The 109,557-nt window shown below is 57.9% G+C and overlaps 6 protein-coding genes across 11 annotated transcripts; 3 read left to right on the top strand and 3 right to left on the bottom strand.

Moving 5' to 3' along the window:
- Positions 1-6,111: 6,111 nt before the first annotated feature.
- Positions 6,112-11,342, top strand: SMAGP (small cell adhesion glycoprotein). Its single transcript, XM_066567576.1, has 3 exons — positions 6,112-6,142; positions 6,199-6,309; positions 10,785-11,342. Exons 1-3 carry the CDS (start codon positions 6,112-6,114, stop codon positions 10,946-10,948), a joined length of 306 nt encoding a protein of 101 aa, XP_066423673.1. The 3' UTR covers positions 10,949-11,342.
- A 1,949-nt stretch (positions 11,343-13,291) lies between these two features.
- Positions 13,292-20,190, bottom strand: DAZAP2 (DAZ associated protein 2). Its single transcript, XM_066567575.1, has 5 exons — positions 20,181-20,190; positions 18,169-18,414; positions 17,191-17,297; positions 15,913-16,149; positions 13,292-13,417 (listed from the first exon to the last, which is right to left on the bottom strand). The coding sequence occupies exons 1-5, from the start codon at positions 20,188-20,190 to the stop codon at positions 13,292-13,294; spliced, it is 726 nt and encodes a 241-aa protein (XP_066423672.1).
- An 8,308-nt stretch (positions 20,191-28,498) lies between these two features.
- On the top strand, positions 28,499-59,931 carry POU6F1 (POU class 6 homeobox 1). 3 transcript variants are annotated; one of them, XM_066567675.1, is made up of 11 exons: positions 28,499-29,600; positions 30,266-30,325; positions 43,306-43,474; positions 46,137-46,231; positions 46,828-47,053; positions 50,048-50,211; positions 52,552-52,677; positions 52,825-53,064; positions 53,736-53,865; positions 55,231-55,402; positions 57,604-59,931. In XM_066567675.1, the coding sequence occupies exons 2-11, from the start codon at positions 30,272-30,274 to the stop codon at positions 57,947-57,949; spliced, it is 1,722 nt and encodes a 573-aa protein (XP_066423772.1). In that variant the 5' UTR covers positions 28,499-29,600; positions 30,266-30,271; the 3' UTR covers positions 57,950-59,931. The 3 variants fall into 3 exon arrangements, with proteins under 3 accessions (XP_066423772.1, XP_066423771.1, XP_066423773.1); XM_066567674.1 differs by having other exon boundaries at positions 30,231-30,325; XM_066567676.1 differs by lacking the exon at positions 57,604-59,931 and adding an exon at positions 56,943-57,586 and having other exon boundaries at positions 30,231-30,325.
- Positions 59,932-60,560: 629 nt separating this feature from the next.
- On the top strand, positions 60,561-86,886 carry TFCP2 (transcription factor CP2). Of its 4 annotated transcripts, XM_066567678.1 has the most exons (16): positions 60,561-61,735; positions 64,978-65,129; positions 66,674-66,750; positions 66,954-67,059; positions 67,130-67,236; positions 68,141-68,320; positions 70,174-70,284; positions 71,976-72,064; positions 73,276-73,324; positions 73,936-74,029; positions 74,539-74,629; positions 75,355-75,461; positions 77,241-77,383; positions 78,373-78,424; positions 78,517-78,572; positions 85,628-86,886. In XM_066567678.1, exons 1-15 carry the CDS (start codon positions 61,614-61,616, stop codon positions 78,552-78,554), a joined length of 1,518 nt encoding a protein of 505 aa, XP_066423775.1. In that variant the 5' UTR covers positions 60,561-61,613; the 3' UTR covers positions 78,555-78,572; positions 85,628-86,886. The 4 variants fall into 4 exon arrangements, with proteins under 4 accessions (XP_066423775.1, XP_066423777.1, XP_066423776.1 ...); XM_066567680.1 differs by lacking the exon at positions 85,628-86,886 and having other exon boundaries at positions 68,168-68,320; positions 78,517-79,868; XM_066567679.1 differs by lacking the exon at positions 85,628-86,886 and having other exon boundaries at positions 73,279-73,324; positions 78,517-79,868.
- Positions 86,887-88,244: 1,358 nt separating this feature from the next.
- On the bottom strand, positions 88,245-97,340 carry DTX3 (deltex E3 ubiquitin ligase 3). Its single transcript, XM_066567681.1, has 5 exons — positions 97,280-97,340; positions 96,238-96,299; positions 92,054-92,700; positions 89,583-89,800; positions 88,245-89,009 (listed from the first exon to the last, which is right to left on the bottom strand). The coding sequence occupies exons 2-5, from the start codon at positions 96,248-96,250 to the stop codon at positions 88,934-88,936; spliced, it is 954 nt and encodes a 317-aa protein (XP_066423778.1). The 5' UTR covers positions 96,251-96,299; positions 97,280-97,340; the 3' UTR covers positions 88,245-88,933.
- A 719-nt stretch (positions 97,341-98,059) lies between these two features.
- On the bottom strand, positions 98,060-107,032 carry PIP4K2C (phosphatidylinositol-5-phosphate 4-kinase type 2 gamma). Its single transcript, XM_066567682.1, has 10 exons — positions 106,878-107,032; positions 105,734-105,831; positions 105,558-105,654; positions 103,556-103,696; positions 101,652-101,798; positions 100,680-100,718; positions 100,373-100,486; positions 99,532-99,778; positions 99,331-99,434; positions 98,060-98,196 (listed from the first exon to the last, which is right to left on the bottom strand). Exons 2-10 carry the CDS (start codon positions 105,796-105,798, stop codon positions 98,116-98,118), a joined length of 1,035 nt encoding a protein of 344 aa, XP_066423779.1. The 5' UTR covers positions 105,799-105,831; positions 106,878-107,032; the 3' UTR covers positions 98,060-98,115.
- Positions 107,033-109,557: the final 2,525 nt, after the last annotated feature.

Here is a 109,557-nt window from a genome sequence, read left to right as displayed (position 1 = left end):
GCTGTGATGCCAAAAACCCCCCAAAACACCCCAATTTTCCCCTCCCGTGATCCAGAATTCCCCCAATCTCCGGGATGATGGGTTTGTCCCGCAGCCAGCGAAGGGTTAAACGGGGGAGGGATCCTGGGGGGGTTGATCCTCATTCCAGCCGAACTGGAAAGGTGAGGTAGGAAAAGGGCAACGCCTTCACCTGGGCAACGCCTTCACCTGGAGCCGCACATGGTGCCGGCAGGTAAGAGCTGCAGGAGAGGGACCTGGATCCCGGGATGTCCCTCCCCCCGAAATCCCCGACCCCTGGGGGGCTTCAGGGGGCAAATCCCAGGCACAGGGATCCGGCCAGGGCGGCACCGCAGCCCTGCAGTGAGGGACGGGGTGTGCGGCCGGTCCGGGGTGAAGCCGCAATGTCGGGGCTCGGCCGGGCGTTTTCCAGTTGGATTTGGGGTGGGAGGGGAGGAAAAGGCCGGATCCTGCCACAGGGAGAGGCTGAAAGCAGGAAATCCGGCAGGAAAGCTGAGGGGGAAACAGGGGGAGCAAAGTGCCCGTCCCAGGGGATCATCCCAAAGTGAGGGACAAGAAACGAGGGCGAGCAGCAAATCCCGGCCTCCACCCGCTGGGGAGGGGACGGGGCGGCTGTAAAGGGGCTGAGGAGCACCCCAAAAGAAGCCGGGGGGGATGGTTTGGTGATCCCATCCTCCATCCGCCGGGAGTGGGAACGGAGGGGCTGGAAAGGCGCTGCCGAGCAGCCCTAAAAATCTGTAGGGACTGTTTGTTCCTCCTGTCCTCCAGGCACTGGGAATGGGGATGGGAATGGGGGGGCTGTAAAGGTGCTCCCAAGCACCCCTAAAAATCTATAGGGACGGTTTGTTCCTCTTGTTCTCCAGGCACTGGGAACAGGAATGGGAATGGGGATAGGGGGGCTGTAAAGGTGCTCCCAAGCACCCCTAAAAAATCGTTGTAGGGTTGGTTTGCTCCTCCTGTCCTCCAGGCACTGGGAACAGGAATGGGAATGGGGATAGGGGAGCTGTAAAGGCCCTGCCAAGAACCCCTAAAAATCTGTAGGGACTGTTTGTTCCTCTCGTCCTCCAGGCACCAAGAACAGGAATGGGGATGGGAATGGGGGGGGGCTGTAAAAGTGCTGCCAAGCACCCCTAAAAATCTGTAGGGAAAGTTTGTTCCTCCTGTCCTCCAGGCACTGGGAACGGGAATGGGAATGGGGATAGGGATGGGAATGGAGGGGCTGTAAAGGCGCTCCCAAGCACCCCTAAAAATCTGTAGGGATGGTTTGTTCCTCCTGTGCTCCAGGCACCGAGAATGGGAATGGGGATGGGGATAGGGGGGCTGTAAAAGTGCTCCCAAGCACCCCTAAAAAATCATTGTAGGGTTGGTTTGCTCCTCCTGTCCTCCAGGCACTGGGAACAGGAGTGGGAATGGGGATAGGGGGGCTGTAAAGGTGCTGCCAAGCACCCCTAAAAATCTGTAGGGACAGTTTGTTCCTCCTGTCCTCCAGGCACTGAGAACGGGAATGGGAATGGGGATAGGGATGGGAATGGAGGGGCTGTAAAGGCGCTCCCAAGCACCCCTAAAAATCTGTAGGGACAGTTTGTTCCTCCTGTCCTCCAGGCACTGGGAATGGGGATGGGAATGGGGGGGCTGTAAAGGCCCTGCTGAGCAGCCCTAAAAATCTGTAGGGACAGTTTGTTCCTCCTGTCCTCCAGGCACTGGGAATGGGAATGGAAATGGGGATAGGGATGGGAATGAGGGGGCTGTAAAGGCCCTGCCAGGCACCCCTAAAAATCTGTAGGGTTGGTTTGCTCCTCTCGTCCTCCAGGCACCGAGAATGGGAATGGGGATGGGGATGGGGATAGGGGGGCTGTAAAAGTGCTCCCAAGCACCCCTAAAAAATCATTGTAGGGTTGGTTTGCTCCTCCTGTCCTCCAGGCACTGGGAACAGGAGTGGGAATGGGAATGGAGGGGCTGTAAAGGCGCTCCCAAGCACCCCTAAAAATCTGTAGGGACAGTTTGTTCCTCCTGTCCTCCAGGCACTGGGAATGGGGATGGGAATGGGGGGGCTGTAAAGGCCCTGCTGAGCAGCCCTAAAAATCTGTAGGGATGGTTTGCTCCTCCTGTCCTCCAGGCACCGAGAATGGGAATGGGGATGGGGATAGGGGGGCTGTAAAAGTGCTCCCAAGCACCCCTAAAAAATCATTGTAGGGTTGGTTTGCTCCTCCTGTCCTCCAGGCACTGGGAACAGGAGTGGGAATGGGGATAGGGGGGCTGTAAAGGTGCTCCCAAACACCCCTAAAAATCTGTAGGGACGGTTTGTTCCTCTTGTTCTCCAGGCACTGAGAACGGGAATGGGAATGGGGATAGGGATGGGAATGGAGGGGCTGTAAAAGTGCTCCCAAGCACCCCTAAAAATCTGTAGGGACGGTTTGCTCCTCTCGTCCTCCAGGCACTGGGAATGGGGATGGGAATGGGGGGGCTGTAAAGGCCCTGCTGAGCAGCCCTAAAAATCTATAGGGACGGTTTATTCCTCTTGTTCTCCAGGCATCGAGAACGGGAATGGGGATGGGAATGGGAATGGGGGAGCTGTAAAGGCCCCGCTGAGCAGCCCTAAAAATCTGTAGGGACGGTTTGTTCCTCTCGTCCTCCAGGCACCAAGAACAGGAATGGGGATGGGAATGGGGGGGGGCTGTAAAAGTGCTGCCAAGCACCCCTAAAAATCTGTAGGGAAAGTTTGTTCCTCCTGTCCTCCAGGCACTGGGAATGGGAATGGAAATGAGGATAGGGATGGGAATGGAGGGGCTGTAAAGGCCCTGCCAAGCACCCCTAAAAATCCGTAGGGACTGTTTGTTCCTCCTGTCCTCCAGGCACTGGGAATGGGGATGGGAATGGGGGGGCTGTAAAGGCCCTGCTGAGCAGCCCTAAAGTCTGTAGGGACGGTTTGTTCCTCCTGTCCTCCAGGCATGGAGAACGGGAATGGGGATGGGAATGGGCGGCTGCATCCCCGGCGCTCCTGGAAGGAGTTTTTGGGATCGCAGCAGCCGAGCGGGGCAGGGTTTCCCTTGGGAACGGCTCTGGAGCCGCTCGGCCGGAGCGCAGGAATGAGGAAGATGAGGGTTTTTCACAAGCCGGCTTTAAGAACACATTGAAATGCATCGGGATGGGAATGATTCACTGCCGCTCCAGCCCCCCCTTTCCGGGCTGGATCCGGAACCCTCGGCACTGCCAGAAATGCCGAGGGTTTTGGGAAGCACCGGGGCCTTCCCGCAGGGTTTGGGTGATTCCTTCCCACGATCCCGAGGCGGGAGCAGGGAGGGATCCATGGGGAGCATCCCTGCCCCGGAGAGAGCAGGAGGAGCTCCCCTTCCAGCACCACGCGTGTTTGATGGAAATCAAACCCTTCCCTCAGATAAAACCCGGCTTAAACCTTTGGTGAGTCCCAGCATTCCCATCCTCAGGCGTGGGGGTCCCAGGGCTGCGTTTTTGGGGTGCTGGGGCCCAGAACTGGTTTGTGTTCCTCACTGGCAACGCCAAACTCTTCCCAATAAACCCTTCCCAAAGCTCAGCCCAGCCCCTGTTCCACCCAGCAGCGCCTGTTCCTCCTGTTCTCTTAAAGCCCAGTTTCTTTTGGGGAATTTAACCCCGGTTTTTGCCCTGAAGCCGCCCGGGAGCAGCAGCTGCTCCGTGGGAAGGTCGAGGTTGGCTTTGGGAAAGGCCCGGAGAGCTCTGCTGGGGGAGCCTCACAGCAAAGCTGGGCTTAATGAGGGGCTGGGTTAAAGCAAAACCGGACTTAAAGCAAAACTGGATTGAAAACAAAACTGTTCAAAGCAAAACTTGGTGTCATTCAAAGTTGGGTTTAAAGCAAAACCGAATTTAAAACAAAGCTGGGATTAAAGCAGCTCTGGATGTAATGCAAATCTGTGTTTAAAGCAAAATCACGTCTAAAGCAAACTCAATGTAAAGGAAAGCTGGTTTTAAGGCAAAATCAGCTTTGATTCAAAGCTGGGTTTAATGAAAAGCTGGACTTAAAGTGAAGTTGGGTTTAAAGCAAAGTGAGTTTAAAGCAAAACTAAGTTTAAAGAAAAGCTGGGTTTAACATAGGACTGGACTAAAGTAAAATCAGGCTTAAAGCAAAATTGTGCTGGAAATAAAATCGGGTCTAATGCAAAGCTGAGTTGAAGAAAAAATCGGGTTTAAAACAAAGTTTGGGTTAATGCAGAGTTAGGTTTCAAACAAAGCTGGATTTAAAGCAAAACAAGGTTTAAAGCAAAGCAAAGTTTAAAGTGAAACAGGCTTAAAACAAAGTTTAATGCAGGACTAGTTTTAAAGCAGAACTGGTCTGACAGCAAAACCAGGTTTAAAGCAAAGCTGGGTTTAAAGCACAACTGGGTTTAATGCAGAGCTGATTTAATTAAAACTGAGTTCAAGGAGCGGCGGCTGCCGCCGGCCTGAGCCGGGCTTTGCGTGCTCGGGTCCCGCCCCTCCCTGAGCCCTGCGGGAGGGGAACGGTCACGGCCCGAGCTCCGGAGCCCCCAGACCCAATTCCCGGGGTGCCCCAGACCCAATTCCCGGGGCTCCCCCAGCCCCAATTCCCAGCACCCCCAGCCCCAATTCCCGGTTCCCCTCATCCCCAACACCCGAGGCTCCCTCCCAGCCCCAACTCCCGGCGCCCCCAGCCCCAATTCCCGGGGCTCCCCCAAACCAAATTCCCGGCGCTCCCCCAGCCCCAGTTCCCGAAGCGCCCCCAGCTCCAACTCCGGGCGCCCCCAGCCCCAATTCCCGGTGCTCCCCCAGCCCCAACTCCCAGCTCCCCTAAACCAAATTCCTGCCTCCCCCCAGCCCCAGATCAGGGGGCTCACCCAAACCAAATTCCCGACTCCCCAAGCCCCAGTTCCCGGCGCCCCCAGACCCAATTCCCGGTCCCCCCTCCCCAGCCCCAAATTCCCGGCGCTCTCCCAGCCCCAAATTCCCGGAGCGCCCCCGGCCCAAATTCCCGGCGCGCCCCCGGCTCCAATTCCCGGCGCGCCCCCAGCCCCAATTCCCGGCGCGCCCCCGGCCCCAAATTCCCGGAGCGCCCCCGGCCCCAAATTCCCGGCGCGCCCCCGGCCCCAGTTCCCGGCGCGCCCCCAGCCCCAATTCCCGTCGCGCCCCCAGCCCCAAATTCCCGGCGCTCCCCCAGCCCCAATTCCCGGAGCGCCCCCAGCCCCAATTCCCGGAGCGCCCCCGGCCCCAATTCCCGGCGCGCCCCCGGCCCCAAATTCCCGGAGCGCCCCCGGCCCCAATTCCCGGCGCTCTCCCAGCCCCAATTCCCGGAGCGCCCCCGGCCCCAATTCCCGGCGCGCCCCCGGCCCCAAATTCCCGGAGCGCCCCCGGCCCCAATTCCCGGCGCCCCCAGCCCTAAATTCCCGGCCCCAATTCCCGGCGCCCCCAGCCCTAAATTCCCGCCCCCGGCCCCAATTCCCGGCCACCCCAGCCCTAAATTCCCGCTCCCGACCCGGCCGTGGCCCCGCCCCACTCCGGCCCCGCTCCCGCCGCTCGATTTCCTCTTTTTTTAAAAAACCCCAAACAAATGGGATTGGATTCGCCCCGGCCGCGCTGAGTCACGGAATCCCCGCGCCCCGGAGCCGCCCGGCCCCGAGCCCCGGAGCCACCGCCGGGACACTTGGGGGGGCCCCCGGGGGTCCCCATCGGGCACAGCCAAGGTGGGTCGGGCAATTCCCGAGCTCCGGCCCCGCATTTGGGGCATTTTCAAGGACTTTCAGGCGCTTTGAAGCTCCAAAAACCTGGGAGTGAATCCAGCCAGGGGCTGGTTCTTCCCTGCCCCGGCTGCGACACCAGCCCCAGTAATTCCAGTGCGTTACTGGTGCTGCGCCACCCCCCTCGCGCGGAGCCTTTTGGGGTGACTGGGGGGGAAATCACGACTTTTATCCCTATTTTTGGCAGCTCCGAAGGAACCCGGAGCCTCACCTGGAAGGAGGCGCTGGAAGGAGGGAGCTCAGCCCCACCTGAGCGCAGGTGATGGGGCACTGAGTGGGAATTCACCGCTTTTATCGCTATTTTTGGCAGCTCTGAAGGAGCCCAAACCTTCCCCTGGAAGGAGCCGATGCGATGGAGGGAGATCAGCCCCACCTGAGCTCAGGTGAGCGCCTGGGGCCGCTTCTCCTCGCTCTTCCCACCTTCTCCACCCGGCTCAGCCCTCCCTGACCTCCCTCTCTCCCTGTCCCGAGGAAGACCTGACCACGCCGTACCTGAGGAAGGCTCCCACCCCCCCCGGCCATGAGGACGCCGACACCGCCGTGATCGCAGGTGAGGCCGCGGCTCCCGCTCGCCCCGGGGCTCAGCCCTGTGTTATACGTTAATTAACCAATTTGACTAATAAGGAGAATTTATCCCAGAATTAAAATACAACGGTAAAAAGGCCACAAGCAAAGGTCAGGTCCTGACAGCGTTGGTGACACAGGGGGGGCACTCTGGCTCCTCTGGGTCATCACCAAGAGAAAACTCTCACTAAGCCTTTTCATACATTTCCAAGCTTCTGGGAGGGTTCCTTGCTTTCTTATCATTGATTTTATCCTTTTAGCATCTTCATGTAGTTTTTCCTTTCCTGCTGCTGCTCTTGCTGAGAATTTCCCAAAACTGGTCAATAATTCACCTTGTTAGGGGAAAATCTCCTACAAAATGCATTCTAGGAGACCCAGATTTATCTTATTGATGATGCACATCGAATGCACATTGCTGGGGTTTGGCCAGAGGAATAATCCTGTGGAATTAACATTTCATTCAGGCTGGGATTTTGGTGCATATCGCTGTAATCTCATCGGAGGGAATTTCCTGAACCCTCCTTTGGTATGCCAGGACTTTCATCAGGTGAGATTACTGTAGCCTCAGCAAGAATTTACACATATCATATATTACAGGCTATGTTATAAATGAATTAGCCAATTTGATTCATAAGAAGAATTTATTCATAATTAAAATACAATGGTAAAAAGGCCACAAGCAAAGATCAGGTCCTGACAGCGTTGGTGACACAGGGGGGGCACTCTGGCTCCTCTGGCCATCACCAAGAGAAAACTCCCACAGAGTCTTTTTATACATTTCCAAGCAAGGAGGGTCTCTTGCTTTCTTATAATTGATTTTATCCTTTTAGCATTTTCATGTAGTTTTTCCTTTCCTGCTGCTGCTCTTGCTGAGAGTTTCCCAAAACTGGTCAATAATTCACCTTGTTAGAGGAAAATCTCCTGAAATGCACATTCTAGGAGACACAGATTTATCTTATTAATGATGCACATCGAATGCACATTGCTGGGCTTTGGCCAGAGGAATAATTCTGTGGAATTAACATTTCATTCAGGCTGGGATTTTGGTGCATATCGCTGTAATCTCATCGGAGGGAATTTCCTGAACCCTCCTTTGGTATGCCAGGACTTTCATCAGGTGAGATTACTGTAGCCTCAGCAAGAATTTACACATATCATCTATTACAGGCTATGTTATAAATGAATTAGCCAATTTGATTCATAAGAAGAATTTATTCATAATTAAAATACAATGGTAAGAAGGCCACAAGCAAAGGTCAGGTCCTGACAGCGTTGGTGACACAGGGGGGGCACTCTGGCTCCTCCGGGCATCACCAAGAGAAAACTCTCACAAAGTCTTTTCATACATTTCCAAGCTTCTGGGAGGGTTTCTTGCTTTCTTATCATTGATTTTATCCTTTTAGCATCTTCATGTAGTTTTTCCTTTCCTGCTGCTTCTCTCGCTGAGAGTTTCCCAAAACTGGTCAATAATTCACCTTGTTAGAGGAAAATCTCCTGCAATGCACATTCTAGGAGACCCAGATTTATCTTATTAATGATGCACATCGAATGCACATTGCTGGGGTTTGGCCAGAGGAATAATCCTGTGGAATTAACATTTCATTCAGGCTGGGATTTTGGTGCATATCGCTGTAATCTCATCAGAGGGAATTTCCCAAAGTAATCTCACCTGGTGAAAATCCTGGCGTACCAAAGGAGGGTTCTGGGGAAATTTCCTCTGTTAGGAAAATTAATCCATAAACACCAGAAGTTTGTGTCCAGAAAGGAGCCAGAGGAGTCCTTTTGCTTTATTGCAATAAAGGCAGAGGCCATGGGGCATCCCCTGGGATCTCTCAGACTTTTGGAGGATGCAGCCTCCTTTTTATCCCAATTTCCCTCTCTTTTTCCCCATTTCTGAAGTGTTTGAGAGGTTCAGACTTCCCAGAACACCTGATACCAAAGATTCCCCTCTAATGTATAATCCTCCCTTTTAATTTTTAATTCTTATGGAATTTAGGGGTTTTTCTTCCCCATTGTTTCTTTCATCTTTCAATGTCCAATTTCATTTATCAGCAAACTGAAATTTTATTTGTAAAAGCAATTCTCTTTTTCCATTCATCAATCAGTGGAATCCTCCCCATTGTTTCTTTTATCTCCCAGTGCTGGTTTTATCTCCCAGCAGACCCAGAGCTGGTTTGGAAACACAAATCCACTATTTCCCTGATGAGATTACAGCAATATGCACCAAAATCCCAGCCTGAATGAAATGTTAATTCCACAGGATTATTCCTCTGGCCAAACCCCAGCAATGTGCATTCGATGTGCATCATCAATAAGATAAATCTGGGTCTCCTAGAATGTGCATTTTGCAGGAGATTTTCCCCTAACAAGGTGAATTATTGACCAGTTTTGGGAAACTCTCAGCAAGAGCAGCAGCAGGAAAGGAAAAACTACATGAAGATGCTAAAAGGATAAAATCAATGATAAGAAAGCAAGAAACTCTTCTTGCTTGGAAATGTGTGAAAAGACTCTGTGAGAGTTTTCTCTTGGTGATGGCCAGAGGAGCCAGAGTGTCCCCCCTGTGTCACCAACGCTGTCAGCCTGGGTCAGTGCTGATCTGAGCTTTGCTTGTGGCCTTTTTACCGTTGTATTTTAATTATAGAATTGTGAAAAACGCCAATCGCTCGTTTTTAAAATTTTAAAAGTTTAATGATAATAAAATGGTTATAAAAATAGTAATGCAATTAGAGTAATAATAATTTAGACAGTTTGAATTGGGACAATATGGGACAATAGAAACAAAGAGTTACAGATAGTCCAGGTACCTTTTCTGGGCAAAATAAGCCCAAAAAAGGACCCACATTAACAGAGGATTACCCTTAAAAGCAACAGCCTGTTGCATATTCATACACCTCATCCATGATGCATAAATTCCATTCAAACACAGGATTCTGTCTGGGCAGTGTCAGCTTCTTCCTCTGAATCCTGACAGCATCATCCTCTCTGAGTGAGGCAGGAAGAAGTTCATTTCTCCTGATAATGGAGCAATAAATTCTCTTTCTCTGAAAGATTCAGGTGTCCTGTGGCTGCTATCTCAGTGCGAGTCCTTTCTTTAGGAAAAAAGTATCCTACATAGCAGAGTTTCTATTTTAACATTTTGTTATAACCTAAAACTATATTTAACGCACTACTTAGGAGAATTAATACAGCATCACTTTCTCACACAACACATACAATATTCATTTGAATATTTGCGAAAAGCCAATCATAAAATACGCATTTTTCACAGAATAAATTCTCCTTATTAATCAAATTGGCTCATATATTGGAATAATTACCAATATTGCCAGACGGGATGTGCCTGAGCTTGTCTGGCCCTTGCTGCTGAACCGAATAGCAGCAACTGTGGTGATTTCACCCCACAGACACCTTTGGCCAGCTGGGTGTGTGGGGTTTCACCCCTGAGAGATTTTTGGCTGCCTGGGTGCTGCAGTTGGCACATGGACAAGTCCAGGAGCTCTGGTGCTGCTGGGATGGAGCTTCCCCCATAACAGGGGCTGCTCCTCAGGTTTCCCTCTGCTGGAGAAGCTTTAAGGGGATGGTGAAGGAAAGGAGTCGGCTCTGCTGGAGGGTTTGGATCCAGAGCTTTATTCTGGCCTCTGAATGCAGCACCAGCTCCAACAGAACTCCCTGAGCCCGTGGCTGCTGCTCCTTTAACCCCGGGGAGAGGGGCAGGGAAGGGGCAGGGAGGGGAGGGACAAAGGGACAAAGGACACCTGGATGGCCCAATGTCCTCCAGGGGTGGAAAGCATCTTTTGAATTTTGCCAATCACTCGAGGCCCTTCTGGAACAGCAACCACGGGCTCAGGGAGTTCTGTTGGAGCTGGTGCTGCATTCAGAGGCCAGAATAAAGCTCTGGATCCAAACCCTCCATCAGAACCGACTCCTTTCCTTCACCATCCCCTTAAAGCTTCTCCACAGAAGGAAACCTGAGGAGCAGCCCCTGTTATGGGGGGAAGCTCCATCCCAGCAGCACCAGAGCTCCTGCAGGCCTGGACTTGTCTGCAGTGCCCAGCTGCAGCACCCAGCCAGGAAAAAGTGTCTGTGGGGTGATCCAGGTAGCCAAAAACTGTCTGTGGGGTGAAATCACCACACACCCAGCCAGGCAAAAGTGTCTGTGGGGTGAAACACCACACACCCAGGCAGGCAAAGGTGTCTGGGGTGATCCAGGTAGCCAAAAGTGTCTGTGGGGTGATCCAGGTAGCCAAAAACTGTCTGTGGGGTGAAACACCACACACCCAGGCAGGCAAAGGTGTCTCTGGGGTGATCCAGGTAGCCAAAAGTATCTGTGGGGTGAAATCACCACAGTTGCTGCCTTTTGGTCAAGCAGCAGGGGCCAGACAAGCCCAGGCACGTCCTGTCCAGCAATATTGGTAATTATTCTAACACATCTCACCTGTCACACCTGTGCCTGCCCTGCAGTGGTGATCACCCTGGTGTTCCTGACCCTGCTGACCGTGCTGGTGGTGATTGGGATTTACCTGTACCGGAACCAGGGCTCCTACCACACCTACGAGCAGCCCGAGCCCGACACCGCCCCGCGGGAGGAGCCTCCGGCCAAGGACAAAGAGGAATATTTTATCTAAGGACACGCCTGGGATCCACACAGCTCCCGAAACTCCCTGGAGATGGAGGCCTATGTGAATTGTCAGGAGTTAAGGATGCTGCCTGAATTCCCTGGCGTCAGGGATCTGCCCAAATTTCCCAGAATTGAAATATCCCAGAGCTGAGGATCTGCTGAAATTCCCTGGAGGTGGGGGATCTTCCTCAGTGGGATCTGCCTAAATCCCATGGAGCTGGGGCTCTACCTGCATTTCCTGGCTTTGGGATTCTGCCTAAATTCCTTGGATTTGGGGATCCACTTAAATTGGAAATTGCCTAAATTCCTTGGATTTGGGGATCCACCTAAATTGGAAACTGCCTAAATTCCCTGGGGTTGAGGTTCAGCCTAAATATCCTGGAGCTGGGATCTGCCTGAATCCCCTGGAGCTTGTGGTCTCCCCAAATTCCCTGGAGCTGGGGGTCTACATGAATTGTCAGGAGTTAAGGATGCTGCCTGAATTCCCTGGCATCAGGGATCTGCCCAAATTTCCTGCAGTTGGGGATCCACTGAAATATCCCAGAGCTGAGGATCTCCTGAAAATTTTTGGAGGTGGGGAATCTTCCTCAGTGGGATCTGCCTAAATCCCATGGAGCTGGGGCTCTACCTGCATTTCCTGGCTTTGGGATTCTGCCTAAATTCCCTGGATTTGAGGATCCACCTAAATTAGAAACTGCCTAAATTCCTTGGATTTGAGGATCCACCTAAATTAGAAACTGCCTAAATTCCCTGGGGTTCAGCCTAAATATCCTGGAGCTGGGATCTGCCTGAATCCCCTGGAGCTTGTGATCTCCCAAAATTCCCTGGAGCTGGACTTCTGCCTAAAGCTGAGGATCTACAGGCTGATTTCGTTTGGTTTGAGTTTTTTTCTTCCTTAATTTATGAAGCCAACCATGGAAGGAATATGTGGGTGCCCAAGGGTAGGAAAAACCCCAAATACCCCCCAAAAAAGTAATATGAGGAATTTCCCAATGCAGCAGGAAAAAGGAAAGAAGTGAGGAAAGCCCTGGCTGGCAGCAGCCAAAGGGGTTCTCAGAGGCCCAACAGAAATGTGTTACTTCATTTAAATTTTCAAAATAATCTTTATTTTGATTTTTAGTATAAAAATCCACAAGTTCAGTGCAGCACAGAGAGTCCGAGAGCCAAGCTCGGGAACAGTCAGGGATGGTCACACACACAGAGAACACAGATTCAGATTAAAGTGAAATATTTAAGATAAAATAGAATCGAATCTGAGCTCTTCCTTCATCAAGTTACAACCAAAAAGAAGAAAAACACCCGACTGAGGATCCCTGAAGTGTTCCTCCCAAAAGCTTGTGGAGGTTTGGTTATCAATGCATTGATAAACCCATCGATAAACCCATTCACAAATACCCCATTCATAAAACCCACCTACAACCACCCCATTCATCAAAATCTATTTACAACCACACCATTCATAAAAAATCCATTTACAACCGTCCCATTCACAAAACTCCTCCATAAACCACCAATTTACACCTCATTGATAACCCCCAAACCATCCCGACCCTAAAGAGGGAACCCAAGGGATTTGGGTGCTCCCTGACACTTCCCACCCCCGGCACAGATGGAAACGGCCTCTCGGATTTAAGGAATTCGGGTGCAAAAAGGCCAGGTTCAAGTTAAAACCAAGCGTTTGCTAATTAAGCATTAATTAAACCTGGCTCTAGCTGGAATGGGGAGGATCCCACGGGAGCAGCAGCACGGCCCTGGCACCGCTCATGGCTTTGATTGGAGCTGAAGTGCAAAAAATCCAAAATTACTGGGAGGGGATTCAAAAAAATCCCAGGACAGAGGTTCCTGGAGGAAAAGGTGGGAGAGGGTGAGGGGGAACCTCGGGGCAGGCCAGGAAGGGCTCAGGTTTTATCTCTGGGAAGGGAATTTTGCCTCTGGGAAGGAATTTTGCTTTTGCAGAGGAGATTTTTGCCTCTGGGAAGGGAATTTTGCCTCTGGGGAGGAGATTTTTTCTGTTTCCTACCCAAAATCCACCTTTCCCAAAAAAAAGAGAACCCTGGATGGGTCCAGCAGAGGGATGAGGTGGGGAAACCCATCCCCAGGGCTTAATTAGGCCATTAATTAATTAGAGCTGCATGTAAATGAGGAAAGGGCGGGGCTGAGCTCACCCCCATTTGTGAAGGAGCCCCCCAAGTGACCAAACCCCCCCCCCCCCCCGTCACCCCCTTGTGTCACCTGGGGAAGGGGGGGGTCCCTCCCACCTTTGGGGTCCCCAGGCCTGGCGCAGGTACCTGGGGGGAGGGGCTGGGGGGGGACCCCAAAGGGGCAGGGGGGACCCCAGCACGGCCCCCCCTCACCAGAGGCCGAAGCCCCCCCCAGGCCCCCCCGGGAAGCCCCCCTTGCGCGGGGGCAGCAGAACGGCGGCTCCGGGCGGGACCGGCACCGGGGCGGCGCCCGCGGGGCACCCGGTGGGCGGCGGCTGCAAAGAAACAGGGACGGGTCACTGTCGCGATAGGGGAGGGGTCACTGTCGCGATAGGGGAGTGACCACTGTCGTGATAGGAGAGGGGTCACTGTCGCGATAGGGGATGGGTCACTGTCGTGATAGGAGAGGGGTCACTGTCGCGATAGGGGAGGGGTCACTGTCGTGATAGGAGAGGGGTCACTGTCGCGATAGGGGAGGGGTCACTGTCACGATAGGGGAGGGGTCACTGTCGCGATAGGGGAGGGGTCAGTGTCGCGATAGGGGTGGGGTCACTGTCGTGATAGGGGAGGGGTCACTGTCACGATAGGGGAGGGGTCACTGTCATGATAGGGGACGGGTCAGTGTCGTGATAGGAGAGGGGTCACTGTCGTGATAGGGGAGGGGTCACTGTCGCGATAGGGGAGGGGTCACTGTCGTGATAGGGGACGGGTCAGTGTCGTGATAGGGGTGGGGTCACTGTTGCGATAGGGGAGGGGTCACTGTCGTGACAGGGGAGGGGTCACTGTCACGACAGGGGACGAGTCAGTGTCATGACAGGGGACGGGTCATCTTCACGATAGGGGAGGGGTCACTGTCACGATAGGGGAGGGGTCACTGTCACGATAGGGGAGGGGTCACTGTCGCGATAGGGGACGGGTCACTGTCGTGATAGGGGAGGGGTCACTGTTGTGACCGGGGATGGGTCACTGTCACAATAGGGGGACGGGTCACTGTCACTACATGGGGACAGCTGAGATCACTGTCATGACAGGGGGACAGGTCACTGTCACGACACGGGGCAGCCAAGGTCACTGTCATGACAGGGGATGGGTCACGGTCATGATAGGGGATGGGTCACTGTCAGGACAGGGGGACAGCTGAGGTCACTGTTGTGACATGGGACAGGTCACTGTCATGACAGGGGACAGCCGAGGTCAGCATCGCAACAGGAGCGGGGACAAGGCTGTGACAGGAGGGACACGAGGGCCCTGCGCCAGGGACAGCCGAGGGCAGCGTCACACCCCAGCCCGCTGAGGGACAGCGACAGGGCTGGGACACAGCCCCGAGCCACCCCTGGGGCTGCAGCACCTGGGCCAGGCGAGGGACACCTGTGCTGTCACCTGGGGCACACTGTCACCTGTGCTGCCATCCGAGGGACACACTGTCACCTGTGCTGTCACCTGTGCTGTCACCTGTGCTGTGACATGAGGACACACTGTCACCTGTCCCCAGGCTCCAGGTGGGAATTCCAGGGGAGCAGGAACCTCTGAGGCTCCAGGAGAGGGGAGCCCAGGGGGGCTGGGGGAGCAGGGCCAGGTGAGCATGGACGGGTGAGCATGGACAGGTGAGCATGGAAGGGTGAGCATGGACAGGTGAGCAGGGCCAGGTGAGCATGGACAGGTGAGCAGGGCCAGGTGAGCATGGACGGGTAAGCATGGACAGGTGAGCATGGACAGGTGAGCATGGACGGGTGAGCAGGGCCAGGTGAGCATGGACAGGTGAGCAGGGCCAGGTGAGCATGGACAGGTGAGCAGGGCCAGGTGAGCATGGACGGGTAAGCATGGACAGGTGAGCATGGACGGGTGAGCAGGGCCAGGTGAGCATGGACAGGTGAGCAGGGCCAGGTGAGCATGGACAGGTGAGCATGGACAGGTGAGCATGGACGGGTGAGCAGGGCCAGGTGAGCATGGACAGGTGAGCATGGACAGGTGAGCAGGGACAGGTGAGCAGGGCCAGGTGAGCATGGACAGGTGAGCATGGACAGGTGAGCAGGGCCAGGTGAGCAGGGACAGGTGAGCAGGGCCAGGTGAGCATGGACGGGTGAGCATGGACAGGTGAGCAGGTACAGGTCAGCATGGACAGGTGAGCAGGTACAGGTGAGCATGGACAGGTGAGCAGGTACAGGTCAGCATGGACAGGTGAGCATGGATGGGTGAGCAGGAGCCTCTCCCAGCTCACAGGAAGTGCCAGGCCCAGGTGTGGGGACAGGTGAGGTCAGGTGAGGTCAGGTAGGGTCAGGTGAGGTCAGGTGAGGTCAGGGGGTCAAGGCCCCCCTTGCCCACCTCCCCCCAGGCCACGCCCAGCCCAGCTGTGACCCAGGGCCACCTGTGATCCCAAATCCCACCTGGAAGTGCCCAAAGCCACCTGGATGGGGCTGGGACTCACCTGGGCCAGGGCCGGGTGATCTTCAGGTCCCTCCCCACCCAAATCCCCAAACCCCACAGATCCACCTGCACTTCCTGGGATGCTGCCAGTGCCACCTGTCCCAACCCTCCCACTTGTGCCACCCCCCCAGCTCCACCTGCCCTCACCTGGATCCTGGCACTCCCACCTGTCCCAACCCTTCCCACCTGTCCCAGTCCCACAGATCCACCTGCCCTCACCTGGATCCTGGCCTGTCCCAAACCTTCCCACCTGTGCCACGCCCCCAGCTCCACCTGCCCTCACCTGGATCCTGGCACTCCCACCTGTCCCAACCCTTCCCACCCCCCCAGCTCCACCTGCCCTCACCTGGATGCTGGCAGTGCCACCTGTGCCCAGCCTGGCAGCGCTGTCCAAGCCCCCCTCCAGCAGCACGGGGGATCCTGCTGGGTACACCTGGCCCAGGGGCAGAAAGGCCACGGGGGAGCCCAGGCCCGGCAGGGGCAGGGGCGGGGCCAGGGGCAGGTACAGGGACGCACCTGGGCACGCTGGGGACACGGGGGGGACCCCAGCAGCGCCCAGGGGGACGAAGCTGAGACGGTAGAGCTGCAAAAACAGCGAGGAGACAGTGAGGTGACACAGGTGCCACCCCCCACAGACAGGTGTCACCTCACCCAGACAGGTGCCACCCTCACCCAGACAGGTGTCACCTCACCCAGACAGGTGCCACCCCCCCAGACAGGTGCCACCCCCCCCAGACAGGTGTCACCCTCCCCACCCAGGTGTGCACCCAGCACCCAGGGGTCTCTCTGGCTCTCGGGAGTTTCCAGGGGGTGTCCAGGGGGGGAATCTCGGGGGTCCCTGTCCCATTTTGGGGGTCTCGGAGGTCTCTATCCCAGGGGGGATCTCAGGGGTCCCTGTCCCACTGGGGGGGTCTCGGGGGTCTCTATCCCAGGGGGGGGATCTCGGGGGTCTCTGTCCCATTTTGGGGGTCTCTGGGTGATCTCTGTCCCATTGGGGGGGTCTCTGGGTAGTCTCTGTCCCATTTTGGGGGTCTCTGGGTGGTCTCTGTCCCAAGGCCCCCCAGGCTCGCCTGCCTGCCTGCAGGAGTTGGGGTCACCTGAGCTCCCCCCTGGGCTCTCATGGGGGAATTTGGGTCACCTGGGCCATGGGAGGGGGGGGCCCTGCCCAGGTGAGCTCCGGGTTCCCCTGGGCCAGGGACAGGAGGGGTCCCAGGGTGAGGCCCCTCCAGACAGGTGTGTCCCATGTGTCACAGGTGTGCTGTGTGTCCCATGTGCATGTTCCGTGTGTCCCACGTGTGCCATGTGCCCCACCTGTGTGTCCTGTGTGTCCCATGTGTGCCATGTGCCCCACCTGTGTATTCTGTGTGTCCCATGTGTGCCGTGTGTGCCATGTATCCCACACGTCCCACGTGTCCCACCTGTCCTGTGTGTCCCGTGTGTCCCACACATCCCACATGTCCCACGTGTGCCATGTGTCCCATTTGTCCTGCGTGTCCCATACATCCCATGTGTTTCACGTGTCCCACGTGTCCCGCCTGTCCCATGTATCCCACGTGTCCTCTCTGTCCCATGTGTCCCATGTGCCCTGTGTGTCCCATGTGTGTGTCCCACATGTCCCACCTACCTCGGGGTACGCAGGCTCAGGGTAGGGGGGCGGCTGCAGCAGGGGCAGAGCCTGGGGGTACCCGGGGGGTGCCGGGGCTGGGAACAGGGGCTGGGCTGGGAACGGCCCTGGGGGGGACAGAAATGGGTCAGGAGAGCCGGGACCGAGGGCTTGGGTTGGGACTGAGCTGAAAACTGCCCTGCCAGGAAAAGGCATCGCCCCCGGGCGCTGTGCCCCCCCCCGGGCATCGGCCCCGGGCGCTGTGCCCACCCTGGGCATCGCCCCCGTGCCCTGTGCCCCCCCCCGAGCATCGGCCCTGTGCCCTGTGCCCCCCCTGGGCATTGGTGCCATCACTGCCCACCCTGTGCCCACCCCGAGCATCGGCCCTGTGCCCCCCCCAGGTGCTGGCCCTGCCGTGCACCCCCCAGGCATTGCCCCCGGGCCCTGTGCCCCCCCTGGGCATCAGCCCCATTACTGCCCACCCTGTGCCCTCCCCGAGCATCACCCCTGTGCCCCCCTCAGGTGCCATCACTGCCCCTGCCGTGCACCCCCCGGGCATTGCCCCCGTCCCCTGTGCCCGCCCTGGGCATCAGCCCCATCACTGCCCACCCTGTGCCCCCCCCGGGCATCAGCCCCATCACTGCCACCCTGTGCCCCCCCAGGCAGCTCCCCCAGTGCCCCCTTGGCATCAGCCCGGCCTCAGTGTCACCCCAGCGCTGCCACGCCCCCCTCCTCCCCTCAGAACCCCCCTACCCCTCTCATGGTATCTCCCCCCAAAGCCTCACCCCCCCCCCGCGCCCCCCCCATGGTATCTCCCCCAGCCCCGCCTCCCGGCTCAAAGCGAGGCTGAGTACGCGTCTCCATGACAACCCTGGCCCCGCCCCTCGCCCCGCCCCGCCCGCCCCTCACGCGCCCTTAAAGGAGCCGCGGCCCCGGGCGGCGCTCCCGGCCAGGCCCGGCGGCTCCGCTGAGGGCACCGAGGGCCCGGCCCGGCCTTGCCTTTGCCGTTCATGGCGGCGGCGGCTCCCGCGGGCACGGCGCGGGACGAGGAGGAGGAGGAGGAGGAGGAGGCGGGGGCGGCCCGTGGGGGAGGGTGAGGGACGGGGCAGGAAGCGGGACAGGAAGGGAGCGTCGTGACGTCATCGCGCTCGGGGCGGGGCCACGCGCTCTTAAAGGGACCGCGGGAAACGTTGGGGGACGAAATGAGGGAGGGTCCCAAAGGGGGCGGGGTCACGATGGGAGGGGCTGGAGGGGAGGGATCCCAAAACAGGGTCTGGGGTCCCTAAACAGGGTCTGGGGTCTCTAAAGTGGGTCTGGGGTCCTTAAGTGGGGTCAAGGGGCCCTAAATAGGTCTGGGGGTCCCAAAAAGGGCCTGGGGGTCCCTAAACAGGGTCTGGAGTTCTATATTTGAGCACTAATAAGAATTTATTAATAAGAATAAGAATTTAATATTAAAAATATAACATGAGAATTTAATATCAATTGCAGTTAAAATAAATATTTATAAAGTATTTATAAAATATCTATAAAACCTTTAGAGGTATATAATACATACTAGAATAATATATAAATATAGTAAATAACGTTAAAATATTAATACAATAGTGTAGTGTATAATACATAGAAATAAATATTAATAAGGACTAATGAATAAGACATTATATTAATTATTGTAATAATATATTAGTACAAAGATCATAATTATGCATTATTATATAAATATTTTATTGCATAATATATAGATATATGTATATATTTAATATATTATATAAAATGTATTTTATATTTTTTATTTATTTTCTATTTATTTCTATTCATATATTTAAATATATAATATAGTAATATATTATATACACTCTATAAAATATAAATATATAATAAATTGAATAAATAAAAATATAATAAATAAAAATATATTATATATATATATATATTTAAATATATTACTATATATATGGATATATGCCAATAAATTTTTATATAAATGCACAATATATAGCATAATAATATATTTTTTAAAATTCAACAAATCTGATATAATAAGGGAATATATAGTACATAAAACAAATATAATGTGTATCACACATATAAATGTAATATTATTATATTATTACATTATATAATTATAGCTAAAATTATAATTGTATATATATATATTATTACATATGAATAATCCATATATCTCTGTATGATTAAAGAGCCCCCTTAGGTTGTGAAATGCCCCCTGAAAGTCTCAAATTCCCATTTTTGGGGGGGATTTTTTTCTCCCCGCATTCCGCCCCCACTTTCAGGACTCAAATCTCTCCTTTTCCTCCCGCTCATGAATAATGCAGCAGCTGCGGCATGAATATGCAAATGAGCCTGCTGGCCGTGGGGTGTGCTCATGAATAATTCATGAGGGGAAATGTTCCTCACCCTCAGAAGGCGCAGAAACGGAAAAAAATTCGGATTTATCTTCAAAGGGGGAGGGGGCGGGCGGGAGACACCGAGCTACGCTTAGACCCCGCCTAGAGACCCCAGACTCATTTAGGGACCCCCAGATCCCGCTTAGAGACCCCAGACCCAGCTTAGGGACCCCAGACTCATTTAGGGACCCCCAGACTCATTTAGGGACCCCCAGACCCCGCTTAGAGACCCCAGACTCGTTTAGGGACCTCCAGACCCCACCTAGGACCCCCAGATCCCGCTTAGAGACCCCAGACCCAGTTTAGGGACCCCAGACTCATTTAGGGACCCCCAGACTCATTTAGGGACCCCCAGATCCCGCTTAGAGACCCCAGACCCATTTAAAGACCTCCAAACCCGTTTAGGAACCCCAGACCCATTTAAGGATCCCCAGAGCCATTTAAAGACCCCCAGACCCGCTTAGGGACCCCAAACCCATTTAAGGACCCCCAGACCCATTTAGGGGCGCCCCTCCCTCCATCCCCCCCGCCCCCCAAGCCCCCCCACTGAGTCTTTGTTAATTAAAATCCGCCCCCCCACCCGAGCTGTTTTCCTTTCCCCCGTACGCAAAGCCATTCGCTCTATGCAAATGTATGCAAATGAGCCCGGGATTTAACTAGCTGTAGGTATTTAACGATTCGGATTAAATATTCATAATCACGGCAGCGCGTATGCAAATGAGCCCTGCAGAACTGGGCCGCGGCCGCCTATAACAGGTGCACCTGGGCTAATTAGAATATTAATGAATATTAATGATATTAATGAGGAGGGGTCGGGCTGGCTCTGGGGTCATTAATATTGGGTCCTGTCCCCCCCTTTCCCCCAGCCCCTGTCCCCTTTGTCCCCTCTCGTCTCGGGGGTCCTGGGGGGTTGGGGGGTCTGGAATTGGGGATTTGGGGTTTTGGGGGGGGTCCTGGATTGGGGATCCGGGGTTTGGGGGGTCCTGGCACTCCGAGTCTGGTGTTTTGGGGGGGGTCTGGAATTCGGGGTTCAGGGTTTGGGGCGTCCTGGATTGAGGATCCGGGGTTTGGGGGGTCCGGGATTGGGGATTTGGGGTTTTGGGGGGGTCTGGAATTGGCAGTCTGGGCTTTGGGGGAGGTCCTGGATTAGAGGGGTCCGGGATTGGGTATCTTGGTTTTGGGGGGTCCTGGCACATCGGGTCTGGGGGTTTGGGGGGTCCTGGATTGAGGATTGGGGTTTGGGGGGGGTCCTGACACTTCGGGGTCTGGGGTTTAGGGGATCCGGGATTAGGGATCCGGGGTTTGGGGGATCCTGGATTGGGGAACCGGGCTTTGGGGGGTCTTGGCACCCTGGGTCTGGGGTTTTGGGGGATTCTGGATAGGGGGTTTGGGGTGTGGAAGGTCCTGGATTGGGGATCCAGGGTTTGAGGGGGTCCTGGATTGAGGATCCGGGGTGTGGGGGATCCTGGATTGGGGAACCGGGCTTTGGGGGGTCTTGGCACCCTGGGTCTGGGGTTTTGGGGGGTTCTGGATAGGGGATTTGGGGTGTGGAAGGTCCTGGATTGGGGATCCAGGGTTTTAGGGGGTCCTGGATTGGGGATCCGGGCTGTGGGGGGTCTTGGCACTCTGGGTCTGGAGTTTTGAGGGGTCTCAGATTGGAGATCCGGGGTTTGGGGGGTCCTGGCACTTCGGCTCTAGGTTTTGTGGGGTTTCTGGGCCGGTAACCTCTGATTTGGGGGTCTTGGGGCTGGCTGGAGGTGGTTCTGATGCTGGGGAGGGTCTCTGGTTTTGGGGTTCCAGGGCTGAGGAGGCCTCTGCAGCTCGGGGGTCTCTGTTTCGGGGTTTCTGGTTCTGGGGGTGTCCCTGGTGCCTTAGACCCCGGGGGGGCTCTGGGGTGTCCCTCTGTTGTGGGGGGGGGGTCGCTGCCTCGGGGGGGTCTTTGGGCCCGGGGGCATCTTGAGAGCCTCTGGATTTTGGGGGCTCCTGGAGGGGTCTCCGGCTCTGGGGTCTCTCTGGCCCCGGGGGGCTCTGGCTCGGGGGTTTCCAGAGGGCGTCCAGGGGGATCTCGGGGGTTTTTGTCCCATTGTGAGGGGGTCTCTGGATGGTCTCTGTCCCGAGCATCTCTGGGCTCTTGGGATCTCTGTCCCAGTTGGGGTGGGGGGGTGTTTCTGGATAGTCCCAGGGTCTCTGTCCCGGGTCCCTCTCCCGGGTCCCTCTCCCGGTGATCTCTGTCCCGGGTTCGTCTCCCAGGGGTCTCTGGGGTCTCTGTCCCGAGTCCCTCTCCCGGGTGCCTCTGCCGGGTCCCTGTCCCGGGGGTTTCAGGGGATCTCTGTCACGAGGGTCTCTGGGGTCCCTGTTCGGGAGTGCCTGTCCCGGGGTCCCTGTCCCGGGTCCCTCTCCTGGGTCCCTGTCCCTGGGTCCCTGTCCCGGGGGTCACGGTCCCGGGTTCCTCTCCCGGGGGTCCCGGGGGTCTCTGGGCTCTCTGTCTCGGGGGTCCCTCTCCCGGGTCCCTTTTCCGGGGGTGTCTGGGGTCCCTGTCCCTGGGTCTCTGTCCCGTGGTCCCTGTCCCGGGTCCCTCTCCCGGGGTTTCTCTCAGGGGTCCCTGTCCCGGGTCCCTCTCCCGGGCTCTCTGTCCCTGGGTCTCTGTCCCGGTTTCCTCTCCCGTGGCTCTTAGGGGTCCCTGTCCCGTGGTCCCTGTCCCGGGTTCCTCTCCCGGGGCTCTCAGGGGTCCCTGTCCCGGGTCCCTCTCCCGGGCTCTCTGTCCCTGGGTCCCTGTCCCGGGTCCCTGTCCCGGGCTCTCTGTCCCTGGTCCCTGTCCCGTGTCCCTGTCCCGGGTTCCTCTCCCGGGGCTCTCAGGGGTCCCTGTCCCGGGTCCCTCTCCCGGGTCTCTGTCCCTGGGTCCCTGTCCCGGGTCCCTGTCCCGGGCTCTCTGTCCCTGGTCCCTGTCCCGTGTCCCTGTCCCGGGTCCCTGTCCCGGGCTCTCTGTCCCTGGTCCCTGTCCCGTGTCCCTCTCCCGGCTGTCCCGGGCTCTCTGTCCCTGGTCCCTGTTCCGTGTCCCTCTCCCGGCTGTCCCGGGCTCTCTGTCCCTGGTCCCTGTCCCGTGTCCCTCTCCCTGGTCCCTGTCCCGGGCTCTCTGTCCCTGGTCCCTGTCCCGTGTCCCTGTCCCGGGCTCTCTGTCCCTGGTCCCTGTCCCGTGTCCCTCTCCCGGCTGTCCCGGGCTCTCTGTCCCTGGTCCCTGTCCCGTGTCCCTCTCCCGCTTGTCCCGGGCCGTGCGCGTTGTCGCTCGCAGCGCCCCCAGCGGCGGCGGGCGGCACGGCGCCTGCGGCAGCGGCCTGCGCATAAATTATGTTCATGACGCAGCAGCCCCGAAACCCCGGGAAGCGCCGCGGCTCCCCCGGCGGGACCCCCGCGGCACCGAGCCCCCCGTGACCCGCCCCCCCCGGCACCGAGCCCCCCGTGACCGCCCCCGCCGGCCCGGACCCGGCCCGGGCTCCCGGGGCCGCCGCCGCCCCCCGCCCCTTTGTGCCGCCGCCTCCGTCGCCGCCGCGGCGATCGCGGGAGCGGCGAGAGCGGCGGGGACCCCCCCCGGCCCCCCCGGGGCTCCCCCGGACCCCCGACCCCCGGCTCGGTGAGTGCGGGGCCGGGGCGGGCGGGGGGCGGCGGGCCCGGCGCGGTGAATATGCAATGGCGTAATTAGCATAATTTATATATTTATGATAAAGAGCGCTGGGGGGGGCGGGGAAGGGGAGAAAACGGCCGAAAACGGGGGACAGCGGCGGGGGGCAGCGGGATTTGGGGGGGAAAGGGGGGTCAGGGGAGGTTTGGGAGGCAGGGGGGCTCGGAGCGGGGCGGGGGGGCCGGGAGGAGAACTGGGGAGAACTGGGAGGAACTGGGGACAGACGCGCAGGAACTGGGGGGCTTGGAACGGTGGGGACTGGGGGGGATCGGGGGGTGCCAGGGGGGGACCCCGGCTTAGGGGACACCCCTGGGGGAACCCCGGAACTGGGGGGGCAGGGAAGGGGGGCTGGAGAGCCCCGGGGCGGGGATGTCCGGGGGGGGCAGGGGGATTTGGGGACACAGGGCGGGGTTTGGGGCAGTTTTGGGGTCCTGCCCAGGGTGGGGGGGGGCAAAGAGACCCAGCGGGATTTTGGGGGGGGGGGGCAGAGGGGCTTGGGGGGAACTGGGCAGAGCTGGGGGACACGAAGGCTCCGAGTGGGGGCAGGTGGGAGCGGGGGGCACCTCGGGGCACCCCGGAATTGGGGGGGGGGGGGGGTCCGTGAAGGGGGGGAATGGAGAACTGGGGGGGGCAGGGAACGGGGGTGACCGCCCTGAGCGGGGCATGAGGAATTTGGGGGGGCGGGGGTGGATTTTGGGGTGTAGGAGAGGAGAACAGTGCTGAGGGGGGCAGGACATTGTGGGGGTCCTGGGGGCGTCCAAGGGGGATTTGGGGGGGAAAGACAGATTGGGGGGGGTCTGTGGGGCTTGGAGGGGGTGCTGAGTATGTGGGGGAAACTGGGGGGACATCACGAGTTGGGGGGCACAGAAATGGGGGGTGAGGGGGACCTCGGCTAAGGGGGGGGGTCCCGGGAACACCCCTCAATTTTGGGGTCCAGCAAGGGGCAGGAGGGGCTGGAGAGCCCCGGGGCAGGGAAGGGGGATCGGGGGGGGCAGGAGAGGAGACACGGGGTGAGGGGCTGGGGACAGTTTTGGGGTCCTGCCCGAGGAGGGGCCGCCGGGAATGGGGGGGCTAAGGCAGTTTGGGGGTGAGAGAGGCTTTGGGGGGGTCTGGGGGGGAATTGGGGAGAACCGGGGGGACACGAAGGCTCTGAGTGGGGGCAGAGGGGAGTGGTGAGGATTTAGGGGGACCTTTGGGTTAGTGAGGGTCCCTGGGTCACCCCGGAACTGGGCGGGGGGTGGTCAGGGAAATGAGGGGAGGGGGCTGGAGACCCCTGGGGCAGGGAAAGGGGGGTCACTGCCCAGGTGGGGGTGGCAGGAGGAGTTCAGGGGAAGTTTTGGGGTGCAGGAGAAGAGAAACAGGGCAGAGGGGGGCAGGACGGTACTGGGGTCCTGTTGGGAACCCCAGAGGGGATTTGGGGGGGAAAGGCTGGGCAGGGGAATTGCAGGGGGTACCGAGGTTTGAGGGGCTAAGGAAGGTGGGGGGGGGTCCGAGGATATTTTGGAGTGCTGCAGAACAGTGGGGGGGCACTGTGAGGGTTTGGGGGCACCGAGCACCCCATAGAGGGGGGCATTGCCCCCATAGCCACACTGAGCCCCTCCTTTGGTGGTTTTGGGGTGGGGGGACCTTCCCTGGGAGCTGCACAGGGATGGGGGCCACGGGGGGTCCTCACTCTGGGGGGGAGGAAGGGGGTGGGGCTGTGTTGTCCTGTGCCCCCCAAACCTGTCCTCAGCCCCTCCATCCGTGGCCATCCCAGGGTGACTCTTGCTCTTCAACCCCTGCACCCCACGTGAGCCCCCCAGAGGAACAGGAGGGGCACAGCACGGACCCCTCATCCCATTGATCCCATCCCATTGATCCCATCCCATTGAACCCATCGATCCTATTGATCCCATTGATGGCATCCCATTGATCCCATCCCATCCCATTGATCCTATTGATGGTATCCCATGGATCCTGTTGATCTTATTGATCCCATCCCGTTGATCACATTGATCCTGTTGAATCCTATTGATCCCATTGATAGCATCCCATTGATCCCATCCATCCCATTGATCCTGTCCCATTGATCCCATTGATGGCATCCCATTGATCCTGTTGGTCCTATTGATCCCATCCCATTGATCCCATCAATCCCATTGATCACATGCCATCCCATCTCATTGATCCCTTCCCATTGATCCCATTGATCCCATCCCATCTCATTGATCTCATTGATCACATGCCATCCCACTGATCCCATCCCATTCCACTGATCCCATGGATCCCATTGGTCCCATTGATCCCATGGATCCCATACCATCCCCTTGATCCTGTTGATCCAATTGATCCCATCAATCCCATCCCATTGATCCCATCAATCCCATTGATCCCATCCCATCTCATTGATCTCATTGATCCCATGCCATCCCATTGATCCCATCCCGTTCCATTGATCCCTTCCCATTGATCCCATTGATCCCATCCCATCTCATTGATCTCATTGATCACATGCCATCCCATTGATCCCATCCCATCCCATTGGTCCTGTCCCATTGATCCCATTGATCCCATCCCATTGATCCTATTGATCCCATTGATCCTGTTGATCCCATTGATCCCATACCATCCCTTTGATCCTATTGATCCAACTGATCCCATCCCATTGATCCCATTGATCCCATCCCATCGATCCTGTCCCATTGATCCCATCGATCCCATCCCATTGATCCCATTGATCCCATCCTATTGATGCTATCAATCCCATTGATCCCATCCCATGCCATTGATCCCATCAATCCCATTGACCCCACCCCATGGGATGCAGGTCCAGGGGTTCCCGTGTCCCCCCCCCCGTGCTGCCCCCCCAGGCTGTCCCGTGCCCTCGGGGACCCTCAGGACCTGGCGTCGCTCTCCAGGTTCTGTCCTGGGGACGCCAAACTCTGCCCTGGCCTTGGCAGGGATGGCAATCCCGGCAATAGAAACTCCGGGGGTGCCCCTGTGAGGGGGGGTTTGAGGGTCCCCAGGACCAGGTGAGAGACGAGAATCTTGGCTCCATGTTTCAGAAGGCTGATTTCTTATTTTATATATATATATTATATTAAATATATATCATAAAATATATATCATAAAATATATATAATAAAATAATAAATAATATATTATATATAAAGATATATCATAAAATAATAAATATACTAAAAGAAAGAGAAAGGAGACATCAGAAGGCTGGACAGGAATGAATAATAAAAACCCGTGACTGCTCAGAGCCTCGACACAGCTGGACCATGATTGGTCACTGAGTAAAAACAATCCACATGGAACCAATCAAAGATGCACCTGTTGCTAAACCATCTCCAGACCACATTCCAAGCAATCAGATAATTAGCATTTACATTTCTTTTCTGAGGCTTCTCAGGAGAAAATCCCAGCGAAAGGATTTTCATCAAATGTCCCAGTGACACCACTGCAGGCTGCTCCCAGTGCCAGGGGCTCCAGAAATGCTGCAGCTTCCATTTGGGGTCGGGATCCTGCCCCCTGTTTTAGTTTTATTATTTGTAATAATAATAATAATAATAATAATAATAATAATAATAATAATAATAATAATAATAATAATAATAATAATATTTCCCTGGATTTTGGGGAGTCAGGGTGCTGAAGGTGGGAAGGAAATCAGGGATTGAGGAATTCCACCTTGGCTTCGTGGCTGCTCCCTGCACCTTACTGGGGAAAATAGAGCAAAACCAGGGAATTTGTTCCTTTTAGTGCTGCAAAAAGGAGTTAAACTGGCAACAAACCTGTGGCCAACTGGTTTGGGGTTTTCCCTGATAGAGCGATATAATAATAATAATAATAATAATAATAATAATAATAATAATAATAATAATAATAATAATAATAATAATTATTATTATTATTATTATTATTATTATTATTATTATTATTATTATTATTATTATTATTATTATTGGGTTTTTATTATTATTATCATTATGTATTGGTTTTATTATTTATTATTATTATTTTATTAATATTATCTTTATTATGTTTTGTTTTACTATTATTATTATCATTATCATCATTACCATAATCATTATCATGTTTTGGGTTTATTTTTATTGCATTATTATTATTTGATGATGATGATGATGATGATGATGATGATGATGATGATGATGATGATGATTATTATTATTATTATGTTTTGGTTTTATTGTTATTTGGTTTTATTAATTTTTAATTATTATAGTTATCATTATGGAATAATAATAATAATAATAATAATAATAATAATAATAATAATAATAATAATAATAATAATAATAATAATAATAATAATAGCACCAAAACATAATAATGATGGGTCCAACTTTTGGACCCATCTCTGCCTCATCAACACTTAATTAACATGGAAATTAAATCCACATGGAGACTAGGAGCATCCTAAATATCCTTCTCTCACCTTTTTCACCCTCTTTCTTTATTTTTAATATTTTTATTAATATTTTATGCATTTTATGCCTTCCCTCCATCTGTTGCTCCATGGCTGCTCCTCCCTGCCTGCCCTCACCACCATCTGCATAAATTATTTGTCACATTAAATGCCAAAAAATGCCCCAAAAAGTGTGAAAATCGGGATGTGTGATGGGGAAAGGATCTGGAGCTGGATGCCCACCTGCATCCAGCCTGGAATCACAAATGTCTGATTAATTGGCTCATTAATTAGTCTTCTCTCCCGGGTTATTTGTGTCTCCTCCCAGCAGCAGCAGCAGAGAGAAATCCAAGGATTTCTCCTTGAAACTTTCCTGTTTCTCCTGACTGAGTCACCTTTCCCCAAACTCCTCCTTTTGGGGGGGTCTTTAGGGGGGGATCCTGGGGCTCCCAGGTTTTTGGGGAGCACGGGAGCAGCCAGAGCTCGGCATGGGAACATCTCCAATGTTTTGTGTCCCTCCAGGCCAGAGACCCAGGGACCCCAAAACTCGGAGGAGCCCCGGGAGCTGGAGCCCCAAAACCAGGAGGGGCAGAACCCCAGAGAGCCGGAACCCAGAGACCCCAAAAACCGGAGCCCAGAGACCCCAAAACCCAGAGAACCAGAGCCCAGGCACCCCATAACCTGCAGAGCCAGAGCTCAAAGACAGCAAAACCAGAGCCCAGAGACCCCAAAACCAGGAGGAGCTGAACCCCAGAGAGCCGGAACCCAGAGACCCCAAAAAACAGAGCCCAGAGACCCCAAAACCCAGAGAGCCGGAACCTAGAGACCCCAAATCCTACAGAACCGGAGCCCAGAGACCCCAGATCCTGCAGAACCGGAGCCCAGAGACCCCAAATCCTGCAGAACCAGACCCCAGAGACCTGAAAACCAGAGAGCCAGAGCCCAGAGACCCCAAAACCTGCACAGCTGGAGCCCAGAGACCCCAAATCCTACAGAGACGGAGCCCAGAGACCCCAAAACCCAGAGAGCCGGAGCCCAGAGACCCTGAAACCCAGAGTTCACATACCCCAAAACCAGAGAGCCAGAGCACAGACACCCCAAAACCTGCACAGCTGGAGCACAGACATCCCAAAACCCAGAGAGCCAGAGCCCAGAGACCCTAAATCCTGCAGAACCAGAGAGCAGAGACCATAAATTCTGCAGAACCAGAGCCCAGAGACCTGAAAACCAGAGAGCCAGAGCCCAGAGACCCCAAATCCTGCAGAGCCAGAGCCCAGAGACCCCAGAACCTGAAGCCCAGAGACCCCAAAACCTGCACAGCCAGAGCTCAGAGACCCCAAATCCTGCAGAGCCGGAGCCCAGACACCCCAAAAACTGGAGAACCAGAGACCCCAAAACTGGAGAGCTGGAGCCCAGAGACCCCAAATCCTGAAGAGCCGGAGAACAGACACCCCAAAACCTGGACAGCCAGAGCCCAGAGACCCCAAAAGCAGGAGAACCGGAGCCCAGAGATCCTGAAACCCGGAGAACCAGAGACCTGAAACCCAGAGAGTCGGAGCCTAGAGACCCCAAAACCCAGAGAGTCGGAGCACAGAGACCCCAAAACCCAGAAAGTCGGAGCACAGAGACCCCAAAACCCAGAGAGTCGGAGCCCAGAGACCCCAAAACCCAGAAAGTCGGAGCCCAGAGACCCCAAAACCCAGAGAGTCGGAGCACAGAGACCCCAAAACCCAGAGAGTCGGAGCACAGACACCCCAAAACCCAGAGAGTCGGAGCCCAGAGTTCCTGAGAGCTGCAGCCGGGACAGCAGAGCCCTGAAACCCCGGGAGCTCTGAAACCTGGGAGCCCCCAGGAGCCCCAGCCCAGGCCGGGGGGCAGGAGCCACATCCAGCCCCGTGTGCAGAGGGAGGGACCCTCACCCCAGCACGAGCGGTGGGTGAGTACCTGGGAGCCCCAGAATCCATGGGGTTCCCTTCATTTCCCCCTCCCCTTCCCCCTTTACCCTTCCCTGTCTGACAGGAGTGGGGGCAGGGGAGGGGATGGTCCCACCTGGGACAGGGAGGAGCAGAAGCTTTCCCACCTTTCTCCACCTTTTCCCACCTTTCCCCACCTTTTCCCACCTTTCTCCACCTTTTCCCACCTTTTCCCACCTTTCCCCACCTTTTCCCACCTTTCCCCACCTTTTCCCACCTTTTCCAGCCTCGGGAGGAGGAAGAAGCTGCCGCAGGACTTTGGGGTGTTCCCCCAGATCCCTGGCAGCTCTCTGGGGCAGGTGAAGCCACCTGGGGGATGAACCCAGAGCCCACCCCGTGACTCCTGTCACCTGCTGAAGAAGTGTCCCCAACAGTTTGGGTCCCCTCAGGGACCACCAGGGGCTTAGGGGGGCAGCCAGGTGTCACCTGGAGATTTGGGGACCCTCTGTGGGCTCCAGAGAGGTGATTTCACCTGGCCCATCCCAGGATTTTAGGGTTTCAAAGGGGCTGAGAGGGGGTGAGAAGAACCCCAGAACCCTAAATCCCCCCGGGGACCCCAGGTTGGTGACAGCCCCTCGTTGTCCCCCGTGCAGCATGTGGCAGGTGTGACCCTCCCCACCTGTGCCAGGTCACCATGGAGCCGTGCCCGGGGCAGCCCCAGGAGGCCCTGCTGACGGTCAACGAGCAGGTACGGCCCCCCAAAACGGGCTGGGACCCCAAAACGGGCTGGGACCCCAAAACGGGCTGGGAGCCCAAAACGGGCTGGGAGCCCAAAACCGGCCCGGGCTGGGACCCTAAAACCGGGCTGGGACCTCAAAACCGGGCCGGGGCTGGGACCCTAAAACCGGATTGGGCTGGGACCCTAAAACCGGGCTGGGAGCCCAAAACCGGACCGGGATGGGACCCCAAAACCAGGCTGGGACCCCAAAACGGGCTGGGACCCCAAAACCGGATTGGGCTGGGACCCTAAAACCGGGCTGGGACCCCAAAACCAGGCTGGGGTGGGACCCCTAAACCAGGCTGGGACCCCAAAACCAGGCTGGGGTGGGACCCCTAAATCGGGCCAGGGGTGGGACCCCAAAACCGGCCAGGGGGGTAGGACCCGCACCCCAAAACCAGGCTGGGGAGGGATCCCAAAACTGGGCTGGAGAAGGGGACCCCAAAACCGGCCGAGGTGGGACCTCAAATCCAGGCTGGGCTGGGACCCCAAAACAGGGCTGGGACCCCAAAACCTGCCATGGGGTGGGACCCCAAAACCGGGCCGGGGGTGTGACCCACCCCCGCTGTGTGCCCTGGGATGGGCTGGACACCTGCAGGAGATTTGGGGGGGCTCACCTGGCCCTGTGCTGCACCTGTGGGGCTGGGGGGACGCTGCAGTGGGATTTTGGGGTGGTGTTAGTTTGGGGTGCTGTGGGTGGGGTGATGCAGGTGGGGCAGTACTCGCTGTGTTTTGGGGTGCTGCACGTTTTGGGGTGCTGCACGTTTTGGGGTGCAGCTCGATGGGTTCATACAGGCTCAGGTGGAACAGCCAGGTTTAATAAATCATTAATTAATCCTCAGTTTTATAAAGGACGATGATAGGAGACAAGGACCACAGAGCAAAGGTGTGAAAAACACATTCACTGTCCTGTGAAAATTTAAAAAGTTTTATAAAGGATGATAGGAGACAAGCAGAACAGAGCAAAAGTTATGTGAAAAACACAGTCAGTGTTCTGTGAACATGTCAAAAATTTAATAAAAGACAATAGGAGACAAGGACCACAGAGCAAAGGTTATGTGACAAATACGTTCACTCTCATGTGAAAATTTAAAAGTTTTATAAAGGATGATAAGAGATAAGGACCACAGAGCAAAGGTTATGTGAAAAACATGTTCACACTCATGTGAAAATTTAAAAGTTTTATAAAGGACAGTAGTAGACAAGGACCACAGATCAAAAGTTGCATGAAAAACACGGTCACTCTCATGTGAAAATGTAAATTATAAAAAGTTTTATAAAGGATGATAGGAGACAAGGAGAACAGAACAAAGGTGTGAAAAACACAATCACTTTCCTGTGAAAATGTGGAATTTAATAAAGAACAATAGGAGACAAGGACCACAGAGCACAGCTCACGTGAAAAACACGTTCAGTCTCCTGTGAAAATGTAAAAAGTTTAATAAAGGACAGCAGGGGACAAGGAGCACAGGACAAGGGTTATCGTGGCATCAGCCGAGCCCACGCTGTTATCTTCAGGGATACCCCTTAAATACCTTTGCCCTTACATCATCGCTTTGCATTCATAGCCCTTATGCATATGCATGAACTAGTTTGCATATTCAACGACCTGTTTTGCATGGCCCCTCCTCAGGGCCGCCTTTTTAGAGCCGGCTGTTTGTTGTCTTGATTTTGGCTCCTTCTCTTTATCAACTCCAGTTTTTGGGCCTGGCCCTCACTGCCTTCAGAGGTGAGTGCTGTGAAAAACGCCAATCACTTGGTTTTAAAATTTTAAAAGTTTAATGATAATAAAATGGTTATAAAAATAGCAATATAATTAGAGTAATAATAATTTGGACAATTAGGATTAGGGAAATATGAGACAATAAAAACAAAGAGTTACAGACAGTCCAGGTACCTTTTCTGGGCAAAATAAGCCCAAAAAAGGACCCACATTAACAGAGGATTAACCCTTAAAAACAACAGCCTGTTGCATATTCCTACACTTCATCCATGATGCATAAATTCCATTCAAACACAGGATTCTGGCTGGGCAGTGTCAGCTTCTTCCTCCGAATCCTGATGGCTCTGCAGGGCTGAGCGAGGTGGGAATGTGAAAAACGCCAATCTCTTGGTTTTAAAATTTTAAAAGTTTAAGAGTAATGAAATGGTTATAAAAATAGCAGTGAAACTAGAGTAATAAAAATTTGGACAAAGTAAAGTTTATTGGTAGCTCACACATATTTATGTTGGTGTTAATGAAGCTTATACATATTGCAAAGCTGAGCTCATTATTGGTTAAACACACAGGAATCAACCACACCTACTTCTATGCTCTAATGATTATTTTGTTTCTACATCTACATTCCTGTGGCTATTCTACCTAGGCTATCTTCATTTTTCTGGCAGAAGATTCTCTCCCCCATCTTCACGTTGCAGCAAGGTCACCATGACCCTTGTCAGTGATTGGACACTGCCTACTTAATCCCCAGCTTGTCTCCTTGAAACTTATCCAAGGGTATCGTGTCCAAGTGACCTTTCTCAGCCAGCCAATTATCACAAAGCTCTCCACACAAAAGTTACCGTTTAACTACAAAACTACTTTTACCATCCTGTTAAAATGTTAATGCAGCACTACTAATCAATACAACATAATACATCCCGAAAACATCTGTGCAGAGCCGTGAGATATGCACACCTCACAGTGCTGAGGGTTGGCAGATCTGCACAGGTGTGCTCATTGTGTGTGCTCACGTGCACAGGTGTGCTCATCTGCACAGGTGTGCTCATTGTGTGTGCTCACGTGCACAGGTGTGCTCATTGTGTGTCCCCACGTGCACAGGTGTGCTCATTGTGTGTGCACAGGTGTGTTCATTGTGTGTGCTCATTGTGTGTGTGTCCCCCCCATGTGCACAGGTGTGTTCATTGTGTGTGCTCACATGCACAGGTGTGTTCATTGTGTGTGCTCATCTGCACAGGTGTGTTCATTGTGTGTGCTCATGTGCACAGGTGTGTTCATTGTGTGTGCTCATGTGCACAGGTGTGCTCATTGTGTGTGCTCATCTGCACAGGTGTGCTCATCTGCACAGGTGTGCTCATTGTGTGTGCTCATTGTGTGTCCTCACGTGCACAGGTGTGCTCATTGTGTGTGCTCACGTGCACAGGTGTGTGCTCATTGTGTGTGTTCATTGTGTGTCCCCACGTGCACAGGTGTGCTCATTGTGTGTGTTCATTGTGTGTCCCCACGTGCACAGGTGTGTTCATTGTGTGTGCTCACGTGCACAGGTGTGCTCATTGTGTGTGCTCACGTGCACAGGTGTGCTCATTGTGTGTGCTCATCTGCACAGGTGTGCTCATCTGCACAGGTGTGCTCATTGTGTGTGCTCACGTGCACAGGTGTGCTCATTGTGTGTGCACAGGTGTGCTCATTGTGTGTCCTCATGTGCAAGGTGTGTTCATTGTGTGTGCTCATTGTGTGTCCCCACGTGCACAGGTGTGTTCGTTGTGTGTGCTCACGTGCACAGGTGTGTTCACTGTGTGTGCACAGGTGTGTTCATTGTGTGTCCCCATGTGCACAGGTGTGTTCATTGTGTGTGCACAGGTGTGCTCATTGAGTGTGCTCACGTGCACAGGTGTGCTCATTGTGTGTGCACAGGTGTGCTCATTGTGTGTGTTCATTGTGTGTGCTCACGTGCACAGGTGTGCTCATTGTGTGTGCACAGGTGTGCTCATTGTGTGTGCTCACGTGCACAGGTGTGCTCATTGTGTGCTCACGTGCACAGGTGTGCTCATCTGCACAGGTGTGCTCATTGTGTGTGCTCACGTGCACAGGTGTGCTCATTGTGTGTCCCCACGTGCACAGGTGTGCCCATTGTGTGTGTTCATTGTGTGTCCCCACGTGCACAGGTGTGCTCATTGTGTGTCCCCATGTGCACAGGTGTGCTCATTGTGTGTGCTCACGTGCACAGGTGTGTTCATTGTGTGTCCCCATGTGCACAGGTGTGCTCATTGTGTGTGCTCACGTGCACAGGTGTGTTCATTGTGTGTGCACAGGTGTGCTCATTGTGTGTCCCCACGTGCACAGGTGTGTTCATTGTGTGTGCACAGGTGTGCTCATTGTGTGTGCTCATTGTGTGTCCCCACGTGCATAGGTGTGCTCATTGTGTGTCCCCACGTGCACAGGTGTGCTCATTGTGTGTGCATTGGGTGTTATCCTATCCCAATGTGCATTTTAACACAAGCACACTGATATTGTACAGTGCAGTATCAGTATTGCACTGCTGTGTCTAAGCTTAATTAGCAACAGAAATAAAAATGATGTCTTCATAACAAAGTTATTTTAACATCCCACATATAAAATCCATTTTAATATCTGCAAAAAGCCAATATTTAATATGTGTCTATATCAGCTCTTGCACTGAGCTTAATTAGCAACAGAGACACAAACTATATCTTACAACAAGGTTACTTTAACATATATAGAATCCATTTTAATATTTGCAAAATGCCAATAATATAATGTTTATCTATATCAGATATTGCACTGAGCTTAATTAACACCAGAAATACAAACTATATCTTTATAGCAAAGTTACTTTAACACATATACAATCAATTTTAATATCTGCAAAATGCCAATATTATAATATGTATCTATATCAGCTGTTGCACTAAGATTAATTAGCAACAGAAATACAAATTACATCTCTATAGCAAAGTTACTTTAACACCACACACATAAAATCCATTTTAATATTTGCAAAATGCCAATATTATAATGTGTATGGATATCAGCTATTGCACTGAGCTTAATTAACACCAGAAATACAAACTATATCTTTATAGCAAAGTTACTTTAACACCACACATATAAAATCCATTTAATATTTGCAAAAAGCCAATATTATAATGTGTATCTCTATCAGCTACTGCACTGAGATTAACACCAGAAATACAAACTATATAACAAAGTTACTTTAACACCACTCATATAAAATCCATTTTAATATTTGCAAAATGCCAGTATTATAATGTGTATCTCTATCAGCTATTGCACTGAGCTTAATTAACAAATACAAACTATATCTTTATAGCAAAGTTACTTTAACACATATACAATCAATTTTAATATTTGCAAAATGCCAATATTATAATATGTATCTATATCAGCTATTGCACTGAGTTTAATTAACAAATACAAACTATATCTTTATAACAAAGTTACTTTAACACCACACATATAAAATCCCTTTTAATATTTGCAAAAAGCCAATATTATAATGTGTGTCTCTATCAGCTACTGCACTGAGCTTAATTAGCAACAGAAACAAACTATATCTTACAACAAAGTTACTTTAACATATATAGAATCCATTTTAATATTTGCAAAATGCCAATATTATAATGTGTATCTGTATCAGCTATTGCACTGAGCTTAACACCAGAAATACAAACTATATAACAAAGTTACTTTAACACCACTCATATAAAATCCATTTTAATATTTGCAAAATGCCAGTATTATAATGTGTATATATATCAGCTACTGCACTGAGCTTAATTAACATTAGAAATACAAACTATATCTTTATACCAAAGTTACTTTAACAGACTCCAAAACCTGCACAGCCCCTTATAAAATCCATTTAATATTTGCAAAAAGTCAGTATTATAATGTGTATATATATCAGCTATTTCACTGAGCTTAATTAACAAATACAAACTATATCTTTATAACAAAGTTACTTTAACACCACACACATAAAATCCATTTTAATATTTGCAAAAAGCCAATATTATAATGTCTATCTATATCAGTTATTGCACTGAGCTTAATTAGCAACAGAAACACAAACTATATCTTACAACAAATTTACTTTAACATATATAGAATCCCTTTTAATATTTGCAAAAAGCCAATATTATAATGTGTATCTCTCTCAGCTATTGCACTGAGTTTAATTAACAAATACAAACTATATCTTTATAGCAAAGTTACTTTAACACATATACAATCAATTTTAGTATTTGCAAAATGCCCATATTATAATATGTATCTGTATCAGCTATGCACTGAGCTCAATTAACAAACACAAACTATATCTTTATAACAAAGTTACTTTAACACCACACATATAAAATCCATTTATTATTTGCAAAATGCCAATATTATAATGTGTATCTCTATCAGCTATTGCACTGAGATTAACACCAGAAATACAAATTATATAACAAAGTTACTTTAACACCACTCATATAAAATCCATTTTAATATTTGCAAAAAGCCCATATTATAGTGTGTATCTATACTGGGTGGAACTGATTTTCACCCGGGGGAGAGGAGGAGGGAGAGCAGCAGGGAAGAGGGTGGGAGATGCCCCAGGGCTGCAGGAGTCCCTAAAAGCACAAACCAGGGAGCAATGACAATCCCATTCCCGCTCACCCTGAGCCCCAGAGACAGGAAAACTGAGAGCCTGGGGTCCATCCTTGGAACACTGATAATTCAGGGCTTTTCCCCATTGTTTCTTTCATCTCTCAATATCCAATTTCATTTATCAGCAAACCTAAAGTTTATTTGGAAAAGCAAATCTCTTTTTCCATTCATCAATCAGTGGAATCCTTTTTAATTTTAAAATTCTTCAGCTGGCTCTGCACGTACTCACCCCACCACACACTTCCAAAACTTTTCACCATTTCTACATTTCAGCCAACAAAAAAATTCGTGCCCATTGGCTATAAATTACAGAATCATTTTAATTACCAGTTTATCCTCTATTGGTTATTGATTTCTCTTCTTGTGCTGTTTCATTTCCATTTTCAGTCTCTTTATTGCCCTTTTCCCAGCCAGGGAGAGTTCCAGTATAGTCATGGACTGCTTCTTTATCTCTGGGCTCTGCAGAATGTCCTTGTGCTCCATAAATCCTGCATTCCTCACGTCCAATTCCAGCAAAAACATCTCCCTGTCCCAGGCTTTGTTTATTGAAAACCATCGAGGTTTTTCAGCACAGCTCCGAGTCTGAGCCACTGCCCCAAACTGGGCTCCCAAAATGGCATTTGGTGACAAACCTTGCCAAGGGCTGGCTGCACTGCCGGGGATTCGTGGAAAAGTTAATTAAAGCAATCATTAGGATGGTTAATAGGAAAGTTTTATCATTTCCCATGCAAGTTTGTGAGTGGTTCAGGAAGGGTTGGGTGTGCCAGGAAAATTCATCCACAAACACCAGAGGTTTGTGTGCAGAAAGGAGCCAGAGGAGTCCTTTTGCTTTATTGCAATAAAGGCAGAGGCCATGGGGCATCCCCTGGGATCTCTCAGATTTTTGGAGGATGCAGCCTCCTTTTTATCCCAATTTCCCTCTCTTTTTCCCCATTTCTGAGGTGCTTGAGAGGTTCAGACTCCACAAAACACCTGATACCAGAGATTCCCCTCTAATGTACAACCCTGCCCTTTAATTTTGAATTCTTATGGAATTTAGGGGTTTTCCCCATTTCTGAGGTGCTTGAGAGGTTCAGACTCCACAAAACACCTGATACCAGAGATTCCCCTCAATGTATAACCCTCCCTTTTCATTTTTAATTCTTATGGAATTTAGGGGTTTTCCCCGTTGTTTCTTTCATCTTTCAATATCCAATTTCATTTACCAGGAAACCTAAAGTTTATTTGTAAAAGTTTATTTTATCTTTTTCCATTCATCCATCAGTGGAATCCTCCCCATTGTTTCTTTTATCTCCCAGTGCTGGTTTTATCCCCCAGCAGAGCCAGAGCTGGTTTGGAAACACAAATCCCTCATTGCTGTCAGGTGGGAGCAGGGAACAGATTTCCTTGTGTTTGATCCCTGTTCCCTCTGCAGTCCTGTCTGGGATGGGCCCCTGGGACATTTCCTTGTGTTTTTCCAAGGTCATTTCATTCCCTTGTCCATAACTCTGAAAACTCAGAAAAATCACCCCAAATCTAAAGCCTTCCAAGGCAAAACTGATACAAATTCCTGCAACTGGATGGTTCCAAACATTCATTAATGCTTGTACCAACTCCCGGGTTTAATTTGGTTCAATTCCCTGATTTTTAATTAGTTGAGACAAATTTATGCATAAGATAAATGTACATTTAACCTAAGAGAAAAATAAAAGCTTTTTCCACACCATTCTTTTTATTTCCAGTAAAAAAAAGATAAATCAACTTAGCAAAAAAACCCCCAAACTGACAGCAGATTAAATAGTCTGCTTTAGATAATTCTAGCAATATTTAGTTGCCCAACAAGCTGCTCACAATAAAAATTACTAAAATGATTAAATTGATAATAGAGGCAGTTCTTTTGGGGACACTTAAAAGTCTCATTGGTCCCAAACAGCTCAATCAGGTCCTAGAAAAGGGAAAATTCAGCCCAGGTTATTGAAAAGCAGGAAAAGGAAAAATCAGCTGAGGGCTGATTGAATTCCCAGCTCATTTTCTGCTCTGGCAGCTGCAGGGTGAAATTCTGGCATTGCTGGAGTGGCCACCCCAAATCCTGGGGTAACCTGGGAGCTTTCCCATCAAAGCCAGTGCACTCCCCACTCAGAACTGGTCAAACTGGTCAGTCCTGGTGGGTCTGGGAGGGTGAGACCCCCCAGTGCCCAAGGAGCTGTGGAAATCTCGTCCTTTCCCTTCAGGAATTGTGAATTTCCCTCCTTTTGTGCTGCCCTACCCCAGCACTGCCCTCCCGTGCCAGGTCTGAGGTCTGTCCTGCGGGAATTGCAGCCCCACCACCCCGGGGGGGTCAGGAATGGTCAGAGCCAGAGGGGAAAAGCGACCTTGGTGACAGGGGACAGTGAGCCCCGGGTGACCCTCGGGGTGCCACCCTCAGTGAGCCCTGGGTGACCCTCAGGGTGCCACCCTCAGTGAGGGACAGTGAGCCCTGGGTGACCCTCGGGGTGCCACCCTCAGTGAGCCCTGGGTGACCCTCAGGGTGCCACCCTCAGTGAGGGACAGTGAGCCCTGGGTGACCCTCGGGGTGCCACCCTCAGTGAGGGACAGTGAGCCCTGGGTGACCCTCAGGGTGCCACCCTCAGTGAGCCCTGGGTGACCCTCAGGGTGCCACCCTCAGTGAGGGACAGTGAGCCCTGGGTGACCCTCGGGGTGAACACTGAGTGACCCTCGGGGTGCCACCCTCAGTGAACACTGAGTGACCCTCGGGGTGCCACCCTCAGTGAGGGGACAGTGAGCCCTGGGTGACCCTCGAGGTGCCACCCTCAGTGAGGGGACAGTGAGCCCTGGGTGACCCTCGGGTGCCACCCTCAGTGAGGGGACAGTGAGCCCTGGGTGACCCTCAGGGTGAACACTGAGTGACCCTCGGGATGCCACCCTCAGTGAGCCCTGGGTGACCCTCAGGGTGCCACCCTCAGTCCCCACCCAGGGTCAGTGTCACCTTCCTGAGGGTCAGCTTGGCTTGGTGCCAGAGGGAACCCACAGAGACCTGGGTGACACCAGGGACCCCAACACCAGCACTGACCCCACTGACCACTGACCACATCCAAGGGACCCTCACTGACCCCACTGACCACTGACCCCATCTGAGACCCTCACTGACCACTGACCCCATCTGAGACCCTCACTGACCATTGCACCCCACCCCAGGGACCCTCACTGACCACTGACCACATCCAAGGGACCCTCACTGACCCCACTGACCACTGACCACTGCACCCATCTGAGACCCTCACTGACCTCACTGACCACTGACCACATCCAAGGGACCCTCACTGACCCCACTGACCACTGACCACTGCACCCATCTGAGACCCTCACTGACCTCACTGACCACTGACCACATCCAAGCGACCCTCACTGACCATTGCACCCCACCCCAGGGACCCTCACTGACCACTGACCACTGACCACATCCAAGGGACCCTCACTGACAACTGCAGCCTACCTGAGGGACCCTCACTGACCACTTGTGTTAAAATTTTAGAAGTTTAATGAATGAGTTTAGAAGTTTCATGAGTTTCGTAATGAAAATAGTAATAAAAATTAGGACAAAAAGAATTTGGACAATCAAAGTAAGGACAATAAAAGACAATAAAAAGCAAAGAATTGTGGATGTCCAGGTGCTTTGCACTGTGCCCCAAAGCACCCCTTGCTACCAAAGGATTAACCCTCAAAAGCAATAACCCAATAACCTATTGCATATTCATAGATCTCATGCATGATTCAAACATTCCTTTCACACCAGGGTGTTTCTGCTTCATTTTAGCTTCCCCCCCATCTTGTAAATCAGCCTTGGTTCCTCGCAGTCTGAGCTGTCCTGATAAGGAGCAATAATTCGTCTGTGGGGATTTTGGTGCCTGTGCTGTTATCTCTATCCAGATAGGACAATGTGAAGAATTCCTTGATTATCTTTTCCATTCCTTGAGCTAGTTGCAAAAAGTATCTTACATCACATAGTTCCTGTTTTAATATTATGCTATAGCTTAAAAGCTGTGTTTACTACACTACTTAAAAGAGATGAATACAGCATAACTTTCCAACATAACATATATAATAATCATTTTAATATTTGCAAAGAGCCAATCATATAATTTGCATTTTTCACAATAACTGTATCAGCTATTTCACTACTGTGTCTAAGTTTAGTTAACAACAGAAAAAAGTTAATATTTAATATTATATTAATATATTAATACAATTATATTAATATATAACTTTAATATACATATAGCATTAATCTTAAAATTTGTATAAAGCTGATATAATATGTATTTATAAGGGAAGGGAAGGGAAGGGAAGGGAAGGGAAGGGAAGGGAAGGGAAGGGAAGGGAAAAAGGAAGGAACACCCAGGAACTTCCTGGGGGAAGTTTTGCCCCCTCTGATGTAACACCGGGATCACCCCCAGTTCTGGGGGAGGGCCCAGAAATGAGTCTGGGGGCACTTTGGGGGCTCTGCTGCTTCTGGCCCTGCTGGGACCCCCCACTCCAAATGAGGGGCTGGGCCAGTGGGGACATCCTGGGACTGGGGATGTCCCTCAGGACTGGGGATGTCCCTGGGATTGGGAATGTACCAGAGATTGGGAATGTCCCAGAGATTGGGAGTGTCCTTTGGGACTGGGGATGTCCCTCAGGACTGGGAATGTCCCTGGGATTGGGAGTGTCCTTTGGGACTGGGGATGTCCCTGGCACTGGGGATGTCCCTTAGGACTGGGGATGTCCCTGGGATTGGGGATGTTCCTGGGGCTGGGAATGTCCTTTGGGACTGGGAATGTCCTTTGGGACCAGGAATGTCCCTGGGACTGGGGATGTTCCTGGTGCTGGGGATGTTCCTGGTGCTGGGAATGTCCTTTGGGACTGGGAATGTCCTTTGGGACTGGGGATGTCCCTCAGGACTTTAAGCTATAGCATAAATCCCTGGGACTGGGGATGTCCCTCAGGACTGGGGATGTCCCTGGGATTGGGGATGTTCCTGGGGCTGGGAATGTCCTTTGGGACTGGGAACATCCCTGGGACTGGGAATGTCCCAGGGATTGGGAACGTCCCTCAGGACTGGGGATGTCCTTTGGGACTGGGGATGTCCCAGAGATTGGGAATGTCCTTTGGGACTGGGGATGTCCCTCAGGACTGGGAATGTCCTTTGGGAATGGGGATGTCCCTGGGACTGGGAATGTCCCTGGGACTGGGAATGTCCTTTGGGACTGGGGATGTCCCTGGAACTGGGGATGTCCCAGAGATTGGGAATGTCCTTTGGGACTGGGGATGTCCCTGGAACTGGGGATGTCCTTTGGGACTGGGGATGTCCTTGGGACTGGGAGTGTCCTTTGGGACTGGGGATGTCCCTGGAACTGGGGATGTCCCAGAGATTGGGAATGTCCTTTGGGACTGGGGGTGTCCCTGGACCTGGGGATGTCCCTGGGTCTGGGGATGGTCTCTGGGGCAGGGCCCGTCCCAGGGCCCGGGGGTGGGTGGGTGTGCGGCGCTGTGGCCGCTGTGCAGGGCAGGAGCCGCTGATAGCAGCAGCTCTGGCGGGCGGGATAAGGAGCCGGCTCCCTCCCGCCCGGGCTGCTCCTCTCGGCTCAGAGCCCGGCGATGCCTCCCCCGCTCCCGGCCATGGCAGCGGGGTTCGGGTCCCTCACCGTGTGCGTTCCTGTCCCTGCCACGCTCCTGCAGGTGCGGGGGCACGGCCCGGGGGGGCTGCGGGTGTGCAGCAGGAGCTCTATAGGTTTGGGGTGATTTAGGTTTGGGGTGCCGGCTCTGTTTGGGGGTGCTGGTTCTGTTTTGGGGTGCCGGTTCTGTTCAGGGGGTGCCGGCTCTGTTCAGGGGGTGCTGGTTCTGTTTGGGGGTGCTGGTTCTGTTTTGTGGGTGCTGCAGCTGTGGAGGTTTTGCTGTAGGTATCGGGGTGCTTTAGGTTTGAGGGTGCCGGGTCTGTTTTGGGGTGCTCGTTCTGTTCAGGGCGTGCCGGTTCTGTTTGGGGGTGCTTTCGATTTGGGGGTGCCTTCAGGGGATGCTGCAGCTGTGGAGGTTTTGCTGTAGGTTTGGGGGTGCCCGTTCTGGTTTGGGGGTGCCGGTTCTGGTTTGGGGGTGCCGGTTCTGTTTTGGGGTGCCGGTTCTGTCTGGGGGTGCTGCAGCTGTGGAGGTTTTGCTGTAGGTTTGGGGGTGCCGGTTCTGTTTTGGGGTGCCGGTTCTGTCTGGGGGTGCTGCAGCTGTGGAGGTTTTCTGTAGGTTTGGGGGTGCTGCAGGTAAGGGCGTGCTTTAGGTGTGGGGGTGCTGTGAATTTGGGGGTGCCACGGGCAGCGTTTCACCTGCCCCAGGTGTCAGCCGGGGGTGCCCCTGGAGTTGGGGTGCTGCCAGCAAAGCTCTGAGGTGTTGGGGGGCTGGGACTCCCCCACCCGTTCCTCGCTCCTCTGGGGTCCAAGTGGGCTCTGCACCCCAGAACCAGGGAGGCGAGGGGGCCCCGGGGGGCACGGCCGGGGGTGACGCACCCGGAGCTAATTTTGGGGTTCGTTTGCAGGTTATTGTCATGTCCAGCCACGAGACCATCCGGGTGCTGGAGGTGGGGGTGGATGGGGACCCCAAAACGGCCGGGGAGGGAGCGGGGGGGTCCCCGGCGCAGGGGGGCCCCCCAGGTGTGGAGGACGCTCCCGCCAGCGCCCCGAGCTCGTCCGGCGGGGAGGCGGCAGGTGAGAGACCCCCCCGCACCCTTCCCTTCCCTTCCCTTCCCTTCCCTTCCCTTCCCTTCCCTTCCCTTCCCTTCCCTTCCCTTCCCAGGATCATTCCCAGCGCCCCCCGGGTCTCCCATTCCCTGGATCATTCCCGGTTCCCCCTGAGTCTCCCATTCCCGGGATCGTTCCCGGCAATTCCCCGGGTCTCCCCTGGATCGTTCCCCCCGTGTCTCTCCCATTCCCGGGATCGTTTCCGCTTCCCCTCGAGTGTCCCATTCCCAGGATCATTCCCGGCGGTTCTCCAGGTCTCCCCTGGATCGTTCCCCCCGGGTCTCTCCCTTCCGGGATCATTCCCGGTTCCCCCCGAGGCTCTCCCATTCCCAGGATCATTCCCGGTTCCCCCTGAGTTTCCCATTCCCGGGATCGTTTCCGCTTCCCCTCGAGTCTCCCATTCCCGGGATCGTTCCCGGCAGTTCCCCGGGTCTCCCCTGGATCGTTCCCCCCGAGTCTTTCCCTCCCGGGATCATTCCCAGCAGTTCCCCATGATTTATTACAAATATGGATTTTGATCTAGTTCCGATATCCAACTGTGACGGACAAAAACTCTCTGACAGTTTAGAGTTGGAAAGTGGATGTTTATTGTGGGATAGCTCCCAAATACACACTGCAATTTACAGGTGATTGCAGAGTCCTTTTGTTCATACAAGTATGGAATACCCAAAATACAAACACATATTGATAACTTTGGTACATCCCATTCCCAACATGGATATTGATCTAGCACCAATATCCAAAAAATCTCTAAGAATTTGGAGTTAGAAAGTGGATATTTATTGTGGGATAACTCCCAAATACACACTGCAATTTACAGGTGATTGCAGAGTCCTTTTATCTATACAAATATTGAACACCCAAAATAAAAATGTATATTCATAACTTTGGTACATCCCATTCCCAATATGGATATTGATCACTGGATTTTGATATCCAAAATCTATGGATTTTGATATCCATAGATATCAATTCAATACAAGTATTGAATACCCAAAATACAAACACATGTTGATAACTTTGGTACATCCCATTCCCAACATGGATATTGATTTATGGATTTTGATATCCATAGATATCAATTCAATACAAGTATTAAATACCCAAAATACAAATGCATATTCATAACTTTGGTACAGCCCATTCCCGGCTTCCTATGGTAATTAGTTCAAAAGCCATTAAGCATGATAATTAGTTCAAAAGCCATTAAGCATGTGCAGTTTGTCCCTTGAAATGGGGTCCCTTTCATGGGGAGGGGTCCCAAAATGAGGAAGTAAATGAAGTCTTCCTCATTCTGACCTTTCTACCTTTTCAATGCAAATCTGACAAATGAGCCCTTGGTAGAACTCCCATTCCCGTCTTCAATTGGTTACAGAACAGAGGAGCCCTACAATTGTCTGATGTTCCTAAAAGCCATTTATCAGTTTCTGTATTCTTCATTAGAAACCCAGCTAACCAAACATTGTGCTGACAAGCAATCAATTATTAGTTAACTACGAACTCTTAACTTCATCAAGGCCTACCCATTTATTTTAATTAGCTCCAATTAAGCTTATCTCTAACTAAAATCTTAGCTCCTCTAAAATCTCTAAATTCTTTTAAGTTTATGTCTCACCCGGGTCTCTCCCTCCCGGGATCGTTCCCGGTTCCCCCCGGGTCTCCCATTCCCGGCATCATTCCCGGTGCCTCTCGGGTCTCTCCTTCCCGGGATTGTTCCCGGTTCCCCCCAGGTCTCTCCTATTCCCGGGATCGTTCCCAGCAGTTCCTCCCGCGTCTTTCCCTCCCGGTATCATTCCCGGTGCCTCCCGGGTCTCCCATTCCTGGGATCGTTCCCGGTGCCTCCCGGGTCTCTCCCTCCCGGTATCATTCCCGGTTCCCCCCGGGTCTCTCCCATTCCCGGGATCGTTCCCGGTTCCCCCGTGTCTCTCGTTCCTGGGATCGTTCCCGGCAGTTTCCCCGCGTCTCTCCTTCCCTGGATCGTTCCCCCCGGGTCTCTCTCGGGATCGTTCCCGGTTCCCCCTGGGTCTCTCCTCCCCAGGATCGTTCCCGGTTCCCCCGGGTCTTTTCCTCCTGGGATCATTCCCGGTTCCCCCCGGGTCTCCCATTCCTGGGATCATTCCCCGTGGCCCCCGTGTCTCTCCCATCCCGGGATCGTTCCCGGCAGTTTCCCCGCGTCTCTCCTTCCCTGGATCGTTCCCCCCGGGTCTCTCCCTCCCGGGATCGTTCCGGACGGTTCTCCCGGGTCTCTCCCTCCGGGATCATTCCCGGTTCCATCCCTGGGAGCCAAGGCCGTGTCTGGCTTGTGTCACCTGGGCTGTGGGTCCTCCCCCCGGCCGCTCTCGTTTTGGGGAGATCCCGCTTTATTCCTCGCTGCTTGCTGGCCAGCGCCCCAAATCCGGCAGGACACGCGCCTGTCCCCTGTCCCCTGTCCCATCCTCTCTCCTGCCGGGGCAGGAGGAAGCCACCCCCGGGGGATGGTGGCTGTCACCGCCCTGGTCACACTGCGGCTGGCCCGGGTCCCTGCCCCTCCTGCGTCCCCTCCCCGGGCTCTGAGCGCACCTGAGGACACCTGGGGGAGGCTGTGCAGAGTTTGGGCGTCTCCCTCTCACCCGCACCTGTTCTCCCCCAGGGAAAGCCAAAGCAGCATCGCCCACGCCGGTGGCCTCGAGCCCCGCCCCGAGCCAGCCCGGCGTGACACACCTGGCCGTGCAGGCCACGCCACAGGTAACTGTCCCCCGGGGCTGCGGGGCCAGGGGGGACCCCGGGGGAGGGGGCCGCAGACAGGGGGTGGCCAGGTAAGGGGGAGCCCTTTTGTCCCCCCGCGCAGACCCGGGGGGGAAGGGAGGCCCCGGGTGCCCCTTGTGTCCCTATGGAGAAGGGGTTCTGAGCTAGGGGGTCCCCGAGGTAAAGGGGATCCCCTCTCTGCCCCCCCCATCCCCACAGAGCGGGGTCAGCAGTAATGGGGGGACCCCTTAATCCCCTCCAGAGGGGCTCCTCCACAGCCCCCCAGTGCCCCCCAGTTCACAGAGCTCCCCCCATCTCCCCACGGAGAGGGGTTCCCAGTTCAGGGGGGCTCCCCCTTTACCTTCCCCAGCCCCCAGGGGTTCACCAGGGAGCCCCCCCCGGTTCCCCCAGGGGTTCCCAGTTCAGGGGGGCTCCCCCTTTGCCCCCCCCCCAGAGGGATTCCCCGGGCAGTTCCCCCTTTGCCCCCTCCCCAGAGGGGTATCCCAGGCGGGGCGGGGGGGCCCCGCGGGGGTTTCCCTGATGCTGAGCAGGGCGTTGATTTGTGTTTCTCTTTCAAATCTCATTTATCTCCGCAGGTGTTGGCTCAGGAAAGCTTAGCCACAGGTGTGACAGGAGTAATGGTTCCGGCAGGGACAGTTACTCAACCTCTTCTTATCCCCATCAGTATTGCAGGTCAGGTGACAGGCCAGCAGGCGCTGGCCCTGGTGACAATTCCCACAGCAACGCTCGCCGCGCTCCCGGGACTGACGCCGGCGGCACCTGCGGGGGCGATTTTCAAACCGCCCGTAGCCAATCTCACAGGTAACCGCAGGTAACCCCGCCCCGCCCGCCCCGCCCGCCGGCACCGGCACCGGGGATCTGAGAGGAGAGCAGAGGGCAGAGCTGGGGCTCCAGGTGTGAAACCTGGGGTCGATTTGGGGCTCCAGGTGTGAATGCAGCTTAAGGAGCCCAGTGGGCTTGGATTTGGAGGATTTGAGTATCAAGATGTAGATTTGGGGCTCCAGGTGTGGCACCTGGTGTAGATTTGGGGCTCTAGAAGTGATACCTGGTGTAGATTTGGGGCTCTAGAAGTGATACCTGGTGTAGATTTGGGGCTCCAGGTGCAGCTGCAGGAGCCGATGGGCTTGGGCTTGCAGGATTTGAGTGTGGAAGGTGCAGCTTTGAGGCTCCACCTGGGGCACCTGATGCAGACTTGGGGCTCCACATGTGGCACCTGGTGTAGATTTGAGACTCCAGGTGTGACACCTGCTGTAGATTTGGGGCTCCAGGTGTGGCACCTGGAGTAGCTTTGAGACTCCAGGTGTGGATGAAGCTTAAGGAGCCCAATGGGCTTGGATTTGGAGGATTTGAGTATCAAGGTGTAGATTTGGGGCTCCAGGTGTGGCACCTGGTGTAGATTTGAGGTTCCAGGTGTAGCACCTGGTGTAGATTTGGGGCTCCAGGTGAGGCACCTGGTGTAGATTTGGGACTCCAGGTGTGGCACCTGGTGTAGATTTAGGGCTCCAGGTGTGGCTGCAGGAGCTGAATGGGCTTGGGCGATTTGAGTATCGAAGGTGCAGCTTTGAGGCTCCAGGTGTGGCACCTGATGTAGATTTTGGGGTCCACATATGGTACCTGGTTTAGGGCTCCAGGTGTGGCACGTGCTTGCAACAGGTGAGGTCCAGGTAGATTTGGGGCTCCAGGTGCGGCTGCAGGAGCCAATGGGCTTGGGCTTGGGGGATTTGAGTATGGAAGATGCAGCTTTGGGGCTCCACCTGTGGCATCTGGTGTAGATTTGGGGGTCCAGGTGTGGATGAAGCTTAAGGAGCCCAGTGGGCTTGGATTTGGGGGATTTGAGTATCAAGGTGTAGATTTGGGGCTCCAGGTGAGGCACCTGGTGTAGATTTGAGGTTCCAGGTGTAGCACCTGGTGTAGATTTGGGGCTCTAGAAGTGGCACCTGGTGTAGATTTGGGCCTCCAGGTGTGGCTGCAGGAGCCAATGGGCTTGGGCTTGCAGGATTTGAGTGTGGAAGGTGCAGCTTTGAGGCTCCACCTGGGGCACCTGATGCAGACTTGGGGCTCCACATGTGGCACCTGGTGTAGCTTTGGGCCTCCAGGTGTGGATGCAGATTCAGGAGCCCAATGGGCTTGGATATGGGGGATTTGAGTATCAAGGTGTAGCTTTGAAGCTCCAGGTGAGGCACCTGGTGTAGATTTGGGGCTCTAGAAGTGGCACCTGAGGTAGATTTGGGGCTCCAGGTGTAGCACCTGGTGTAGATTTGGGGCTCCAGGTGTAGCACCTGGTGTAGATTTGGGGCTCTAGAAGTGATACCTGGTGTAAATTTAGGGCTCCAGGTGTGGCTGCAGGAGCTGAATGGGCTTGGACTTGCAGGATTTGAGTGTGGAAGGTGCAGCTTTGAGGCTCCACCTGTGGCACCTGGTGTAGATTTGGGCCTCCAGGTGTGGCACGTGCTTGCAACAGGTGAGGTCCAGGTAGATTTGGGGCTCCAAGTCTCGCACCTGGTGTAGATTTGGAGTTCCAGGTGGGGCTCCAGGTGCAGATTTGGGGTTTCAGCTGCAGATTTGAGGCTCCAGGTGCAGATTGAGAGCTCCACATGCAGCTCCAGGTGCAGATTTGGGGTTCCAGGTGTAGCTCCAGGTGCAGTTTTGGGGCTCCAGGTGCAGATTTGGGGTTCCAGGTGCAGCTCCAGGTGCCGATTTGGGGTTCCAGGTGCAGATTTGGGGTTCCAGGTGTAGCTCCAGGTGCAGGTTTGGGGCTCCAGGTGCAGATTTGGGGTTCCAGGTGCAGATTTGGGGTTCCAGGTGCAGCTCCAGGTGCAGATTTGGGGCTCCAGGTGCCGATTTGGGGTTCCAGGTGTAGCTCCAGGTGCAGTTTTGGGGCTCCAGGTGCAGATTTGGGGTTCCAGGTGCAGCTCCAGGTGCCGATTTGGGGTTCCAGGTGCAGATTTGGGGTTCCAGGTGTAGCTCCAGGTGCAGGTTTGGGGCTCCAGGTGCAGGTTTGGGGCTCCAGGTGCAGCTCCAGGTGCAGATTTGGGGCTCCAGGTGCCGATTTGGGGTTCCAGGTGCAGCTCCAGGTGCAGATTTGGGGCTCCAGGTGCAGATTTGGGGTTCCAGGTGCAGCTCCAGGTGCAGATTTGGGGCTCCAGGTGCAGATTTAGGGTTCCAGGTGTAGCTCCAGGTGCAGATTTGGGGTCCCAGGTGCCGATTTGGGGTTCCAGGTGCAGCTCCAGGTGCAGGTTTGGGGCTCCAGGTGCAGATTTGGGGTTCCAGGTGCAGATTTGGGGTTCCAGGTGCAGCTCCAGGTGCAGATTTGGGGCTCCAGGTGCAGATTTGGGGTTCCAGGTGCAGATTTGGGGTTCCAGGTGCAGCTCCAGGTGCAGATTTGGGGCTCCAGGTGCAGATTTGGGGCTCCAGGTGCCGATTTGGGGTTCCAGGTGCAGATTTGGGGTTCCAGGTGCAGCTCCAGGTGCAGATTTGGGGCTCCAGGTGCCGATTTGGGGTTCCAGGTGCAGCTCCAGGTGCAGATTTGGGGCTCCAGCTGTTACCCCCCCGCAGCAGCCGAGGGTGGCGCCCTTCAGGTGGGGACGGGGAGGGATCGTCCCCAGCTCGGGGTGGCTTTAGGGACCCTGCACCTGTGCCAGGTGTGTCGGGGACATTTCGGGCTGCCCGGGCAGCAGCCCCGGCTGTAGGTGAGACCCCCGGGAGGGAGGGGACACCCGGGGATGTGGGGGGGGACACGGGCGCGTTGTGGCGGTGCCGCCGCCGGCCACTGACGGTGTCTCCGTCTCTCCGCAGCCGCCGCCGTGCTCAGCCCCGCCGTCCCGGCCGTCCCGGCGCCGCGGCCGCCCCCGGGGCAGCCCCCGCTGCTGCCCCAGCCCCCCCCGGCGCCCACCCCCCCAAAGGAGCCCCCGGTGTCCGTCCAGCCCCAGATCGCCGGACTGGCCTTTAACCCCGGCATAGTAAGGAGCGAGCCCAGCCCAGGCCGGGCTCAGGGGCCGCGGGGAGCCCCGGGAATGGCGGGGCCCGGTCCGTGCCTCAGTTTCCCCAGGCAGGATCCCAGCCCCGAGGCCCAGAACGAGATCTCAGCCTCAGTTTCCCAAGAACAGGATCCCTGCCTCAGTTTCCCTGTGCAGGATCCCGGCCTCAGTTTCCCCAAGCAGGATCCCTGCCTCAGTTTCCCTGTGCAGGATCCCAGCCCCGAGGCCCAGAACGAGATCTCAGCCTCAGTTTCCCCAGGCAGGATCCCAGCCCCGACTCTCAGAATGAGATCCCTGCCTCAGTTTCCCCAGGCAGGATCCCAGCCCCGACTCTCAGAACGAGATCCCAGCCTCAGTTTCCCAAGAACAGGATCCTTGCCTCAGTTTCCCAAGAACAGGATCCCTGCCTCAGTTTCCCTGTGCAGGGTCCCTGCCTCAGTTTCCCCAGGCAGGATCCTTGCCTCAGTTTCCCCAGGCAGGATCCCTGCCTCAGTTTCCCTGTGCAGGATCCCAGCCTCAGTTTCCCAAGAACAGGATCCCTGCCTCAGTTTCCCCAGGCAGGGTTCCAACCACCATGTCCCAGAACAGAATCTCTGCCTCAGTTTCCCCAGGAGAAGATCCCAGTCCACTTCCCAGGTGGGATCCCAGCCTCAGTTTCCCCAAGCAGGATTCTGGTCTCAGTTTCCCAGGATAAGATCCCAGCCCCAGTTTTCCCAGGGAGGATTCCAGCTCCCATTTCCAAGAACAAGATCCCAGCCTCAGTTTCCCTAAGCAGGATCCCACTCTCACTTTCCACATGGCCCTAGGGAGGATCCCTGCCTCAGTTTCCCAGTATAAGATCCCAGTCCCTTTCCCAGGTGAGATCCTTGCCTCAGTTTCCCAGTATAAGATCCCAGCCTCAGTTCCCCCAGTGGGATCCCTGCCTCAGTTTCCCCAGGCAGGATTCCAGCCCTGGGGCCCAGAACGAGATCCCTGCCTCAGTTTCCCCATGGCAGATGGTAACCTCAGTGTCCCTGGAGAGGATCCCAGCCTCAGTTTCCCCAGGCAGTGTTCAGTTTCCCTGTGCACAATCCCAGCCTGGTTTTACATGCAAGATTCCTGCCTCAGTTTCCCCAGGCAGGATCTGAGCCCCCATTTCCAAGAATGAGATCCCTGCCTCAGTTTCCCTGTGCAGGAACCCTGCCTCAGTTTCCCCAAGGAGGATTCCAGCCCCCATGTTCCAGAGCAGGATCCCTGCCTCAGTTTCCCTGAACATAAGCCCTGCCTCAGTTTCCCCGTGCAGAATCCCTGCCTCAGTTTCCCCAGGCAGGATCCCACTCTCACTTTCCACGTGGCAGATTGTGTCTCGGTGTCCCTGGAGAGGATCCCCGCCTCAGTTTTCCCAGGCAGGATCCCAGCCTGGTTTTACATGCAAGATCCCTGCCTCAGTTTCCCCAGGCAGGATCTGAGCCCCCATTTCCAAGACTGAGATCCCTGCCTCAGTTTCCCAGGATAGGATCCCTGCCTCACTTTCCCTGTGTAGGAGCCCAGCCTCAGTTTCCCCAGGCGGGATTCCAGCCCTGGGGCCCAGAACAAGATCCCTGCCTCAGTTTTCCCAGGCAGGATCCCCCTCTGTTTCCACATGGCAGTTTGTGATCTCAGTGTCCCTGTACAGGATCCCTGCCTCAGTTTCCCTGAACACAATCCATGCCTCAGTTTCCCCGTGCAGAATCCCTGCCTCAGTTTCCCCAGGCAGGATCCCAGCCTGGTTTTACATGCAAGATCCCTGCCTCAGTTTCCCCAGGCAGGATCCCAGCCTGGTTTTACATGCAAGATCCCTGCCTCAGTTTCCCCAGGCAGGATCCCAGCCTGGTTTTACATGCAAGATCCCTGCCTCAGTTTCCCCAGGCAGGATCTGAGCCCCCATTTCTAAGAATGAGATCCCTGCCTCAGTTTCCCAGGATAGGATCCCTGCCTCAGTTTCCCCTGGCAGGATCCCACTCTGTTTCCACATGGCAGATTGTGACCTCAGTGTCCCTAGAGAGGATCCCTGCCTCAGTTTCCCTGAACTCAGTCCCTGCCTCAGTTTCCCCGGGCAGGATTTCAGCCTCCATTCCTCTGAACTCAATCCCTGCCTCAGTTTCCCCATCCCAAGCTGTAACTCTGCTTTGGGCAGCTCCCAGCAGATGGATTTAGGGATTTAGGGATTTATGGATTTGAGGATTTGGGGATTTCTGGATTTAGGGACCCCCAGGGACTCCAGCGGCCACGGGGAGGGGGGACGCCCCCCGGGGGTCCCGGTGCCCCCGCTATCCCAGCTCTGACCCCGTTTCCATCCCGCAGCTCACGGCGGCTCTGGGGACGCAGCCGCAGATCCTGGGGTCCCTCAGCGCCCCCCCCGTGATCGCCACCCCCCTCCCCAGCGTCCAGGGGATCCCGGGGCAGCTCCTGAGCACCACGCAGGGCCAGGTACCGCGGGGGGGGGGGGGTCCCCTGCCCGTGCCCCCCCCCGGGGCTGCCACACCTGGGGCGGGGGTCCCAGCTGCTGCCGGGGCCGTGTCCCCCCCTCGGGGCGGGGGTTTTGGGGTCCCCCAGCGCTGTGTCCCCCCCCCCCAGGTGATCGGGACCCTGCCGTGGGTCGTGGCCCCCCCCGGGGTGGCCGCGGCCGCCCCCGCGCCGGCCCCGCCCAGCCTGCAGGTGACAGCGGTGACCCCGCAGCTGCTGCTGAACGCGCAGGGCCAGGTGATCGCCACGCTGGGGGCCACGCTGGCCACGGGGGCCGCGCTGGCCACCGCGCCCCCCGCGCCCGCCCCCGGCAAGAAAAACGGCCCAGCTGAGCCCCCCATCAAGAGCGAGGTGAGGCCGCACCCCGAGACCCCCTGAGCCCCCCCCCGAGTCACCCCGAGACCCCCTGAGTGCTCCCGACTCACCCCGAGACCCTCCGAGTCACCCTGAGCCCCCCGAGTCACCCCGAGACCCCCTGAGCCCCCCCCGAGTCACCCCGAGACCCCCGACTCACTCTGAGTCACCCCTGAGCTCCCTGAGCCCCCTGAGCCCCCCGAGTCAGGGTCCCCCCCAGGTCACCCCTGGGTCCCCCCCAGGCCCTCCGGTCACCCCCACGTCACCCCCAGGTCACCTCCGGATCCCGCCCCGGCCATCCCCCCTCTCCCCAGGTCCCCCTCAGGTCCCCCCAGGTGACCCCAAAGTCACTTTCGGGTCCTCCTCAAGTTACCCCCAGGTCACCCCCGGTCCCCCCCCCCGCCCGGTCACCCCCACGTCCCCCAACCCCCCCCCCCCATAGGTGACCCCTGGGTCCCCCGGGTCCCCCCAGTTTCCCCCAGGTCCCCCCCATGTCACCCCGGTCCCTCCAGGTGACCTCTGGTCCCCCCATGTCACCCGTGGTCCCCTCAGGTGACCCCCAGTCCCCCCCCCCCATGTCACCCCCAGGTCCCCCCCAGCCCCCCAAGGTACCCCCCCCCCGTCACCCCTGGGTCCCTCCCAGCCCCCCCCATGTCGCCCCCCCCCAGGTCCAGCCCATCCAGCCGGCCCCGGCGGGGGTGGGGCCGAGCCCCCCGGCTGTGCCCAAGGTGTCGGTGCCGCCATCGCCGGGGCCCGTCCCGGGCTCCGAGACCCCAACCGTGAGCCAGCTGGTGGCCAGTGAGTGCTGGGGGCACCGGGGGCACTGGGGGCACCGGGGGCACTGGGGGGACTGGGGGCACTGGGGGGACAGTGAGTGCTGGGGGCACTGGGGGGACTGGGGGCACTGAGGGGACTGGGAGCAATGGGGGCACTGGGGGGACAGTGAGTGCTGGGGGCACTGGGGGGACTGGGGGCACTGGGGGGACTGGGAGCACTGGGAGCACTGGGGGGACAGTGAGTGCTGGGGGCACCGGGGGCACTGGGAGCACTGGGGGCACTGGGAGCACTGGGGGGACTGAGGGGGACTGGGGGGTCTGAGGGGACTGGGAGCACTGGGGGCACTGGGGGGACAGTGAGTGCTGGGGGCACCGGGGGCACTGGGGGGACTGGGGGCACTGGGAGCACTAGGGGGACACTGAGTGCTGGGGGGACTGGGAGCACTGGGGGGACTGAGGGGACTGGGAGCACTGGGGGCACTGGGGGGACAGTGAGTGCTAGGGGAATTGGGGGCACTGGGGGGACACTGGGGGGACTGAGGGGACTGGGAGCACCGGGGGCAGTGGGGCAGACTGGGGGGACTGGGAGCACTGGGAGCACTGTAGGCACTGAGGATACAGGGAGCACTGGGGGCACTGGGAGCACTGGCGGAATTGGGAGCACTGGGGCCACTGAGTTTTTTAGGATTAACAGGGACTTTCCCCTGGAAAGTGTTGGGAAGAGAAATAACAAAGTCTGGGATCCCTGGGCAGAGAGAAGAGGGCCTATGGGAAAAAGGGATAATGGGGCCTGGGATAAAGGATCTGGGGTTCCTGGGCAGAGGAATAAGGGGAACTGGGAAGGGGGATAAGGGGAACTGGGAAGAGGGATAACAGGGACTGGGAAAGGGGATAACAGGTACTGGGAAAGGGGATAACAGGAACAGGGAAAGGGGATAATAGGGAAATAGGAAGAGGGATAACAGGGACTGGGGTTTTCTGGGATTATCAGAGTCAGGGAACCACTGGGAGGAGGGAGCGCTGGGTCTGGGGTCCAGGGGAAAAGGGATAACAGGGGCTGGGGTCCCTGGGCACTGCAGGCTTTGGGGTCCCTGGGCAGGTTCCCCTGGGCACAGTGGGCTCTGGGTCCCTGGGCACAGCAGGCTCTGGGATCCCTGGGCACAGCAGGCTCTGGGTCCCCCAGGCACAGTGGGTTCTGGGATATGGGGGCACTGCAGGCTCTGGGATATGGGGGCACTGCAGGCTCTGGGTCCCTGGGCACTGTAGGCTCTGGGATCTGGGGGCACTGCAGGCTCTGGGTCCCTGGGCACTGCAGGCTCTGGGATATGGGGGCACTGCAGGCTCTGGGGTCCCCAGCCCCAGGGCTCACCCCCCCCGTGCCCCCCAGAGCCCCCTGCCCCGCCCAGCACGGAGGAGGACGGGATCAACCTGGAGGAAATCCGGGAATTCGCCAAGAACTTCAAACTGCGGCGCCTCTCGCTGGGGCTGACCCAGACCCAGGTGGGGCAGGCCCTGACAGCCACCGAGGGCCCTGCCTACAGCCAGTCTGCCATCTGCAGGTAATGGCACCTGGGGGACAGGGCCATCTGCAGGTAATGGCACCTGGGGGACGGGGACAGGGTCATCTGCAGGTAATGGCACCTGAGGGGATGGGGACAGGGCCATCTGCAGGTAATGCCACCTGGGGGACACCTGCAGGTAATGGCACCTGAGGGACAGGGACAGGGCCATCTGCAGGTAATGGCACCTGAGGGGATGGGGACAGGGCCAGGGCCATCTGCAGGTAATGGCACCTGGGGGATGGGGACAGGGACAGGGACAGAGCCATCTGCAGGTAATGGCACCTGGGGGACAGGGACAGGGACAGGGCCATCTGCAGGTAATGGCACCTGGGGGATGGGGACAGGGACAGGGACAGAGCCATCTGCAGGTAATGGCACCTGGGGGACAGGGACAGGGACAGGGCCATCTGCAGGCAATGGCACCTGGGGGACATCTGCAGGTAATGGCACCTGGGGGACAGGGACAGGGCCAGGACCATCTGCAGGTAATGGCACCTGAGGGACAGGGACAGGGCCATCTGCAGGTAATGGCACCTGGGGGAATGGGGACAGGGACAGGGACAGGGACAGGGACAGGGCCATCTGCAGGTAATGGCACCTGGGGGGATGGGGACAGGGCCACCTGCAGGTAATGTCACCTCGGGGACAGGGACAGCTGCAGGTAATGTCACCTGAGGGACAGGGACAGGTAATGTCACCTGGGAGGACAGGACAGGGCCAGGGCCATCTGCAGGTAATGTCACCTGAGAGACAGGGACGGGGCCATCTGCAGGTAATGGCACCTGGGGGACAGGGACAGGTAATATCACCTGGGGGGACGGGGACAGGGACAGGGCCAGCTGCAGGTGAGGGGACAGGACGGTCACATGGGGCAGGCCCAGGGGCGGGGACAGGTGGAGGAAAGGGGAAAAGATGGAAAACTGGGGGAAGGGAGAGGTGGAGGATGGGAGGAAAACGGGAGGAAATTGGAGAGAAGGAGGAAAAGTCTGGGAAAGGAGGAAAAGCTGAGAATGGGGAAAGAGGGGAAAAGGAAATTGGGAAAGGGAGGAGAGGGGGAGAGAGGGGAAGTGGAGAAAAAGGAAAATGGGCAAAGGAGGAAACTGAGAGAAAGGGAAGGAAATGGGCAAAGGAGGAAACTGAGAGAAAAAGAAGGGAATGTGCCAAGGAGGAAATGAGAAAAGGAAGGAAATGGGCAAAGGGGGAAAGTGAGAAAGGGAAGGGAGTGGACAAAGGAGGAAAGTGAGAGAAAGGGAAGGGAATGGGGCCAAGGAGGAAACAAGAAAGGGAAGGGAAAGGAGGGTGCTGGGCGTTGCTCTCCCCTCACTGTCACCCCCAGTCCCAGCCTTGTCCCCCATCCCTGAGGGTCTCCCGTGGCCTCCAGATCCCCTCAGGTTTGACAAGCTGGATGTCAGCCCCAAGACATCCCTGCCCAGTGTCCCCTGAGTGTCCCCTGAGTGTCCCTGAATGTCCCCTGAGTGTCCCCTGAGTGTCCCCATGTCCCCTCTGAGTGTCCCCTGAGTGTCCCCTGTGTCCCCAGGTTCGAGAAGCTGGACATCACACTGAGTATCCCCTGTGTCCCCCCTGTCCCTGCAGGTTCGAGAAATTGGACATCCCCTCTGTGTCCCCTGAGTGTCCCCTAAGTGTCCCCTGAGTGTCCCCTCTGTGTCCCCTGTCCCCACAGGTTCGAGAAGCTGGACATCATGCCCAAGTGTCTCCTGTGTCCCCTCTGAGTGTCCCCTGTGTCTCCCCTGTATCCCCAGGTTCGAGAAGCTGAACATCACGCTGAGCGTCCCCTGAGTGTCCCCTGAATGTCCCCTGTGTCCCCTGTCCCTGCAGGTTCAAGAAGCTGGACATCAACTGAGTGTCCCCTGAGTGTCCCCTGAGTGTCCCCTGAATGTCCCCCATGTCCCCGCAGGTTCGAGAAGCTGGACATCACCCTGAGTGTCCCCTGAGTGTCCCCTGAGTGTCCCCTGAGTGTCCCCATGTCCCCACAGGTTCGAGAAGCTGGACATCACACTGAGTGTCCCCTGAGTGTCCCCTGAGTGTCCCCGTGTCCCCGCAGGTTCGAGAAGCTGGACATCACACTGAGTGTCCCCTGAGTGTCCCCTGAGTGTCCCCGTGTCCCCGCAGGTTCGAGAAGCTGGACATCACACTGAGTGTCCCCTGAGTGTCCCCTGAGTGTCCCCGTGTCCCCGCAGGTTCGAGAAGCTGGACATCACGCCCAAGAGCGCGCAGAAGCTGAAGCCGGTGCTGGAGAAGTGGCTGCGGGAGGCGGAGCAGCGGCAGCGCGAGGGGCAGCAGCACCTGCTGGAGTTCGTGGGGGGAGAGCCGGGCAAGAAGCGCAAGCGCCGCACCTCCTTCACCCCGCAGGCGCTGGAGGCGCTCAACGCGCACTTCGAGCGCAACGCGCTGCCCACGGGCGCGGAGATAACGCGCATCGCGCAGGAGCTGCGCTACGAGCGAGAGGTGGTGCGGGTGTGGTTCTGCAACCGCCGCCAGACCCTCAAGAACACCAGCAAGCTGAACGTGTTCCATGTGCCCTGAGGGCAGCGCCCGGCCCGGCTCTGCCCCGCCGCCAACACCGGCACCGGCACCGCCTCCAGCAGCGCCCGGGGCGCCGGGCTGGGAGCGCTGGGAGCGCCCCCGGCTCCGCCCCGGCTCCCGCCAGCAGCACTTTGGGCCCTGTTCTGTCCCTCTGCCACCCGGTTCTGGCACCACACCTGTCCCTCTGTCCACCATGCCTGTATGAGTGTCCATGCCCACTCTGCCCCCTCTGCAAATAGCGGTGCCCCGAGCTGGGGGCGCTGGGAGCACCCCTGGGTCCGCCCGGGCTCCTGCCAGCAGCACTTTGGGCCCTGTTCTGTCCCTCTGCCACCCGGTTCTGGCACCACACCTGTCCCTGTGTCACCTGGTTCCAGCACCACACCTGTACCTGTATCCACCTGTGTCCAGCACACCTGTGCCTGTGTCCACCAGCCCAGATCTGTGTCCACCACACCTTTACCCGTGTCCACCACACATTTACCCGTGTCCACCACTCCTGTGCCTGTGTCCACCACTCCTGTGCCCATCACACCTGTACCCATGTCCACCGTGCCCAGACCTGTGTCCATCCTCACTCTGCCCCTCAGCGACCCCACATGCCCTAAACAGGGAGCGCTGGGAGCACCCTCAGCTCCCCCCCAGCTCCTGCCAGCAGCACTTTGGGCACTGTTCTGTCCCTCTGCCACCTGGTTCTGTCACTGCACCTGTCCCTGTGTCACCTGTTCCATCACCACACCCATACCTGTGTCACCTGTTCCATCACCACACCCATACCTGTGTCACCTGGTTCCACCAGCACACCTGTCCCTCTGCAACCACCATGCCCATATCTGTGTCCAGCACACCTATCCCTGTGTCACCTGTTCCATCACCACACCTGTCCCTGTGTCACCTGTTCCATTATCACACCTGTACCTGTGTCACCTGGTTCCACCAGCACACCTGTCCCTCTGCCTCCACCATGCCCATACCTGTGTCCAACACACCTGTCCCTGTGTCACCTGTTCCATTACCACACCTGTACCTGTGTCACCTGGTTCCAGCACCACACCTGTCCCTGTGTCCACCATGCCCATACCTGTGTCCAGCACACCTGTACCTGTGTCCAGGCCCTCACCTGTGTCCACCAGCCCAGACCTGTGTCCAACATTCAACGTCTTCCACACGCTCTGAACTGGGAGTACTGGGAACATCCCAGTTCCCAGTGGCAGTTGCCCCCTGACCACCTGCCATCAGCCCTTCGGCCACTGATTTTGTCCCTTTGGCCACTGATTTTGTCCCTTTAGCCACCCCTGCTGTGCCCGTGCCCGTGCCCACCCCCTGTGCCCTCAGCACCCTGAATTTGGAGCACTGGGAATCCCTCTGTGTGTCCCACCAGTCACAGCCCCTGACCTCCAGCCGTCAGCACTTTGGCCATGGATTTGTCCCTTTGGCCATGGATTTTGTCCCTTTGGCCACGGATTTGTCCCTTTGGCCACGGATTTGTCCCTTTGGCCATGGATTTTGTCCCTCTGTCCCTGTGCCTGTACCTGTGCCCACCTGTGCCTGTGTGTGCCCCCTCCTCTCACACACGACCCCACCTGTGACACACATGGTGACAGACCCCCCCCGAGTGTCAGTCACCCACCCACCCAAAATCAGCGATTTCCATTTTCCTGGGTTTTGCCCTTTTTCCTGTGTTTCTGAGGCGATGTTACGGCTCACCGGGGGTGACCCCAAATTTATGTCACCCCCGCGTTGCGGGTCCCCCACCTCGTGAGGGGCTTCTGGAGGTGATCCCCCACCTTGGGGACGTCCCGTGGGTGGATTTTGGGGACATCTCCGCCGGGTTTGGGGGGCGTGAACCCCAAAGCAGAGGCAGCGCCCCTTCCCCAGCTCCCCCTGGCCTGAGCGACTGGGGGGGACACGGGGCGCCCGCTGGGGCCGCGGCAGACTGATGCACTTGATGTAGTGGTGTGAAATAAACAGTATTTTTCTTTTTTCTTTTCCTTTCCCCTTTTTTCGGGATTTGGGGGGGCGCGGGGGGGGTCCGTCCTTCCTCCTCCTCGCCTCCCCGTCCATGGCCGGGCAGAGGCGGCAGCGGGACTCGAACCCGCGCCCCGCGGGAGGCGCCGCGCACAGCCCGGCGCTTCACAGAGCCCAGCGCCGCACGCCGCCGCGGCCACGCCCCCAGCCAATCCCTGAGCGGCCTGCCCGGCGCGCAGCTCTCTATTGGTTGTTGTGACCGCCCGTCACGCGGCAAGACCCGGTCCCATTGGGTGAGCGGCCGGAGGGGCGGGGCCGCCCTCCCAGCGGCGGGGGTGGGGCCGCCGCCTCCATCTTGGCGGAGCGGCGCGTTCGGGGGTCCCGGCCCGGAGCGGGGGGGGCGGGCCCGGACTGGACTGGGGGGTCCCGGTCGGACTGGAGAGGGGTCCCGGCCCGGAGCGGGGGGTCCCGGCCCGGAGCGGAGGGGCGGGCCCGGTTTGGGGGGTCCCGGCCCGGACTGGGGGATCCCGGCCCGGTTTGGGGGGTCCCGGCTCGGTTTGGGGGGTCCCGACGCAGACTGGGGGGTCCTGGCCTGGACTGGGGGGTCCTGGCCTGGACTGGGGGGGTCCCCGTGGGTGCAGCCCCTGCAGGACAGTGCAGTATTTTGGGGTCCCCGTGGGTGAGCACTTAGAGGGGAGTGCAGGATTTTGGGGTCCCCACGTGTGCAGCCCTTAGAGGGCAGCGCAGGATTTTGGGGTCCCCTTGAGTGCAGCCCTTAGAGTGGAGTGCAGGATTTTGAGGGGGTCCCCGGGGGTGCAGCCCCTGCAGGGCAGTGCAGGATTTTTGGGGTCCCTTTGGGTGCAGCCCCTTGAGGGCAGTGCAAGGTTTTGGGGTCCCCTTGGGTGCAGGGCAGTGCAGGATTTTGGGGGGTTCCCTTGGGTGCAGCCCTTAGAGGGGAGTGCAGGATTTTGGGGTCCCTTTGGGTGCAGCCCTTAGAGGGGAGTGCAGGATTTTGGGGTCCCCTTGGTTGCAAGCAAGTGCAGGATTTTGGGGGGTCCCTTTGAGTGCAGCCCCTGTAGGGCAGTGCAGGATTTTGGGGTCCCAGCCCTTAGAGGGGAGTGCAGGATTTTGGGGTCCCCTTGGCTGCAGCCCTTGGGGTTGCTCTGTAGAACTCGGGGCGCCCCGGGGGTGTTGCCTCTCAGGGGTTTTGGGGTGCCCCCAAGGTGTTCCCTTTGAGGGGGGGTGTTGCTGAGTTTTGGGGTTCATTCATCTGTGATAGTGGGGTTTGGGGGTCCCCAAATTGGTCACTGCAGGAGAGGGTCCTCAAGAGGTTTGGGGAGCTTTGGTACCCCCAGAAATCAGGGGGAAGTGTTGGGGTGCCCTGAGGAGTTCCTGGCTTGGGGTGACACTGAGGAACCCCATTTTTGGGGTGATACTGAAGACCCCGTTTTGGGGTGACCCCAAGGCCCATCGGTTTGGGGGTGACCCCAAGGCCCCCTGGTTTTGGGGGTGACCCCTGATTTTGGGGGTGACCCCAAGAACCCACGCGTTTGAGAGTGCCCCAAACCTTGCTTTTGCTGTATCCCCGAGACACCCCCATTTTTGAGTACCCCTGACCCCCCCCCCATTTTTGGGGTGACCCTGAGGACCCCCCGTTTTTGGGGGTGACCCGCTGGCCGTTTTCGGGGTGCCTGGGGCCATGGCGTGGGCGCTGAAGCTGCCGCTGGCGGACGAGGTGATCGAGTCGGGGCTGGTGCAGGATTTCGACGCCAGCCTCTCGGGCATCGGGCAGGAGCTCGGCGCTGGTGCCTACAGCATGAGGTACCGGGGACCCCAAAACCCACAGGGCACCCCAGAACTCACAGGGCACCCCGAAACAGGGCACCCCAAAAGATCCCGGGGAAGGCAGGGGCCCTGCAGGGAGTGGGGAGCCTCAAAAGGAGCTGGAGGTTGGAGGTGTCACCTCAGCAGCGGTACCCAAAGAAGAAGGGGACCCTGGAATGTCCAGAGGCACCCCAAAATCTCCATGGATCCCCAAGGGAAACCCCAAAATCTCAGGGGGTCCCCAAAATCCCCAAGGGAAGCCCTGAAATGTCCAAGGGTCCCCAAAATCCCCAAGGGAAACCCTAAAATAACCAGGGGACCCCCAGAATCTCCATGGATCCCCAAGGGAAATCCCAGAATCTCCATGGATCCCCAAAATCCCCAAGGGAAACCCCAAAATCTCTGAAGGTCCCCAAAATCCCCAAGGGAAACCCCAAAATCTCCATGGATCCCCAAGGGAAGCCCCAAAATATCCAGGGGTCCCCAGAATCGCCAAGGGAAACCCTAAAATCTCCATTGGTCCCCAGAATCCCCAAGGGAAGCCCCAGAATCTCAGGGGGTCCCCACAATCCCCAAGGGAAGCCCCAAAATCTCCGGGGGTCCCCAGAATCTCCAGAGGCACCCCAAAATTTTCATGGATCCCCAGAATCCCCAACGGAAACCCCAAAATCCCTCGGGATCCCCAAAATCTCCATGGATCCCCAAAATCCCCATGGGAAACCCCAAAATCTCAGGGTGTCCCCTGAACCCCCAAGGGAAGCCCCAAAATCTCTGGGGGTCCCCAGAATCCTGGCGGTTCCCCAGGATCTCCATGAGGAATCTCAAAATCCCCAGTGGGGACTCCAAAATCTCTGGGGGTCCCCAGAATCTCTGGGGGATCCCAGAATCTCTGGGGGATCCCAAAATCCCCAGGGGTCCCTAAAATCTCCTGGGGTCCCCAGAATTTTCAGGGGAATCCCAGAATCTCTGGGGGTCCCCAGAACCCTCAAGGGAAACCCCAAAATCTCCGGGGTCCCCAGAATCTCTGAGGGGATCCCAGAATCTCTGGGGGATCCCAAAATCCCCAGGGGTCCCCAAAAATCTCCGGGGGTCCCCAGCATGGCAGGGGGTGCCAGGGGTGCAGGAACCCTGAACTGTGCCAGAGTTGGGGTTGGAGTAGGGATGGAGTTGGGAAGGAGTTGGGATGGAGTAGGGATTGAGTAGGGATAGAGTTGGGATGGAGCTGGGATGCCATTGAGATGGATTTGGGATGGAGCTGGGATGCTGTTGGGATGGATTCAGGATGGATTTGGGATGGATTTGAGGTGCAGTAGGGATAGATTTGGGATGGATTTGGGATGAAGTAAAGATGGATTCAGGATGGATTCGGGATGGATTTGTGGTGCAATAGGGATAGATTTGGGATGCCATTGGGATGGATTTGGGGTGCAGTAGTGATGGATTCAGGTTGGATTCAGGATGCCATTGGGATGGATTCAGGATGGGTTTGGGATGGATTTGGGATGCCATTGGGATGGATTTGGGATGAAGTAAAGATGGATTCAGGATGGATTCGGGATGGATTTGGGATGCAGTAGGGATGGATTCAGGTTGGATTCAGGATGCCATTGGGATGGATTCAGGTTGGATTTGGGGTGCAGTAGGGATGGATTTGGGGTGCAGTAGGGATGGATTCAGGATGGGTTCGGGATGCCATTGGGATGGATTCAGGATGGATTTGGGGTGCAGTAGGGATGGATTCAGGTTGGATTCAGGATGCCATTGGGATGGATTCAGGATGGATTTGGAGTGCAGTAGGGATGGATTCAGGTTGGATTTGGGATGGATTTGGGATGCAGTAGGGATGGATTCAGGATGGGTTTGGGGTGCAGTAGGGATGGATTCAGGTTGGATTCGGGATGGATTCAGGGTGCAGTAGGGATGGATTCAGGATGGGTTTGGGGTGCAGTAGGGATGGATTCAGGATGGGTTCGGGATGGATTTGGGATGCAGTAGTGATGGATTCAGGTTGGATTTGGGATGGATTTGGGATGCAGTAGGGATGGATTCAGGTTGGATTCAGGATGGATTTGGGGTGCAGTAGTGATGGATTCAGGTTGGATTTGGGATGGATTTGGGGTGCAGTAGTGATGGATTCAGGTTGGATTTGGGATGGATTTGGGATGCAGTAGGGATGGATTCAGGTTGGATTTGGGATGGATTTGGGGTGCAGTAGTGATGGATTCAGGATGGATTTGGGATGGATTTGGGGTGCAGTAGTGATGGATTCAGGTTGGATTCAGGATGGATTCAGGGTGCAGTAGGGATGGATTCAGGATGGGTTCGGGATGGGTTTGGGGTGCAGTAGGGATGGATTCAGGATGGGTTTGGGGTGCAGTAGTGATGGATTCAGGATGGATTTGGGATGGATTTGGGGTGCAGTAGGGATGGATTCAGGTTGGATTCAGGATGCCATTGGGATGGATTCAGGTTGGATTCGGGATGCCATTGGGATGGATTCAGGATGCCATTGGGCCGGAGCTGTGGTTGGAGTAGGGAAGGAGCAGGGCTGGAGTTACAGCTGGAATTGTGGTTGTTGTAGTGGCCAGAGTCAGGATCAGGAGTGCTCACAGGTGTACCCAGGTGTTGACAGGTGTACTCAGATGGCCACAGGTGACAGATGTGCCTCAGGTGAGCCCCTGAAGCCAGATGTTCAGGGCACACCTGCAGCCCTGGGCTCATGCAGGGTCTGGGGACAGAGCCAGGTTCCAGGTGGGGCTCATCCTCCAGGTACCAGGGTTGGATTGAAGGCACCCCTGCCCCCCAGCTCACCTGTCTCAGGTGACTCTCTCCCGTGTTGACAGGTTTATTCAGGTGCCACAGGTGACAGGTGTGCCTCAGGTGAGCCCCTGAGGCCAGGCAGGGTCCAGAGGCAGAGCCAGGTGGGGCTCATCCTCCAGGTACCAAGGTTGGATTGAAGGAATCCCTGAGCCCCCTTTCCCAGCTCACCTGTCTCAGGTGACTCTCTCCCATGCTGACAGGTGTACTCAGATGGCCACAGGTGACAGGTGTATTCAGGTGCCACAGGTGAGCCCCTGAAGCCAGATGTTCAGGGCACACCTGCAGCCCTGGGCTCATGCAGGGTCTGGGGACAGAGTCAGGTTCCAGGTGGGGCTCATCCTCCAGGTACCAAGGTTGGATTGAAGGCACCCCTGCCCCCCAGCTCACCTGTCTCAGGTGACTCTCTCCCCTGTCCACAGCGACGTCCTGGCCCTGCCCATCTTCAAGCAGGAGGAGTCCAGCCTGCCCCCCGAGAGCCAGGACAAGCTGCTGCCCTTCCAGTACGTGCTGTGCGCCGCCACCTCGCCCGCCGTCAAGCTGCACGACGAGACCCTCACCTACCTCAACCAAGGTGAGCCACACCTGTCCTGCACAGGTGCCTTGGAGCAGGATGGCTGGGGGTTCTGCCTGTGGAAGGTGTTGTTTTGTTGTTTGCCCCCGGGAATTGCTGAGTTTTGGGGTGGTCCTGTTGGGAAATGGGAGGGGGCAGTGCCTGCACCTGGATGTGCTTGGCCCAGGTGGAGCAGGAGTCACCTGGGGGGTACTGGAGGGTGGTAACAGGGGTGTGTGCAGGTGTGCAGGGGGTGTGTTAGGTGTATCTGTACAGGTGTGTGCAGGGTGTGTGTAAGGTGTAACTGTACAGGCGTGTGCAGAGGATTACAGGTGTGTGCAAGGTGGTTACAGGTGTGCAAGGTGGTTACAGGTGTGTGTAAGGTGTATCTGTACAGGTGTGTGCAGGGTGGATACAGGTGTGTGTAAGGTGTATCTGTACAGGTGTGTGCAGGGTGGATACAGGTATGTGTAAGGTTTATCTGTATAGGTGTATGGAGGGTGGATACAGGTGTGTGGAGGGTGTATCTGTACACGTGTGTGCAGACATGTGTGCAGAGGATTACAGGTGTGTGTAAGGTGTAACTGTACAGGCGTGTGCAGAAGATTACAGGTGTGTGCAAGGTGGTTACAGGTGTACAAGGTGGTTACAGGTGTGTGCAGGGTGGATACAGGTGTGTGGAGGGTGTATCTGTACACGTGTGTGCAGACGTGTGCAGAGGATTGCAGGTGTGTGTGAGGTGGATCTGTACAGGTGTGTGCAGGGTGGTTACAGGTGTGTGTAAGGTGGATCTGTACAGGTGTGTGCAGGGTGGTTACAGGTGTGTGTAAGGTGGATCTGTACAGGTGTGTGCAGGGTGGTTACAGGTGTGTGTGAGGTGTATGCAGAGGGTTACAGGTGTGTGTAAGGTGGATCTGTACAGGTGTGTGCAGGGTGGTTACAGGTGTGTGTGAGGTGTATCCATACAGGTGTGTGTAAGGTGTCTCTGTACAGGTGTGTGCAGGGTGGTTACAGGTGTGTGTAAGGTGTATCCGTAGAGGTGTGTGTAAGGTGTATGCAGAGGGTTACAGGTGTGTGTAAGGTGTCTCTGTACAGGTGTGTGCAGGGTGGTTACAGGTGTGTGTGAGGTGTATCCGTACAGGTGTGTGCAGGGTGGTTACAGGTGTGTGTAAGGTGTATGCAGAGGGTTACAGGTGTGTGTAAGGTGGATCTGTACAGGTGTGTGCAGGGTGGTTACAGGTGTGTGTAAGGTGTATGCAGAGGGTTCCAGGTGTGTGTGAGGTGTATGCAGAGGGTTCCAGGTGTGTGTAAGGTGGATCTATACAGGTGTGTGCAGGGTGGTTCCAGGTGTGTGTGAGGTGTATGCAGAGGGTTCCAGGTGTGTGTAAGGTGTCTCTGTACAGGTCAGTGCTGGGCAGCTCTGCAGGATGGCAGTTACAGGTTCAGGTGTACCTGCTGCTTTCAGGTACCACTGGAAGGTCTGGGTTGGTGGGACCCCAAATGAACGAGGAGCTCAGGTGACAGGTACAGGTGACAGAAACGCTCAGGTGCCCTCCTGCCCCCAGGTCAGTCCTACGAGATCCGGATGTTGGACAACAGGAAACTCGGGGAGCTGCCTGAGATCAACGGGAAGCTGGTCAAGGTGAGCAGAGAGCTCAGGTACCCCTGGCCAGGTGTGCCCATGCCAGCCAGGTGACCTCCAGGGCCCTGCAGCTGGGTGTGCTGGGAGATTCACCTGTTCGGGGGAGGAGGGTGGTTCCCTTTGCCCCTTTTTGGCACAGGGAGGGGCTGCACACCTGGCCAGGTGTGGCAGGGCAGCTCCAGGTGATGTTCCCCCTTCCCCAGAGCATCTTCCGGGTGGTTTTCCACGACCGGCGGCTGCAGTACACGGAGCACCAGCAGCTGGAGGGCTGGAGGTGGAACAGGCCTGGCGACAGGATCCTGGACATAGGTGAGTCTCACCTGGCTGGGGCAGCTGGGAGGTCCCAGGTGGGCCTCACCTGTCCCCCCCTCCCCTGCAGATATCCCGATGTCCGTGGGGATCATCGACCCCCGTGCGAACCCCACGCAGCTCAACACCGTGGAGTTCCTGTGGGACCCCTCCAAGAGGACCTCGGTCTTCATCCAGGTGAGGACAGGTGGGCACTGACCTGCATCCAGGTGAGGACAGGTGGGCTCTGTCCCACATCCAGGTGAGGACAGGTGGGCACTGACCTGCATCCAGGTGAGAACTGGTGGGCTCTGTCCTGCATCCAGGTGAGGGACATGTGGGCACACTGCCTCACATCCAGGTGAGGGCAGGTGGGCTCTGTCTCACATCCAGGTGAGGACAGGTGGGCTCTGTCCCGCATCCAGGTGAGGACAGGTGGGCTCTGTCCCGCATCCAGGTGAGGGTGGGCTCTGTTCCACACCCAGGTGAGAACAGGTGGGCACTGACCTGCGTCCAGGTGAGGGACATGTGGGCACACTGCCTCACATCCAGGTGACAGACAGGTGGGCTCTGTCCCTTATCCAGGTGAGGGGCAGGTGGGCAGTGCCTCACATCGAGGTGGGCACTGCATCACATCCAGGTGAGGACAGTGGGCTCTGTCCCACACCCAGGTGAGGGTCAGGTGGGCTCTGTCCCTTATCCAGGTGAGGGACAGGTGGGCAGTGCCTCACATCCAGGTGGGCTCTGTCCTGCATCCAGGTAAGGCACAGGTGGGCTCTGTCCTGTATCCAGGTGAGCTCTGTTCCATACCTAGGTAAGAGACAGGTGGGCTCTGTCCTGCATCCAGGTAAGGGACAGGTGGACTCTGTCCCACAGCCAGGTGAGGCCCAGCTGGGCCCTGTCCCACAGCCAGGTGTGCCCTGTCCCACAGCCAGGTGGGGCCCAGCTGGGCTCTGTCCTATATCCTGGTGGGCTCTGTCCTATATCCAGGTGTGCCCTGTCCCACAGCCAGGTGGGGCCCAGCTGGGCTCTGTCCTATATCCAGGTGGGCCCTGTCCCACAGCCAGGTGGGGCCCAGCTGGGCTCTGTCCCTCGCTGGCAGCCGCACAGGAGGCTCACCTGTCCGCAGGTGCACTGCATCAGCACGGAGTTCACGCTGCGCAAGCACGGCGGCGAGAAGGGCGTTCCCTTCCGCGTGCAGATCGACACCTTCCGGGAGAACGAGAGCGGCGAGTACACCGAGCACCTGCACTCCGCCAGCTGCCAGATCAAGGTCTTCAAGGTACCTGAGCTCCCACCTGGGCCCACCTGGGGCTTTGTCCCGCTTTGTCCCGGTGCCTCTGAAACCTCCCACCTTCAGGAATAACAGCCCCAGCTGGTGGTGCAGGGTACAGGTGGTGCAGGTGATGCAGGGTACAGGTGATGCAGGTGGTGTAGGTGCTGCAGGTGACGCAGGTGCTGCAGGTGATGCAGGTGGTGCAGGTGGTGTAGGTGATGTAGGTGGTGCAGGGTTCAGGTGATGCAGGTGGTGTAGGTGCTGCAGGTGATGTAGGTGCTGCAGGTGACGCAGGGTGCAGGCAATGCAAGTGATGCAGGTGGTGCAGGGTTCAGGTGATGTAGGTGGTGTAGGTGCTGCAGGTGACGCAGGTGGTGCAGGTGTTGTAGGTGCTGCAGGCGGTGCAGGCGATGCAGGTGGTGCAGGTGCTGCAGGTGAGGGAGGGGTTGTTCCCGCTCTGATCACACCTTGGGGTGCCCGTGACTCCATCCCACCTGCAACACCCCCAAAATCTCACCTTGGCTCCTCTTTTCTCACCTGTTCACCCTGGGGGGGTCAGCGGGGTTTGGGGTCCTGCTCTGCCCTCCCCTGGTCCACCTGAGCCAAATTCCTTCACCTGTGAGTGCAGGTACAGCCGAGTTCAAGGGAATTTCTGCAGGGATCTACCAAAGGGAACACCTGGATACCTGTGGAGGTTCCACACTGTACTTCCAGTGGGATTTGAGTTACAGGTGTGTTCAGGTGGTTACAGATGTACTCAGAGTTATAGGTGTGTACAATGCAGCTACAGGTGTGTTTGGGTAGTTACAGGTGTATTCAGGTGGTTACAGGTGTCTCTGGGTGATTACAGGTTTGTTCAGGGAGTTACAGGAGTCTCCAGGTTGTTACAGGTCTCTTCAGGTGGTTACAGGTGTGTTCAGGGAGTTACAGATATCTCCAGGTGGCTGCAGGTGTATTCAGGTGGTTACAGGTATTTCCAGATGGTTACAGGTGTATTCAGGTAGTTACAGATGTCTCTAGGTTTTACAGGTGTGTTCAGGGGGTTACAGGTGTCTGCAGAGAGGTTTCAGATGTACTCAGGGGGTTATAGGTGTGTACAAAGTGGCTACAGGAGTATTCAGATGGTTTCAGGTATCTCCAGGTAGTTACAGGTGTGTTCAGGTGTCTCCAGGTGGTCACACCCCGTCCCTGCAGACGCCCTCAGGACAAGCTTCTCCCCAGACTCCTTTTCCCTGTGCCAAGCACCAGGAGGGCTGAGTCACCTGAGCCACCTGTGGGTGTCCCCACACCTGTACCACCTGTGCCACCTGTGAGTGTCCCAAACACCTGTGCCACCTCTGGGTGTGCCCACACCTGTACCACCTGTGCCACCTGTGGGTGTCCCCCACACCTGTGTCACCTGTGCCACCTGTGGGTGTCCCCCCACCTGTGTCACCTGTGGATGTCCCCACACCTGTGTCACCTGTATGTGTCCCCCACACCTGTGCCACCTGTGGGTGTGCCCCACACCTGTGTCACCTGTGCCACCTGTGGGTGTCCCCCACACCTGTGTCACCTGTATGTGTCCCCCACACATGTGTCACCTGTGGGTGTGCCCCACACCTGTACCACCTGTGCCACCTGTGGGTGTTCCCACACCTGTGTCACCTGTGGGTGTCCCCCACACCTGTACCACCTGTGGGTGTCCCCACACCTGTGTCACCTGTATGTGTCCCCCACACATGTGTCACCTGTGGGTGTCCCCACACCTGTACCACCTGTGGGTGTCCCCACACCTGTGTCACCTGTATGTGTCCCCCACACCTGTGCCATCTGTGGGTGTCCCCCACACCTGTGCCACCTGTGGGTGTCCCTGGCAGCCCAAAGGAGCCGACCGGAAGCAGAAAACCGACCGGGAGAAGATGGAGAAGCGAACGCCGCACGAGAAGGAGAAGTACCAGCCCTCCTACGAGACCACCATCCTGACCGAGGTGAGCCCACCTGCCCCACCTGCCCCACCTGCCCCACCTGGCTGCAGGGAGCAGGGCTGTGCTGCTCATGCCAGAGCTCGGCTCAAGGTGTTCCTACCTGCCAGGCAGAACTGGGGCAGAGGAGGTGATTTGCACCTGCAGAAGGGCTTTGGGGACATTATTGACCTGAGCTGGGCAGGTGTGTGCAGGGCCAGGTGTGTGGGGGTGGAGCTGTGTGTGGGTCCAGATGTGTGCAAGGCCAGGTTTCTGTGAGTCCAGATGTGTGCAAGGCCAGGTGTGTGCAGGGCCAGGTGTGTGCGGGTGGAGCTGTGTGCAAGGTCAGGTGTGTGAGGTTGAAGGTGTGTGTGAGTCCAGGTGTGTGCAGGGCCAGGTGTGTGAGGTTGAAGGTGTGTGTGAGTCCAGGTGTGTGCAAGGCCAGGTGTGTGCGGGTGGAGCTGTGTGCAAGGTCAGGTGTGTGAGGTTGAAGGTGTGTGTGAGTCCAGGTGTGTGCAAGGCCAGGTGTGTGGGGGTGGAGCTGTGTGCAAGGTCAGGTGTGTGAGGTTGAAGGTGTGTGTGAGTCCAGGTGTGTGCAGGGCCAGGTGTGTGAGGTTGAAGGTGTGTGTGAGTCCAGGTGTGTGCAAGGCCAGGTGTGTGCGGGTGGAGCTGTGTGCAAGGTCAGGTGTGTGAGGTTGAAGGTGTGTGTGAGTCCAGGTGTGTGCAAGGCCAGGTGTGTGCGGGTGGAGCTGTGTGCAAGGTCAGGTGTGTGAGGTTGAAGGTGTGTGTGAGTCCGGGTGTGTGCAGGGCCAGGTGTGTGGGGTTGGAGCTGTGTGTGGCTCCAGGTGTGTGCAGATGTGTGTGTGCATTGCAGCTGTGAGCAGGTGCAGTCCCAGGTGTGTGTAGGGCCAGGTGTGTGCATGGTTCCAGGTGTATGTGGGTGTGTGGGGGGGATTTGGATGTGTGTGTGCAGGTCCAGGTTGTGCAGATGTGTGTGTGCAGTGCAGCTGTGAGCAGGTGCAGTCCTAGGTGTGTGTGCAGGTGCAGTCCTAGGTGTGTTCAGGTGTGTACAGGTGTAGCCCAGGTGTGTGCAGATGCAGGTGCAGCCCAGGTGTGTGCGTGGCTCCAGGTGTGTTCAGGTGTGTGTGTACAGGTGCAGCCCAGGTGTGTTCAGGTGTGTGTGCAGGTGCAGGCCCAGGTGTGTGCAGGTGTAGCCCAGGTGTGTGCAGGTGTGTGCAGGTGCAGTCCTAGGTGAGTGCAGGTGTGTACAGGTGTAGCCCAGGTGTGTACAGGTGTAGCCCAGGTGTGTTCAGGTGTGTGCAGGTGTATCCCAGGTGTGTTCAGGTGTAGCCCAGGTGTGTGCAGGTGTGTACAGGTGTAGCCCAGGTGTGTGCAGGTGTGTACAGGTGCAGTCCCAGGTGTGTACAGGTGTAGCCCAGGTGTGTTCAGGTGTACAGGTGTAGCCCAGGTGTGTGCAGGTGTGTACAGGTGTAGCCCAGGTGTGTGCAGGTGCAGTCCCAGGTGTGTGCAGGTGTGTGCAGGTGCAGTCCCAGGTGTGTTCAGGTGTATCCCAGGTGTGTTCAGGTGTACAGGTGTATCCCAGGTGTGTTCAGGTGTGTTCAGGTGTAGCCCAGGTGTGTGCAGGTGTGTACAGGTGTAGCCCAGGCAGGTGCAGGTGCGGTCCCAGGTGCCCCTGGGCTCACCTGGCGTGCCCGCAGTGCTCGCCCTGGCCCGAGGTCACCTACGTGCCCAACGCGCCCTCGCCCGGCTTCAACAGCTCCCACAGCAGCTTCTCCATCGGGGACGGGTGAGCGCTGGGACTGGGAATGCTGGGAGTGCTGGGAATGCTGGGAATGCTGGGAGTGCTGGGAATGCTGGGAATGCTGGGAGTGCTGGAACTGGGAGTGCTGGGAATGCTGGAACTGGGAATGGTGGGAGCGCTGGGACTGGGAATGCTGGGAGTGCTGGGAATGCTGGAACTGGGAATGGTGGGAGCGCTGGAACTGGGAGTGCTGGGAATGCTGGAACTGGGAATGCTGGGAGTGCTGGGAGCGCTGGGAATGCTGGAACTGGGAATGCTGGGAGTGCTGGGAGCGCTGGGAGTGCTGGAACTGGGAATGGTGGGAGCACTGGAACTGGGAGTGCTGAGAGTGCTGGGAGTGCTGGGAATGCTGGGAGTGCTGGGAATGCTGGAACTGGGAATGCTGGGAGTGCTGGGAATGCTGGGAGTGCTGGGAATGCTGGGAATGCTGGAACTGGGAATACTGGGAGTGCCAGACTGGGAGTGCTGGGAGCACTGGAACTGGGAATGCTGGGAGTGCTGGGAATGCTGGGAGTGCTTGGGAGTGCCAGACTGGGAGCACTGGGAGTGCTGGAACTGGGAGTGCTGGGAGCTGGGGGTGGGTCAGACTGGGGCGGGGGTGGCACCAGTGACACCCCAGTGACACCGGTGCCATCCCAGTGCCATCCCAGTGACACCAGTGACACGCCAGTGACATCCCTGTATCATCTCACTGTCATCCCATTATCACCCCTGTGCCACACCAGTGACCCCAGTGCCATCACAGTGTCCCTTTGTCCCAGTATCCCCAATGACCCGTGTCCCTCTGTCCCCCTGTCCCAGCATCCCCAGTGACCCCTGTCCCCGTGTCCCCAGTGACCCCTGTCCCCGTGTCCCCCTGTCCTAGTGTCCCCAATGACCTGTGTCCCCAGTGCCTCCTGTCCCTCTGTCCCTCTGTCCCCCTGTCCCAGCATCCTCAGTGTCCCTCTGTCCCAGTGTCCCCAGTGACCCCTGTCCCCCTGTCCCAGTGTCCCCAATGACCCGTGTCCCCAGTGTCCCTCTGTCCCTCTGTCCCCGTGTCCCTCTGTCCCAGTGTCCCCAGTGTCCCTCTGTCCCTCTGTCCCAGTGTCCCATGTCCCTCTGTCCCTGTGTCCCCCTGTCCCCGTGTCCCCAGTGTCCCTCTGTCCCCGTGTCCCTCTGTCCCCCTGTCCCAGTGACCCGTGTCCCTCTGTCCCCAGCAGCGGGTCCCCGAGCCACCAGCCCGACCCCCCGGCGCCCCTGGCTGATGTAAGTACCTGCCCAGGTACCTGCCCAGGTACACCTGGGGCTTCCACAGGGGACCCTGGGGTCACCTGCAGACTCCTGGGAGACCCCACTGTCCCCACCTGGGGGGGAATTCCCACCTGTGCCAGCCCACCCTGAGCTCACCTGAGCTCACCTGAGCCTGAGCAGAAACGCTTCCCCATCACCTGGAGGCATTTCCAGGTCACTTCTGAGGTCTTCACCTCATCCCACCTGCTCAGGGGTTCATTTCCCACCTGTGCTGGTCCACCCTGAGCTCACCTGAGCTCACCTGTGTCCTACATCCAGGTGAGGCACAGGTGGGCTCTGTTCCACACCCAGGTGAGGGACAGGTGGGCTCTGTGGGAAGAAACGCTTCCACATCACCTGGAGACATTTCCAGGTCACCTGAGGGCCTCACCTCCTTCCACCTATGCTTACCTGAGCTCACCTGTACCTCAGTAGAAACATTTCCACATCACCTGGAGGCATGCCCAGGTCCCACCTGCTCAGGGGCTCAATTCCCACCTGTGCTGGCCCACCCTGAGCTCACCTGAGCTCACCTGTGCCCCTGAGCTGGCCAGGCAGGTCACCTGGCAGCACCTGTGTCCCCCCAGACGCTGCTGCCCACCTGGAGCCCGCAGGAGGCTCAGCAGTGGCTGCACCGCAACCGCTTCTCCACCTTCTCACGGCTCTTCAGGAACTTCTCAGGTGAGTTCTGCCCTCACCTGGCCTGGGTCACCTCAGCTGGACTGGGTCACCTCACCTGGGCTGGGTCATCTCCCCTCACCTGGGCTGGGTCAACTGCCTTCACCTGGGCCAGGTCACCTCCCCTCAGCTGGACAGGGTCACCTCACCTGGACTGGGTCACTTCTCCTCACCTGGACTGGGTCACTTCCCCTCACCTGGGCCAGGTCACCTCAACATTTGGGGTGAATTTAGGGTGATTTTGAGGTGAATCTGGGGTAAATCTAGGGTGACTCTGGGTGAATTTGGATGAATTTTGGGGTGAATCTGGGTGAATTTAGGGCAAATTTGAGGTGACTCTGAGGTGAATTTGGGGTGAATTTTAGGGTGAATTTGGGGGTGAATTTGAGATGAATTTGGGGTGAATTTTGGGGTCAATCTGGGTGAATTTGGGGTGACTCTGGGGTGAATTTTTGGATTAATTTGGGGGTGAATTTTGGGGTGACTCTGGGTGAATTTGGGGCTTTTCCCAGGGGCAGACCTGCTGAAGCTGACACGGGAGGACGTGATCCAGATCTGTGGCCCCGCCGACGGCATCCGGCTCTTCAACGCCCTCAAGGGCAGGTGGGGCTCACCTGGGGGAGTCAGGACTCACCTGGGGGGCTGGGACTCACCTGGGGGGGGGTCAGGACTCACCTGGAGGGGGGTGGGGTCACCTGGGGGGGCTGGGACTCACCTGGGGGGGCTGGGACTCACCTGGCCCAGCTTTTTCCCATCTGAGTGAGGAATTCAGAGGAACTTTGGGGAAGGAGGTGCAGGTTGGAGAGAGGAATTGGGAATTAGGGATTGGGGATTAGGGATTAGGAATTAAGAATTGGGGATTGGGAATTGGAAATTAGAGATTAGGAATTACGAATTGGGAATTGGAAATTAGGGATTCTTTGAGTTTGAGACCCCAGGACTGGAGCCCCAGGCCAGGAGCTCCCGCTGCTCCAGGTGCTGTCTCCACCTGGGACCTGCCCAGAAGGTTCCCAAAGGGGGTGGATGTTCCTCACACCGTGCCTGAAAAATCAGGGGTTGGACACACCTGGAGCATTTTGGGAGGCTGAGAGGGACAGAGGGCCCAGGTGGGAATTGCCAGGTGGGAATTCCAGAGGAGCATAATGAGACACCTGAGAGGGACAGGGGAGCTCCTCAGGTGGGAATTGCAGGGAAGGCTGGCCAGGGCCACCGAGGGGACACCTGGAGCTCAGGGGGTGGGATGGGCTCATCCAGCCCCCCCTGGGGACACCTGGCCCAGGGGGAGGGGCTGGGCAGGGGCAGCCCCAGGTGACCCTCACCTGTCCCAGGATGGTGCGGCCCCGCCTGACCATCTACGTGTGCCAGGAGTCGCAGCAGGTGAGGGAGCCCCAGCACGAGCACGAGGACGGTGATGGAGGCAGCGGCACCTTCTTTGGTGAGTGGGGCAGGGGAGACACCTGGGGGGTGGGAACTCACCTGGGGGAGCTGGGAGCACACCTGGAGGGGTGGGAGCTCACCTGGAGGGGTGGGAACTCACCTGAGGGAGCTGGGAGCACACCTGGAGGGGTGGGAGCTCACCTGGGGGGCACCTGGGGGAGCTGGGAGCACATCCGGGGGGGCTGGGACGTCACCTGGAGGGGTGGGACTCACCTGGGGGGCAGAACTCACCTGGGGGGGTGGGAGGGGCTGGAACTCACCTGGAGGTGGGGGAGTGGCTGGTTCCCAGCATTCCCGTCCTGCTGGGGACAAACTCACCTGGACAGTGCAGGTACTGCTGCCCAGGGACACTGGGGGGTTGTGGGGCCAGGCAGGACACGGTGACAGGGAGGACACAGGTGACAGGACAGGGGTGACATGACACACGTGACATGACACCCCTGTCCGTGACAGGACAGGAGTGACAACCAGGTCATGAGTGCCAGGCAGGGCACAGGTGACAGGGCACAGGTGACAGGCAGGACATGGTGCCAGGCAGGTCACAGCACCAGGCACCTGTGACAGGTGACAGGCAGGCCCTTGTCCTGAGCAGAGCTGTGCCCAGCCCAGGTGGCTGTGCTGGCACACCTGGGCAGGTGTCAGGTGTGCTGTGCCCGCAGTGTACCACGCCCTGTACCTGGAGGAGCTGGCACAGCTGGTGTGGGTGACAGACAGGACAGAAGGGACACAGGTGACAGGCAGGTCCCTGTTAGGAGCAGAGCGGTGGCCATGGTGGCACACCTGGCAGGTGTGGCTGTGGCTGTGCTGGCACCCTGGGCTCACCTGGCAGGTGTGGCTGGGCTGTGCTGGCACACCTGGGCTCACCTGGCAGGTGTGGCTGTGCTATGCTGGCACACCTGGGCACACCTGGCAGGTGTGGCTGGGCTGTGCTGGCACACCTGGGCACACCTGGGCTCACCTGGCAGGTGTGGCTGGGCTGTGCTGGCACACCTGGGCTCACCTGGCAGGTGTGGCTGTGGCTGTGCTGGCACCCTGGGCTCACCTGGCAGGTGTGGCTGTGCTGGCACACTGGGCTCACCTGGCAGGTGTGGCTGTGGCTGTGCTGGCACACCTGGGCACACCTGGCAGGTGTGGCTGCGCTGTGCTGGCACACCTGGGCTCACCTGGCAGGTGTGGCTGGGCTGTGCTGGCACACTGGGCTCACCTGGCAGGTGTGGCTGTGCTGGCACACTGGGTAGGTGTGGCTGTGCTGGCACACCTGGGCACACCTGGGCTCACCTGGCAGGTGTGGCTGTGCTGGCACACCTGGGCTCACCTGGCAGGTGTGGCTGTGCTGTGCTGGCACACCTGGGCACACCTGGGCACACCTGGCAGGTGTGGCTGTGCTGTGCTGGCACACCTGGGCACACCTGGGCACACCTGGCAGGTGTGGCTGGGCTGTGCTGGCACACCTGGGCTCACCTGGCAGGTGTGGCTGTGCTGTGCTGGCACACCTGGGCACACCTGGGCACACCTGGCAGGTGTGGCTGTGCTGTGCTGGCACACCTGGGCACACCTGGGCACACCTGGCAGGTGTGGCTGGGCTGTGCTGGCACACCTGGGCTCACCTGGCAGGTGTGGCTGGGCTGTGCTGGCACACCTGGGCACACCTGGGCTCACCTGGCAGGTGTGGCTGTGCTGGCACACCTGGGCACACCTGGGCACACCTGGCAGGTGTGGCTGTGCTGTGCTGGCACACCTGGGCACACCTGGGCTCACCTGGCAGCTGTGCCCGCAGTGTACCACGCCGTGTACCTGGAGGAGCTGACGGCGGCCGAGCTGGCAGAGAAGCTGGCGCAGCTGTTCCGGGTGCCCGCCCAGCACATCCAGCACATCTACAAACAGGGCCCCACGGGCATCCACGTGCTGGTCAGCGACCAGGTAACCTCACCTGCCCCAGGTAACCTCACCTGCCCCAGGGAATGCCCACCTGCCCCAGGGAACCCCTACCTGCCCCAGGTAACCACACCTGCCCCAGGTAACCACACCTGCCCCAGGTAACCACACCTGCCCCAGGTAACGCCCACCTGCCCCAGGTAACGCCCACCTGCCCCAGGTAACCTCACCTGCCCCAGGGAATGCCCACCTGCCCCAGGTAACCTCACCTGCCCCAGGTAACCACACCTGCCCCAGGTAATGCCCCCCTCCCCCAGGCAATGCCCCCCTGCCCCAGGTAACCACACCTACCCTAGGTAACGCCCCCTGCCCCAGGTAATGCCCACTTGCCCCAGGTAACCACACCTGCCCCAGGTAATGCCCCCCTGTGCCAGGTAACCCCCACCCGCCCCAGGTAATGCCCCACCTGCCCCAGGTAACCCCCACCCGCCCCAGGTAACCCCCCCCTGCCCCAGGTAACCTCACCTGCCCCAGGGAATGCCCACCTGCCCCAGGTAATGCCCCCCTGCCCCAGGTAACGCCCCCCTGCCCCAGGGAATGCCCCCCCTGTGCCAGGTAACCCCCACCCGCCCCAGGTAATGCCCCACCTGCCCCAGGTAACCACACCTGCCCCAGGCAACCACACCTACCCCAGGTAATGCCCCCCTGCCCCAGGGAATGCTCACCTGCTCCAGGTAATGCCCCCCTGCCCCAGGGCACACCTGGCAGCAACCAGGTAACTCCCACCTGCCCCACAAGCACACCTGGCAGTGCCAGCCTATGCCCCCCTGCCCCAGGGCACACCTGGGGTCACTCTGGGGGCAGCATCACCTGGGCAGGTGCTGGGAAGGGCCCAAATAAATAAATGAAATATTTCTGGTGGGTGCTTCCAAAGCTCCCACCTGAGCTCCCACCTGGGCACCTCCCGCCCTTTGGAACCCGAATTCTTCCCAAAAAAAAAGCCCTAAATTGGTGCTGTTTGGGGCTTTTTCCAGATGATCCAGAACTTCCAGGATGAATCCTGCTTCGTCCTGGACACCCTGAAAGGTGTGTGAGTACCTGGGCTCTGTGTTTGGGCCACACCTGGGTCACACCAGCCCCTCCCACCTTCCCTCACCTGTCCTGGGCTTCCTTTGCAGCCGAAACCAACGACAGCTACCACATCATCCTGAAATAGGGGCCAGGTGAGGGACAGGTGAGGAGCACCTGCAGCCTCTCAGCACACCTGGACACCCTCCACTCCCAGCATGAGGACACAGCAGAGATTTGGGAACCCCCAGGTGTGGTCACCTGGCCACCCCCCTTGAAAGGAACACCTGGAAACCCTTTGGAGACCCCCCCAGGTGTGGTCACCTGGCCACCACCCTCAAAAGGAACACCTGGAAAGCCTCTGGAGACCCTCAGGTGTTGTTACCTGGCCATCCCCCATCAAAAGGAACACCTGGAAAGCCTCTGGAGACCCCCCAGGTGTTGTTACCTGGCCATCCCCCATCAAAAGGAACACCTGGAGAGCCTCTGGAGACCCCCAGGTGTGGTCACCTGGCCACCCTCCCTCAAAAGGAACACCTGGAGACCCCCAGGTGTTGTTACCTGGCCACCACCCTTGAAAGGAACACCTGGAAACCCTTTGGAGACCCCCAGGTGTCGTTACCTGGCCATCCCCCATCAAAAGGAACACCTGGAAATGCTTTGGAGACCCCCCCCAGGTGTGGTCACCTGGCCATCCCCCATCAAAAGGAACACCTGGAAAGCCTCTGGAGACCCTCAGGTGTGGTCACCTGGCCACCTCCCCTTGCAGGGAACACCTGGAAACCCTTTGGAGACCCCCAGGTGTTGTTACCTGGCCATCCCCTGTCAAAAGGAGCACCTGGACACCTTCTGGAGAGCCCCCAGGTGTGGTCACCTGTCCACCCTCCCTCAAAAGGAACACCTGGAGACCCCCAGGTGTGGTCACCCCCCTCCCAGGGAACACCTGGAGAGCCCCAGGTGTGGTCACCTGGCAGCCCTGCCCACAGGTGACTCCTGGCATGGACAGGATGCTCCAGTGCTGCAGCTCTGGGGCACCAGGTGTGCACCCACCTGGGGACAGGTGTTGCCTCCAGGTGGGTGCAGGTGTGAAGTGATCTCATAAGGTCATCAAGAATTCCAGATCCAGATTTAATTATGGAAAATTGGGAGAGAAAGGAATAACTCGGGGTGGGGGGGGGAGGGGAGGAGATTGCTGGGTATTTTTGGGGAGAAAAGCAAAGATTTGGGGAGAAAAGCAAAGATTTGGCTTTTTCTGCTGGAGATGTGAAGTGATTGAAGCGGCTCTGGGCAGGTGCCCAGGTGAGGGATCTGCCCTGGGGTGGGAGGTTGATCCCCAGATCCCTCACACCTGGATGCTCCAGGTAATACCAACCTCAGCCCATCAGGTGTTTCAGGCAAAAACAAACAGGAAAAAAGACAATAAAACCCAAGGATTTGATCGAAATAAAGCCAGGGTGGGGTCCAGGTGTGGCAGGTCCTGGCTCAGGTGACACCTGTGACAGTCTGGCCAGTGCAGGGGGGCAGCACCACCCCAGCACTGAGTAGCACCTCCAGAATCACCCCAAACATCTCCCCAAAACCATCCCCAGGACCACACAAAAATCACTCAAAACCACTCCCAAAGAAATCCCCAAAATCACCCCCAAACCACCCCAAAATCACCTCCAAAAATCACTCAAAACCATCCCCAAGAAATCGCCAAAATCAGCCCCAAACCACCCCAAAATCACCTCCAAAATTCTGCCAAATCGCCTCAGGATAGTCCCAAAATCACCTTGAAATATCCCTGAATCTTCTCCCCTAAATTACCCCCTCACCACCCAAAATTACCCAAAAATCATCCACAGATCGCCCCAAATCCCCCCAAATTCATCCCAAAATTACCCGAAATTCATCCCCAAATTACCCGAAATTCATCCCCAAATTACCTCAGATTCATCCCCAAATTACCTCAAATTCATCCCCAAATTCCCCCAATTTCATCCCCAAATTACCTCAAATTCATCCCCAAATGCCCCCAAATTCATCCCCAAATTACCTCAAATTCATCCCCAAATCACCTCAAATTCATCCCCAAATTCATCCCCAAATCACCTCAAATTCATCCCCAAATCACCTCAAATTCATCCCCAAATTCATCCCCAAATCACCTCAAATTCATCCCCAAATCACCTCAAATTCATCCCCAAATCCCCCCACATTCATCCCCAAATTACCTCAGATTCATCCCCAAATCCCCCCACATTCATCCCCAAATGCCCCTAAATTACCCCAAATTCATCCCCAAATCCCCCCAAATTCATCCCCAAATGCCCCCAAATCCCCCCAAATTCATCCCCAAATCCCCCCACATTCATCCCCAAGCCCCCGTGCCCCAGGGGTGTCAGAGCTGGAGCACCCCAGGGTTGGTGCTGCCTCAGGTGGGGCACACCTGGAGGAGGGGGTGCCCTCATTTGCAGGTTGTACCTGGGATTTCACCTGGAGAAGGTGAGGGGGGGAGACGGGGGGTCTTTGATGCTTTAATTCCCCTTTGCTCCTTCCATTCCCTTTCCTTGGATCCTTTCCTTCCCTTTCCTTGGATCCTTTCATTCCCTTTCCTTTGCTCCTTTCCTTCCTTTTCCTTTGCTCCTTTCCTTTGCTCCTTCCATTCCCTTTCCTTTGTTCCTTCCCTTTCCTTTGCTCCTTTCCTTCCCTTTCCTTCGCTCCTCTCATTCCCTTTCCTTTGCTCCTTCCCTTTCCTTTGCTCCTTTCATTCCCTTTCCTTTGCTCCTTCCCTTTCCTTTGCTCCTTTCATTCCCTTTCCTTTGCTCCTTTCCTTCCCTTTCCTTTGCTCCTCTCATTCCCTTTCCTTTGCTCCTTCCATTCCCTTTTCTTTGCTCCTCTCATTCCCTTTCCTTTGCTCCTTCCATTCCCTTTGCTCCTTTCCTTCCCTTTCCTTTGCTCCTTTCCTTCCCTGTCCTTGGGCAGTGCCTCCAAGGTGTCTCCTCAGTTCTGCCCCCCAGACCCCGAGGGTTTCAGCACACACAGCACCAAGGGTGAGGACTCGGGGTGCTGGCGCTGCCCCTCGCAGCTGCTGCAGGAATTAACCCTGTCCTGGCCACCGCCAGCCCTTCCCCTTCCCTTACTGCACTCCATCCGTGTCATTCCTTAGCCCACTCCTTGCACTCACCCTTTATTCTACACCATCCACACCAAAGTGCATTTGACCTTTTTTTCTGCACCATCCACACCATTTTTTCTTCCACAGCTTACACTCACCCTTTATTCTGCACCATTCCTTCTCCCACAGCTTGCACTCACCCTTTATTTTACTCCATCCACACCATTCCTTATCCCACAGTTTGCACTCACTCTTTATTCTACACTGTCCACATTAATTCCTTATCCTAAGCCTTGCACTCATCTTTCCACCATCCACACCATTCTTTATCCCAAACCTTGCATTTACCCTTTATTCTGCACCATCCACACCATCCCTTATCTCACACCTTGCATTTACCTTTTATTCTAAACCATCCACATCCTTATCCCAAACCTTGCACTCACCCTTTATTCTACACCATCCACACCTCTCCTTATCCCTTGCACTCACCCTTTACACCATCCACACCATTCCTTATCCCAAACCTTGCACTGGTTCTTTATTCTGCACCATCCACACCATTCCTTATCCCAAACCATGCACTCACCCTTTATTCTACTCTGTCCCCATCATTCCTTACCCTAAACCTTGCACTCACCCTTTTTTCTGCACCGTTCATTACCCCACACCTTGCACTGGTCCCTTTTTCTGCACCATTCCTTATCCCACACATTGCATTTACCCTTTATTCTGCACCATCCATGTCATTCCTTATCCCACACCTTGCACTCACCCTTTATTCTACTCTGTCCACATCATTCCATATCCTAAACCTTGTACTCACCCTTTACACCATCCATGTAATTTCTTATCCCAAACCTTGCACTCACCCTTTACACCATCCACACCATGGATGTGTACTGGTGTGGTTCTTTATTCTTGCACCATCCACAACATTGCTTATCCCAAACCTTACGCTGGTTCTTTATTCTGCACCATCCATGTCATTCCTTATCCCAAACTTTGCACTCATCTTTACACCATCCACACTATTCCTTATCTCACACCTTGCATTTACTCTTTTTTCTGCACCATCTATGTCATTCCTTATCCTAAACCTTGCACTCACCCTTTACACCATCCACACCACCCCTTAACCCAAACCTTATGTTTACTCTTTATTCTACACTGTCCACATCATTCCATATCCTAAGCCTTCCACTCATCCTTTTTTCTGCACCATCCACACCATTCCTTATCCTAAACCTTGCACTCATCCTTTATTCTACACTGTCCACATTCTTCCTTATCCCACGCCTTGCATTTACTCTTTATTCTACACTGTCCACACCACTCCTTATCCCAAACCTTGCACTGGTTCTTTATTCTGCACCATGCACACCATTCCTTATCCCACAGCTTGCACTCACCCTTTATTCTACACTCTCCACATCATCCCTTATCCTAAACCTTGTACTCACCCTTTACTCCATCCACACCACTCCTTATCTCACACCTTGCATTTGCCCTTTATTTTACTCCATCCACACCATTCCTTATCCCAAACCTTGCACTGGTCGTTTATTCTGCACCATTGTCCTGGTTTAGGGCAAATTTGGGACAAAACCTCCAAAGGGGCCCCTCCAGAGAGCAAACCCACTCGGCCCCTCCCCACAACGGGGTCGGGAAGGATTCCTCAGAGAGGAGTGGAAAGAACCTGTTTATTTAACAGGCAAAACACCCCCAACACACAAAATGAGCAATACCAGGTGAAACCACTCTGTCACCACTCTGAAAAAGATGACAAATTCAGAAAGTCTCTCTTGGGGGTGGTCGCTCTGTTATCAGTCCCTCTGACACTGGGGCAGCTGCTGCAGCCACAAGGTGCAAACTCTCGGTGTTTCCCAGGTCCCAGTCCGGAGCAGGTTTGAGTGGGTCCAAAAAAGGGAAAGGAGAAACAGTCCAGGGAAAATTTGGACTGCTTAGCTAAACTAACTAATGAGCAGAAGCAAAAAGCAAGAGCAAAGCAGGAGCAAAGCAGAAGCAAGAGCAAAGGGAAAAGCAAAGCAAAAAGCACAAGCAGCACCATGCACTGCTCTGTCTGTGTGTCCCACCAGCCGTGGGGGAGCGGCTGAGAGCAAAACCAAAACAAAACATTCGCTCTGCAGAGCCAGTCTGGAAGGCACAGAACATGATATCCAGCATGAACAGAGCACAGGAATGGGGATGCAGCATCAGAACGTCCCCCTAGGACAGCCAGCCACACCATCCCTTATCCCAAACCTTGGCATTTACCCTCATTTTACACCATCCATATCATCCCTTGTATCACACCTTGCACTCATCTTTCCACCATCCACACCATCCCTTATCCCACAACTTGCATTTACATTTTATTCTAAACCACCCACATTCCTTATCCCAAACCTTGCACTCACCCTTTACACCATCCATGTAATTTCTTATCCCAAACTTTGCATTTACCCTTTATTCTGCACCACCCACACCATCCCTTATCCCAAACCTTGCATTTACTCTTTATTTTACTCCATCCACACCATCCCTTATCCCAAACCTTGCATTTACTCTTTATTTTACTCCATCCACACCATCCCTTATCCCAAACCTCGCCCTCACCCATTTTCTGCACCCCCCACCCCTGCCCAGGTTCCCCCACGTTCCAGCTGTGCCCACATTTCACACACATCTGGAGTTCCATCTCCTCAGCCCCCGGCTGTCCCAGGTGTGCATTGAGGTCCGTCAGTCCTGGCTGTCTGTGTGTCTGTCCTGGATCTCTCCCAGGACACGAGGGCTGCTGTGCCCAGAGCTCCCAGCTGGAGCTGCCCATCCTCATCCTCATCCTCATCCTCATCCTCATCCTCATCCTCATCCTCACAGCAGGGTCACCCCCAGCCAGCGGTGCCAGAAATCCAGGCAACCCCAACAAAGGGGAGAAAGATCATGAGGAGGACTCCATCTTATCAGAAGGCTAATTAATTACTTAATTATACTCACTATTATATTATACATAATTATTTAATTATATATATAATATAGATATTAAATATATATTATATTTAATTATATATAATATATATTAAATATATATAGTTATTTAATTATATTATATATAATTAAATACTTAATTATATACAATAAATTCTATATTATATTACACTGAATCTGCCAAGCACTCAACTCCACTGCACAGAATCTCGCGCCTGTCAGTGACAGTCCCAACTCACACGCATGGATTCAATTGATCAATTAATCAAATGGGCCAGAATAATTGATCAAATAACCAGAATCCAATTACCAATTCCCTTCAGGTAAACAATCTTCCACGATGCACCCACTTGTGAACAACACAGGGGCAGTAAATGAGATAAGAACTGGTTTTTCTTTCTCTGAGGTCAGAGAATGTGAATCCCAGAATATCCTCGGCACAGCCCCATCCCATGGGGGCTCAGCCCTGCTGCAGTGCCAGCTGTGGTTCTGCTGGAGCAGGGGTCCTGCACAAGGGGGAGTTTCCTCTGAAGCTCCAGGGCTGCTGGAGATGGAAGCTCCAGGCAATACCAACCTCAGCCCATCAGGTGTTTCAGGCAAAAAAAACAGGAAAAAATACAATAAAACCCAAGGATTTGATTGAAATAAAGCCAGGGTGGGATCCAGGTGTGGCAGGCCCTGGCTCAGGTGACACCTGTGACAGTCTGGCCAGTGCAGGAGGTCAGCACCACCCCAGAACTTCCCAGAACATTCTGGGAATGCAATGGAGAAGAAATCTGCTCCTCTGGGAATGCAGGGGGAAAAGGCTGCTGGGGTGTCCCAAACCTCAGATTGTATCCAGGTGGGAATATCTGAAACCTCAGATTAGATCCAGGTAGGAATATTTGAAATCTCAGATTAGATCCAGGTATGAATGTTTGAAATCTCAGATTGTGTCCAGGTAGGAATGTTTGAAATCTCAGATTGTATCCAGGTAGGAATGTTTGGCTCCTCCCTCTGGGCTCACATCTCCCAATGGGATGATGGAATTTTATCAGCCATGCAGGGACACTCCCTGGCCCATGAACAGAAGGTAATTAATAATTAATGGCCTATGAACAGGAGATAATTAATAATTCATGGTCCATTAACAGGAGGTATCTCCTGGAGGGAGGATTGGTTGTGGGAGAGATGAAGAAAACTGCCCAAAGAACAGAAGAGAACTGCCCCAGCTCTGACAGAGGGAAATTAAATACCTGAGACACTTCTGTGAGCACCAGCCGAGGTCCCAGTCCCTCCAGCCCTGTCTGTGTCATGCAGGTGACACCACAGGTGACCTCTGGGGTGTCCTCTGGGCTGTCCCCTCTCTCTGGAGCGGGGGCAGCTGCTCCCAACAGCACAGAGTGGCCCATGCTGCTGGGACAGGGGACATTTCCTAAAATCTGTGTGAGACTTTGGACTCTGCCCAAGGTCTTGGACCGTCCTCCACAGCCGAGGTCGGCGGGGAGGAGTAAGGAGGGTCCCCATGGTGCCAGGGTGGAGACTCACCTGAGGCAGTGCCTGTTCTGCTGCTTCCATTGGCGTCACTGACAGGGAGCTGGGGCACGGTGACAGAGTTCTGGAAACTTCCAGAGAACCTTCCAGAGCCTGGATCCTGGATTTTACCCGGGGAACTGCTCCAGAGAAACCTTCCAGAGCCTGGGCTCCACCCAGACCCACAGGAACTGCTCCAGAGAAACCTCCAGAGCCCGGACCTTGGGCTTGGGAGGGCCCTGCTTCCTCTTCATCCCTCACTGAGTGACCTGCTCTGCTCTTGGATTTCTTCTTGTGAAAAATGTGTGGCTTTTTGCAAATATTAAAATGAATATTGTATGTGTTATGTTAGAAAGTGATGCTGTAATAATTTTCTTAAGTAGTGTTAAATATAGTTTCAGGTTACAACATAATGTTAAAATAGAAACTGTGCTATGTAAGATACTTTTTTAAAGAGAGGAATGAGGTACTCCCACTGAGATAGCAGCCACAGGACACCTGAATCTTTCAGAGAAAGAGAATTTATTGCTCCATTATCAGGAGAAATGAACTTCTTCCCACCTCACTCACTCAGGATGACGCTGTCAGGATTCAGAGGAAGAAGCTGACACTGCCCAGACAGAATCCTGAATTGATGCATCATGTATGAGATGTATGAATATGCAACAGGTCGTTGCTTTTAAGGGTTAATCCTCTGTTAACCTGAGTCCTTTTTCAGGTTTATTTTGCCCAGAAAGAGGCACCCGGACTGTCTGTAACTCTTTGTTTTTATTGTCTCATGTTGTCCTAATCTTAATTGTCCAAATTATTATTACTCTAATTTTATTACTGTTTTTATAACCAATTTATTACTATTAAACTTCTAAAATTTTAGAAACAAGTGATTGGCGTTTCTCACATTCTGCTCCATCAGGACTGGACGGAGGTGGGTGCAGAATTGGCTGCACGGTCACAGCCAGGGCGCCGTGGGCAGGGGCTCAGCGGTGCCCAGCGGTGCCCAGCGGTGCCCAGCGGTGCCCTCGGGGCCCACACTGGGACCGGTGTCCCCGAATGTGTCACCTCCCCCGTGACACGGGCACAGGGACCGAGGGCACCTGGGCAGGTGACACCGAGCTGAGGTTGGGGACAGCCCTGGAGGACGCAGCCGAGCTGGGGCAGCGTCCTCTGGGAATCTGCTGAGGTTCAATGGGGCCAAGGGCAGGAGCTGCCCCGGGGTGGGCTCAGGGGGATGAGGAGATGGAGCAGCCCCGGGAGAAGGAGCTGGGGGTGCCTGGGGTGGGAGCTGGACAGGACCCGGAGACCCCCGAGCCTGGGCTGAGCCCCAGCGAGGGCAGAGGGAGGGAGGGAGGGAGGGAGGGGGGCTCTGCTCCCCTGCCCCTGTGCCCAGGTCAGACCCCACCTGCAGAGCTGCCCCAGCCCTGGGCTCCCGCACAGGGAGGATGAGGAGAGAGCCCAGAGGGGGCCCCGGAGCTGCTCCAGGGCTGGAGCCCCTCTGGAGCCAGGCTGGGAGAGCTGGGGGTGCTCAGCTCACTGCAGGGAGAGCTCAGAGCCCCTGCCAGGGCCCAAAGGGGCTCCAGGAGAGCTGGAGAGGGGCTGGGGACAAGGGATGGAGGGGCAGGACACAGGGAATGGCTTCCAGAGGGCAGGGATGGATGGGACATTGGGCAGGAATTGTTCCCTGGGAGGGTGGGGAGGCCCTGGGATGGATTTCCCAGAGCAGCTGAGGCAGCCCCTGGATCCCTGGCAGTGCCCAAGGCCAGGCTGGAGCACCTGGGACAGAGGGAGGCGTCCTTGGGGCGGTGGCCCTGCCAGGGCAGGGGTGGAACAGATGGGTTTTGGGGTTTTAGGGTCCTTCCTAACGCAGTGCACTCCATGATTCTGTGTCATCCCATCCCAAATCCCCCCTGAGCTCAGGACCCAGCCGAGCGCCCACACCCCAAAATCCCACCCCAAAATCCCACCCACACAGCCCCCGTGTGCCCTCACTCTGTCCCATGCCCTGTCCCCACCCCAATGTCTCCATCCTGCTGTCCCAGGCCAGTGTCCCCATGTCCATCCCATTGTCACCCTGACACCCCCACCCCAGTGTCCTCACCCCAACATCCCCGTGTCCCGTCCCAAGTCACATCTCTTGTCCCCATGCCGGTGTCCCCAGCCCTGTGCCCCCGTGTCCCCCCGCCCACCCCCCAGGCTCACTGTGCCCCCCTCACTGCCCCAAGAATGGGGGGAGCCCCCCGATTCCGTTGCATATTTTTATTGGATCAAAGTTACAGACCTGGGGGGGAAATAAAAAATAAATAAACCCCCCCCGAGGGTGGGACCCCCGCGGGGCTTGGGGGGGCGGGGGGCAGGGATCCCCCTGTCTGTCTGTCCGTCCTGGGGGCAGGGCTATGTACAGGGGTCCGTCTGTCTGTCCGTGCTGCAGGGGCTGGGTGGCACCAATCCCCCCGGGGGGGTCTGGGCCCCTCCTCGTGCCCCCCACTCCCAGCCAGGGGGGCTGGGGGGGCCCCAACTCAGGGGTGGTCCCGTAGGGTGGGGGATCCCCCCACATGGGGGTCCCATTGAATGGGGGATCCCCCTGTCCGGGGGGGGCTCCTCCTGCCCCGGGGGGGTCCCATTTTATGGGGGGATCCCCCTGCATGGGGGTCCCGTTGAAGGGGGGATCCTCTTGCATGGGGGGTCCCATTTTATGGGGGATCCCCCTGCATGAGGGGTCCCGTTTTATGGGGGGATCCCCCTGCATGGGGGTCCCGTTTTATGGGGGGATCCCTCTGCCCCGGGGGTTCCTCCTGCCCCGGGGGGTGCCCTGGTATGGGGGTCCCCCTGCCCGGGGGTCCCGTGGCCCAGGGAGGCCCCGGGGGGGTCCTCACAGCCCGAGGTGATCCTGGGGGGCTCCCCCAGCCCGGGAGGGGTCCCTGTCCCCCCGCTCAGTCCTCGGTGATGCCCTTGGCCCGCAGCTCCTCCTGCACCCGGGCGAGGTACGTGGGGTCGGGGTACCCGAACCTGGGGGCACAGGGGAGCGAGTCAGGCCATGCCCCCCACCCGGGGGTGCCCACCCCTCACCATCCTCCCTTCCCGGGGTGCCCTCCCCTCACCATCCTCCCTTCCCGGGGTGCCCACCCCTCACCATCCTCCCTTCCCGGGGTGCCCTCCCCTCACCATCCTGCCTCCCCCCACAGCCCAGGTGCCCCCCAGTGCCCCCTCCCACAGCTGGTGCTGGATTTGGTGGATGCTGTTCCCCAAGCCCTGGGTGCCCTCCCAGGTGCCCCCCATGTGCACAGGTGCCCACCAGCCCCCCAGGTGCCCCATACCCCCCTGGCACAGCCGGGGTGGGTCAGTCTCGTGGTGGGTTCTGTCCCCAACTCCCCAGGTGCCCTCCTCATGCCCTCCTGCCCCCCATGTGCACAGGTGCCCACCAGCCCCCCAGGTGTTCCCCCAGGTGCCCCCCATGTGCACAGGTGCCCACCAGCCCCCCAGGCGCCCCTCATTCCCCTGGCACAGCCGGGCTGGGTCAGTCTCATGGTGGGTGCCATCCCCCTCCCCCCGGTGCCCCCCGTGCCCCCGTGCCCCCCGCACAGCTGGGGCCCGCCGGTGCAGTTGGTCTTGTGGTGGATGTCGTTCCAGGTGATGACGTTGGCACGGCCCGTGGTCAGCGAGGTGCCCACGGTGAAGGTGAGGCGCTGGGCGAAGGCCTTGCGGAACAGCCCCAGCACCTTGTTGCCCTCGGGGCAGTCGGGCAGGTACGCCACGCGCGTGGTGCCCGGGTACCGCACGCCCGGGTTCGGGTGCTCCACCTGCACAGCGGGACAGGTGAGGGACAGGGGCACGGGTGTCAGTGCCCACGTGGTGCCAGGGACAGGTGAGGGACAGAGGCACAGGTGCCAGTGCCATTGTGGTGCCCAGGAACTGCACCACTGGGTTCGGGTGCTCCACCTGTATAGGGGGGACAGGTGAGGGGGGCAGAGAAGTGACAAGGGCACAGGTGCCAGTGCCCACGTGGTGCCAGGGGACAGGTGAGGGACAGGGACAGGGGCACAGGTATCAGTGCCCAGGTGGTGCCAGGGACAGGTGAGGGACAGGGGCACGGGTGTCAGTGCCCACGTGGTGCCAGGGACAGGTGAGGGACAGGGGCACAGGTGCCAGTGCCCACGTGGGGCCAGGGACAGGTGAGGGACAGGGGCACAGGTGCCAGTGCCCACGTGGGGCCAGGGACAGGGGCAGAGGTGTCAGTGCCCACGTGGTGCCAGGGGACAGGTGAGGGGACAAGGGCAGGGGCACAGGTGTCAGTGCCATTGTGGTGCCCAGGAACTGCACCCCTAGATTTGGGGGCTCCACCTGCACAGGGTGGGAGACAGGTGAGAGGGGCAGGGGAGTGACAGGGGCACAGGTGTCAGTGCCCACGTGGTGCCAGGGACAGGCAAGGGACAGGGACAGGGGCACAGGTGTCAGTGCCCACGTGGTGCCAGGGGACACTGAGGGGACAGGGACAGGGGCACAGGTGTCAGTGCCCACGTGGTGCCCAGGTACAGCACCCCTGCACAGAATGGGGGACAGGTGAGGGGGGGCACAGGTATCACACCCCTGGTTCAGGTTACAGCTGGGGGGGGCACAGGTAAGGGAGGCACTGAGAGGGGCACAGGTAAAGGGGGGCAGTGATGGGGGCACAGGGGGGCACTGAGAGGGGCACAGGTAAGGGGGGACAGTGACGGGGGCACAGGTGAGGGGGCACTGAGAGGGGCACAGGTAAGGGGGGGCAGTGATGGGGGCACAAGGGGGCAGTGACGGGGGCACAAGGGGGCAGTGACGGGGGCACGGGGGCACAGATGCCAGGCTCTGTCTGGTCCTGGGGTGGTGCAGCCCCAGGCTCAGGTACAGGGGGCACAGGTGTGGGGGAGGAGTGGTGGGGAGCACACAGGACAGGTGCCCACGTGGTGCCCAGGTACCACACCCGTGGGGATGGAGGGGACACACAGCAGGTAAGGACAGAGGGACAGGGGACAGGGGGACAGGGGGACAGGGGGACAGGGGGACAGGGGGACAAGGGGATGTGGGGACAGGGGGACAGAAGGACAGGGGGACAGGAGGACAGGGGGACAGGGGGACAGGGGGACAGGGGGACAGGGGGATGTGGGGACAGGAGGACAGGGGGACAGGGGGACAGGAGGACAGGGGGACAGGGGGACAGGGGGACAGGGGGACAGGGGGATGTGGGGACAGGGGGACAGGGGGACAAGGGGACAGGGGGACAGGGGGACAGGGGACAGGAGGACAGGAGGACAGGGGGACAGGGGGACAGGGGGACAGGGGGACGGGAGGACAGGGGGACAGGGGGATGGGGGGACAGGAGGACAGAAGGACAGGGGGACAGGGGGATGGGGGCACAGGGGACAGAAGGACAGGGGGACAGGAGGACAGGGGGATGGGGGGACAGGGGGACGGGTGGACAGGGGGACAGGAGGACAGGAGGACAGGGGGACAGGGGGATGTGGGGACAGGGGAAGGACTGGGGATGCTTCACCCGCCCGGGCCGTGGGGGGCAAGGGATGGGGGGACAGAAGGAATGAGGGGGGGATGGGGATCAGGGCTGGGGGCACCCAGCGGGGTTTGGGGTACCCAGGGGCACTGGGGGCACCCAGCAGGGTTTGGGGTACCCAGGGGCATTGGGGGCACCCAGCGGGGTTTGGGGTACCCAGGGGCATTGGGGGCACCCAGGGCTGTTAGGGACACGGGGGCATCTGGGGACACCGGGGCTGTCAGCAACACCCAAAGGGATTTGGGGACACAGAGCTGAACCCGGGGCATTGGGGGCACCCAGCAGGATTTGGGGACAAGCAGGGGCACAGAGCTGAACCAAGGGCATTGGGGGCACCCATCAGGGCACTGGGGACACCCAGCAGGATTTGGGGACAACCAGGGGCACAGAGCCAAACCCGGGGCAATGGGGACACCCACGGGGGCGCTGGGAGCTTAGGGCTGGGCCGGGGCCTCCCAAGGGGATTTGGGATCGCCCATCAGGACGGGAAACGCCTCCCCCTGCAGGCACTCACCCCCTGCACGCCGGGCGGGAAGACGTACTGGATGATGATGGTGCCGAAGGCCTCGTAGCCGGGCAGGGGCAGCGCGGCGTCGCGGGTCACCAGCATGCGGCCGTCGGGGGGCTGGTTGCCCACCAGCTGCCCGTAGAAGCGGCCGCAGACGGGGCAGGCGGAGCGCACCTGCAGCGCCCGCGCGATGCATTCCCCGCAGAACGAGTGGCGGCAGCGCTCGAGCGTGCGCGGGCCCCGCATCTCGCCCAGGCAGATCGGGCACTGCCGCTCCGGCTCCTCGTCCCGCGCCGGGCCCGCGCCGGGAGAGCCCGCGGCGCCCGCGGGGGGCTCCGGGCGGGCCCCCAGCACCTCCCCGTGCCGCTGGCTGCGCTTCTTCAGCTCCTTCTCGGTCTCCTTGAGCAGCGCCTTGAGCGCCTTGCGGGCCGGGCAGAGCCCCGCGCCGCCCGGGGGGGTCGCGCAGAGCTGCAGCACGTAGAGCTCGGGGGTCTCGCCGTCCACCAGGATCCGCACCCGCGCCTCCTGCGCCAGCAGCGCCAGGCGCGCCGCGCGCTCCCGCGTCACGAACTCCCACACGCGCTTGGGCACCGTCACCCGGCTCTTGGCACCGGGGGCACCGCAGCCCGACATCCTCGAGAGCACGAAGGACACTGCGGGACAGCCGGGGGGCATCAGGGCCGGGCACACGGGGCGCCCCGAAACGGGCACGGGCACCCCGAAACACCCAGGGACACCCCGAAACAGCCATGGGCACCCCAAAACACCCAGAGCTGGGCACATCCCCGGGGACGGGACCCTGCTGGCACTGGCACCCCACTCCTGCTGGGACCCCTGCACCCCAACATCCTCGAGAGCATCAAGGACACTGCGGGACAGTGCCAGGGGGCATCAGGGCCGGGCATGGGCACCCCGAAACACCCAGGGACACCCCGAAACAGCCATGGGCACCCCAAAACACCCAGAGCTGGGCACATCCCCGGGACAGGACCCTGCTGGCATCGTCACCCCACACCCCGACATCCTCGAGAGCACCAAGGACACTGCGGGACAGCCAGGGGGCATCAAGGCCGGGCACACGGGGCGCCGCGAAACAGCCATGGGCACCCCGAAACGGGCACGGGCACCCCGAAACACACAGGGATTGAGCACGGGCACCCCGAAACACCCAGAGCTGGGGCACATCCCCGGGGACAGGACCCTGCTGGCACTGGCACCCCACTCCTGCTGGGACCCCTGCACCCCAACATCCTCGAGAGCACCAAGGACACTGTGGGACAGCCAGGGGGCATCAGGGCCGGGCACACAGGGCACCCCGAAACACCCCAAAACACCCGGGAGTGGGCACGGGCACCCCGAAACACCCTGGGACACCCCGAAACAACCATGGACACCTCAAAACACCTCAGAACTGAGCAAAGACCCCAAAACAGCCATGGACACCCCAAAACACCTCGGAACTGAGCACGGACACCCCAAAACACCCATGGACACCCTGAAACACCCATGGACACCCTGAAAGACCCATGGGCACTCCAAAACACTCAGGGATTGAGCACGGACATTCTGAAACATCAGGGACTGGGCACGGACCCCAAACACCCATGGACACCCCAAAACACCTGGGACTGAGCAGGGACACCCCAAAACAGCCATGGACACCCCAAAACACCTGGGACTGAGCAGGGACACCCCAAAACAGCCATGGACACCCCAAAGCACCTCAGAACTGAGCACGGACACCCCAAAACAGCCATGGACACCGCAAAACACCTGGGACTGAGCAGGGACACCCCAAAACAGCAGGGGCTGGGCACATCCCCAGGGACAGGACCCTGCTGGCACTGGCACCCCACTCCTGCTGGGACCCCTGCACCCCAACATCCTCAACAGCACCAAGACACTGCAGGACACCCCAAAACTGCCTGGGACTGGGCACGGGCACCCCAAATACCAGGGACTGAGCAGAGGACCCCCAAAACCCCAGGGACTGGGTATGGGCATCCCAAAACCCCCAGGGACTGGGCACGGGCACCCCAAAACCCCAGGGACTGGGCATGGGACCCCAAAACCCCAGGGACTGGGCATGGGACCCCCAAACTCCAGGGACTGGGTATGGGCACCCCAAAACCCCAGGGACTGGGCATGGGACCCCAAAACCCCAGGGACTGGGCATGGGCACCCCAAAACTGCCAAGGACTGGGTATGGGACCCCAAAACCCCAGGGACTGGACCCTCCCTGGCACCATGGCCTGGTGGCCCCCAACACCCCAAAATCCTTGACAGGACAAACACGGTGGGGACCCCCCAAAACCATCAAATGCTGCTCGTGGGACCCTTTGAACCCCAAAATCTGGGCATGAGATCTTCAAAGGCTGAGACTGGGCATGGACCCCCAAAACCTCACAGACCCAGGGCATGGAACCCCAAAATCCTCTGAGCCTGGGCATGGAACCCCAAAATCCTCTGAGACAGGATATGGACCCCGAAAACTGCCAGAGACTGAGCATGGACCCCCCCAAAACCTCTCAGAGCCTGGGCATGGATCCCCCCAAAATCCCCTGACACTGGGCATGGACCCCAAAAACCCCTGAGACTGGGCATGAACCCCCCCAAATCTCTCAGAGCCTGGGCATGGACCCCCAAAATCATCTGAGACTGGGCGTGGACCCCCAAAACTGCCAGAGACTGAGCATGGAACCCCCAAAATCTGTCAGAGCTTTGGCATGGATCCCCAAAAGCTTCCTAAGACTGGGCATGGACCCCCCCAAACCCCGCTGACACTGGGCATGGACCCCCAAAATCCTCTGAGACTGGGCATGGACCACCCCAAATCCTCTGAGACTGGATATGGATCCCCAAAACTGCCAGAGACTGAGCATGGACCCCCAAAACTTCTGAGACTGGGCATGGATCCCCCCAAAATCCCCTGAGACTGGATATGGATCCCCCAAAAACCCCTCAGAGCCTGGGCAGGAACCCCAAAAACTGCCAGAGTCTGGGCATGGACCCCCAAATTTCAGACACTGCACATGGACCTCCCCAAACCCCTCTGACACTGGGCATGGACCCCCAAAATCTCTCTGAGCTTGGGCACAGACCCCCCAAAAACCTTTCAGAGCCTGGGCATGGACCCCCCAAAATCCTCTTAGACTGGATATGGATCCCCAAAACTGCCAGAGACTGAGCATGGACCCCCAAAAACCTCTCAGAGCTTGGGCATGGACCCCCCAAAATCCTCTGAGACTGGATATGGGCCCCCCAAAACCTCTCAGAGCCTGGGCATGGAACCCCAAAACTTCTGAGACTGGGCATGGACCACCCCAAACCCCGCTGACACTGGGCATGGATCCCCCAAAAACCTCTCAGAGCCTGGGCAGGAACCCCAAAAACTGCCAGAGTCTGGGCATGGACCCCCAAAATCCTCTTAGACTGGATATGGATCCCCAAAACTGCCAGAGACTGAGCATGGACCCCCAAAACTTCTGAGGCTGGGCATGGATCCCCAAAAACCTCACAGACCCAGAGCATGGACCCCCAAAAACCTCTCAGAGCTTGGGCATGGACCCCCAAAAACCTCTGAGACTGGGCAGGGACCCTCAAACCTCTCAAAGCTTGGGCATGGACCCCCAAAAACCTCACAGACCCAGGGCATGGACCCCCAAAATCCCCTGACACTGAGAATGGGGACTCCAAGAGCCTGAGCACTGTGGGTCACCCTAAAACCCAGCAAAATCCAAACATGACCCCCCCAAACCCTCTGGGCACTTGGGGACCCCCCCAGAACCCGGCCATGGCACCTGGGGGGGTCCTGAGGGGGCACAGTGCCCCCAAACCCGGGGGGGGGACACTCACCCAGGCAAGGGTTAAACCTGTCCTGTCCCCAAATCTGGGACACCCCGGGGGTGCCACCAGCCCCATCCCCTGGGGGGACTGGCAAAGGTTGGGGTGTCCCCAGGACCCCCCCTCATCCCGTGGGGTCCACGAGGGGGTCCCCAGAACCCGGGGGTCCCATGGATGAAGGGGGAGGTCCAAGGGGGTCTCCAGAGCCAGGGGGTCCCACAGCCTGAAGGGTCCAAAGGGGGTCCCCGAAGGGTCCAAAGGGGGTCCCCAAAGCCAAGGGCCGTGCACGAGGGGGGGGCCCAGCCCCGGGGGGGTCCCCCAGCCCCGGGGGGGTCCCCCACACCCACCTGGTGAGCCCATGGGGGACACGAGCGGAGCACGGAGGATCAGCAGAGCCACGAGCCCGGGGCTGGGGGGACACGGGGGGGACACGGGGGGGTCACAGACAGCCCCCACCACCCCCAGACCCAATCTGGGGGGGCTCAACCCCCGCCGGGTCCCCTCCCCGCCCAGGTGACCCCACAATAACAACGGCATCGTCACCCCCGTGTCCCCAGGGGACCCCCAGCCCCCACGGCCCTTCCTGGGGGGGGGGGGGGGGCAGCAGCTCCTGGGGTCCCCCCGGCCCCCAGACCCATCCAGGCCCCCGGAGCGGCCCGGGGGTGTTTGCCCAACCACGGCCCGTGGGGAGGGGCCGCGGATCGGGGGGGGAACGCGCCGGTGTCTCCCGGTGTCCCCCGGTGTCCCCCGGTGTCCCCATCCCCCCATCCCCGAGGGCTCCATGCGGGGGGGGGGGGGGCAGGGTGGGGGATGGGGCTCGAAATGGGGGGGACAGGCCCGGGGGGGGGTCCCGAGGAGGCCCGGGGGGTTCTGAGGAGGCCCGGGCGGACGGACGGGCCCGGCGGGGACAGGACAGGGCCGGGGAGGGGCCCGGGGGTCCCGGTGAGACGCGAGGAGGGGCCCGTGAGTCCCGATCAGGCCCGGGGGGTCCCGATAAGGCCCGGGGGGTCCGGACAGGCCCGGGGAGGGGCTCGGGGGTCCCGGTGAGGCCCGAGGGGAGCGGACAGGCCCGGGGAGGGGCCCGGGGGGTCCGGACAGGCCCGGGGAGGGGCCCGGTGAGGCCCGGTAGGAACGGACAGGCCCGGGGGTCCCGATAGGAACGGACACGCCCGGGGAAGGTCCCGGTGAGGCCCGAGGGGAGCGGACAGGCCCGGGGAGGAGCCCGGAGGGTCCGGACAGGCCCGGGGAGGAGCCCGGGGGGGGTCGCTGCGGTGCGGGCGGCAGCGGGCGCGGGGCGGGGGCCGCGGGCCGAGCGGGGTGCGGGGTGCCGGGGGCGGTGCCGGGGGGTGCCGGGGCTGTTCCGGGGGGTCCCGGGGGTCCCGCACGCACCGGGCCCGGGCGGGCGCAGCATCGCGGGCGCGTCCGGCGGCGGGGGGCGCCCTGCGCGCGGCCGCCTCACGTGACCGCGCGGGGCGGGGCCGCCATGGCAACGGGGGAGGGGCGGGGCCATGGCAACGGCGCGCGGGGCTGGCGGGGAGGGCGTCGCCATGGCAACGCGCCTGGGGGCGGGGCCAGAACAGCGGGGTCTGAGCCGGGCGGGGGCGGAGCCTGAGCAGCGGGGGCGGGGCGATGGAGCCGGGAATTCGGGGGTCCCGGGGTTTGAGGGGCCCAGCGAACGGGGCACACGCAGGGCCGGTTCAATAATTTATTTCTCAGAACAGAGCGGGGGAAGGAGCCCCATAAATGGGGTGGGGGGGACACGACACACGGCCCCCCCACAAATGGGGGACAGGGGGGTCAGCCCAGCAGGCCCCGCCCCCCCGGGAATTGCATTAAAGGGGGGAGAGCCGGAGCCCCCCAGGTCCCACATGGCGGGGGGCAGGGAGTGGCCCCCAGCCCCATTTGGAACAGGGGTGGGGGCTGCACCCCCAGTCATGAGTGGGGGGCCCCTTTCACCCCCTCCCCCTGGGGCAAGTAGTGTTTGACCCCTCCCAGCTTTGGGAGGGGGCAGAAGGGTCCCAGAGCCCCTTGTGCAGGGCGGGGGGCACCCCAGACCCCCCCAGTGCTGGGGCCAGAGCCCCCCCGGACCCCCTTAGATAAAGTTAAGGCACTTGAGCAGTGGAACCCCACTGCGGGGAGGGGGGGGTCGCTGTGGGGGTGGGGGGGGAGGGCAGCACCCCCTGGGGGGGGTTTTGGTCCCGCGGGGGGGAGGCTGTGCCCCCCCCTCAGGCGAAGATGTTGGTGATGAAGTCGAGGAAGCGCTTGGCGTATTGCTCGGGGTGCACCGTGGAGATCTCGGCTCCGGCCTGGGGGGGCAGCGGCTCAGAGCCCCCCAGGAACAGAGCCTGACCCTGGGAACGACCCCCCCACAACCCAACCCCTCACCTGACCCCCCCCAGCCTCCCCAGCGCCAACCCCCCCACAGCCCCCTCCCCTCCTGCCCCCCCAGACCCTGCCAGGCCCCCCCCCCCCCCCAAAACCCCTCCCTGTCCCCACCCCAACAAATCCCCTCCCCAAAAAACCAAGGGGGAGCCAGCCCTGCCAGCCCCCGCTGGGAAATGCCACCCCCCAATTCGGGGTGCCCACCCCCCAGTTGGGAAGTGCCCTCCTCCCAGTTTGAGATGCCCCCCAGTTTGGGGTGCCCCTCACCCCAGTTCAGAGTCCCCTCCCCAAGTTCAGGGTGCCCCCTCAGTCTGTCCCCCCCCCCAGTTTCGGGGTGCCCCCATTTCCTCACCCCGTGTTTGAGGTGCCCCCCAGTTTCGGGGTGCCCCCATTTCCTCACCCCGTGTTTAAGGTGCCCCCCCATTTCGGGGTGCCCCCATTTCCTCACCCCATGTTTTTGCTGCCCCCCATTTCGGGGTGCCCCCCAGTTTCGGGGTGCCCCCATTTCCTCACCCCGTGTTTTTGGTGCCCCCCAGTTTCGGGCTGCCCCCATTTCCTCACCCTGTGTTTTTGCTGCCCCCCATTTCGGGGTGACCCCCAGTTTCGGGCTGCCCCCATTTCCTCACCCCGTGTTTTTGGTGCCCCCCATTTGGGGTGCCCCCCAGTTTTGGGGTGCCCCCATTTCCTCACCCCGTGTTTGAGGTGCCCCCCCATTTTGGGGTGCCCCCATTTCCTCACCCCGTGTTTTTGGTGCCCCCATTTCGGGGTGCCCCCATTTCCTCACCCCATGTTTTTGGTGCCCCCCAGTTTCAGGGTGCCCCCATTTCCTCACCCCGTGTTTGAGGTGCCCCCCCATTTTGGGGTGCCCCCATTTCCTCACCCCGTGTTTTTGGTGCCCCCCATTTCGGGGTGACCCCATTTCCTCACCCCATGTTTTTGCTGCCCCCCAGTTTCGGGGTGCCCCCCAGTTTCGGGGTGCCCCCATTTCCTCACCCCGTGTTTTTGGTGCCCCCCATTTCGGGGTGTCCCCCAGTTTCGGGGTGCCCCCATTTCCTCACCCCATGTTTGACGGTCTTGGCCGCGTGCGCCGCCTTCTTGCGGGCGTCGTACTGGGTGAGGACATCGATGAGCCCCATGAAATAAACCTCGCGCCGGGGGGCTCCTGGGGGGCACAGCCGGGGGGCTCAGCGCTCCCTGCGCCCCCAAACCCCCCCAGGACCCCCCAAACCCCCCAGGACCCCCCAGTCCCCCCGTCTCACCCTCGGCCCCGCGCAGGGCGTACACGTCCACGCCGGGGTCGAACTCGCCGGGGCCCAGGGCCCGGTAGGAGTTGAGGAGCCCCCCCAGGCCCTCCGGGGAGGTGCCATAGGGGCCCCCCAGCCCCCCCTCGTCGCCCCCCCCGAGCTCCTCTTCCTCCAGCTCCTCCTCCTCCTCCTGCTCGCCCCGCTCCACCTCGTGGATGCCCAGCAGCAGGCTGTAGTCCATCAGCTTCTGCTGCACCAGGAACTGCGGGGACACGGCGGCAACTGGGGGAGGCCACCCCAAAACCCTGGGGGGGTCACCCCAAAACCCCCAGAGCCTGGGCATTGTCACCCCCACAGCCATCAGATGCTGGACATGGTCCCCAAAACCCCCTTGGACTCTCAGGACTGGGGGGACAACCAAGGGGTCAATAGGGGTGAGGGACACCCCCATGGCCATAGGGAGAGCCCCCAAACCCTCAGAGCCTGGATGCTGAGAAAGGGACCCCCACAGTCCAAAAATCCCCTGGACTCTCAGGGCTGGGGGGACAACCAAGGGGTCAATAGGGGTGAGGGACACCCCCATCACCCCCATGGTCACAGGGAGAGCCCCCAAACCCCCAGAGCCTGGGCCCTGTCACCCCCACAGCCATCAGATGCTGGACATGGTCCCCAAAACCCCCTTGGACTCTCAGGGCTGAGGGGACAACTAAAGGGGCATTTGGGGTGGGGGACTGCAAGAGAGCCCCCCCAAACCCTCAGAGCCTGGACACTGGGAGGCCAAAGGGTCACTCGGGGTGGGGAGGGAGCCCCCCTCAATCCCCTCAGCCCCCTGGGGGTGCAGCCCCCCCGTTCCCACCTCCACGTCCCGCTTGAGCTTGTCCATGAACTCGCGCTGCTGCTCCTCCTCCACGAACACCTTCTCGTTCTTGTTGAGGAAATCCACGTCCTTCAGGGTGGGCAGCTCCTTGCCCTGGGGAGGGACAGGGGGGAGCCCCCCCGGACACCCCTGAGCTGGAGGGGACACCCCGGGGCTGTGGGACCCTCCCTGGGGTCACAGGGGGGAAGGGGGCAGCTCATGAGCTGTCATTATTGGGGAGGAGGGAAAACGAGGCCTGGAGAGCCCCCCCAAATCTGGGGGGCTCACAGCATCCCCCCTGCAGTACCTTCTCCTTGTCACTGGCCTCTCGGTCCACGAGGGAGCCCTGCAGGGAGCAGAGGTGACAGGAGGGGATTTGGGGGCGTCAGGGAAGGTGAAACAGGAAAGCCCTATAAATATGATTGTCTGGCAGAAGATTTGGAGAATATGGGAACTCTAAGTGAGATTGAAATGAAAGCAAGCTTTGAGATCCCTCAGTTACTGAACAACAGGAAAGCAATGGTGTGGCTGGCTGAAGGTGATCCCCTTTTGATGGAACAACACCCTCTGCTTGCAGGCAGCTCCAAGGGGCAGAGCAGACCCTGCTGGCTTGGCAGAAGGGCCCAAAGAGGAGATTTTAGGGTTTAAAATGTAACACAGTATGGTAATGTAATGATTCTTACAGGCTGTATGTAAATGCTATAGGATTTGTATATTTTACTAGATTGGTTAGTGAGAATCAGAATATTCAACACAGCAGAAAATTTATTGTATTGGAACAGGAACTTTGCTCTCTTACACTTTTACGCTCTTACCCCTCTTACCCCTTTTACTCTCTTGTGCTTTTGCTCTCTCACCCTCTCATCCTCTCTCCCCCTCTCTCCCTCTCTCATTCCTGCTCCAGCTGTGCCTGGCAGCTCCCAGCAGGGCCCTGCCCCCAGGCCCTTTGCAATGAACCCCAAATTCGATAACCAGAAGATTTATTTTATTGTAATGGGAACCTCACTGTCTCATCCTGTCTTTTACTCTTTCTCTTATCCTCTCATCCTCTCTCTCATCCTCTCTCCCCCTCTCTCCCTCTCTCAGTCCTGCTCCAGCTGTGCCTGGCAGCTCCCAGCAGCTCCCTGCACTTGTTCCTTTGCAATAAACCCCAAATTCCACGCCCTGGCTTCAGAGATCTCCCACCTCCATCCATCCCGACCGTGCCACCCCCCAATGCTCCTCCAGGGGCGAGGCTGCCCCACAGGAGCACTCGGGGGGCTCGGGGACACCCCAGTACCTTGAGGTCGTACTTCCTGTGCACAGGCAGGCGGTGGCTGAAGAGGTTCCTCATGACCAGCAGGTAGGTGTCCTCGCTGTCCACGCTCACCCGGTACATGCCCAGGAACCGCGGCAGCAGCGTCTGCCCGTGGCACTGCACCACGTACTGCGGGGACACGGGGACAGCGGGGACATGGGACACAGCAGGGACATGGGGACAGCAGGGACATGGGGACACAGCAGGGACATGGGGACATGGGGACACAGCAGCGTCTGCCCGTGGCACTGCACCACGTACTGCGGGGACATGGGGACAGCGGGGACATGGGACACAGCAGGGACATGGGGACAGCAGGGACATGGGGACACAGCAGGGACATGGGGACATGGGGACACAGCAGCGTCTGCCCGTGGCACTGCACCACGTACTGCGGGGACATGGGGACAGCGGGGACATGGGGACACAACCAGGGACATGGGGACACAGCAGCATCTGCCCGTGGCACTGCACCACGTACTGCGGGGACATGGGGACAGCGGGGACATGGGGACACAGCAGGGACATGGGGACACAGCAGCGTCTGCCCGTGGCACTGCACCACGTACTGCGGGGACATGGGGACAGCGGGGACATGGGGACACAGCAGGGACATGGGGACACAGCAGGGACATGGGGACACAGCAGCGTCTGCCCGTGGCACTGCACCACGTACTGCGGGGACATGGGGACAGCAGGGACATGGGGACACAACCAGGGACATGGGGACACAGCAGGGACATGGGGACACAACCAGGGACATGGGGACACAGCAGCGTCTGCCCGTGGCACTGCACCACGTACTGCAGGGACATGGGGACAGCAGGGACATGGGGACACAGCAGGGACACAGACACTGGGGACACAGCAGGGACATGGGGACACAGCCAGGGACATGGGGACATAGCAGGGACATGGGGACATAGCCAGAGACAGCAGGGACACAGCAGGGACATGGGGACACAGCAGGGACATGGGGACACAGCCAGGGACATGGGGACATAGCAGGGACATGGGGACATAGCCAGTGACATGGGGACACAGCAGGGACACAGCCACACAGGGACACCGGGGACATGGGGACATAGCCAGAGACAGCAGGGACACAGCACGGACATGGGGACACAGCACGGACATGGGGACACAGCAGGGACATGGGGACACAGCCAGGGACATGGGGGACACAGGGACACAGCCAGCCAGAGACACCAGGGGCACAGCCACCCCCGGGGCAAACAGGTGGCACAGCCATCCCCAGGGACACAGGTGACACAGCTGCTCCCAGGGGCATAGGTGACACCCTGGTGACACCCCCGGAAACCCCAGTGCCCCCCCATACCTGGCACCAGTGTGCCAGCAGCCCGTGCCCACCCTGTGCCATACGTGGTGGTAATGTGCCAGCAGCCCATGCCCACCCTGTGCCCCCTGTGCCCACACCTGGTGGTAATGTGCCAGCAGCCCGTGCCCCCTGTGCCCACCCTGTGCCATACCTGGTGGTAATGTGCCAGCAGCCCATGCCCACCCTGTGCCCCCTGTGCCCATACCTAGTGGTAATGTGCCAGCAGCCTGTGCCCACCCTGTGCCCATACCTGGTGGTAATGTGCCAGCAGCCTGTGCCCACCCTGTGCCATACCTGGTGGTAATGTGCCAGCAGCCCGTGCCCACCCTGTGCCATACCTGGTGGTAATGTGCCAGCAGCCCGTGCCCACCCTGTGCCCATACCTAGTGGTAATGTGCCAGCAGCCTGTGCCCACCCTGTGCCCATACCTGGTGGTAATGTGCCAGCAGCCCGTGCCCCCTGTGCCCACCCTGTGCCCACCCTGTGCCCACCCTGTGCCATACCTGGTGGTAATGTGCCAGCAGCCCGTGCCCATTCTGTGCCATACCTGGTGGTAATGTGCCAGCAGCCCGTGCACGTCGGCCACGTCCTCGCTCGACAGCTCCTTCAGCACCAGCGTCCGGTCGGCCGAGAGCAGCAGGCGGCGCCCACTGCCCACCCAGCGCGGGGGACTGCGTGCCAGGGACACCTGGGGACACAGGGGACACCGCTGGGGACACAGGGGACACCGCTGGGGACATCAATGACACAGCCACACCCGTGGGGAGCTCCATGCCAGGGACACCCGGGGACACAGGGGACACCGCTGGGGACACAGCATGGGGACACAGGGGACACAGCCACACAGGTGACACAGCTGCCTCTGCAGGGGACTCCATGCCAGGGACACCTGGGGACATGGCATGGGGACACCAGTGACACAGCCACCTGGGGACACAGATGACACCCCCAGGGACACAGCTGACACAGCCACCTGGGGACACAGGTGATACCACTGCCCCCACAGGGGGCTCTGTGCCAGGGACACCTGAGACACAGGTGACACAGCCACCCCGGGGACACAGGTGACACAGTCACACAGGTGACACACCTGGGGACACCAGTGACACAGCCATCCTGGAGGGACACAGGTGACACAGCCACCCCTGCGGGTGGCTCTGCGCCTGGAGGGACACCTGGGGGGCACACGGCCAAGGGACACAGGTGACACCCCCGAGGACACAGGTGACACCCCCAGGGACACAAGTGACACAGCCACACAGAGACACAGGTGACACCCCCAGGGACACAGGTGACACAGCCACCCCCGCAGGAGGCTCTGTGCCAGGGACACCTGTGACAGGAACAGGTGTGACAACTGCAGGGGACACGGCCAGGGGACAGGTGACACAGGTGGCACAGGTGACACAGGGGACACAGGTGACACAGGTGACACAGGTGGCACAGATGGCACAGGTGACACAGGTGACACAGGTGGCACAGATGGCACAGGTGACACAGGTGACGCAGGTGACACAGCCAGGGGACAGGTGACACAGGTGACACAGGTGACACAGGTGACGCAGGTGACACAGGTGACACAGGTGACACAGGTGGCACAGATGGCACAGGTGACACGGGTGACGCAGGTGACACAGCCAGGGGACAGGTGGCATAGGCAGGGGACAGGTGACACAAGTGACACAGGTGACACAGGTGGCACAGCCATGGGACAGGTGGCACAGGTGACACAGGTGACACAGGTGACGCAGGTGACATAGCATGGGACAGGTGGCACAGGTGACACAGGTGATGCAGGTGACACAGGTGATGCAGGTGACACAGGTGGAACAGATGGCACAGGTGACACAGGTGACACAGCCAGGGGACAGGTGACACAGGTGACACAGGTGACACAGGTGATGCAGGTGACACAGGTGACACAGGTGACACAGGTGGAACAGATGGCACAGGTGACACAGGTGACACAGGTGACACAGCCAGGGGACAGGTGGCATAGGCAGGGGACAGATGACACAAGTGACACAGGTGACACAGGTGGCACAGATGACACAGGTGGCACAGCCATGGGACAGGTGGCACAGGTGGCACAGGTGACACAGGTGACACAGGTGACACAGGTGACATAGCATGGGACAGGTGACACAGGTGACACAGGTGACACAGATGGCACAGGTGACACAGGTGATATAGCCATGGCACAGATGACACAGGTGACACAAGTGACACAGGTGACACAGGTGACACAGCCATGGGACAGGTGGCACAGGTGACACAGGTGACACAAGTGACACAGGTGACATAGCCATGACACAGGTGACACAGGTGACACAGGGGACATAGCCATGACACAGGTGACACAGGTGACACAGGTGACACAGATGGCATAGCCATGGGACAGGTGACACAGGTGACGCAGGTGACACAGCCATGGCACAGGTGACACAGGTGACGCAGGGGACATAGCCATGACACAGGTGACACAGGTGACACAGGTGACACAGGTGACAGCCACCGCCAGCCCTGGCTCCCCCCCAGCCCCAGCCCACCTGGTAGTCGTGGTCGTCGAGGCCGAAGCGCTCGCGCAGGTTGCGGAACACCTGCGGGCAGTACTCCTTGAACTTGAAATGGCTGGGCAGGTTCTCCCTGAGGTGGGGGGGCTGACGTCAGTTTTGGGGTGTCCCCCGCTGCAGGGCACCCCCCATGTCCCCCCTGTGCCGCTCACCTGTTGAACAGGTGGTTGTTGACCTTGATTTTGGAGCTGGCTTTGAAATCGTCGGGCAGGAGCATCACGGGCAGCGGCACCTGGCTCAGCTCGTTGATCTGGGGGGGGGCAAGGTGGGACCCCCGGGAGGGCAAAGGTGGAACCCCCGGGAAACACCCCCAGGGACCCCCGGGAAACACCCCCAGGGACCCCCGGGACCCCTGGGAAACACCCCCAGGGACCCCCGGGAAACACCCCCAGGGACCCCCGGGACCCCCAGGAAACACCCCCAGGGACCCCCGGGAAACACCCCCAGGGACCCCCGGGACCCCCAGGAAACACCCCCAGGGACCCACGGGAAACACCCCCAGGGACCCCCGGGAAACACCCCCAGAGACCCACGGGAAACACCCCCAGGGACCCCCAGGAAACACCCCCAGGGACCCCCAGGCACCCCCCAGGAAACACCCCCAGGGACCCCCGGGAAACACCCCTGGGCACCCCCGGGAAACACCCCCGGGCACCCCCAGGGCCGGGGAGAACCCCCAGGGACCCCCCAAGTGTGGGGATGGGGGCAGTGGGGATCCCGGGGGATGGACACAAGGGATGGAGCCAAGGGGAGGGGACACGGGACAGGGACACAGGATGGGGACACGGGATGGGGGCACGGGACAGGGACACAGGATGGGGACACGGGATGGGGACACGGGATGGGGGGCAATGGGGATCCTGGGGGGATGGAGTTGAGGGATGGGGCCAAGGGATGGGGACACAGATTGGGGACATAGGATGGGGACAATGGGGGTCCCGGGGGATGGAGCAGGGAGATGGGGACATGGGACAGGGACACGGCATGGGGGCAATGGGGATCCCGGGGACAATGGGGATCCCGGGGGATAGAGCCGAGGGGTGCAGGGCAATGGGGATCCGGGGCAGGGGACACCGAGGGCTCCGGGGAAATGACGGTCCCAGGGAAGGGACAGGCGGGGGCTGCGGGGCTGCCGGGAACACACGCGGGGGTCCCGGAGGGCCGGGCACGGATATCCCGGGAGGGGACTGGGACCGGCACCGGGGCTCCCAAGGGCCGCGGGGTCCCTACAGGCGGGGAGGGGACACGGGGGTACGGGGGGAAGAGCCGCGGGGTCCCGGGGGTGCCGGTGCTGACCTGGTGCGTGACCCCCCAGGCCAGCACGGCCAGCAGCGGGTCCGCGGCCCGCGGCAGCTTCACCCGCTGCGGCACGAAGCGCTTCTGCTTCTTCTTGGTGCGGGCGGCGCCGGGGCCGGGGCCGGGGCCGGGACAGGGGCCCGCCGCCGCCGCCGCCGCCGCCGCCATGGCCGCCGCTGCCGCTTCCGCCGCCGCTTCCGGCGCTTCCGCCGCCGCTTCCGCCCGGCCCCGGCGCGGCACCGGAACCCGGAAGCGGCGCCAGGAGCGGGGCGGGGCTGGGCCCGGGAGCCGCCAGGGGGCGCCACGGGCCGAGGGCGGGAGCGGAGGAAACCGACAGGGGGCGCCCTGCAGCCACCGGGACACGTGACAGGGACACGTGACAGGGACAGGTGTGACATCTCCCCCCGGGGACACGTGACATGGACACTTGACAGGGACGGGTGTGACCCCCCTCCCCCGGGGACACGTGACAGGGACACGTGACAGGGACAGGTGTGACAACACCCCCCCGGGGGACACGTGACAGGGACACGTCACAGGGACACGTGACAGGGATAGGTGTGACCTCCGGGGACACGTGACAGGGACAAGGACACGTGACAGGGACAGGTGTGACACCTGCAGGGGATACGTGACAGGGACACGTGACAGGAACAGGTGTGACATCTCCCCCCGGGGACACGTGACATGGACACTTGACAGGGACAGGTGTGACGTCTTCCCCCGGGGACACGTGACAGGGACATGTGACAGGGACACGTGACAGGGACACGTGTGACACCGACAGGTGTGATATCTGCAGGGGACACGTGACAGGGACAGGTGTGATACCTGCCCGGGACACGTGACAGGGACAGATGGCAGGAACAGGTAACAGGGACACGTGACAGGGACACGTGACAGGGCCATGTGTGACACCTGAAGGGGACAGGTGACAGGGACACGTGTGACACTGACAGGTGTGATACCTGCAGGGGATACGTGACAGGAACATGTGAAGGGGACAGGTGTGACACGTGACAGGGACAGGTGTGACACCCCACCAGGGACATGTGACAGGGACAGGGACAGGGACACGTGTTACACCTGCAGGGGACACGTGACAGGACAGGTGTGACAGGACACGTGACACCGAAAGGTGTGACAACTGGAGGGAACACGTGACAGGGACAGATGGCAGGAACAGGTGACAGGGACACGTGACAGGGACATGTGATGGAGACAGGTGTGACACCTGCAGGGGACACATGACGGGGACAGGTGAGAGGGACAGGTGTGACACCTGCACGACACACGTGTGACACCTGGAGGGAACACATGACATGGACTCGTGACAGGGACAACTGACAGGGACATGTGTGACACCTGTGGGGACACGTGTGACACCTGCACAACACAGGTGTGGTCCCTCAGGGGACTCATATGACACTGACAGGGGACACCTGTGATCGCCATAGAGGACATTTGTGATCCTGCAGGGCACAGGTGTGACCCCATGGGGACAGGTGTGTGACCCCATGGGGACAGGTGTGTGACCGCACAGGTGACACCGGCTGTCCCTGTGGGCACGGGGGAACCAATAGGGGGCACCCGATCCCCATGGGGACATGTGTGATCATCATAGGGACATGTGTGACACCTGTGGGGGACAGGTGTGATCCCTGTATGGAGTATGGGAAACCTGTTCCCTACAGGGACAGGTGTGACAGCTATAGGGACAGGTGTGACACCTGCAGGGGATTCGCGTGATCACCACTGGGACAGGTGTGACACCTGCAGGGACAGGTGGGACACCTGCGGGGACACGTGTGATACTTTAGGAGACTCGTGTGACACTTGTAGGGGAGAGGTGTGACCACCATAGGGACACAGTGACACCTGTGGGGACAGGTGTGACAGCTATAGGCACAGGTGTGACCCCATAGGGACAGGAGTGATAGCTATAGGGACACATGTGACAGCTATAGGGACAGGTGTGACCCCACCGGGACAGCTGTGACCCCAAGGGGACAGGTGTGGCACCTGCAGAGTGCCCCGTGCAGGTGGGGTCCCACTCCCCCTCCCCAGGGCCCGTGTCCTCCCCGCTGCCCCCAATGCCCACTGTGACCCCAGCTGTGGAACGAGCGCCCCAAAATCCCCCCGAGTGACCCCAGTGCCCCCAAACACCCCCCGAGTGACCCCAGTGCCACCCGTGTGAGCCCCCTCCCCAAATCCCCTGTGTGACCCCACTGTCCCCAGCGCCCCCAGTGTGACCCTGCTCCCCCAAACACTCCCAGTGTGCCCCACTCCTCTCAATGCCCCCGGTGTGACCCCAGTGCCCCCAAATCCCCCCAGTGTGACCCCAGTGCCCCCAAATCCCCCCTGTGTAACCCTGCGCCCCCAAATCCGCAGTGTGCCCCCCTTCCCCCAGCGTGACCCCCTCCCCAAATCCCGTGTGTGACCCCACTCCCCCAAACGCTCCCACTGTGACACGGCCCCCCCCGGACCCCCCAGGCCCCCCAGGCTCTCTCAGAGATCCCCCAGAGCCCCCCCCGGACCCCCCCAGGCTGTCTCAGAACCCCCCCGTACCCCCCAAGCCCCCCCAGGCTGTCTCAGCCCCCCAGAGCCCCCCGGACTCCCCCGAGCCCCCCAGTCTCTCTCAGAGCCCCCCAGGAGCCCCCCAGTCTCTCTCAGAGCCCCC

The sequence above is a fragment of the Molothrus aeneus genome, chromosome 30, assembly GCF_037042795.1.
Source record: "Molothrus aeneus isolate 106 chromosome 30, BPBGC_Maene_1.0, whole genome shotgun sequence".
NCBI classification, from domain to species: domain Eukaryota; kingdom Metazoa; phylum Chordata; class Aves; order Passeriformes; family Icteridae; genus Molothrus; species Molothrus aeneus.
The sequence above is the reverse complement of the archived record's forward strand: the minus strand, read 5'-3'. Positions and strand labels throughout refer to the sequence as shown.

Bases quoted from the DNA above. Each gene is read 5' to 3' on its own strand.
- SMAGP (XM_066567576.1), top strand. From the start codon at position 6,112: ATGGAGGGAGATCAGCCCCACCTGAGCTCAG. The intron at 6,143-6,198 runs GTGAGCGCCTGG...ACCCGGCTCAGC, and splicing joins TCAGCCCCACCTGAGCTCAG to CCTCCCTGACCTCCCTCTCT. The intron at 6,310-10,784 runs GTGAGGCCGCGG...CCTGCCCTGCAG, and splicing joins CGACACCGCCGTGATCGCAG to TGGTGATCACCCTGGTGTTC.
- DAZAP2 (XM_066567575.1), bottom strand. The intron at 16,150-17,190 runs GTAGGTGGGACA...CTGTTTTTGCAG, and splicing joins CTGAGCCTGCGTACCCCGAG to CTCTACCGTCTCAGCTTCGT. The intron at 13,418-15,912 runs GTGAGGGCAGGT...GTTTCTTTGCAG, and splicing joins GTGGCACTGCCAGCATCCAG to CCGCCGCCCACCGGGTGCCC.
- POU6F1 (XM_066567675.1), top strand. From the start codon at position 30,272: ATGGAGCCGTGCCCGGGGCAGCCCCAGGAGGCCCTGCTGACGGTCAAC. The intron at 47,054-50,047 runs GTAACCGCAGGT...GTCTCTCCGCAG, and splicing joins GCCCGTAGCCAATCTCACAG to CCGCCGCCGTGCTCAGCCCC. The intron at 55,403-57,603 runs GTAATGGCACCT...GTGTCCCCGCAG, and splicing joins AGCCAGTCTGCCATCTGCAG to GTTCGAGAAGCTGGACATCA.
- TFCP2 (XM_066567678.1), top strand. From the start codon at position 61,614: ATGGCGTGGGCGCTGAAGCTGCCGCTGGCGGACGAGGTGATCGAGTCG. The intron at 66,751-66,953 runs GTGAGCAGAGAG...CCCCTTCCCCAG, and splicing joins TCAACGGGAAGCTGGTCAAG to AGCATCTTCCGGGTGGTTTT. The intron at 74,630-75,354 runs GTGGGGCTCACC...CACCTGTCCCAG, and splicing joins TTCAACGCCCTCAAGGGCAG to GATGGTGCGGCCCCGCCTGA.
- DTX3 (XM_066567681.1), bottom strand. The intron at 89,801-92,053 runs GTGAGTGCCTGC...CCCGCTGTGCAG, and splicing joins TCCCGCCCGGCGTGCAGGGG to GTGGAGCACCCGAACCCGGG. The intron at 89,010-89,582 runs GTGCGGGGGGCA...CTGTGCCCCCAG, and splicing joins TGCACCGGCGGGCCCCAGCT to GTTCGGGTACCCCGACCCCA.
- PIP4K2C (XM_066567682.1), bottom strand. From the start codon at position 105,798: ATGCTCCTGCCCGACGATTTCAAAGCCAGCTCCAAAATCAAGGTCAAC. The intron at 99,779-100,372 runs GTGGGAACGGGG...GTGTCCCCGCAG, and splicing joins AGCTCAAGCGGGACGTGGAG to TTCCTGGTGCAGCAGAAGCT. The intron at 99,435-99,531 runs GTGAGACGGGGG...TGTGCCCCCCAG, and splicing joins CGCCCTGCGCGGGGCCGAGG to GAGCCCCCCGGCGCGAGGTT.